This window comes from Vigna unguiculata, chromosome 2 (assembly GCF_004118075.2).
Source record: "Vigna unguiculata cultivar IT97K-499-35 chromosome 2, ASM411807v1, whole genome shotgun sequence".
Taxonomy (NCBI): Eukaryota; Viridiplantae; Streptophyta; class Magnoliopsida; order Fabales; family Fabaceae; genus Vigna; species Vigna unguiculata.
The window spans coordinates 29,428,013-29,549,908 of record NC_040280.1 but is presented as its reverse complement, the minus strand read 5'-3'; the positions used below and the strand labels follow the sequence as shown (position 1 = coordinate 29,549,908).

At 31.9% G+C, this 121,896-nt stretch overlaps 18 protein-coding genes and 1 long non-coding RNA gene across 24 annotated transcripts; 9 read left to right on the top strand and 10 right to left on the bottom strand.

The window, feature by feature from the left end:
* Window positions 1–233: 233 nt before the first annotated feature.
* On the bottom strand, window positions 234–1,291 carry LOC114173032. Its single transcript, XM_028057226.1, has 3 exons — window positions 1,013–1,291; window positions 803–921; window positions 234–574 (listed from the first exon to the last, which is right to left on the bottom strand). Exons 1-3 carry the CDS (start codon window positions 1,165–1,167, stop codon window positions 567–569), a joined length of 282 nt encoding a protein of 93 aa, XP_027913027.1. The 5' UTR covers window positions 1,168–1,291; the 3' UTR covers window positions 234–566.
* Window positions 1,292–2,698: 1,407 nt separating this feature from the next.
* LOC114166705 (WD40 repeat-containing protein HOS15) lies at window positions 2,699–13,336 on the bottom strand. The gene is made up of 15 exons (XM_028051484.1): window positions 13,163–13,336; window positions 12,991–13,083; window positions 11,287–11,432; window positions 10,840–11,173; window positions 9,812–9,906; window positions 9,656–9,702; window positions 8,044–8,194; window positions 7,552–7,615; window positions 6,445–6,603; window positions 6,197–6,318; window positions 5,450–5,524; window positions 5,214–5,267; window positions 5,037–5,110; window positions 3,550–3,624; window positions 2,699–3,195 (listed from the first exon to the last, which is right to left on the bottom strand). Exons 2-15 carry the CDS (start codon window positions 13,049–13,051, stop codon window positions 2,976–2,978), a joined length of 1,677 nt encoding a protein of 558 aa, XP_027907285.1. The 5' UTR covers window positions 13,052–13,083; window positions 13,163–13,336; the 3' UTR covers window positions 2,699–2,975.
* Window positions 13,337–17,229: 3,893 nt separating this feature from the next.
* On the top strand, window positions 17,230–19,136 carry LOC114174265 (cytochrome P450 81E8-like). Its single transcript, XM_028059076.1, has 2 exons — window positions 17,230–18,241; window positions 18,328–19,136. The coding sequence occupies exons 1-2, from the start codon at window positions 17,366–17,368 to the stop codon at window positions 18,931–18,933; spliced, it is 1,482 nt and encodes a 493-aa protein (XP_027914877.1). The 5' UTR covers window positions 17,230–17,365; the 3' UTR covers window positions 18,934–19,136.
* A 1,576-nt stretch (window positions 19,137–20,712) lies between these two features.
* Window positions 20,713–22,326, top strand: LOC114174626 (cytochrome P450 81E8-like). The gene is made up of 2 exons (XM_028059454.1): window positions 20,713–21,600; window positions 21,700–22,326. Exons 1-2 carry the CDS (start codon window positions 20,713–20,715, stop codon window positions 22,324–22,326), a joined length of 1,515 nt encoding a protein of 504 aa, XP_027915255.1.
* A 2,749-nt stretch (window positions 22,327–25,075) lies between these two features.
* LOC114173717 (cytochrome P450 81E8-like) lies at window positions 25,076–27,048 on the top strand. Its single transcript, XM_028058274.1, has 2 exons — window positions 25,076–26,117; window positions 26,178–27,048. Exons 1-2 carry the CDS (start codon window positions 25,230–25,232, stop codon window positions 26,883–26,885), a joined length of 1,596 nt encoding a protein of 531 aa, XP_027914075.1. The 5' UTR covers window positions 25,076–25,229; the 3' UTR covers window positions 26,886–27,048.
* Window positions 26,924–28,138, bottom strand: LOC114173718. 2 transcript variants are annotated; one of them, XM_028058275.1, is made up of 4 exons: window positions 27,810–28,137; window positions 27,622–27,720; window positions 27,329–27,493; window positions 26,924–27,218 (listed from the first exon to the last, which is right to left on the bottom strand). In XM_028058275.1, exons 1-4 carry the CDS (start codon window positions 28,038–28,040, stop codon window positions 27,177–27,179), a joined length of 537 nt encoding a protein of 178 aa, XP_027914076.1. In that variant the 5' UTR covers window positions 28,041–28,137; the 3' UTR covers window positions 26,924–27,176. The 2 variants fall into 2 exon arrangements, with proteins under 2 accessions (XP_027914076.1, XP_027914077.1); XM_028058276.1 differs by having other exon boundaries at window positions 26,959–27,227; window positions 27,810–28,138.
* An 8,575-nt stretch (window positions 28,139–36,713) lies between these two features.
* LOC114173753 (transcription factor MYB44-like) lies at window positions 36,714–38,769 on the bottom strand. Its single transcript, XM_028058335.1, has one exon. It carries the CDS (start codon window positions 38,635–38,637, stop codon window positions 37,702–37,704), a length of 936 nt encoding a protein of 311 aa, XP_027914136.1. The 5' UTR covers window positions 38,638–38,769; the 3' UTR covers window positions 36,714–37,701.
* A 15,709-nt stretch (window positions 38,770–54,478) lies between these two features.
* Window positions 54,479–56,396, top strand: LOC114173025 (microtubule-associated protein RP/EB family member 1C). Of its 2 annotated transcripts, XM_028057219.1 has the most exons (6): window positions 54,479–54,706; window positions 54,795–54,950; window positions 55,061–55,164; window positions 55,363–55,579; window positions 55,658–55,771; window positions 55,878–56,396. In XM_028057219.1, the coding sequence occupies exons 1-6, from the start codon at window positions 54,599–54,601 to the stop codon at window positions 56,145–56,147; spliced, it is 969 nt and encodes a 322-aa protein (XP_027913020.1). In that variant the 5' UTR covers window positions 54,479–54,598; the 3' UTR covers window positions 56,148–56,396. The 2 variants fall into 2 exon arrangements, with proteins under 2 accessions (XP_027913020.1, XP_027913019.1); XM_028057218.1 differs by having other exon boundaries at window positions 55,363–55,771.
* Window positions 56,397–56,608: 212 nt separating this feature from the next.
* LOC114167177 lies at window positions 56,609–57,274 on the top strand. Its single transcript, XM_028052174.1, has 2 exons — window positions 56,609–56,755; window positions 56,842–57,274. The coding sequence occupies exons 1-2, from the start codon at window positions 56,738–56,740 to the stop codon at window positions 57,052–57,054; spliced, it is 231 nt and encodes a 76-aa protein (XP_027907975.1). The 5' UTR covers window positions 56,609–56,737; the 3' UTR covers window positions 57,055–57,274.
* Window positions 57,275–57,538: 264 nt separating this feature from the next.
* On the top strand, window positions 57,539–59,243 carry LOC114173146 (ADP-ribosylation factor 2-like). 2 transcript variants are annotated; one of them, XM_028057388.1, is made up of 6 exons: window positions 57,539–57,633; window positions 57,786–57,975; window positions 58,241–58,311; window positions 58,490–58,609; window positions 58,727–58,845; window positions 58,940–59,243. In XM_028057388.1, exons 1-6 carry the CDS (start codon window positions 57,559–57,561, stop codon window positions 59,028–59,030), a joined length of 666 nt encoding a protein of 221 aa, XP_027913189.1. In that variant the 5' UTR covers window positions 57,539–57,558; the 3' UTR covers window positions 59,031–59,243. The 2 variants fall into 2 exon arrangements, with proteins under 2 accessions (XP_027913189.1, XP_027913190.1); XM_028057389.1 differs by having other exon boundaries at window positions 57,569–57,633; window positions 57,799–57,975.
* Window positions 59,244–61,405: 2,162 nt separating this feature from the next.
* Window positions 61,406–63,223, bottom strand: LOC114173103 (cyclin-D3-3-like). The gene is made up of 4 exons (XM_028057327.1): window positions 62,549–63,223; window positions 62,252–62,453; window positions 62,034–62,164; window positions 61,406–61,952 (listed from the first exon to the last, which is right to left on the bottom strand). The coding sequence occupies exons 1-4, from the start codon at window positions 62,960–62,962 to the stop codon at window positions 61,695–61,697; spliced, it is 1,005 nt and encodes a 334-aa protein (XP_027913128.1). The 5' UTR covers window positions 62,963–63,223; the 3' UTR covers window positions 61,406–61,694.
* Window positions 63,224–66,096: 2,873 nt separating this feature from the next.
* Window positions 66,097–67,987, top strand: LOC114173102 (F-box protein SKIP2). Its single transcript, XM_028057326.1, has one exon. It carries the CDS (start codon window positions 66,164–66,166, stop codon window positions 67,772–67,774), a length of 1,611 nt encoding a protein of 536 aa, XP_027913127.1. The 5' UTR covers window positions 66,097–66,163; the 3' UTR covers window positions 67,775–67,987.
* A 1,072-nt stretch (window positions 67,988–69,059) lies between these two features.
* Window positions 69,060–76,715, bottom strand: LOC114173905 (phosphatidylinositol 3,4,5-trisphosphate 3-phosphatase and protein-tyrosine-phosphatase PTEN2A-like). 2 transcript variants are annotated; one of them, XM_028058572.1, is made up of 14 exons: window positions 76,390–76,715; window positions 76,145–76,264; window positions 75,559–76,003; window positions 74,676–74,777; window positions 74,528–74,584; window positions 73,224–73,289; window positions 72,120–72,296; window positions 71,937–72,023; window positions 71,772–71,836; window positions 71,628–71,704; window positions 70,760–70,806; window positions 70,544–70,674; window positions 69,992–70,061; window positions 69,358–69,864 (listed from the first exon to the last, which is right to left on the bottom strand). In XM_028058572.1, the coding sequence occupies exons 3-14, from the start codon at window positions 75,982–75,984 to the stop codon at window positions 69,358–69,360; spliced, it is 1,812 nt and encodes a 603-aa protein (XP_027914373.1). In that variant the 5' UTR covers window positions 75,985–76,003; window positions 76,145–76,264; window positions 76,390–76,715. The 2 variants fall into 2 exon arrangements, with proteins under 2 accessions (XP_027914372.1, XP_027914373.1); XM_028058571.1 differs by lacking the exon at window positions 76,145–76,264 and having other exon boundaries at window positions 69,060–69,864; window positions 76,390–76,713.
* Window positions 76,716–79,672: 2,957 nt separating this feature from the next.
* LOC114167910 (protein RER1A-like) lies at window positions 79,673–81,803 on the top strand. The gene is made up of 3 exons (XM_028052823.1): window positions 79,673–80,185; window positions 80,906–81,086; window positions 81,215–81,803. The coding sequence occupies exons 1-3, from the start codon at window positions 79,842–79,844 to the stop codon at window positions 81,269–81,271; spliced, it is 582 nt and encodes a 193-aa protein (XP_027908624.1). The 5' UTR covers window positions 79,673–79,841; the 3' UTR covers window positions 81,272–81,803.
* Window positions 81,804–83,164: 1,361 nt separating this feature from the next.
* LOC114170571 (UPF0481 protein At3g47200-like) lies at window positions 83,165–85,422 on the bottom strand. The gene has a single exon (XM_028056081.1). It carries the CDS (start codon window positions 85,070–85,072, stop codon window positions 83,462–83,464), a length of 1,611 nt encoding a protein of 536 aa, XP_027911882.1. The 5' UTR covers window positions 85,073–85,422; the 3' UTR covers window positions 83,165–83,461.
* A 5,880-nt stretch (window positions 85,423–91,302) lies between these two features.
* On the bottom strand, window positions 91,303–95,004 carry LOC114173711 (probable beta-1,4-xylosyltransferase IRX14). Its single transcript, XM_028058268.1, has 3 exons — window positions 94,086–95,004; window positions 93,381–93,923; window positions 91,303–91,966 (listed from the first exon to the last, which is right to left on the bottom strand). The coding sequence occupies exons 1-3, from the start codon at window positions 94,784–94,786 to the stop codon at window positions 91,732–91,734; spliced, it is 1,479 nt and encodes a 492-aa protein (XP_027914069.1). The 5' UTR covers window positions 94,787–95,004; the 3' UTR covers window positions 91,303–91,731.
* Window positions 95,005–103,319: 8,315 nt separating this feature from the next.
* Window positions 103,320–105,174, bottom strand: LOC114166781. Its single transcript, XR_003600020.1, has 3 exons — window positions 105,020–105,174; window positions 104,839–104,908; window positions 103,320–103,574 (listed from the first exon to the last, which is right to left on the bottom strand). It is a non-coding gene; the product is annotated as an uncharacterized LOC114166781 (long non-coding RNA).
* Window positions 105,175–107,578: 2,404 nt separating this feature from the next.
* LOC114173913 (probable WRKY transcription factor 15) lies at window positions 107,579–109,746 on the top strand. 2 transcript variants are annotated; one of them, XM_028058586.1, is made up of 3 exons: window positions 107,579–108,318; window positions 108,429–108,554; window positions 108,795–109,746. In XM_028058586.1, exons 1-3 carry the CDS (start codon window positions 107,645–107,647, stop codon window positions 108,955–108,957), a joined length of 963 nt encoding a protein of 320 aa, XP_027914387.1. In that variant the 5' UTR covers window positions 107,579–107,644; the 3' UTR covers window positions 108,958–109,746. The 2 variants fall into 2 exon arrangements, with proteins under 2 accessions (XP_027914387.1, XP_027914386.1); XM_028058585.1 differs by having other exon boundaries at window positions 107,580–108,318; window positions 108,426–108,554.
* Window positions 109,747–111,744: 1,998 nt separating this feature from the next.
* On the bottom strand, window positions 111,745–113,290 carry LOC114173065 (protein IRX15-LIKE-like). Its single transcript, XM_028057282.1, has one exon. It carries the CDS (start codon window positions 112,960–112,962, stop codon window positions 112,027–112,029), a length of 936 nt encoding a protein of 311 aa, XP_027913083.1. The 5' UTR covers window positions 112,963–113,290; the 3' UTR covers window positions 111,745–112,026.
* Between the last annotated feature and the right edge of the window lie 8,606 nt (window positions 113,291–121,896).

Sequence of the window (121,896 nt, the reverse complement as noted above, 5' to 3'; positions counted from 1 at the left end):
AGCTCGAGCACAAATTGAGATTAGTCCTATCATCCAATGAAGATGATGACTAGGTGCTGCATAAAATGAGGAAAAGATGTAGCAGTTAAGTATGCATTGCATTAAACCCTGCCTGGGGAAACCATGTAGTTATAGCAAAGGTGAAACCACCACTAGCCATGCATGTATTGCTGCGAATTCTTAGTCACGTTCTCTATTATCTGCCTGACAATAATATTAAGCAGAAATACAAATTTAACCAACAGTATAAAACTTTCTAATTTTATGCAAGGCACAAAGTAAAACCGTTGCAAGTACTTTATCCGGTAATGAGAAGCCAATCTATTGATTAACATCTACACAACACTTAATTTCAGCATAACCTCATTCCCAAAGAATGTCGATGCCGATCAATGCATGAAAAGTTTCAATTAGAAGGATACGCTGTGTGCTTTATTCATACAAATGATAATATTTCTCAATTGAACAACCCAAACCTCCAACAGGCTTCCTGCCTCAAAGCATTAGCCACCATTTCACATCCAGTCAAACGTATAATCACCACTGATACATTTTCCAAAGTCTGTTCAAGTACCTGTTGGAAACAAAGACATTTAAATAAACACGATATTGAATTTTGTTCGCAAGCATTTCAAATTAGTTTTTATTCCTAATAATTTCAGATGTACACTTTTAATAAACTTTTTTTCTAAAATCAACAAGAAACCGTAGTGTGGAATATACAGAGAAATTAATAGCACATTACACAGAAAGAAGCATGACACATTAAAATAAGAAATACGACTTCGGAAAGAACAAGTACCCTGGGACAATTCGCAGCAAGCGCGCGATTCGACTGAGATGTGAGAAGTCAGACGAGCGGCGGCATCAGCGCTGTGCAGAGGCATCAACGATTGCGTGCACCCGAGAATTCCAATTGTCCTGCAGAGATAAAATTACATTTTAGAAGAAAAAAATATTGAATAATTATGCAAAAATAGGTTATAAGGAAAATAACCACAAGTTACCTTACCTGGGAAGTGTAAAGAGGGGGCGGCGAGGGTGAAGAAGGTGAGAGCGAAGGGAAGGGGAAGAAGAACGTTGGAGGCGAGAAGCGGAGGAACGAGTTGGTATGGTTCTTGCGGCGGAGAGTAACGACCTCGAGAGAGATCCACCGCGCCACGCCATTTCTTTGATTTTGCTCTGTGCGGAAATGGGACCCGAGATTAGGGGTTCAGGCAGCGCGCGAGGAAGAAGCTAAACCCTGGTGTGGTTGTTGTGAGAGAACCAAGCCCACATTTAACTGGACTGTGGCCCAGAAAGATTGAACAATGGCCCTTTTGATACTAATCTCGGCAATTTGGGCTTTCGATAAATTAATTAATTAACTAATATTTATAGAAGAAGAACAATTACAAAATGATAATTAAATTTTAAAAAAATACTATTTAAATATTTCATAATTAAGTGTATAATATTTCAGAAAAAAAAAAACATTTAGTAAACAATGAGAAGTGAATAAAAAAGTGCATGATAAATTCTCAATTAAAAATGTTTCCCCAAAAATTATCATAGCCTCAATATTTTTTTTTCCAACATTCGTGTCTGTGCTTTCTCTCACATATTTCTACTTTAAAAGAAATTTGTTACCTTTCAGAAAGAAACAAAAATTTTGTTAGTAAATTCTCTTATTCATCAGCTAGATACATAATGTCCATTTTTGTAAACCTTTTTCTCCTTTTATTTATTTGATTTTGTGGCTTTTTTCCTATCAAGGAACGACATTTAGAATAAACGTAAATGAATATGAATAAATATCGACATATGAGACTTTCACCTGTTCATTTCTTCTCAGTATGAGCTCCAATATTTTTTTAAAATTAATATATTTATGAGTTATTTTATTTTACTCAGTTTTATTTAAAATAGAACTTTCAATTCACATTAAATTTGACATTAGCTTTCCATGGACTTTTATGATCATGATTATAGTCATCATCATGATTTTTAAATATAAGTTAAAATATTTATAATTATTTAGACATTTCAAAGTATTTTCACTTCTTATTTTGATAAAAAAAAATTTACAAGTATTCTTCAAAGTAAAGTTTAGTCAACACGATTTCTATGTGAGTTTGTTTAACCCGTTTTCATTGTTTTAGAAACACTTCAAAAGTGTTTTTTTTTTCGAAACTATTATTGCAAAAACAGATACTGAAGTGTGAGAATTAAAAAGAGTGAGAGTAACGAAGTCCCAGCATAAACCCTCTGGTTGAACTAAAGAGGGCACAAAATAGGCTCCAATGTAAATTAATCACATTGTTAATAAGACTTCTCTTAATTTTTTTTCCTTAGATAAAATTCATGAAATTCTATTAATAAGTCTAATTCATCATTTTACACAACCTTAATTAGTGAGACTATAAGACCTATATAAATTTCAACTAATGTGATATACAGTTTATTGGTGACTCGTATAACCTGTAATGCTTTTTTGCCAAAGGCTGAAGAACATTGACATCATTACAAAATTATATGTGCGACACATGATTGTAGACTAAATAAATATTTATTCAATAATAATTATCATAAAAGCCAAACTTTTGTAAATTTATGTTGATAAATTTTACCATGAAATTTATAGAAATATTTGAGAAAATACGAAAGTCAAACTCCTTTATCGTGTTTAACGAATACTTCCCGGTGTAACTCAAATATCTGTAGTATGGTTTTAACTTTGAATTGCACACGAAGTACTATGATAAAACACGATGTCTCAAACTCAATCTGTACATGTTTTGATCGAGAGTACGCTCCTACACGTTACTTCTTACTGACGATCTATAGAAAAATACAGTTACAGGATCTCAGAACCATAAGCTATGCCTACAACTATGGTTAAGACGGGCAACCTATCTACACTTCCATAGATCTCTTCAAAAGTAAGGAGAGAGAAAAAGTTAACTAGGCAAGTTAACTTGGTGCTTCGCAGGATCTTACATTCTGAAATCCAAAACGCATACTGTATTATTGGCAAAACATGCAGCGATCTTGTCACCCTCCTTATTCCAAGACACCTCGAAAATGCCTCCATCACCAGTGTAGGTTTTAACTATCTTGCCTTCCTTCAAGGACCATATCAGCATCGATTTGTCAGGAGACCCACTGGCTAAATACTCACCATTGGGACTGAATGCAATAGAATATACACGATCTCTGTAGAAACAAATAAATAAAGTTGGAATCAAAGGGATTGTAATATTCAAAGAGGCTGGGAGGAGGAGTTTAATGGAAGAGGTAATATTCTCTGTACTAAATTTGAAACTTTTTTACCAAAAGAATCTATTTTGAAGGACCACGGGTATACAATTATCACCAGATAAACAACAAGTTTGGATTGTAAGAAAATTCAATTGAGCTCGGTGGAAACTAAAATGGAAGCTGCAAGCTTCAAGTTGTTGAGTCCGCATACCAAATTCATCACTTTCAAACAAAAGGAAATATAGGCTGGGAGGAGGAATTTAATGGTTTATCCCATACATAAATAAAGCAAAGCTAAAGAAACTATACCTGTGTCCATTCAAGCTGTAGACAAGTTTCCCAAGTTCCACATCCCAAAGCTTTACCGTTGAATCAAATGATGCACTGCACATAAAGATGACTAGATCGCTTAAAATAAAGAAACAAACTTTTCGTTTAGTATTGAGAAAAATTAAAAAAACGCTAGCGAACATGATTGCATGTACATATGCCCTGCACATTCATTGATCAACATAAGCAAACTACAAGACAACAACATTTTAGGAAAAACAAACAGCGTCAATTTATTAGAAACTTTGCCACATACAGTATGCAAAGTGGGTTTAACTCTTCAAACAGTTAAACATGTTCGAGGAACAATAACTGGCCTCCAGTCCTAGGCCCAAACAAACCCACCTGTATCACAGGTTGTTGTATCAATTCAACTCCGTTGGAGTTGTAATTATTGATTCTTAAAATTAAGCAATTGAAATTACCATTGGAACAAATGGGTTCTTAGAGTTATTATAAAAGCTGTTTATATAAGCAACTGTAGCCTAACACTAAAGATGCCTAACTAATAAATACATTTTAAAATGAGAATTATTATGGGAGTAACGAGATGAAACGAGACATACAGAAAATAGTTAGTGGTCTTAAATCTTATTTGTCGAGAATTAAAAACTCAAATCAATTCTTGCGTTGAAGATAGATGCTCTATGAACAAAATCTGCCATATAGCAGTTATAGGAGTAGGCAATTATGTATTTAAAAAATAATGTGTTTTGTAGATGTTGAAGGAGTAGGCAGTTACGTATGGTGTATACAGAATATAACGTGTAACTTGTGTGAGTGACAGCAAATGCAATCATCATCTGTGTGAGATTACGAAGAACATCACTGGGGCCACTAAGTTGTTCAACCCTTCCAATCTGATACTCATAGCCAGAGGATCGATCTCCACCAAGACCGTCCTTGGCCATCAGATCTTGATTTAGTCCAAACTCTGATGTCAATTTTGGATTTAGTGGAAGATTGTTTCAGGAATGTATGACTCAAAGCACGCAGAGATTTGATAATAAACCAGAAGATTGTCTCAATTAATTACACCTCAGGCTTTAAATAGAATGCATCAAAGTAAGGAAACTAAGAAACTAACTTGAAAAAGGAAATTAGGGAACTCGTTAGAAACAGAATCAAAACATAAACTAAATATAGGAAAGTAGGAAATTAGTGGTCACATGCTGCATCACAATCTTCTGCAGGAGTTTCCGAAACTGGCACAGCAAGATAAAAATGCTATATTTTGTGTGATCTAATGCAATATTATATATATTCAGATAAATCACAAGTGTCCCGTCATCAAACAACAATAAGCATTATGCACACATCAACAGGAATCAGAACATGCTAAAGGTGGCATAAGATTCTATAGTAAGCACCGAACAAGGCTATTTAGAGCACCAAAGATGATGTTGCTAACCAATGCATTTTAAAAGCTCAAAAGAAATGAATCTAACTTCAAGCAACTAACATACCTAGCCAACACCAAATTTTTATTAGGGTTATTGGTACCAGGACCAGTTGGGCTCCATCTGATAGTATATATCTCCTGCAAAATAATTATTCAGTTGTTCCAACTATCTGCATAGTACATGAAAAATTCAAAAGGAAATATAAATACACTAACATAAAGAAATATTCATAAATGGTACCTTGGAATGCTCCCTAAAATCATGAAGATATTTATCGTGTTTCATACTCCATATCTACAAAACAATAAATGGCAAACATACCGCGCACAAAGACAAGAATTTTACAATTAGTTCAGCAAGAATACATGTTTACCTGATAAAAAAAATTCCATAAAAGGTCTGATTGCAAAATCCAGTACCACCAAAAAAGGCTATTATGTAATGATAAATTAAACCATAACAGTGAGTGATGTTACCTTTGCAGTCATATCATCGGAACAAGAGGCCAATAATGAACCAGTGGGATCCCATTTGATACAATTAACTTCACTCTGAAATAATGAAAGGCCGTCATTAGCCCGCAAAAGCTTATCCAAGCACCATATTGCATTTTAATGAAATATGTCAACTTAATGCAGGACCTATAAAGCTAGTTACACAGAATTCAACAATCAAACAGGTCATTAACTACTTTGCTGTCCAAATAATTCAGGTAGAGCTGCAGACTTTTATAAGAAGACCACCTAGGTAATGTGACAACTTTGAAAATCAGGATTTGTTAGCACTACAATATATTAGAATCAGACTGGGGTTCTCCCAGTCCACCATGTCGAGCCATATTCAATATGCCCAGGTTTACCCAAAATATATTCGAGAAGCTACAAGCTAGAGAAGGCCTCACACTAGTCAGCTGGAAGAAGGGTGTGCAGGGAATACTTATACGTGTGAAAATAGATCCCATTCATTGCACTTTCTTAGATTTATATAAGACAGTCCTTGTTTTCTATCAGGATTCATCTTCAAAACACCACCCCAAGGGTGTACATAGATTCATTGGTTAACCAGGCCAGGCCTTTTTAACTTCTTATTAATAAAGTAGGGAATGGATTAATTGTCAAAGCACTATCCTGGGATCATCCATCAATCGGTACAATTAACCATACTTTACACTTTTAACCTCTAGCGTAATCTGAAAAAAAAACAGAGAGGAGAGGTGCACGAACCTGATGCCCAACAAAAGTTTTAATTGGGAGGTTTTCACCAATCTTGCACACATGTATTTTAGTGTCAGTTGAGCTTGTTGCAAATGACACATTGTTGCGCCAGTCAACATCAAGTGTCCAACCTAAACAGCATAGAAAGCCCAAATTTTAAAACTTATCTATAGAAAAAGTTAAAAATATTATTGCAAAGAGTTCTTTTAAAACTATACAATTCCACCTTGTAAGGAAAGTTGTATTTAATAGTTTACCCGAATGAAATTCAAATTGTTGTTTCCATCTCACAGCTTTCACATCCCAGACAATTGCAGATTGGTCACAACTTCCCGTTAGAAGATAATCACCTTTCTTATTCCACTTCAAAGAGAATATGGGTCCCTTGTGTTTGCTTAATATACTCTTCAGTTCACCTGGTAAAAAAATCAGTGCATGATCAAAATTCAAAATAATAATTGATGTTAAGAAATGGACTTTAAGCTTAACTCAATCCCACAAAACCGACTTGTAAGATGAGGTTTGCACCCACTTATTTATTGTGAATTGGACTTATCTCTAGTTGATGTAGGACTTTCAACACACCCTCTCACACTGATGCTTATACATCTTGGGACTAGACATTAATGGGTGGTCCAACAACGACTCGGTAGCGGTGAAACAATAGATCCAACAAATAACAAACGACACTAGGATAGGTTTGAACTACGACTCCGATACCATGTTAAGAAATGAAGTTTAAGGCTAACTCAACCCTACAAAACCGGTTTATAAGGTTAAGTTTGCACCCACTAATATATTGTGAATTGACTTTATTTCCACTCAACTAGGGACTTCCAACAATTGAGTGTTTAGTTTTCTGTTGCAAAGAATCCCAGTGGAAGTTTGGCCCAACTCAAAATTAAATTCACATTTCCTCCCTAATAATATATGTAATAGCTTTCCAACATGTAAAGCAAACAATCACAAAAATTATGATTTTACATACAGATAAAAGAAAAAAAAAATCTAAGATATCAACACTTGCGACAAACGACAACAGTATCCACACAATAGTTATTAAAGTATAATATTCCTCATCATTTGAATCATTTAGTTTGAGATTCGTTAAATAAACTCTAAAAGAAAAACATTATATTGAAGCAATACTCAAAAACCTTTTGTTTAGAAAAACCACAGCTGTGTCTGTACCAGCTCGGGGCGGTGATATTAATCATTTACAATAAAGAATAAAACGTTGGGTCTCAAGCTAATGCAAGTGTGGCTATCCCTAGGTCAAAAAATCTTTGAGTTATTTTCATCTTAATCGTGTATATCTCACAAAAGGCTTAACTGAAAGTCAATGTTTATGAGAAATGACCTACCATTGGTGGTCCAAATTCTTGCTTGCCCATCATATGAGCCAGTTGCAAGTAGTGTCCCCTCCCCCTGCATAACGGCAACTAGAGGTCAAGGTTTTCGTAAAATAAAAAACAATTATTGCTTAACATATTAAAGATACAAAGATTACACTCACAGAAATAAATACCTAAGCATACCAAGAGAGAGGAAAATAAACATGCTTCAAATATTCAGTTACAAGTTGAAGAAAAGAATTAAAAAGAAGATGCTAATCTCCTATCTATTTTCTTAACTTTCACACAACAGACCTACACAAACCTCCCTTGAAAATGTAACATATAAAACATGACCTCTTGTACAATTTCCTTCTCACAGACTTACCCGGCTTTAGTGAGGCTGGTATAGGTTTGAAAAACATAGAGATGTACGTAAAAAATGAGTAAAAGAACACGAGAGGGGTAAGACACAATCAGTAACAATCGTTTGTTCAAACTAGAATAAGCAATCAAACTCACATTCCAATCAAGTGTAGTGACATCATTACTCTTCTCATTTGGTTTAGCCCTAACATGCTTCAACACAAACACATTTGGAGGGTCATTCAGCGAAGCAGATTTGCATCTCCCTTCTGGTATTGACCACATACGAGCTGTTGAATCCCCAGACCTAAGTTGAAATGATGATAGAGAAGTTAAAAGATATTGTAAGAAGCCATTCATCAGGTCCCTATTTCTGAAACAATTTACCGTCTCGAAAGTTGTTTGAGAAAACAATAAAAGCATTCTTTAAAACATATTTCAGAAAAAAATAAATAAATAAAAGACTAGTGCCGTACGTAAATCTTTTCACTTATCATTTTCTATAGATATAGATAACAAGGACATGTAGAATCAGAATTCAATATCTTAGAATATATGTCATGTCCTCCAACTAACATGACATATCTTTTGAAATTTACTGTGAACAAAATTTAAGGTCCTTTGATAATATTCCATGTCTTTATAAAAAAAAAAAGTTTAAAGTTAGAGCAAAACAAACATCTACACAATTAAATAACTTTCAAAAGAGTTTTACAGAATAAAGGAATGGATCAGCTTAGCAAAATGGAATGAAGATATCATTACGAAAATCAGAAAGCAATCAATTCAATTAAGGGGAAAAATGTGATTCCATCTATTGTAAGTTTCCAATATTTCATTTTACTCAGGAAACTCAATTGTCATGATTCAACTAAAGCCACACATAACCTATGTGTAAGTGGAGATAGACAAGCACACAAAGAGTTCAAGCCTGCTTTTGTATCTAATAAACTACTAAAGCAAATGATCAATTGGCAAGAAAAGAGGCTAGAAAAGAAAATTTGAAAAAAGATGGAGATCTTCTAAAAGAAACACCCTTTACTGTTAGTTTAAAAAAGACCACGGAAGAAAAAAAGGAATTTGAATGCCAGTTAAGATGGGTGAAATGTCTCCCATGCCATTTAAACCCAAATCATTCAAAGATACCTCTCCAAAGTTCCAGCAAATGAGGAAGATAACTTATGTGGATAGTATCTTATCTAACTGCTATCTATGACATAAATACCTTAATGACACCATGAATGCAGTTGCAGATGATTCAAAGTGTCTTATCCGCAAGATGCGATCTATGCACATGCTATTTATGATATAACTGACTCAATGACTCCTTGAATGCAGTTGTTTATATAACACAAAATTCTAAAGAACATTTGAAATTGCTAGGATTTTCTGTTTTTATAGATAAAAAACCAATGTTAAAGTTGCATAAACTGAATAAAAGACATTTTCAAACTTTTAATTTAAAAAAAAAAAATACAACTGCTTTTGAAAACAGGAATCTAGTAGTCCTTAAATTCCCTAATTTAGCCAGTGATACAAGTATACAACTGATGAAGAATTCTGACAAGATTTGCAACCGCTCTTGCCAATATACTTGTATTAAAGATGAACAAGCCCAAAATCCCCAATACAGTTGGCATCTCTTCATCAAAAAGGAAGTATAACAAATGAAAATCCAAATTGAGCAATATAGTGCCCAACTATAAAAAACACACTCATAAATACATATTTATGCAAAAATTAAGTCAAACACAAAGAAGATACCTACCCAGATGCTATAAGAGATCCTGTAGGACTCCATGCACAGGCACACACCTAGGTGTACAGTAAACAGGCCCGTTAATAGAGTTTTACAATAAAAACAGCATATGAAAGCAAATGTTAAAAGTTAACAAAACAAAAACATATTGATGAAATATTTCACCTCAGAAGTATGACCTTCCAAAACCATCACGTCTGAACTATGGATTTCACATGGTTGCAATCTTGATACTGTAGAAATGTCCATCGGCTCCAGTCCTACAAAAACGAATGAAAACATTTAATTTATTTGTTGAAGAGAAAATATTAATTGGACAGAAAATTAATTTGAATTTTTGCATATTCTAACCGAGAGCAGGCAGGTTCCAGTGTCGTAAAAACATGCAACTAAATTAGAAATTTCATTGGGGTATTCCCAAAGAAAAATAAAGAAAACAAATAAAAGATTAAGAATCTTCTGCTAGAAATAATCACAAAATAGTATAAGGACATAAGGGTAGAAATACATGATATCAAAGAGAACATTTATAATCCTAAATCCCACAAAATTGGCTAATAATAAACTAATAATTCAATGAAACTCATTACAACAGCAACCCAGATGCGTAATTTTTTAGTGGATTTATAAAACAAGCCAGATAGCCAATATTTTAGAAGTACGACTGATACAGACAGAATAATAATAATAATAAAGCACTGGATGACAATACGCTGAGAGTTACTAGCTCTCTACAATATCTGTAGCTCATTATTATATCGTCAGTCCTTACTCCATTGATCAACTGATCACAACAAGGGACACAGAGCATGAGGCTACCACTAGATGGGGTATAAGGAGGGAAGATGCGTGCAGCATTTCCCCTGCCCTATGCAGAGAGGCAGCTTTCAGGATTTGAATCTGTCACCTTCAGGTCACAGAGCAGTAACATTAACATGGCACCAAGGTCCAACATCATTCATTAGTTGATCGATTAATCACAACATGCAAAACAATATACTACAATTGTACAAATTTTACAAGGAGAACCTTAATAATAGCAAAAAAATGTTTAGATGAACAGCAAACGGTTAAAAATAACAGAAGAACATAGGATTATAAGGAAAATTTACACTTGGGAGATTAGTAATAAAAATAACGTAGTTACACCGCATGAAATGCTAAACATACAGCAAAGAATAATAGGTGAGTACCTTCCAAAGCTTTATTCTTTTCATGCATTACAGAAACCATGTGTTCTTGATCTGTGACCAGTTCTTTACCAGTCTGATTGCCATGCTTCTGTTCTAGCTCTTTAACATCTTCTGCCTGATCTCTATCCTTTTCACATTCTTTAGCCCTTTCATGTCTTTCTTTTTCTTTTACCCATCCTCGCCCACCTTCATGCTCCTTTTCAGATTCCTTATTTCTATCCTTATGTAGTTTTTTCCTTTTCTTATTAACCATTTTCCCAAGTTCGTGCACATCTTTCGTGATAAGATCCAAAGGTTGTAAGAATGAAAAATCTTCATCCAGGTTCATATCACTCTGACAAACGAACATCGATCAGTATGCATCCTAGGGTACAAAAAGCTTAAATACTATTCAAACACGTGGATGTGCTGGCAGTAAAAACTAGAGTTAAAATAAAGAATACTAACATTACTCAAGTTGGCTTCCATCTCCAAGTACTGTAGCCCCTTCTGAACAAGTCTAATAAGAGCACCTACTGGTACAAGCGTTCCATCAATGGAGCTTTTGCTAATACCTGCCTCATTTCCAAACGCAAAAGCAGTGTGTATGAAACCTGCAGTTATGACAACAGTAACCAAAATCCAATTCAGTTTCTTTGCACATTATGCCCCTAACATCAATATAGAAAGCTTCATTAAAATTAAAAGAAACATTTTGTTTGTTAAGTAAGAAAATTTATAACATTAATTTCAGAACTTCTCCCACCTTAATGGATGCCCTAGTCCATTTTATTCCACTGACTCTATTGCAACAATGGAGTATTCCTCATAGTTATCTTTCTAAAGTCATTAAAAAAATTTAATTTACAAATGAAAAATTGCCAATAGCATTTATTTCATAAATGTATATATAATGTATATACATATAAACGGGATTCACTAACGTATGCAAGACAAGGTAAAGATTTTCCCTAAATACACACGGAGATATTGACAAACTTTCATCTTCAGTGTATTTTAAGAAAATAGAAGTTATAACTTATGAAAATATACCTTATAAAAACTAAATGCAAAAATATTAACAAACCCCTACACACATACAAAGAACAATTCTTCTAATGAGTTTTATATATTATGTTTCTAGGTTGAAATAAATTTTAACTATCAAAGCAGCTGACAGTTTCCTTTGTTGCTAGAGGTTCAATTACTCGTACTTAATGAATATATTGTATTATTTAACTAGTGTGCTATGGCATATTTAACTTGGTTTTAATATTAATTTTGAATATTGTATGTTATGAGAGTAAAGGCTTTGTAGGCAAAATTTATTTTTCAATAAAATAAAGTCACAAGAAGTTATGAGGATTAGTCCGATGAAACTGTAAACTTGCCCTTTGTTACCTATTGGTCACACAGGTTTAGATCTGGAAAAATAATGAATAGTATGTTTTATTTAGTTTGGTTCAATATTGTTTGATACATTATATTAACGATTAAAATACCATTTGTTATTTATTACCAGTTCCTCCATCATAACTTAGATCAGTAAACCTTGCTCTTGCAAGTAATTCAAGGGACTAGAGTGATATTTTGCAAGCATTTTAGTAGATAACAATCGTGACTGAAAACCTAGCAATGTCTGATTGCAGTGCAATCTCAAGATGAAATTGGGTTGCAAATGACGGTTTGATCACCTCTAAGGAAAAGGTCTTAACCCAACTCCTACTCTCACCCTAGAATTGGGTGAGCATTATTTGATAATACCAAAAAAAATTGTGACTATAAAAAATAAAACAGAATTCCACTTCAGAGCTACATTGTAGTCTCAAAACCAGCGAACAATCTTTCAGCAACACAACAAACAATGTTCACTCCTTCTGTCTTAAACCAAAATAAAATTAAAAGGTCAATTTTCGAACCACAACTGCCGCCAACCCTAACCAATTAGCCACCCACAAACATTTTCAGCGCTTGGTCAAACCAACCAGTCAAAACAGTAAGAATTCCAAAAATCGAAATTCGCCCAAAATCTGTACCGTCAATGTTTCAGTAACCGCACAGGAGCAAAATAAGAGCGGGCGAGCAAGCAAAACGAAAGGCATGTTATATAATAAGGAAATTCACAACAGTAGAAAGAAAAAGAATACGAAGGATGAAGGAAAACAAAGAAACCTGATTCGTGAAGGTAGCGAAAGATGATATAATTGAGTTCAACGGAGGTGATGGTGGACATGTTGCTTCCTCTGAGCAAACGGATTCAGCAACCTTCGGAAAGAAATGGTTACGCAAACAGCAAGGAAGCGTGTGCGGAAGCATAAACAAGAGAAAGAGGAAGAGAGTATACCGAACGGCAAAGGAAGGAGTAGCTTCTGAATTACAAATGCCGAGGTGGTACTCGCCGGCAAGGTGACAGCTGCAACCACAGACCTGCCACTGGAACGTTACTCTCTGCACGACAATGCAGAACCTTCGGTGTCTGTGTAGTTGGTAGCTTTTTTCTTTTCTTTTAATTTTCTTTTCTGCAATTTGTCTATGTATATATACATATACTCCTCTCCGTACCCTCGTTTTACTTAAAAATTAAGAAATGCAAATTTTATTATATACAAAATTATATTTATTTTTATGGAGTCTCATGTTTATCGTATAATTTCCTTAAAATAGATTTGAGCATCAGAAAAGTTTCAACTTCAAAAATAATATCAATTTCTAGAAAGAGTAATAAATAATAACTAGTAAAATTTTAAAAATTTTACATATAATTAAAATTTTATAAAAGTTAAATACTCATTATACGTTAACATTATATACATTAATACGCCAGCTCCTATTATCATTTCTGTACACAAAACGACTAATTACATAAATATGAATTGAATTAAAAACATTTATTACTCATAAATACTACAATAACTAGCTTAAGACACTAACATCCGCGAATCGAGAAGGAAAAGGACTTGAAGTGACATGGGTATGACTTGATTTTTGTTTTGTTTGAGTTAGATGCCTTGTGATTATTTTTATTTTGCAAATTCAGTAAAATATAACCATTGCCAATATCATTTTTAAAAGTTAAATGTATAAAGGACTACATATTTCTATTTTTATCTCATACTCCTTCCAAAATTACATATTATCTTAAAAAGATAAGTGGCAATCAATTATACATTGTAATAATTTGGAAAAAAAAAATTGTCGGTACATGTCCTTTCAAAATTGTATTATTATTTATAAATCTTCTAAGAATGTAGAATTATATATATATATATATATATATATATATATATATATATATATATATATATATAATTCGATGAGAATAAAATAAGTACATTGAAATGGTGAAAAATATAATTTTTTTGAATAAATGTGTTATAGATAGAAAATAGTGTGAAAAAAATTATTATGTTTGTGCCAGAAGAAATAAAAAAATGAAAAAATTTTCTCAATATATACAAGGTAGAAATGTTCTATTAAAGAAAAATAAAGAATACTCCACTTGAACTAGAGAACCAACATGCAAGATGTCAAGCTAGAAGAAAATAGGATTGTAGAATCAGACTTTTACCTCTTAACAATCATTCTATATGAATTTTTAATTCCTTTTATAATTTGTAATTTGAAAATAACTAAAATTTGATATGAAAACGTAACCTCTTTCTTATTTTCTCTATATGTAATTAGTTTGTTGTGTTGAAAATATTCAAGTTGTATTTTCGAATTTGCTTTTTCTAAATGTGATATAATTCTAAGTATTTCTGCTAGAGCATTTTTATTTTTTATTTATTTTTTGATAATTTGCTTGTGCAAAATTTCCTGAAACTAAATAAAGTAAGGATATTTTCTTGGACTAATATCAATAGTTCATAATAACTGTGCATATGATTTTTATCTCTTGGTGTGAAAAATGCTTCAAAGAAATCATATTTATTTATTTGTTTATTTCTTTAAACAATTAATTTATTCAATGTTTTTTTTATTTTAAATTTCTTAACATGTTTAGTTAACTAGAGTCAAATATTTTGTAAGTGAGTTATAAGTTTGTGTCAACTCATAGTTTTCTTTTAGTTATATTTAGAGACTTGTATTGTATAATGAGATATTGTTTAAATGTCTATCCACCATAACCATGTTGACATATACAAACTTATTTTACCTATGAATTGTCAAAATAGCCTAAATTTATAGATTCTGATTAAATTATTTTCTCTTAATAGAACCAAAAAAAAAACTTTTACATTTCCTAATTGATAATTTGTTACATGATAATTTGTTACAGTATAATTTGTTACAGTATCTACTTCAGTGAAGTTATAATTCTCTCATGCTATGATATCTTATATTCCCAAGTTTAATCCACTAGTTATTATCTCACTATGTTGTAAAGTTTTAGAGATTAAGGCATTTATTTGGTTTGAATTTGTTAATAATAATGTAGTCCTTAGGAGACGTAAATACAACACTATGACTAATTGATTTTCTATGAACTTGACTAATCAATTCCTATTTTTATTATCTGTAGACTAATAACAAGAATAGATTTTTTTATCAATAATTATGATGATAAAGAAAAAGATAACCAACGATGAAGATAGAGTAATTATTTTTAAAATGAATTTTTAAGTAACAAAAAAAAACTTACATACAACAAATAATTAATTTAGATGTATTTAAAGTCTTATTTTATCTATAAAACATTAATTTTTTTTTTTATAAAAGTCCACTTACTAAATAACTTAAATGCATCGGAAAAAATTCTTACACGAAAAAATTTAATATTTTAGATATCACTTTGGATATTTACTTATTGAAATATCTCGTTTCAATTAAACAATACAGTACGGTTTAGGGTTTCCCTTCGTTTTCATTTTTAGAGACTTCGTTTTCATTTTTAAAAAAATTAAACAAACATGAGGACATGCCATCACACTTTTGGTGAGGAGTTGGAGAGAAGATGAAAGAGTAACATGGCTTTCGAATTATACAGAGTAGTTTTTGGTTTCGCATTACATAATCCGTGAGTTAATTTTTAAATCTGAAAGTTTTTTCTAAAATAATTTTCAGATAATTTAATCTGAAAAGTTTTAAATGTATAATTGGGGAGATACTTTTAACTTTCCGATTAAACTGAAAAGGGTAAAATAGGAAACTTCATATTCATGGGGGTGCAGAAGAAAATAATGGAGGTGAAGGAAAAATTAGCCCGATCTAATACTATCACAATGTTAACCCATTCTAACGGTGATGGTAATTGAATTTATTTGAAGTGCAGAATATGCAATTATCCCGTTGGTGAAGTGTCTTGCTTTCGTTGTAATAAACTGAAATCAAATTGAAAGCTTCATTACAGAAGAGTGTGGTAAACCATTTAATTTGACTGAGATTTTTCTGTCAATTTTCCACGTAGCAAAAGCCTCATTGCATCCTTCGAGATTAGGCTTACATTCTCACCGATATTTCATAAACCTACGCATCAAACAAAGTACCTTTGAGGACTTGAATTGTCTGAAGTTGAAATTTCAAAATGTCCCCGCATCTTATATCATGTGATTCACCACAACTATTGTAAGTACCTTTTTGAATAAATTTCTTCATAAATATTTCAAAATCAACGATAAAAAAAATGTAAGTCTGACTTAAGAAAAGTATTATAACGTTCTCATTGACACAAAAACTTCATCTCCTAGGAAGATTAAAGATGCAATTGAAAATAAAATAAATCATAAATTGTAAGTAAAATATATTTATTTTAAATAAAAATTAAATATTAACATTAAATTATTGGATAAGAAGAAAAATAATATATAAAATTTCAAATAATAATAATTATATTATTTAATTAAGTTATGTGTGAAATATTTATCAATTTAGTCATTCTTATTAATATCTTTTATCCTCAGTTTTAAATTAATAAAAGCGGGAAATTAAAATGATTAACAAATATTTTTGCAAATATTAAAAAATATATATGATTAGACTAAAACATATTTATAATTTAATACTATTACTTTACTCGATTTTTTTTATCAGCATTACTTTACTTTAAATATTATATATATATATATATATATATATATTTATTTATTTATATTAAGATATTGTTGGAGAGAGACTCCGCTACGGTTTGATTTTTAAGAAAAAAAAATATTTAAATTCACTTAGGTCTCGATTACTAATCAAATATTATTATTTGAATTTATAAAATAACCATGATTTTGTAAATTTTAAAAAAATATATTTAAAAATTAGTAACATATGCAAAAGAACGTGTCACTGATTATTTTAATATTATTTTTGACTTTTCCATGTATAATTTTAAGGTGTCTTAGTTGTGAAAAATTGAAAGTGGTGGTATTGTTTTCTTATTATGCCGAGTGCTATCTGTTTACCTTTCTGAGTTGGAATAGTATTGCAGCCATGGAGGAAAGTCTAGAAGAAGACTACTATGGGATTGAAAATTTGAAAAGTATACTGAAAAGAGTCTATAAAGACAAGGAATGGCCACAAGATTGTATCGAATTAACCGATTCGTCGAAAGTTGCTAAACATGGAATACAACCTCATCAACGTCTTTTACTTTCTCATTTTTGTCATCACTTTAAAACTGTTTTTCAGGAGGTTGAAAAATCCACCACCGGCTCCACCGTCTCTTCCGATAATCGGCAACCTATATCAGCTGAAGAAACAGCCACTCCACCGCGCCTTCCACGGCCTCTCACAGAAATACGGTCCTGTCCTCTCTCTCCGGTTCGGATCTCAACCCATCCTTGTCGTTTCATCAGCATCTGCTGCGGAAGAATGTTTCACCAAAAACGACATCGTTTTCGCTAACCGTTTTCACTCTACCACGACCAAGTATCTCGGCTACAACAACACCATCATCACGGCATCGTCGTACGGCGACCACTGGCGCAACTTGCGTCGTATCAGCTCCCTAGAAATCCTCTCCAATCACCGTCTTAACTCGTTTTTGGGAGTACGAAAGGACGAGACCATGAAACTGCTTCGAAAGATGGTTAAAATCTCTGGTAAAGAAGAATCAGCGAAAGTGGAGCTGAGACCCATGTTTGCAGAACTCACGTTCAACATAGTCATTAGAATGGTGTGTGGAAAACGCTACTACGGTGAGGAATACGACGGCACCACCGCTGAGGAGGCTAAGAAGTTCAGAGAGCTCATGAATGAGATATCGCAATTTGGATTGGGGTCCAACCTCGGAGATTTTGTGCCGCTTTTCAGAATTTTTCGGAGTCACAAAAAGTTACGAAAGGTTGGAGAGAAGCTAGATGCGTTCTTCCAAGGACTCATTGATGAGCATCGGAATAAGAAGGAAAGTTCAAACACCATGATCGAGCATTTGCTTTCCTCACAGAAATCACAACCTGACTATTACACTGACCAGATCATCAAGGGACTTATTATGGTACCTCGTTAATTTACTTTGTACCATGTTATGTTGATTCATTTTTCTGGAACATGACTGTAGTAATGTTGTTTTTAATTTGTTAGGCATTATATGTGGCTGGAACAGAGACTTCCGCTGTAGCATTAGAGTGGGCGATGTCTAATTTGTTGAATCATCCAGAGATATTGGAGAAATTAAGAATTGAAATCGACACGGAAGTTGGAGAAGAGCGTTTGATAGAGGAATCAGACGTTACCAAATTACCATACCTTCAGAATGTTATATCTGAGACGTTACGATTGCATCCACCACTGCCCCTGTTATTGCCCCATTTATCCTCTGAAGATTGCAACGTGGGAGGTTACGACGTGCCACGTAACACCATGTTAATGGTGAATGCGTGGGCCATACATAGGGACCCCAAGCTGTGGGCTGACCCAACAAGCTTTAAGCCTGAGAGGTTTCAGAATGACCCAGTGGCTGCACACAAGTTAATGCCTTTTGGGATGGGAAGGAGGGCATGTCCTGGGGTAGGCATGGCCCAAAGAACTATGGGCTTGACTTTGGGCCTGTTGATTCAATGCTTTGAGTGGAAAAGAGTTGGTGAGGAAGAAATTGACCTGACTGAAGGACGAGGAACTATTGTAGCCAAGGCAATTCCATTGGAGGCCCAATGCAAAGCACGTCCAATTGTTAGCAAGATCTTCTAAATTTGTCTAAAATTTAAGTTGTGGTGAATGTTCAAATTATCGATAACATATTTTTTGTTTCTACAATGTGGAAGTTAAATTCAGTATGTTTTTTAATAAAAAAGGATAAATAAAGAAAATGAGGAATTCTAGGATGCACCATTAGGTAGTGGTGTTTTTTTTTTTTTCTTGCTTTTCTTCTTCTTCGTGTAATGATTAAGGAAAGGAACAATCTATTCAAAATTCTGTCTATGCTTTGCTCGTGTTTTTCTTTACGCTCAAAATCTCTTTATGTAGTTAAAACTTAAAATAGTGTTAAAAATAAACCCTGTTAGTTTTTTATTTTAAAGGATAACCCATCTCATTTGGAGTTATACTGGTTCATTTGGGTTAAATTAAATTTACACATTAAATTTTGAGGTCCAATATTTGATTCATTGTTTCAATATCTAAGTTTAAGGACATCTATATTCTAACAAATAAATGTAAGACTCTAAGATCATGACTATTACAAATAAAAATCTACTTTTACCTTAAATAGTTTTCTTCTTCCAACTTAAAAATTTATAAGTTAAACTTAAAATATTGTCGACGTAAAAATTAAAATAAAATCTTAAAAAAGGAGTTTGTCAGCTCCGTTGCATTAAATCTCAAATAACTGGGAAAACAAAAATGAATTAAAACTGTTGAAATATCCAAAGTTTCATAAAGTTTTTTTTAGAGTTGTTGGATAACATGTTTATTAAAATGGATGATAAAAAAACAAAGATTATATGAATAATATAGTACAACATACTCATTGTTCAGAATAAGGTCTTATGCTTCCATCACATTAACACTATAGGTGTTGTGTGGTATTAGGTCTCACGGCGATTAGATAATAAACTCAAACACTGATTGAAACTTTGAAATGTTGATCACACGCCTGGAATCAAATTAGTAACATTCGAGGAAGAAAGAAAAAAAATCACCCAACAACTAAGAGATATTTAAGACATGTTATTAGAATTAATGTGAATGTTTCTTTTTATAATAAAGATCAGATGAATCCAGAAGGCTACGAGAAAATAACAATAAAAGGATCTTGGACAAAGAAAGAAAAGACATAATTGTTTTAGTTAATGAATCCATATCCTTTGGCTAGAATAATAATTTTGGTGATTTTTAATTGGATTAAATATGTTTTCTTTATTTAAATTTTAATAAAAATTGAAATTAATTTTTTTAAAAATTTATATTAAACTAGTCTCTTAATTATGTAAATATATAGATTTAATTATTTTAATAAAATTTTATTAAATCTATTTAATGTTTCAAACACATCTCATCATAGTATTATAGTTTGTTTATACTGTTTGACATCTACTTAATGTGTTTCAAACTACAACTAAACTTAAAAAATTTGGTTTAAAAATTTAAATTTATGCACTTTTAAAGACAAAAATCTAAATTGATTCAAAATTTTAGTATTAATTATAATTTTTATTCAAAATTAAAGAAAAAAACATTTTATTTATTTATTTATATGAAGTGCATAATTTTCAATCTCATTCATCTGTCTGTGAATTGTCTTGCTTTCTTCGCAAGAAACTTTGAAATCAAATTGAAAACTCGTTCTATAAGTATGTGGAAACAATTTACTTTTCTGAGTTAGAATAATATTATTACTGGCATGAAAATTTGAATAAGACTATTATGAGGTATTGATAACTTGAAAAGTACACTGAAAACAGTGTATAAAGATTAGGAACAACGACAACATTTGTATCGAATTCACTCTTCTGTCGAACTTTGCTAAACATGGAATACAACCTTATGAACATGTTTTACCTTTTCATATTTGTCATCACTTTTAAACTGTTGTTCTTCAGAAAAGGGTTGAAAAATTTACCACCATCTCCACCTTCTCTTCCTCTGATAGGCCACCTCCACATGCTGAAACACCCAATCCATCGCACCTTCCACACGCTCTCACACAAATACGGTCCTATCTTCGCTCTTCGCTTTGGGTATCAACCCGTTCTTGTAGTTTCATCCGCATCCGCAGCAGAAGAATGTTTCACCAAAAACGACATCATCTTTGCAAATCGTTTCAACTCTTCTAAGACCAAATATCTCGCCTTTAACAACACCCTCATCACAGTCTCATCTTACGGCGATCACTGGCGGAACCTACGCCGCATCAGCTCCTTGGAGATCCTCTCCAATCACCGCCTTAATTCCTTTCTGGGAATTCGAAGGGACGAGACCATCAGGCTGCTGCAAAAGCTTGTTAGAGTTTGTAATAAAAGCGATTTCACGAAAGTGGAACTAAGACCAATGTTTGCAGACCTAACTTTCAACACTGTGATGAGAATGGTGTGTGGAAAACGTTACTACGGCGTGGAAGAACACGATGGGACTAACGCTGAAGAGGCTAGGAAATTCAGAGAAGTTATGGATGAGCTGACGCAGTTCGGATTGGGATCCAACCTCGGCGATTTTGTGCCTTTTTTTAGATTGTTCAATTTTAGCGGTGACAAGAAGTTACGAAAGTTCGGGGACAAGCTAAACGCGCTTTTTCAAGGTCTCATAGATGAACATCGGAAGAAGAAAGAAAGTTCGAATACCATGCTAGACCATCTACTTTCCTCACAGCAGTCACAGCCTGAGTATTACACCGATCAAATCATCAAGGGTCTTATTATGGTGAGTGGTTAATTTCAACATCTAACATATACTTGATTTTAACGAGTTATTCGTGAACACGATCTTCAAAAATTTCTGCATATTTTATTGGTTTTGCAGGCGTTAATTGTGGCTGGAACAGAGACTTCTGCTGCAGCGTTGGAGTGGGCAATGTCCCATTTGGCAAACCATCCAGAGGTGTTGGAGAAAGCAAGGATTGAATTGGAAAAGCACGTTGGAGAAGCGCGTTTGGTGGAGGAAATGGATGTTCCCAAATTACAGTACCTTCAGAATATAGTATCAGAAACTCTGCGATTGAATCCACCGGTTCCTATGTTATTACCTCATTTATCCTCGGAAGACTGCACCGTGGGAGGTTACGACGTGCCACGTAATACCGTGTTGATGGTGAACGCCTGGGCCATACACAGGGACCCGGAGTTGTGGGCTGACCCAACGAGTTTTAAGCCCGAGAGGTTTGAGAATGGGCCTGTGAATGGTCACAAGCTGATCCCGTTTGGGTTGGGAAGAAGGGCGTGTCCTGGCGCAGCCATGGCCCAAAAAACTTTGGGCTTAACTTTAAGCTCATTGATTCAATGCTTTGAATGGAAGAGAATCGGCGAAGAAGAAGTTGACCTGAGTGAAGGAGAAGGAACAGTAGTGCGGAAGGCCGTTCCTCTGAAGCTGCAATGCAAACCTCGTTCAATCATGACCAACAATTTCCTATTTTCTCTCAAATCCCCTTAAATTACATTAACCTAATCAGTTATCACGTCTTTATTTTTTTTATATTAGTGTATAAATAAAAAACTCTTTTGTAGTGCTACTATGTGAAGTCTATAAAGAAAAAGTAAATTAAGGGAGGGGAAAGAAAAGATTTCGCTAAGTATGAAAACATTGATAATGCATTTCTAAACGGGATGGAAAATGGGTCAGGCCCGTCGGGCCAGCCCGCCAAAAAAGGCGGGTCGGGTTGAAATTTCCAACCCGTCAAATCCACTGCAATTCGGCTCGTCTGGTCCGTCAGTTTAGCGGGCCAAAACAGGTCAGTCCGCATGGCGGTCTGCCAACCTGTTTTTGTTTTTTGTTTTTAATTTTTTTATGTTTAAAATAAAAAATAATTAAAAAATAATTATTTTTATATTATATAAATAAATTTATATATAAACAAAATTTTAATAAAAAGTTAAAAAAAGAAAAAAAAGTAAAAGAAGTAAAAAAAAAGATGGGCCAGACCGTCGGCCCACCAGCCCGCCCGAAAATGGGACGAATTACAATTTTTGGTCCGTTTATTGATGGCGGACCAGTCCGGCCCAACCCACTTTTGACGGGCCACAGGCAGACCGGACTGACTCGTTTTGATATTCCTACTTCTATGGCATTGAAGGTATAATGAAATAAATTTAAATTTGATCGTTTACGTAATTTTATAAATTACTTAAAAATAACAATCATCTTTTAAGATTAAAAATAATACATGTGTATTAGAAAAACTTAGATATTGAAAATTTTGAGTCTTATATTTATATGTTTGAAAACTCAGAATATATTTATATGTTATAACATAGGTTTAATTCTAACACATACTCAAAATTTTCTCTTTCTTTTATTGTTTTATTAAACTCGTCGTCAAACTTAAATACATCTCCTTATTGTTTAGACTCCTTACATTCTTTATCATAACATTAAGAAGATAACAAAATACAGACTAACATTTAAAAATAAATTTGATGATCTCATGAAAAATTAACCTAAAAAACCAAATAAGATTAAATTTAATGATCCAATCAACATTCATTTGAATTGTCACCACATAATCTATTAAATTAATTAATAGTTAATTTTAACATATATAAATATTATTTATTTATAGTTTTTTTAAAATACTTATACTTCAATTATTTTTATAAGTTGTGTTGATTTCTAATGTGAGTAAATAATCTCCCATTCAATAGAGTATTCTCATAATATTCTTCGATTAAGAATAATCGGTGAGACACCAAATAAAAAAATATACATAGACTTTTTCATTGACTGTGTGATTAAATTTGTATTTTAGTTAATTTGGTCAGTGGTTATTAGTAAAATAAGTAAAGATATAAATAAGCATTCCGTCCGTACTTCTTACGTGTATTTGTTTTGTCATTTTTTTTTTTAAGTAGGTTTTGGTATTACTCGTTATTGACGAGGATCATCTTGGTATTGGTTACCAAAATGATATTTTAACTTGTAGTACTTCATTTTTTATTTGAACCCTACCTGGTCTCAAATGTTGTTACTTAAATATGGAGAATTTTTTATAGTGAACTCTAATTATGATGTTTGGATCTAAACAAAGGTTCATTTGCACCGTTAATTAGGTGTGCAAGAACACAAATATTAGTAATATGAAAGAGACAAAAAATGATAATATTTTCTTTCACAAAAACTTACCTTTACAATTACAATTCCTTAGGACATTCCTAAATTAAATTATACAACAAAAAATTATTCTGGTTTCTTATCTCAACAAATGATTGAATTGCTGCTTATTACATTTGGTTTTTGGTTTCGGTAGCAAGATAGTTAGATAATATTTCTTTTACGAAAAAAATCCCAACTGGAAATTTTTTTTAAAAAATATAATTTTCTACATTGATTGTCAGCATTATTTATAACCATCATAACTTTATATTCACATATTGTATTGCAACGGGCTCAATCATTACTGATATAGGTATTATTTGAACATTTTAATTCTGCTAATTATATATATATATATATATTACAATTAAATAAAATTATTTTTATTAAAATGAGTTGCTAATGTACTTGAAACATCAAAATGGTGGCAACCAACAACCCCTCCATGTGTATTGATGCTTGCATTTTATACTTCAGAAAAAAATAGACACTTACTTATATTTGTGAATAAAGTTTATAAGGAATAATAAATAAATAAATAAATAAATATATTTATTTAATAGATATTTAAAAATAATGGAGTACAGTTTTTAATGATTCACTTGTTTGGGGCTAATGTTATAGTATGAACTTGATATTACTCGTTAGTAGTTGTAAGTAAATTTTATTTTAGTATGTTTAACAAAATTTAATGATAAATAATATAGTTTCTGATATAAAAAATTAATCATTGAAATTTTGTTTAATATTTGAATTTATTTATTTAAATATATGAAATTAAAGTTATTTTAATAAAATTAAATTTTCTAAATTTATATTTCAATATATAATTTTTTAAAAGATGAAATTTATCATTATTAGTATTTTAATATATAATTTTATTGAAAATTTATTTTAAAATTATTTATTATCTGAATTTATATTTTAATAACTTACTTTTAGATAATTTAATTGAAAATCCGCAGATTGGTTTAAATGTAGTTGGACGTAAACGTAATGCAGCGATTTTTTCTTTTCTATAGGACGGTGGTTGCATTGCCATTTATATCTTGCCAACCTTTCTTTTTCTCACATCTACATCACAAAACAATTCTGATTACTATTATTTTATCGTTTTTGTAACATTTGATCTGAAATATACTCTTGTCTCTCATTTTTATTGTTAAAATAATTAAATCGAGGATTTAATTATCTCTATATACACACATATACTGTTACTGTTACAGACTCTGCTAAAGAAGCCGGACATGGAAGAGCACCTTACCAAGATTATTTCCTTTCTTGTTATCTTGGTAAGCATAAAACTAGTATTCTTCAGAAAAAGACAAAAAAACCCACCACCAAGTCCACCATCTCTTCCGGTAATAGGCAACCTTCACCAGCTGAAACTGCCAGTACACCGCACCTTCCATGTCCTCTCACAGAAATACGGTTCTATTTTCTCTTTCCGGTTCGGCTCACAACCGGTCCTCGTCGTTTCATCTGCATCCGCCGCCGAAGAATGTTTCACCACAAACGACATCATATTCGCGAATCGTTTCCGTTCTATCAAGACCAAGTTCCTCGGCTACGACAACACCATTCTTTTAGCAGCATCCTACGGCGACCACTGGCGGAACCTGCGACGCATCAGCTCCCTCGAGATCCTCTCCTCTCATCGTCTTAACTCCTTTTCGGGAATCCGAATCGACGAGACTCTCAAGATGCTCCAAATTCTGGCTCGACATTCCAACAAAGAAGAGTTCACGAGAGTGGAGTTGAGGTCCATGTTCGCGGATCTCACATTCAACACTATCATGAGGATGGTGTGTGGAAAACGCTACTACGGCTCCGAATACGATGGGACCAACGCTGAGGAGGCTATGAAGTTCAGAGACCTCATGAATGAGATGGCCCAGTTCGGGTTGGGATCGCACCTCGGAGATTTTGTGCCTGTCTTCAGATGGTTCGATTTTAGCCGTAGCCACACGAAGTTACGAAAAGTTGGAGAGAAGATGGACGCGCTGTTTCAAGAACTCATTGACGAACATCGCAACAAAGAGCAACATTCAAACACCATGATAGGACGTCTGCTGCATTTACAAGAGTCGCAGCCTGAGTATTACACCGACCAAATTATCAAAGGCCTTATAATGGTACTTTTCTAACTCTTAGATTTTTGCAGGATTCGTAGTTTACAGACTCTTTTTTTGCAGGTGTTGATTGTGGCTGGAACAGAGACTTCCGCTATAGCATTAGAGTGGGCCATGTCAAATTTGTTGAACAATCCAGAAGTGTTGGAAAAAGCAAGGATTGAATTGGACACCCTGATTGGAGAAGAGTGTTTGATGAAGGAAGAGGATGTAAGCAAATTACAGTACCTTCAGAATATAATCTCTGAGACTCTGCGATTGCATCCTCCAGCGCCAATGCTATTGCCCCATTTCTCCTACGAAGATTGCACGGTGGGAGGGTATGATGTACCAGGCAACACCATGTTAATGGTGAATGCATGGGCCATACATAGGGATCCGGAGCTGTGGGTTGACCCAACAAGCTTCAAGCCGGAGAGGTTTGAGGATGGTCCCACAGACATATTGAAGCTAATGCCTTTTGGGTTGGGGAGGAGAGCGTGTCCCGGTGCAGCCATGGCACAAAAAACTTTGAACTTGACTCTGGGTTCGTTGATTCAATGCTTTGAATGGGAAAGGATCGGAGATGAGGAAGTTGACATGACAGAAGGACGGGGAACTCTGGTGCCCAAGGCCATTCCATTGGAGGCCAAATGCAAACCGCGTCCAATCATTAGCAAGAATTCTGATTTTTCCCTTGATTGTTCATTAATGCACAATCACATCATCGCGTTGAATTATGCATTGGTGTGTATTTATTCATTTGGAAAAATATCCAGAATGCGTGTATAATTAGTATGTGTGTACTTTCAATAAATGGGACTTGAGAGTAAACTTTAAATGTGTATTCAAGTGTAAGAACAAATTTCACTGGTGCAATTAGACTAATTGTCTATTTGAACTGAGTAGACAAAGTGTGCACTTGAACTACTTCAATTATTTTCATAATCTTTAATCATGTGAGTGATATTTCTCTCTTACAACAACAGTTGTACCCCACACCTCATCTCTTATAAAGAAACAGACATATATAATGAGAAAAAGTCGGTAGAAAATACACCATTTTCACCTAGAAATAGCAGATCAAGTGCACTCGCTTCTATTTGGCTTTGTGGAGACGAAAACCTGTTACAACTTACAATATAAAAAAACATCAGGTTATTTATTCAATTCAACATCAAACATACATAATACAAATTACATGTTTATATAATAAACACTCTATTTCTCTGTACCTGATAATCATCACAGCTAGGAACCCAGTCGTTGGTGGCAGGGTTGCTTCTATATCCTCTGGGTTGGATTTCTGTTTCAACTGCATTAACATGGCTATCGAGCAACTCAATCTTATACCCACCTTCCTCTCCTTCTCTTACAACCTTTATGAATCCACTCCCAGTCTGTTCAACAACGAAAAAAGAGAAACTGAATCGCATAGTAATTTTTTTTTTTAAATCACAAAAATTAAACTCAGAAGCTTCAATTTGATTTAATTAATTGTGGATCCAGAAAGGGATTGATCACGAACCGTGTGATGCTCTTTGTCAACGGACGCCAATTCTTTATAGTACTGCGTCTCCACAAATTCATCCTGTGCATTCGCCACCCCCTCTGTTGAAATTATATCCTGTCAATTTTAGCAGTTATCAGAAAAACACACACCAAAAACTCTTCTTATTCTTTGATAATCGATTGAGAGAGAGAGGTTATAGAGACGTGAGAGCTAGACTGAAGAGATTGAAATTTATGAAGCTCCGGAATATCGTTGTTAGAGAGGGAGTGGTTAACGGCGTGTGGCGATCCGGGTTCGCTTCTGTTGGGTTTGACGGGTCGGCCGGGTTGCAAGGCATCGAAATGGGCTCTGATCTCATAAGCGATCCTCAATTGCTCCTCCGCATCCAAAACCTCGTCGCTCCGGCTGGGCTTCGTCGTCGTCAATTGCGACATCGTCGCTATTTTTTCTCTACCAAACCGAACACCGAATCGGGTGGTGAATGCTATATACGTGTGAAGAGAGGGTGTAGGGGTAGAGAGGACAATGAAAATGGTAAACGTAGATAGATAGTGACAAAACAATATTATATGATATCGACAGCACCAAAATGAAACCATGGGCCTTCAAACTTCAAACCACCGTTTTCGTAGGCATGCTTTGAATGGGCTTAAAAAAAAAAAAAAACTCCCAATGGAGGACACGTAAGTCTTGTCATATTAAATAATACTATAGTAAATAACTCTAATTTTATTTAACTAGTCGTGTATATTTCTATTAATCAGATTAACATAAATATATGCAATGGAATACTGGTACGATTTTCATATTTACTGTAAAATATTTCAAAATGTTTAATTAAACTAAAAACAGTATCATACGCTTAAATCACGTACTACATGCATTCGGCACGATCACATATTGATTTGGTCCATTTACGTACTCAATTTTAGTTTCTGCATTACGGCCATGGATGGTGCTATAAGTTAAAAGAATGTTCAAGTTGTTATTTCATGTGCAGAACAAGAACATATATATTTTTGTTCTGAGAATATAAATATACACGAACATGTCTAAATATGATATTAACAATGTTTACACATTTTTCATATATGTACAACTGATATCTATTACACAAACGGGTAAAGAAAATAATTGACGGCAGCGATCATGAAGTGAAACATGGTGTTAATGACCTGAACCTCTCGTGCTTGGCCCTGAAGACATGGTGTTGACTTGACTCTCAATCAAAAGACGGGTTCTTATGGCCTTGGCTTTCGTCACTGAAAGTGTAAACTGTGGTTGATTCTTGATAGGTTTATGGTGAGTGAGGTTTTGTTGTGGTGCAAGGACTCTAGAATTTACAAGGGTTGGCATTGTGACAAGCAACAGTGTGAGAACTGCCATAAGTGAAATGGAGAGTCTCATTATTCTTCTTGTGTTGGCTGAATTGTTGGCTTCAAAACTCTTTGAAAGTGGCAGGAGTGTTTATACCCTAATAAAGAGACGTGAGGGGACAGAAAATATTACTTTTGGCATCTTGAACGACCAAGCCAAACCAATGGTGTTTACTTTTGAAGTAAATGAACGGTGGAGGGCTTTGATGGGGTGGGACCCGTTAAGGGATGTTTGGGTGGATGAAGAGTTTCTGAATACAAAATGAATCACTGTTCATGGACATTCAAGGGGTGTAGACATTCCTAAAGACATGGGAAAAGAAGAAAAATAAAATAAAGGGTTTCAGATGAATATTTCACTATTTCAAATATCAGCCGGCACTCATTAGATCTTAAAACGGTTTAGAAATGGGATAAATATATTTATTTATTTATTTAAAGTGTTATTGTCCTGTGTTGGATATTTCATATTCATCATACACAAATTCGGTTTATAATATATAAGGGAGTGTAAATTTTATCTTACAATCCAATTTTGTAGAGTTAAATTATGCTTAAAGTTTATTTCTTAACATAGCATAAAAATCATGAGTTTGAACTCATCTTAACAAAATTTGTTATTTGTTCAATTTATCGTCTCATCCGCTATCGAAAGATTTGTTTTTGTTTATTAACTTATCGTATCACTCATTATCGAACCACTACCGAATCACCCATTAATATTTAATCTCATAGTAGTTATATATATAACTTGGTGTGCATAGAGGGTTGAAGATCATTTTACATTGATTAGAAAATAGGTAAGTTTATAATATATAAAGGGTGCAAACTTCACTTTATAAGTTTTGTATGATTGAATTGAATTAGACTTAGAATCCAGTTCTTATCATCATCTTCCGCCACACCAAATAAGCCTCAGGCTTAGGAGTCGAGGCCAAGTATAATTTAAATATATTTTTCTCTCTTCACCCTCTAAGACGTTTTTTAAGAACAAAATTGTGATGGAACTTCACGCTACAAAATAAACAATACCTTGGAAACACAATTATTATTATTAACGATGGTTGTCGGACGTACTTGGGTCGGATCGGAAGAGTCTAAAATTAAACCTTTGAGAGTATAAAATCTGAGTAGAGAATATTTCTACTTGGTAGTGAAACAAAGAGGATCTTTGGTTCCAAGATTTGAGTGCAAATGTTTGAATGTATAGGGTGGAAAAGTGAGTAGCAGATGCAAAAGTAACGGTGGAATCAATGTGGAAGGGTCATTAGCGACTAGTAAACTCAGTATTTGTACTTGGGTTCACATTCCCCTAACAATCAAAAAGATTGCAAGATTCTCAATTATTTTTCTCACGTGGATGCCAAGTTTTAGATCAAATTTCACTGGTTCTCCTGCCTTTTAATATTTAATCATTATCAACGACACCAATTTTTTTAGTATTTAACTTTTCATTTTCTTTACCATTATATTTTCCATCTCAAGACTCTTCTTCTGGTAGAGTTCCAAACGTTAGTTTATTGCATTTTTTAGAAACCGTAGGTGCAATAAAGCAGAATAATGTTTTGTGGTGGGTATGTTAAAAATAAATTGAGATATTTCGTCCACTTAGAATAAATGAGTTCATCATTTTAATATACTATTTGTTTACTGCTAAATGGGTATAAATAAAATCGTTTCATAATTTACAAAAATGAAAAAGAGTAAGATTCTAATTTACCAACATTAAGACAAATAGTTAATTTAATATATTAATAGTAATAAATTTGTTTTAATTTTTTTCAGAATTTTATTGACCACTATTTCTTGTATACAATAGGTGATATATATTACAACCACAACTTTACCTATAATACAATATTAATTACGTAATTTTAAACATCAAAATTTCAAATTAATATATATATATATATATATATATATATATATATATATATATACACGTAAAAGTCTACAAAAATACATATATTAATTTATATAGTTCTTTGGTCAACATGATTAAAGGATTATCAATTACATCAAATAAAATAGTGTAATTAGCCATCTACACTTAGAATATTTGTATTGAATACATACTATATTTTAATAATAACTTTTTGGTAATTATTGACATTCGTAAAAATTAAACTAACATTACACGTATTCTCAAATTTATATTTATGCAGTTCTTTGGTCAACATGATTAAAGAATTATCAAATACATCTAATGAAATAGTGTAACTAGCTATCCACACTTTAGAATATTTGTATTGAATAATATATACTACATTTTAATAGTAACTTTTTGGTCATTATTGACATTCGAAAAAATTAAACTAATATTACACGTATTCTGATTCACAACATATTATTAATCACAGTTCACATTTTGTCATCAACCTCCGTTATTTATTTGTAAATATTTTATTTACTTATGTACATTATACAAACATTTTAATCATTTTTAGTTCAAACAATTATACTAAAGATATTATCTTTGAAACATATTCCATTGATCTAGTAAAATTTAATCCATCAAGGGAATTAATTATAAAATATCTCAAATGTTTTTGGATCTTGCTAGTCGAATTCTGACAAATTAATTTAGATTGTTTTCAATTTATATTTTGAGACAATTGATGGATGACAAAATGGTGTATCCAATTTCGGGACAAGCAGAATCCTCATTCGTGGTCTCAATCGTATTTCAAAAATTAAAGGAAAGGGCCTCACCTTTACGAATCTGCCTTTTCTTCACCGAAAGTTACATTTATTTTTCCCGAACACCTTATATTGCTCCAAATAAAGAACTCGAAAACTGTTTATTTAATTAATTATTGTTGTTATTATTATTATTAAATCACAAATTGTCTTTTGTCGTTCCCTCGGTTCATATCAACCACGATGTCAATAATGTTCAATAGAATGAATGATCGCGTTTCTTAAGTATTATCTGTTCTGAAATGTATAGTTTCATCGTAGAATTTTATTTTTAAAAAGCGTTTCGGAGGATGATAAAAAGAAAAATATTTAAATTATATTTAATTTAAACTTTTAAAATGATATGAAATTATTGAATGTACCGAACATATTTGGAAAAAATAATTAAGCTTGTATAACCAAAAAACAACATATGAGTCCTCTTCTGTAAAATAACGTTGAGCCTCAAATAGGTGTTTTTATATTTATATTGTTCCAAAATAGGCCTTCTCTTATAATACGGGCCAGCGCTGCTTAAAAGAAACAAACCCATACGATTTTATCTTTCTGCATCCCATAGTTTATAACGGCACTCCGACGAAGTTCAAAAACAAGAGGAATTTTTGAAAAAATGATTTCCGAAATAAAAATGCTGGAATGGAATTTTTTAAACAAACTGAACATAAATAATAGGTTAAAATACTAATTTACAAAAATAAAAACCTAATTAAAACTAATAAAAATACGAGAACCAAATTGAAATTCTGCGACAAAAACGAGGATAAACGGAATATTTTAACCTAAATAATACATTTCATTTCCGAAACATGGCTTTTGAAATATGAAATATATTTTGGAAGAGACTTTTTAAAATATAAATGAGAGATTTTAAAACGAGACTTTTCTTAGAATTTATTTCTTTAACGAAAATGAAAATGTAACAACTATACCGGCACAACAACAACACAGCAGCATCATAATACCGAAAGAGATGATTTTTTTTTTCTTATTTGTATGGCGTGGAGTTAGTAACAAGGAGAGTGCAAGAAGAAAAACTACTAATAGAACATTAAATCAACCCAATCTTGTCTAACTACTGAGTACCAAATATCACTCTTCATTCACTTTCTTCTTCCTTTAATAGTATTTTCCGACATTTCTTAAACGGGTGGATAAATTTTTCATATGCTTCTTAAAAAAAAAGACACTAAAATAATCATTTTACACACATACTTTAGTTTAGAACGAATTTTATTTTTCTCCTGAAAATGATTACCTTAAAGTTGATCTAAATTTTCTTTTTATTTTGTTAGGTATTTGGGTATCATGAAAGCAAAATTTTAATCCGAGCCATCTTTTCCTATTAGTTTGTTATGATCGTTTTAAAAATACTCGTTTGAAAATTTAAATAAAGATGCAAAGTAGGAATAAGAAATGAACCGATTTCTATAGATAGTTTTTTAGCTTATTTCTACTTTGTTTTTTAAATATGATGTAAAAATGAGATGAACACACACTCTTAATTATTTTGTTTGTTTTATATTTATAAACATCACTCAAATTTTTAAAGTATTTATTCTCTAAACACAATATCGGTTAAATTTGATTATTTCTACTCTCTTTAATTATTGTTTATCACTTTTTCATATAAAAATATTTAACATTCAATTTCAAATACTTAATCACATAAACTTTATAACATAAAACAACTTGTGTTATGTGTTTTCTTTGATCCTTTGTTTTTCTCTTTACTTCGATATTTTACAAGTTTTTCTACCTTGTACAATTTTACTGCAAATCTCATTTAATACTATGTCATATCATTTATAGAGAACACACTTTTAATTTTTTTTAATATTTTTTTTTTACTTTATCATGTAGAATAATAGTACTGTTTTTTTAAATAATTATTTCTATGCTCTACTTGTTTTGATAAGTGTACACTATAAAAAGAAATAGTTATTAAATTTTGATAACATGTTTGTCATTAAATTTTGTTGTCGTGCAAAAAAAATAGTTATTCATCGATTATCACTCATGAATTTTTATATTTAATAAATATCGTGATTTAATTATTCATTAATTTATAATAAATATTTTATCATATTTGACAATGAATTTGTCACCCATTTTGTTAAAGATAATAAAAAATTTCATTAACAACAAAATTAATGATGAATTTTAAAAAAATAAATTATCAGTGAATTTAAAAAAGAAAGGATAATGCATCACCGATGATTAAAAAAACATATTAATGAATTTAATAACGGGTTTCATCAAAAAATGTTTAAGATTCAAAATAGTAACTTGAACGTTTATTTTATCCACAGCTGTCAATAATACAAATTATAAATTAATGATAGATTTATCACCCATGAAATTATTCATTCACAATAAAAATTATAATTTACAAAGATTTATCTTTATTAATAATTAAAATTATAAAATTCATCGATAAATTCTATTTTGTTGACAATTTTTTTTCCTGTGGTACAACTTTGTTAATAATTTAACATTTTTTTAATGGTAAGTTTATCACTGCTTTTTAAAAATTAGATTTGATTTACTATAATATAAAAATTTGTTTTCGTAAATTTTTTTATCAAATATTTAACATACATTAAAGTTCACAATACGAGTTTCTTTTGTGTTTTTATTAGTTTAATTTATTTTGTGTGATTTTCTTTAAATGATGTACTATAATTTTTCTAATTTCTTGTATTTAACTTTTAACTTTATATCACTTATGTTTCCCGATTTACAAGTACCAATCTCTTAATCTTATCAACATTTTAATATTGATATATAAAACCTATGTTAATTATATTTTTGAAACAATAATAAAGCGGATATAATTGCAGATACGTGTATACAGTTATCGGAACGGAGATCGAATAAAAATTGTATACTTATTAAATATATGAAAGATAAATTTTACTTAAAGACAGGATGAAATAAATAAAATTTACATCCTCCCCATTTTTTGTCCTTATTGATAGCTTAAATTAATCAATGGTACTGTGTTTATCTATTTACACAACATCTTTTTATAGTTTTAAACAAAATTTTATTTTCTGAACATTTTCTGTGTGAAAGTTTTTCATTGGGTAAGCAAAGTGTAATATGAATTAATCCACTTCAATTTCAAACTTTTTAATTTTAAATAACTGTTTATGCTCATATTCGTGATTTTTGAAGATGTTTGAAGGGGTTCACATTATTGTTGCATCGTTGCAATTCTATGAACTTGGAATGCGTAAAAAAGTGGTATTATTGCTGGAAATGGGTTTGAATTTTCATAGCACTTTACTTTTCATTTGTCGATTACTATAATTTTGACTTTGTAGATGAATGAATTTTGTTTTTTTAGTAAATAAAAAATTAGGAAGTTAAAAATAGATATTAATAATAATGATAAATATGATTTAAAATAGGAATATCGACTAGGCACATAACAAAAAATGTTCACGGATTCGGTATAAGTCACTCGCTAAAAAATTAGGAACCTAAACTTAAGGAAAAAACTGTCGTTGAGTTAACTTAGAGCTTCACTGTCACAAAATTAGCAGATATTAAAATTTTATTTCATTATATTGTTTCAGGTGACAAAATAAATGTTACACGTTGTTTTTCTTAATTGAAGTCATTATTTGATTAAAAACATTATTTTTTTAACTAAAGTAACACAATATTGTAGAAGTAATCCAAAAGAAAATGTAGAAAGAGATACGACATTGATTGATTAGAATAATCATATACCATATCCCAAAACTAACACTTCAATAAAAACAAACGAGATTTTATTAATTTGGTCTATTTCTGATCTAAACTAAACATATAATTAATTCTTCTTGGCTTGTGTCTTAATCCAACTAAAAAAAAATCTCCTGTCCAAGAGTTCGGCACGTGAACATCAAAGAAGAAATATTTAATCATTTGTATCCAAGTTAATAATTTCCTCATGTGAAAAATCGAAATTTTACTATCGGATAAAAATCACATTATAAAGACATTTGATAAGTTCCTATTCAGTGTCTATGATACATTGAATTTTGATAGGCTTTAGATATTATTATTGTACTGTAAATGATGAGCGAAATTCCACTACTTACCGAAAGTGGTTTGTTACATAACTGCATAATTAGTTTTTTTTTTTTTTTTTATCTTTTCTCACAAACCATGGTTTGGATGTTGGTCTTCCTCTTTCTTCTGTTCTCTATCAACTGGCCAACATTTTGGACTGTTGCCAACATCATCATCGAATCTAGGACAGTTACCTAATTATTACGAAAATCTATAAACCAATTCCTAATTCAGTTTTCCAGCCTTTCAAAGTAATTGTTTTTCCAATGTTGTAATGTAATGTCTTCATTAATTGCCTGCTGTAAACGTAATCAGAGACCGAAAGCTTGGTCCTACCTCCTCATATTTATAACCTAATTTAAAAATTCTAAGTAATTTATTTTTTTAATAAATCACACTTGTATATTTCAAGACATAATTATTTTTAGCATTGATAATTCAATTACATTTAATTTTGACTTTAAATAAACACTAGCACACCTTTGGATTAGTGGTTAATTAACTGCCACCGCAACAACGTTGAACAATCAGATATTTTATCTGCTAATCCGTTAGTTGCCAACTAAACTACCAATGGTTATATCAGGCACAGTATTCTTTGCTCACCGTTGGCAGAGTCAACGTCACTCTTTTCTTTTCCTACATCAAGATCATTTTTGACGGGTGAATAATAAAATTGAATATACCCATTTAAGCTAAAGATCAAAAGAAAAAAAAAACATGAAATACAAGAATTTTTTGTTAGTAATGCTTCTATTTTTATATATTTTATTAATTATTACTAGTATAATAATAAAAAAAATGGAAAATAAAGTCATATTCAATTATGAGAGTCATGAGAAAAATATACGGTGGCTTCAACTGGCTATCAGTGTCATTGATGTGTTTTTTTGATACGAAAATATAATAATAGAAATGAAAGAAAGTAGTGGCTTAGAATCAGGTGAGGAATTGTTTATACCTGGAATATAGTGTGGATATACTGGTTCAGCATTTACATTCTTTGAAACCGTTATAACGAGATGCATTAACGCATCTTCGGTTATTAAATTATTTGTTTCTGCAATTCTACAACACTCCTCTTTCAACTAGTGCAATACATTTCAAAGTGGAACATTTCAACGCTTGATGCTTGAGAAAGGTTCCTTCTCTGTTTCTTCTTCCTCTTGTGGTGTTCTATGTATTCACTGTAGCAGCTACTACTCAATCTTATCTCTCAGAACACATGGGGGCCACGCTCTACTAAACTGTTCCTTTAAGATCTCATCACTTTTTATCTTTAATCAGCATGCCAATGGATTACTCACTATTCTTGTCTTCTCCCAGTTTTATATATTTGTTCAAATTTGCTCCTTCAATTCAACCAATAAAGCCCCAACTCATCCATACATAAAAACCATAAAAATTTATCTGTCTATTTTAGGTCCCGACACAGAAACTGCACACACACTGAAACCAGCATCAATTCAGTAATATTCCCTTCGCTAAACTAATTTAACTACTTCAAAGTTCGGCAACTCCAGTTTCCCCTGTTGCGTGTGAAACACCCCATGCCTAACTTCTTTTAATCGGAACCCAACAAAACCCAGATTCAAATTTATGTTTGGCAAGCAAGGAAATAGATTTGAAGGATTTTTTTTTTTTTATTCTAAGCTTGTTTTTTGTTTTTGTTTCACTGGAGAACAGGACCAAGAGAAGATAAAAACAGTTACAGAAATTTCTCAGACTCATTTAGAATCTATGTATCTCCATCGTCTTCGTTGCTTCCGCTTCTTGGAAATTGAATCCATCTCTCTTTGGATCGAGTTCTCTTACTGTACATTGACCAAAATTATTTCCTAGAAACTTTGATGATAATAAAAGACAGGAAAAAAAATTAAAAGCTGCTTCTTCTTTTTCCCATTCGGAGAGGAGCAAACCAGCATTTTCTCTCATCGCAACTATTCTCTGACTATATTTACGAGTCCACCCTGCTAATCCCAATTCGCTTGACGGAAGTATTCCTAAACCCATCATCGGCTGCCTGAAAACACATCCCATTCGGGTTCTGATTCTGCCGCTCCATATAACTCCTCACCTCCTTCCTTATCATATCCTGCATCACCGCCAAAAACTCCGCACTCAGATTGAAAGCCCCCAATCCCGGTGGCTTCAACTGCGGCACAACCGGCATCGGAGCGGCCATCATTGGCAGCAGAGGGATGGTGTTCGAGGGCTGTGGCGGTGGCGGTGGTGGTGGCTCGGTTACCCGATTGGAGACCTCGGAAGAGTCGACGCCGGGGAGGGACAGGGAAAGGGAAGTGGGAGGGTCATTGGAGGAGGAGGTGGTTTCTACCGGCGGTAGAACCGCGGCGGTTCTAGGCACGGGGCGGAAGACGTGTGAGGGGGATGCGAGCGGCACGCTGGACTCGCTGACATCGGATCCGGAGGGGCTACCGGGTGTGGGAGGGTTGATGTAGAGTCCGGTGGAGACGGGGATGGCCGCGCCGGCGCTGACGGAGCGCTTAAGCGGTGGGGGGTGGTCGTCCATGATGGATGAGGCGCACTTGCGCTTCAAGGTGGAGTTCCAGTGGTTCTTGATGGCGTTGTCGGTTCTGCCCTGGAGCAAGCGGGCTATGGTGGCCCATTTGTTGCCGAAGCGGGCATGGGCCCTGACTATGGTGTCGTCTTCCTCGGGCGTGAAGGCCCGGTGCTCGACCTGGGGAGAGAGCTGATTGCACCAGCGGAGCCGGCAGGACTTGCCGGAGCGGCCAGGGATGGACTTGCTGATGAGGGACCAGTTCCTGGGTCCGTGCTTCTCGACGAGCTTCTGCAGAGCGTCGTCTTCCTCGGGGCTCCATGGGCCTTTGATCCGGTCCATGTCCTTTCTGGACAGAACAACTCCTGGGTTCATAAATATGTTTGAGGAAAAAGAAAAAGAGAGAGAGATGAAAGAGGAGGGTCCTGTGGCGTGGAGTATTTGCTTGCTCCGGTTCCTTATATGTGAGAGGGAGAGGGTGAAAGGACACCGGTTTGGCAAGTTAGGTTTTGGAGTTGTGAGCGAGCGTTATGGGCAATCGGTACCGCTTCTTCCAGGGAAGCGGTTGGGTTGGGATTTGGGATACAGCTGTGATGGGACACGCGTCCCCTTCTGAGGTGTGTTGAAATAACATAAAAGCACAGACGCAAATAATTTGGCCATGCAAGAGGAGTAGCGCGTGTGTTACACTTTAGTTTTAGAAGTTAATAATAATGAATGAATGGGTTTGGGAGTTTGACTGAGTAGTCCAGGCTGTAGAGCATTTGGTGTGGGATTTTGAGGTTTCGTCCTGTTGTGGGGAAAAGAGTGAGTTGGGTGAGGTGGCGAAAAACGACAAGATTGATCGCCGAATCAGAAGGCGAATCATTACTGCTTTTGTGTCAGTCCAGGCTGTATTCTATACCTGCCACCCCACCACCATATCATCCTATAACGGCCTATTCTATTTCCCTACACACTCACTCTCACTCCCTCACACGTGCCTCTCACTCCCATGTACGGACTTTCCTCTCTTCTTCCTCCCTTCTAATAAGCATTAATTAAGTGGTAATGTGGGAATGGGAGAGATTATAGAAAGGCATGGGGAAAGGGCGAGGGAGAAGATTGTCGGATAGGTTCAGCTATTCCAAATATATTATATTCTTTTTATTACCCTTCAACACTTCCGTATACATTTCTGTTGTACTCTCTCTCCATAAACAAACAAATACTCTTTCCTCATCCCATCAATTCTTCATATGGAGGAATAATGCAACACCAGTACCAGTGTATTTCTCTCTTTATAAATCATTTAACCTTAATTTATCCCCCATTTTTTCAAATCTTTACTTATCTCTGTTCAAATGCTCAAGAAAGAAATCAAAATTACATCACTCAAAATCGGATTTGGTTAAGAAACCCAACAAAAAATATATATAACTATTTATAATTGGAAAATAATATTTTAATTCACTTTTTTGACCCATTTTTAACCCATTTTTTTATTCTTTTTAGTGATGTAATGTGATGATTTAATGGTGATTGAAGTGATGAGTTAAAAATGGATCAGAAAAAGTGGATTAAAGTATCATTCTCCTTTATAGTTCGTGTACACGTTTTATTATTAAATTTATCTTTATTAATGTAAATAATTTAATTTTTTTATCTTATAATTTTTTTATTTCAATAACCACTCTATGGGAAATTAAATACTTATAATAAAATAATAAAAATTATTTATTCCACATTTATTATTTATTTTATATTTTTCAATAATCATTTATTTATTTCATACTATTTTCTACATTTGTCTTTTATTTTATTTTTTAATAAGGAAATTATTTAACATTAAAATAATATCTAACTAATTTTATTCATTAAGTAATTTGTTTATAATTTATTTTTCAATTTTTTTATAAGGTTTATCTAAATGTAAATTAACCACTTTAAAAAGGTAATAATATATAAAAAAAAAATACATCATTATTGTTTTAGGTAAAGCTAAAATGGAAACTTAAATCTTAACACTTATTATAATACTTTTTCTTGCGTTCTTTAATCTCTATTCTAGACCAATCTCTCACATGAATTATGCTTGTTTATAAAAAGTTAATTTCTCCTTTATTTACACTAGTTATACACTTACTCGATCCATGATCAAGCCATTATAATAATTGTCTTCGTACCTTGCTCTGCATTCAACATCTTAACAATTCATATGACCGAAAATTGTGACATAAAATCACCACCTCGCACAATTGAAGCTAACTAGTCTCACTTATAGTGTCGATCACTTCGTATGTGACAATTCGTCATCTCAATATCGTACCTTAACGATATATGAATCAAGTTATCCTAGCCTTTAACTTCTCTAAACGACATAATCACATAACTAAAGAACATGAACGACTAATATCGTCTTCAGATTGAAGTACACACTGATTATCAATGAAATATTTCTAATAAAACATATATAATATAAATATTCTTCATTATATAAGATTAATTTCTCACTTACATTAGAACTGTATCGTAATGACGGTAGAGTAAAAATAAAACTTTGTAAACTAGATATTATAATAAAGTAGGTGGTAGATCTATAAATACATAATTTCACAATTGTGTCAATAATTTATAAATGCAACTCATTTCATTTACTTAAATTTGAAGAGGTAAATTTTAAGTTCAATTTAACTTTAAAAAATTAGTTGAAAATGTGAAGTTTAAATATACATATCGTAACCTAGCCTTATTTTCAAACAATGTGATTTGTTCAACATCAAACTCACTAAAATATCTTTTACATAACTCTTTTCAACTCAACACCTCAATGGTACTTGATTGATGAATAAGGTCTCATAACAAGTTAACCAAAATATCCATTAGGTTTATGAAAACGAGTTCAACCTAGATAGCTTATAATTCAAGCAAAATATGACCTAAAAACATTTTTTCAATGTAGTGCAATGCTAATAAGGGTCAATGTACGCATTTATTATTTTGCATTAGATTTTTTTTCTTAATTTTTGTACACTGCTTCACACCTGGCTTTAAGAACATACAAAGCGTGTGATCAACATTTTTGTTGTGTTTTTACATTAAAGATACGATCAACATTATCAACAAGTACGTTTATTTGAAAAATATTATGAGTTTTTGAACATATAGCTCACATTAGGATTGTGTTTTCTTCTTATTTTGTTAATATTCATTCTCATTTCTAAAATTTCCAATAAAAACTCTTGTAATTTTATTTTCCTCACTTCTTCATACCTTTGAAATTTTATTTTTCATTTTTGTTTGGTTGGAATGTTTTCATTTTATTTGTTATGTGATGTTAGTTTCTTTTTATGGAGACAAAAGTACATAATTCTTGTTAGAAAAAAAACTAGAAAGTTGAAGTGAGAGTGCACCATATTTTGATTAGACTGATTTTTTTGTGTTTTCTTGTTGTTGTGAAAACTTGGTTTGTTAATAATTTGAAAGTGGAATTGGTTTTGCATTATATTTGGTCAGAAATAACTTGAAAATCAAATCTTAACTTACTATTTGTAGCAAATATCAATTTTATTTTACTCATCTCAACTTATGTATTTGTAATTTATACTTGGATCAAACAATATGCAGTAAATAAACTTTTAGGTTTTTGTATTTGAATAATTTATTTAGAGTAATTATACTGTTTTGAAATGTTTCAATTCAATTATAATTTCACTTAAAATGAGTGAATGTAATTTATTTTAGTAAATTCATGTAACTTGGTTGAGAGAACGAGAATATGATTTAGTAAATCTAACGTTAATTATTTTTATTTTATGAGTATATTTCAAAAAAATGAAACTACTAAAACTCTTTATTAAAAATAATCAATTTAACTAGTTTTTTTCATTATTTCATAAATAGCCTTTTTTGTTATTAAGTAAAGAAAACGTGGAAGATATACTTACCGAGATAATAACATATTTTTTATTTTTATATTTTAATACTAAAAGGAATTCATAATAAAATAGATTCTGGAAGGTTAGAAAATTGGTGTTTAAAGTGAAATACGACTTTTGATTTGAATGACAATGAACGAATATATTAATGGTTCAAGACCACATTTTCGAACGTATGTCACGAAAGCGTAATCTAATAAAACTTTAATGAAAACTAGCGTAAAAACACATGCACTATCGTGTTTGTGTATATGATTTTTTAAATATGCATGTTATTATATTAGTAGGTGATAATATTATAATGTTATTAAGTTAATATATAAATTAAAATTATATTTATTAAAATTGAAGTGAAATATATGATAACATATGAAAGAATATCCATTAATAAATAAAGACGAAGAGAAGAAGCATAGACATCCGATTTTATAAAAATCTTGTAAAAGTAACGGTCAATTTTTAAAAATTTAATAAATTATCATATTTAAATGGTAAAATAAATATTTTGAAATGTGGACACAAAAAGGATAATCCCTTCGTATATTGTTATAGATTAAAAATGAAGTGAAACATATGATAACAGATGAAAGAATATCCATTAGTAAATAAAGACGAAGAGAAAAAGTATAGACGTCCGATTTTATAAAAATCTTATAAAAGTAACGGTCAATTTTAAAAATTTAATAAATTATTATATTTAAAAGATAAAATGAGTATTTTGAAATGTGGACAAAAAAAGAGAATTCTCTTTATATATTATTATAGATAAATACAAAAATTTTAAATTAAAAGGATTATAATCTATAGATGATTGTACATAAATAGTCTTCCGATAGAAGAAATTTGAACAATAATAATAAAAACAAGTTGAAAAAAGTGATTAGCCACAGTAAAAATTTCAACACGCAATATCCATTTTTGAGATTATTTTTGAACTCAACATTTTTGTTTTAATCGGTTTTTCTTCGAAAAAAAAAACAAATTTATTTATCGGTATATGAGGAAAAAGTAAATACATTTTATTTAGAGACATTTTATTTTTATGATAAATCTTTAATCATTATCTTTGCGTTAGATTTTAACAAATTAAATATTTATAAATATCTTTAAAAATAAATATATTACAAACTTAACAAAAATTATGTACATTATAAAAGAAATTACATTTATTATTGAAAACATTCATGAGTGATCAATAATTACTCACGATTTATTGACGACGCAAGTTATGTAGGTAATGTGGATAAACAAATTTATGAAATTTTTGTCTATAGAAAATACAAATCCGTGAGTACTATATACAGAACATTCGTGCAAAATTTACCACAACAATAAATTCATAGGTAAAGTTATCTCTAACTTGTCATTTGTCACTAATTTTGCACAACTAAATCTTTAAAATCATTAAAAGCATGATTAATTAATATGCATTTTGTCAAAATTTATATTGTCATCATTATATCTTAAAATAGATTAAGAGTTACGATCATTTTAATATTCAAACACCATTTAATACAATCTTATTTAATCAAACATGATTCAAAATTAATTTCAAAATTATCCAAACTAAACATAATGAAAAATCAAATTAAAATATAACATATGACAAAATGCAATCAAACTAAAATACCATATAAGTTTCGAAAATTAACACAAGGGATTTAAATATAATGCAAACAAATTTAGGCATAATAAAAATTAAGTCAAAATTGTAATATTCATAATAATTAACATAATCATATTTTTCACTTTCGTGTTGTGCATGCTCATTTTATTCTTTATTGATTAATTATTGTTGTTATTGCCGTTGTCCAAAATATTATTGTTGTTTTTCAAATACTTCGAACATCAATGAGAAAAAGAGATAGTACAACATTAAATAATAATTGTATTGTTTGTCTAAGTTTTTCATTATTTTTTCTTCTTCTATATTTTAGACTTATTATTTGAGCTTAGCAATTTGATGTGAATTAGAAACACACAAACAACAAATAATAATTTAGTTTTACAACCAAAAGAAAATTACATACATTTCTCTTTAATTTGAGGAAGAAAACAAAAATACACTCTTTTTTTTTTTAAATAACAACAAAGATAATCTTAAAAGGGAGAAATTAATTTTCTCTAAAGTATAAACTATATCACCATTCTTCTCAATGAGACATGCTTATCTGTTTATCTGATCCAGTGTCAGGAAACTTTTGATACATGGTCTCGTCTAGGTCAGTCACTACATGAACCAGGTTATGATATCACAATTAAGTCTTTCGAGAGAAAATCATATGAGAGATTTAACACCGATGAAACATGAACTCAACCCATATATAAGGAATGACATCACTTGTGAAAGAAATAAAAGAGAAAAGGATATAGATTCACAATGATGAAAGAAACTGTATTATTCACACATTAATGTTTCGGTATCATCCCATTATATAGATGGACTTAAGGTAACCAACCAAAAAACAGCTGTAAATATAACAGAATGTCACGTACTAAAACAGAATTACTAAAAGCAGAACAGAATAACCAAAAGCTAAATATTATGCACGCTGACATCATTCTTAACTCAAAACCTTAAGAAGATGAGTTTATGGGTCTTCATCATTACATGGTGCTCAACTTTCTCATTTATACTCAATGTGAGACTTAAATTCACATTTGAATTCCCAACAAAATATTATTCAACAAATTTGATGCAGAGGTTATGGGTAAACATTGGCTAGTGATCAAATTTAAAATTCTTTAACTAGTAGAGACGTTAAGTTTATTTATGTTATTTGATTAAATTTAATTATATTAATAAATGGAGTTATAAGTTTAAAATTCTTTCAATAACATTCTTATACGGCACACTAGATTTAACATTAATTTTCCAAAAAAAAAAAAATTAAATATGTTACTATATGGGAAAATAATATATTGTTTGCTATATTTTTTTTCTTAGGATAAGTCTTTTTTATGTACGTTAAAATATGTTGTAGAATGTCTCAGATTTTCTACGTTTTTCTGCGTTGACGACTTCTACATCAATCTTATAATTAATATAAAATGTTAATATCCTTTTATTTATCAAAATAATTGTATTTCAATTTCAAAATTGTTAAGATATTGTCCATCTCATCTTAAGCATTCTCTATTTTAGAATTCTATATTTTTATTACCTTTTCATTTTTAAATTTCTTAATAAGTTGTTTTCATCTTTTAAAGTCCTCGAAACATACCAAAGAATTTGTTAAAATCAGATAAATTGTTCATTCTAAAAATATCTAATACAATTAATTAAATAAATTATGGTATAGTTAATAATACGGTCTATTAATTTTTTGCGTAAATATTAGTTATGAGTTAATAATTTTAACTTTATTACAAATTCTTATTTTATTTAATAAAACTTATCTTATTTTATTTTGTTGTACTTATAAATATTACCAATTTGTATAAAAGAAGGTATAATAAAAGAAACAACACTTTATATAAAACTGTTTTTCATCTTTTGTTATATATCATTTTTTAAATTATTCTTATTCATAACATAAGGTTCAAAATTATTTGTTGCATTTAATGTTGATCTGACAAGAATTGTTATATTTTGAGGAAAAACATATAATTTTTTTTATCCTGTGCAAAAGAGGATTTTTTTTTTTCTAAAAATAAGGTTGAACGATCCTCAACTCAATTTTCTTTTTAATTATTTATTTATTTATAATTTCATCTTATGTTCTTATTTATTTATAAAAGATGTGTGATTTTATCGATCTTCATTTATATTTTATTATGATTATTTATATTCGATTATTTTTCAAACAGTTCCCTCCTTTACATTTGTTTAGCAAAAGAATTATAGTTTTGATTGGAAGTGAGTGATTTAATTTTGCAGATGCAGGAAGATATTTAGTTGACTTAAAAAGTGAGCGCACCGGCAAGGTGATTGATTAGGAGCCTGAATCTGAGGAAGTGGTTATGGTTTGTGTGTCTACAATTATTTGTTGAGGTTGTCTGTGTGTATGAGAGAGGTTTGGTTTGTCTGGTGGAAACTGGAAACTGTTCTTGTGTCCGGTTTGGAACCGTCATTGATATTAAGCGCTCAGGAGGCAACGTCATGGGCCACACTGCCAGCTATATCGCATTGCAATAACTTGTTTTCTTCTGCTGCACTTTTTTTTAATAATAATCTATACAACCTACAAATTTCTTAATTATTTTTAATCTACATATTTTTTGTACTTTTATCAGCTTTAAATTACATCATAGTTTTTTTTTATGATTATAATTAATAAGTGAATTTTAATTTTATTTTTGTGTACTTGGACCATCACATTTATTTTTGTAATCGGAAAAAGATACCGTGTTTTAAAAAATATTAATATTTTAGTGTTATGTTTGGGATTTGCAGAGAGTAGAATAGTGTGATGATAAGTGAGACTGACACCCTCGTATTCATATCCCACGATTCCCGCTATCTATCGTAAAGCCTACTGCCCCCATGCGGCATCGTTTTGTTGTAGTATCGCCTTCATTCTCGATATCCGCAATCTCCTTTTTTTTTTTCTTCTTATATTTTAGTCTAACACGTTTCCCCTTTTCCACTTTTCTCCGCTCATTAACCACAGAATGCAACAATCTTATCAATTTTCTTCTGTAAGATATCGAAAATATATATATTTTCTTTTTTTTTATTTGTGTTCCAAAATTTAACACCCAAAAAAGTAATTATCGAAATGTTTATTTTACTCTTAAGATCTCGTGTAGTACCTTTTTTTTTAGATTTTTACTACACTTAATATTGAGATACGTGTTTTAAATTTAAGACGCTCCTTGGAATCTTTAGATCGGAGATATTTTAAACTCCTATATTTTAGTTCACTGTTTTATTAAATTTGTTCATGTTAAAGTTAAAGTGAAAGTAATAGCTAATGTGTATATTTTTTAGGGTGTGTTCTTATGAGTAGAAAGATTTGTGGAAAATGAAAATTTGAGTGGATTTGAAGGTGAAATTTGTGTTATTTTTTTAAAGGATTTGGAGGTGATAATAGAGTGAATTTGAGAGTGAATTTTGTAAAAGTTTATGTAGGATTTGAGTAATGTGACTAATAAAAAATAAAATTTAACTTATGAAAAAATTAAATTATCAAAATGTTTTTGGTGTTAAATATAGTATAAAATGATAATTAAATATTTTGTAATTATTTTTTTTTACATAATTAAAATATTAAAGATATTTATTAATTGAAAGAAAAAACATATCCGGATACAAAATAGCACCAACTTCCTGCCACAATGTAACAACAATCAAAATATCAAAAACTAGAAACTGCTGGAATTGAATATAAGCACTACGTATCCAAATACAAAATTGAAGCACTTGGAACCAGATACATCAACAATAAAATCGGGTAAGTGGAGAAAAAGGAAACAAGTTGGAATCAGATACAAGTAGAGTGTATTTGTTCCATTACTTCTTCATATCTCAATGGAAATTCTACAAAGCTTGGGTGTGGTATGGAGAATCAATCGACCAACATAGAAGGGAAGGAGAGTAGAGTCAATGAAAACATCTTGTTCTTTATGCAGATCTCGAGTCCATGAGTACAGTTTCAACAACAAAGATGTTATATTTTTCAATATAATAACAAGGGGTATAGTGATAAATCGACAAATTTATTTTGCAAATCTCCTTAAAACAATGAGATCGAAATTATGTCTTTAATGACCGTGTAGAAATTTATTTATAGAGTAAAAATATTAATATCCATTCTATTTCGTATGAGTTGTATCCTAGGATAGTGGATATTGTTTTTGTAAAATGGAATAGAATTATGATTTTTGTCTAAGGTTCTTAAATTCAATATCTAAAGTCAAATATAACAAATCTCTTGCAGGCGTTCTAAAATTGAAACTCATTATTATCTAAACAAAATAAAAATGAAATTATTTTCTTGAGTTTCTTCCTTAGAATTTGTCAATTTTGCATAAATTATTCAAGTAAAATATTATTTTTTATCTTCACAGTAGTATTTAATTTTTCAAAATAAATTAATATACAAACTCATTAATTTATTATGTTCTGATTATTTAGTTTAATTTTAATATTTAAATATATGAAATTACTACTATTTATATATTAATTTTTTTTAATATTTAAATTACATATCTATTACGAATTTTATAAAATAGTATCATTATAAATTTTTGGATAATAATGTTATGTTTTCATATTATTATCACAAATGCAAATACTGCCTTTGAGCCCCCCCACAAACACCTAAAAACACCAGGAAAACGCAATATCAACTAATTTCATTTTTGGATGTACAGGTGAAATAAAGAGAGGTAGAAGAAAAAAGGAAAGGAAAAGGTTATTAATATGCCAGATAATATAATGAAAACAAGAATAAAAATGAAAAGAAAAAACAAGACATGAAGGTAGGAATATAAAAACCATCATTAATTTCCCAGTAAACTAGTATTTCATAAATTTATAATTTTGAACTAAGGGGAACATTGTATTTATAGTATTATTTTTAGTTGCAAGACTGAAATTTTATTTTAATAGCATTATAATAACATATGTGGAAACTTAATATCAGTTATGACAATTTAATTTAAAATAAAAAGCATTAGGAGCAGCTAAGTCTATGTTCGCTCACTAATTTATTCTATTAAGTTCATCACTAGCGAAATTAATTAGTATGATTGATATAATGCACTTTGCATAGATAATACAGTACATCGACACTGCATAACATTCCGTGGTTACTTTTGCAAATTACAAGCACTTTATCTTTTTTCTTTCATCAATTTTTTTTTTTTTAAAAAAAAGAGTTAAATTTTATTTTATAGAAAGAGAATTTTTATGCTAAATTGAAACATATTTACAGATTTAAGCACTAACCATGCAATCCGATGCAGGGGATGAAAACCCTAGAAATACAATGATTGTTGAAAGAAGAGGGGCCATCATAGACACAACATCGAACTAAAACGGTGGATATTAAAATGAAGATATCATTTTTGATACGTCACACATGTTAGTGGGTGTGGAGCTAATTATAGACGCATGGCCAAAGAAAACAAAAATAAAGAACAACCCCTAAATTTAGGTTATAAAAGTAAAAATATGCATTAAATGCCATCCTTAATATAGTTCAAAAAATTGACACTGGCTCAAGTGAAAATGGAAGGTTCCGTTGCAGTATGCAAAAAATGCTAACATGATCCAGCATTTACCGAGTTAAGTGTCACGATTCTATTATGATCTAGTTTATTTTGGTATCTGTCATCACATATGTAATAATTTTTCTCTTGGTAATCGTCTTATTAAAAATTCACTTTGACAATAATTTAGTTGGTTCACTTGACCTCTCTCACGAGACAATTGCGCAACTCGTAAGAATATCTCACAAAACTCTCGGTTCGGTTTTAAAACATTTAAATTTTAATCGAAAAAAAATATTCATAATATTTTTATGTAATAATAAGCATTTTTATCGTAAAACTGTTACCGAAACATTTGGGATGGTCCTCCAATAATATGGGTGTTTTGTCAAAGAGTGGAGCCCAGTGTCCCCTATCTTAGGTGGTGTGGTTTGGTGAAGGGTCACCATCCTTTCAATTCTGGGATTATTATTCGGTTTTATCTTAAACTGTTAACAGAAGCATTGCCCAGCCTCATACACTAACAAAAAGTAGCGTGATAAGAGTATGAAGGACAGTTTTATAAGTTGGAATACTATGATTACCATGGCTGTTGTTTTGGAAACCAAGCATATCCAAAAACTCTTGTGAAATATGACCATGTTGTTAAGTTTCGACCTATTTAGTTCATTCAAAAGTTGCAATCAATGAACCAAGTACTAACTCAATTCAAGTTTCGTTTCCCGTTTAATCGTGTCTTCTATCGTATCCATATTATGCAGTTAGAAGGATATTCAATTGCGCGCCGACAAGTTCTTCCACCTTCGATGATTACCAAATGTCACATTAACAAACAACACTAATATTTCATCTTATTATATTATCATGGGATATTATTTAAATATACGATATTGTCGTTGATTAACGCTCTCTTCATTAACATTTAATGTAAGTAGAAGACTTTTTTTTCTCTTATTTATAAACCAGCGTGTTATTGTTTTCTCTTTTAGAATTTAAAAAGAAAAATACATAATTTACTTTTATATTAATAAAATTATTTTTTTATGTGTTACTTATTTCATTTTTTATTCTAGTTGTGATTTTTTTTTCCTTTTACTGTGGTAACCAACAATAAAGCTGAACAGCAGGGGTGTAAAATTTCAACTTTGGTTTGGTCGTGTGGGACATGCGAAGCCCAGTGTGAATGGAAAGATAAAGTGTAGGCTCTTAGGCATCTACGCAATCAATTTTTAAGTGGGTTTTGTTAGTTGATTTTTTGTTGTGTTGCCATGATAAATCTTTAGACAATTTTGTTCTGTGATTTTTATTAAGAAATTCACTCTTTCAACGTTTTTTTATTTTCTGTTAATTGTTGTTTAAATAAAGTATTATGCCGATTTCCATATTATTTTGTCTAATAATACTAAAACAATTAAATTAATGCAAAAATTATTTTATTATTTTTTTCACGATAAATTTTAAAAATGTAGAAGTTCACAAAACTTAACAATAAATAATTAAAGTTAATAAATAATTGAAGTTGATGAAGTTTTTCTTTATCCTTAACCCTTAACTTCGGTGTTGAAATATTTAAAATTGATGAAAATTCAAACTATTAATTTAAAAAAAAATTAAAAATAAGTTATAAAAAATTAATAGTATATAATGAAATAATTAAATTTATAAAAAATAAATAAAGTTATATAAAATGTTTAATTATATTTTACGTCCTTAATAAATTTTTATAATCCGATCAGTAGTCAACAAATTTAAAATTTTTTAATTGAATCGTACTTGTTTGAGTTAACTCAGTAGTGATGTAGTGGGTAAAGTTATTAACATGATCATTTTTTTGCCATTGCTAAGTTGTCAATTTTATTGCTTTTTAAATTTTATAAATTATAATCTTATAATTTTATCATTATATTGCCATATGAATATTTGTCATGTCTTTATATTATTATATCATTATATCTTCATATCGTCACATCATTATATCGTCATACTCTTATATCGTAATATTGTCATATTGTCACATCGTTATATTGTTACATTATCATATCGTTATATTGTCGTATTGTTATATCGTCATATTGTTATATCACCATATCATTATATTTTTGGCTAAATATGTTTTTTGACCTCTTAACTTTTAATAAATTTTGAAATTATTCCATTTTGAAACTTTTGACCCATTCGTCGTTCATCTTTCGAAATATGTGAATTTAGTAATTTTAATTAAATTTTGTTAGGTTTATTTGATGTTTCGTACACATTTCAGAATTATATTTGAGTTGTTTATATTGTTGACACATTTTTACTTTAATATTAAGTCAAATACTATTAGAAAACGCGCTTCAATTTTATCACAAAGTAAAAACATAATTAAATCTACATTAAATAATTGTTTTTCCGTTTTGATAGATAATCTTGAATTGATAATGTGTATTTGTAATACTCGATTTTCTTAATTAGGTTTGAGAATTCATGAGTTTGTACTGTTATGTTTTTGTCTCCATACTCTCCCTAAAACACATCCCTTTATCTATGCTATCATTTAAATTGTTAAAATAATTTTATATACTATTCATTTAGTATTTAGTTTCTTTATTTTCTCCTTTCTTTCGTCATACATTTTTTCTTCTTTTTTAATTATTTGTCGTACATTATATTTACAAAATTTACTCAAATTTTCAAATTATATTATCTCTTATCACGATGTTAATTATATGTTTTTCCTTTGTATAACAGTTAAGTTAAAGTCTATATTATTAATTTTAAATCACACATCCAATTATTTTAATATTTTAATTTATTTATAAGCCTAAGTAAAAAAGGGAAGCCCAACCCAAATAGTTTTGTCAGACGAAACATGCAACTATTTCTGGTTAAGATAACATTTAGATCTTCATAAAAGAGTTTTAATAGTGATGACTATCTCAATAATAGAACAGAGTAATACAAATATTCATAATATGGCTGGTTTTTCTGATTGGGATCCAAAATAAAAACAAAATAAAAATAGAAAATATCATAAGAACTACGTTTGAAATCACTTTGACAATGATTAATATTTTTTGAAAATTTAAAATTGACAGATAAAATTTTCTAATAATTGTTGTTCTTATCACTATTTAAACACTTTTTTTATATATAGAAATACCAAACCGTTAGAGTTGTCAAAATAGGTCGTCCGGTCCGGCCTATCATGGGTTGGTCATTTAGTGGGCTAACCCAACCTGACTCACTTATTAGTGAGTCGAAAAAATTTGAATTCGGTCTGACCCACCACGGGTTGGTTGGTTAAACGGGTTAGCTCACTAACCCACTTAATTAAAAAAATATACTTTTTTTTTCTTAAGTTGAAAATTATATTTCAGATTAAAATTTAAATAAACTTGAATACAGTCTCAATATAATATAGAATGATGTTAAACTCCAATACAAACCAAAAGAAATAAATAAAAATACAAATCACTATCTAAGATCAAAACATTATTGTGACTTATCCAACAATAATACCAGAAGAATGAAAAAAAAATCAAGTCAACAACGAGCGAGGGATGCAAATTTATCTGCTTATTGAGTCGCAGTTGATGTTGGTCCTTGAGTTGAGATGCAACGTCAATCTCCTTAGTATTTGTAGGTGAAGTTAGGTCTCTATTTGCCAACCCACCAATGTGTTTAGTTAAAAAACACTTCAACATAATGTGTGTCACCATGCGGGTTGGTGGGCCGGGTCAAAAATTGACCCGTACTGAAATCTGTAAAAGAATTTCAACCCAACCCGGTCCGAACCCGTAGTGGACTGGGTTGGGCCACGGGTTCTGATCTACTTTGACGGTTCTACATGCCGTTATTTTATTCTTAATTTTCATTAGTAAAATGATGTTGCATCCAATTTACTCGACAAAAAACTGTATGAGACTAATAAACCTAACTAGTGTACACATGAGTTGTTGCGCTTGTTTGTACGCATTTTTTAAATACGTGATATTATATTAGTAGGTGATGATAATTATAAAATAATATATAATATATAAAATATTATATTTATTAAAAATAAAGTGAAATATATAAGAAAAGATGAGAGAATAATTATTGATAAACAGAGAAAAAGAAAAGAATAGAGATAAATAATTTTATAAAAAAATTTATAAAAATAATAATTAATTTTAAAAATTTTAATAAATAATTAAATTTTAAAAAGTAAAATTGATATTTTGAAATATAATTTATATATCGGTATAGATTAAAATGATGCTGATTCCAAATTTCGCCAATGTATCAGTTGTTTCCAAGCCTAATCAAGTAATAAACAGTTAAAGAAATTCGTTAAAAGGTAAAAGAAAAATAATGACGAAAAACTAAAATATATTTCTTATGAATTTAGTTTTCATGTGGTAGTATCTTCATTTGTGTATAAAAGACCTTTTGATTAATCCATAAGAATGAAAAATAATTTAGTTAATTTAATTAGCAACAACAAATATGTGCACAACTAGTATTTTTTATTTATTTTTTAATTATTGTCTTATTATCTAACCCTTTTCACCTTACAACTTTTTACTTGAGTAATTAATTATGTGTGGCTGGCTAGTCATCTTTTAACAAATTAAGAGATAGAAAAATAATATATCTTGTTAATGTGGAGTATTTATTATTTATTGACTAGAAAGCTATAAAAAAAGTTATAATATTTGGTAAAGATCACTAGTATTTATGATTTCAAAGGGAAGTTATAAATAATTATAAAGTCTTGGAGGAATTAAGGATAGAAGGAAAGCCACCTATTCTAATAATTATACTCACATCAAGAAAGTGCTAGATACTACCCAAATAACAATAAAACATTTTTATTTGTAAGTAAACACTATTAAAAATATAAAATTTTCCTTTAATTGTCATATTTTTTTCACTTTTATATATTTTTTCTCAATAACTTTAGGTTTGTTTATTTGTTAACTACAGTCTCGCACCGACTAATGGTCAAATAGTAGTAATTATTTAAGGTCTATGCTAGAAATTGTTCTAGGCCCAAATACTGAAATTAAAGCCCAACTCAAAGAGTTCGGTCCACACCCAATTCAGCTTAGACGAACGTTGAGTGGATTCCTTATTAAGACAGCTTTGAGACGTTAATCACCTATCAGAGGATTTTGAATTTGAAAAACTCCCGCTCCAGTCTCCATATATATGCCACCTCTGTTTCTTTGCGAAAAGAGCCGTTAGCAGAACACAAAGAGCATATAGAAGGAGAAGAAGAAACGAGAGAGAGAGAAATGGCGACCAACATTGGAATTATGGATGCGGCTTACTTCGTTGGCAGATCTGAGATTCTTGCTTGGATCAACTCGACTCTGCAACTCAGTCTCTCCAAAGTCGAAGAGGTTCTGATCCAATTCTTTTTATACTTTGTTTAGGTTTTCTTCCACAGTTTCTTACTCTGTCTATTTCGTTGGATCGTAAAATTTTCAGGCATGTTCCGGCGCGGTTCACTGCCAGCTTCTCGATGCGGCTCATCCAGGGATCGTGCCGATGCACAAAGTCAATTTCGATGCCAAGAACGAGTACGAGATGATTCAGAACTACAAGGTCCTTCAAGATGTCTTCAACAAACTCAAAATCACCAAGGTAACAACACTCTTCCTTCCTCCTCTTTCAATCTGGTCTCTGTTTTTGCTTTATTTTTTTGGACAATCTTTAATTCGGTCACTGAATTGCTTGCTCATTGTGTCTGTCAGCACATCGAAGTCAGCAAGCTTGTGAAGGGAAGACCACTGGATAACCTCGAGTTCATGCAGTGGATGAAAAGATACTGCGATTCTGTCAATTCCGGACAGATCAAGTACTACAATCTTTATTTGATTCTCTTGCGTATATATTTGTTTTTGGATTCATAATTAGGGTTTAGGATTGAAATTCAAACCTGACCAGGCGGAGAGAATATTGCGAACTTTGGATTCTGTATTGCAATGTTTTTGGTATTGGGGATATAAATAAATTATTTAAATTTAAAATTAAAAACACTATTTGCTGTTTGTAGTTACAATGCTTCGGAGAGGAGAGAGGTTTGCCGAGGAGGAAGAGAAACGAGTAAGAAATCTGCAAACTCCCATGCCTCTACCAAGGGTTCTACTTCGCAGAGACCTCAGTCTTCCCATGGTTCTCGAAGAACCGAGGTTTCCAATGCAAACCCTACAAATCAGGCTGTTAAGGTCGCGAGAGCACCTAGTGCAGGTGGCCCTGCCTATGAGGAAAAGGTTTGTCTGTTTTCACATAAAAATAAATTATCAAACGAACGATGCAAATACATGTCTTTAACTTTCAAGTTGATGCAGTTAACGGAGTTGAAGTTGTCCATCGATAGTCTTGAGAAAGAACGGGACTTCTACTTTGCAAAACTGAGAGATATTGAGATACTGTGCCAGACTCCTGAGATAGAACACTCACCGGTACCGTGTTTCATTGTTTTTAGTTATTGACTGGTGAAATCGAATAAATGGTGTTGCTATTAGGTAATGATCATGTGTGCTCTGATTGTTGTTTATGGTGATTCAGATCGTTGGGGCGATTCAGAAGATATTATATGCTGCAGATGATGATGGAACGGCTGTGGCTGAAGCTCAAGCCATGCTTTCTGTTGGTGATAAGGAATTGAGCCCAATCGCTGAGGTTTCGGAGGAGAAAGGCAGTTCAGAAACTCACAAGAGAAAGAATATTGCCAATATTGATTTTGATGCTGCTGGCATCGCAACCTTGTCGCCCAGACAGAGGCTTTCTGATATTTCGGATGTTCACTGTAGTGGGTCACCTCTTATGACTTGTTAAGGAAGGAGGGATGCGTCCTTTAGTTGTTAATCTCAATTAGCAACTTGTTCACCTGTTTTGGTTGTTTCATGTGTGAAATTGACAGGGATATTATAATGATTAGAGGTTCTAGGATAGCTCTGTTATCAAGTTATGAACCTAGAAAAATATAGCCAGATATATTTTTCCTTGTAGATTTTGCTGTTGTCATCAACAAATTGTTGTTTCTGATCCTAGTCAAGTAATTTTTGGCTTGTTTCCCCTATTCCATTTTCAGCTTTTCTTTTTCATTTTGTGACGATCGAATACCATTTTCATATCGGGTCAAATTACATTTGTAATCAATTCCTGAAGTGTAGATACGCTATCAATAATCACCTCTCTAAACAAAAAAAAAAAATTTATTCACGCCACCTTCCAAAAGTGTAATTGTTAATTGGTTAATTCAATTATCGGATGTGGGGTGCATAGTTATTTAGGCTCTTTTACTCCGCATTCGTTGTCCGTATTTTTTGATAGTCTTGATTTGGCTTCCTCCTCTTAAAAGCCCAAATTCAATTATAAATCACCCAAGAGGTAGTGATCTATAGTTTTTATTTTAATTGGTTAACATGAATGAAGAATCCAAGGTTAGTGTAAGTCCAGAAAATATTTTTTTTACGCATTTTTCAGTTCTAATGTTAAATGAATGAATCTGTATGAATTCTTCTGTCAGAATGAGACTGTGAACGCAGAAAATTGCATGGAGAAAAAGGTGGCATGTGTGGATTATCGATCTTCAGCAGGGCAAGGTCAAGAAATTAGGAAGGTTGATGTAATTCACGAGCTCCATACAACGAACAACACCACTGGTGGAATACTTGCTGGTGCTACTGCTGCTGTTACATCCACCCTACAGTCTGCCAAGGATGCCATGGCAAAAAAATAATGTTATCAATTTGTTTAGCCAAGGAAATAGGTTTGGCAATGTGTAAATTTATTCTTTTATTGCTATTGCTAACTTGTCCTTTAGTCACGAAGCAGACATGGACAAAGTAGTGCCAATGATGTATTCAGTATTGTATCAGAATTAATCCTACTGTAACTATTGTAAGGCTAATTAGCCAAAGCCGCTATATCATTTTTCAGTATTTTCACCGTAAAAGAATTCACATCAACAAAAACATGTTTTTTTAGAAAATCAAGGTTTGTTGCTTTTGCATGAATCCTTGCTTTGGTTTGACGCTGATGTAACTTCTGTAGTGTGTGTCATCCGAATCTCACTTCTGGATGGGACTACAAAATTCATATCACAAGATCATAACAAGTCGCTTTTTATTTTACCCATGGTTTCAAATGGCATGCCCATCATTCACTTTATTCTTGCAGCTATGAATCCTATTCCCTCTTTCTACTAGTGCAGTATTGATTCCTGGTGCTATTTTCTGGTCACATGGTTATAAAATATACGAGCAACAGAGTCATTTTTAAGTTTCCTTTGCTTGTAAAAAAAGTACATCTTTTTGAGGTAGCACCTTCCTCTTCTTTCATCACAGTTTGCAAGAGAAAAAAAAAAAAAGAAAAAGAAAAAGAAGTTCAAGGGTCTTATTTTGATTTTTGCTATGAAAAGAATTCTGTTATTATAATTTTGATTTTCATTTTGCACGGTTTACTTTTTAGGTTTTTTTTTCAGCCAAAATCTTGATTGAACCAGAGGCAACAATGGGTTTGACGGTGTCACGGCTAATGAGATTGTTTTATGCGAAGAAAGAAATGAGGATCCTGATGGTGGGTCTTGATGCAGCTGGGAAAACAACAATACTCTATAAACTTAAACTGGGAGAAATCGTCACTACCATACCCACAATAGGTTCATACCAGTCACAGTACTTTTTTCCCTCTGTTCTTAGACAAATCTTCTGAATTCGTACTATATATATAGTGTACTCAACTAAGTGTGATTGATCCACCTTATTTCTGAATGAATATTAAGTAATAGATATCTCAAGAACTTCAAACTGAGAGAAATAAAAAATAAAAATAAAAACTACACTTTTAAATTATCAAAATTGAAAGATACAATTTTTACGACAAATGAAATGATTCAAATGGGGTATATATGTTTAATGGATTAGGCTTCAATGTGGAGACTGTTGAGTACAAAAATGTGAGCTTCACCGTCTGGGATGTTGGAGGACAGGACAAGGTATTTTGGTTTTTCTGCACACATTAATTTATTAAAAAACAAACCTTCATTTGAAATCCTGCGCTTACAGATTTGTCTGTCAAAATATAATTTTTATGGGATCATGAGTATATGGTAACATTCCATGCACATGTTACAAAAACTACTCTAAATCGATTCCATGCCAAATCCTATGTAGATTCGACCATTGTGGAGACACTACTTTCAGAACACACAAGGTCTGATCTTTGTGGTAGACAGTAACGATAGAGAGAGAATTTTGGAAGCCAGGGACGAATTGCATAGAATGCTAAGTGAGGTCAGTAATTTTAATTACCATGGTTAAATTTTATCAGAAGATTCCCCAAATGAAAATGTGCAAGCTTTGTCTTTCGACAATTAAATGATGTAATAATCTTGTTAATGAGCATTGCAGGATGAACTTCGCGATGCTACAGTTCTGGTGTTTGCCAATAAGCAAGACCTTCCCAATGCTTTAAGTGTCGCAGAAATTACAGACAAACTTGGATTACATTCACTTCGCCTGCGTCGCTGGTATGTCACATAGTTACAAAAAACAACTTCGTGAGAATTAATAATGTTTAATGAATAACTTATTGTAGCTGTTTTTTGTTATTTATTTATGAAGGTTCATCCAACCAACATGTGCTACATCAGGGCAAGGACTCTATGAAGGGCTAGATTGGTTATCTAGTCACATATCTAACAAGACAAGATGAATCTGATCTTCCATGATATGAATGTTCAGACTCTATTATATATCGTTTGATATCATAGGCATAAATGAGTTTTATTTTATCTGTTATTTGTTGAACTTCGAACTACTTATGATGTCAACCACTGTCATTGACGTGATTTAACCTAATGTATCTGTCATTATCTTAATAAAAAACTTTAATATCAGCGCATGATGAAAGGACATGTGCATTATTTATGCTTGAAAGCTAGAGAGGGGTGATAGGGCATGTTAAAGATGCAATAAAGCATTCATGGTCTGTGTTCGTTTAACTTAAGCTTTTGGTGGTCCCTGAAAAAGGGTTTAGAGAATGATTACTCTTTTAGCCTATTTCACGTAGTGAAACTTACAACATAAGCTCTGATGTGAAGAGCTTGTTAATTTAAGTCATTTTTTCAAACATTATTAGACAGCGATGACTCTACTGGGTTTGAAAATTTCAATTTAAAAGTGAAGAATTTGTTTGATTTAAAGAATAGAGTAAGCAAGATTGTTCAGGTTGGTGGGAAAAAAAAGTGTTTGTTTGTGGTGATAGTCATGTCCTTTGCATTTAACTTATGTGGCCTCATAATGAAGCTGCTAGACCAAACATCTACACCAATATTTGCATGGTAGCTAAAAGAGGTAGATTATGCGGAAACAAAATTGGCTTACATAAATTTGGCACTTTTAACCAAAACCATAACGCACCTAATATTACGTGCATGTGGAGAATGCTGGCTCCTTATTAGCTTTTGATGCTATATTTATAGGTAACAAGTTTAGTGTATAGATAGATATCACATTGTGCACATCTTCTTCTGTCTCTTGGTTGTACATCAGAAGAACCCTTTTAATTTGGTCATAATCGTGGTCCCTGGCTACACCTTATCGAAATTATAACACTATCCTACTCCCAAATAGACTTCAATCATGTCACAATCTTTTTGTTTCTGGTATGATAGAAAATCTGAAGCACACTTGTTTTTGCCAAACAATTTAAGTTGTAACACCTATTGGTCAACAACACAACCTAAGTTTTTGGTTTTCCTAAGGCTAAACAGAGCATGCAAAAGTTCAATCTGAAGGAGAATCATCATGTCACATAGAATTATTGTTGGGCACATTGAAAATCTTTCATCATAACTATGGAAAAATACATAGCTGACCATAACTCAGTTAAAAATGGGAAAGGAACAGAGACACCCAATTTCAAAACTTTTTCAAATATTTCGTCCTATGATGACTGGTCTTCTTGCCTTTGATCATTTTGCCTCTTTTGCGTGCCTATTTTTCTCTTCTTCTGTGTAATTAATAGCTATATTATGAGCATGGCTCTATCACTTTCCAAACATAAAAGTCAGACAAAACTCGTAAAAGTTCAGAGAGAACTCATCATTCCGAAAAACTTGTCGATCACCCATCACCTACATCCAATTTTCAAGTTCGTAGCAGCTAGAGCGCATCTTTATCATTATTTAGCTATCGTGCAAAATGCATTTTCTATTTTCGCATCTTTACTTTATAATCACAAGAGTAGCTTCAATTAGAAATGTTCAGAAGTTGCCTTAGGTTGCTTCCAGGAACTTGTCTATTAAAAAAGTTTTATGCAACACTCACAAGATGCTTAAAAGGTTGTTTTTATTATTTCCTTCAGCATCTCAACCTTAAAAGTAAAATATATATTACTTTATCAATTAAAATAATAAACATTATTATCTAAAATTGTAAATTGTTTAAAGCTTCTTAAAATTTCTTTCGTTTGAGCAAAATCAGGAATATCTTTCTTAACAACAGTATGACTTAATAGAAATCACATACTGCATTTTTAATACATGAAAGTTGCTTCTGTCAGAGATGTTCTAAGTGCTCAAATGGTGAAATTTCAATTCCCAGTTTTCAGTTAACCGAAAGAAGTCTCTTTTACCATGACAACAATCACAGTGTTCGTGATTGTGTTGCATCTTCAATTATAAGTCATAGTGTTCATAATATGAACTGGCATTTTCAATTATAATATGGTAGTTAGTGACAACAAACTCTGCATTAAATTTGCAACCACAGACACCGAATTGCTTAAAGTCCCAAGTTCATACTTAATGTCAAACAGGAAAAAGAAAAGTTTGATCCGACTATACGACCATTGAATTGAAAAACTCATACACTTTTAATTGCAATATTTTCCTCCAAAAACTGACAAGAAAGGAGTTATTATATATTCATGAAATGTGTTTGTTAACTAACTTGTTTTCGGGTTTTGTTTAACCACGTATTATAATTTCATTTATTCATATAATGCATTGCAGAAGACATTCCAGCCATCTTTGTTTACACGTTAATCTTAATGTGGAGTTCCTGTTCTGTACTAAGAGGGAGAGATTTGGAAGATAACAAAGAAACAAAGGAAACCCCTTGAATGTTGCTTAATGGGAAACATCATGCGTAATTGAACTTGCACATGTAAGACTACAATTCATGTAATGTTGCTACTCAGTATAAGATCCTTGTTGGATAACAGTGAAGGAATAGAGTCTCTCTCTGCCTCCTTCATTTTCAAGTGTTGAGCCATCAATCTAGAAACTGACAACAAAAGTTCTCCTCCTCCATAACATGACTGCCAGATATTTTCTCTTGCGGTTTCTAATAAAACTACCATGATTCTAAGTTATTAACGAGGAATATTTAGAACATCAATAGACACTCGATTCACTGGGACCTCATCTTTTCTCCTCTTTAACTCTGGCTCCACAGAAAGTGATGACACTGACCATGAATCATTTGAACTTTCACAGCAGAAAGATGCATCAATGACCCCATCAGGGCTACTTGGCTCAGAGACACGTTTGCGCCTCTGACCAGGATTGTGAATCCCTTTACAGCAAACTAATAGTCCCAGCATCAGTTTGTAGCACTCATTCACGTCCTCCTGTAACATACCCACCAATTTTTTCCAATCAGTCACTCAAAAATGTAGCAGATTTGAACAATTAAAGATAAAGTGACACACCTCGTTACTTTTGAGTAAACCTAGAAGTTGATTTCGGTACTCCGTAGCATTTAATGGTTCAATCTCTTCAATAACGTGGATCATTATAGCAGCAGACAATGTAGAAGGAAGATAACTCATAACCCTTGAATCTGAAAATAAAAAATTATAGATATTAATATGAATGTACTGGGCGATACCATATATGTATCATATTTATCAACATTATTACATCTTACCGGCAATGACAGAGAGAAGAAGATGTTGGCACCCACACATAAATTCCCAGTGCAGGTGACGCTTTAAAGCAAGCCTTGTGAGAAAGTGTTGAAAGAAACAGATTGGAGTGACAGGGTTCATTTTCCATTCGAGAGTGGACAACACGAGGAGCTCCATCGTATGTATGGTCTTCGCTTCAAACACAAATTCCGATTCCTCCACCTAAAAGAAATCGAAAATCACTTCCACGTTTAACATTAGAAGAAGAAGGAAAACTCGGAACTTTAGCGAACAAACAGCGATGTTGGAAAATGTACTTGCAACTCCAAAAGAAGTGGCACCCGAGTTTCCTCCACTTTTGCTGCGAGAGAGACGCAAGCAACGGCTACCAGTTGAGTCTTCCATGGTTTATCTTCGGTCTGAAAGCTCCTTCTGTTAACGAACCTGTTGAAGTAGTTAACGGCGAGAACGGTGGTAAGAGGAGCGAAACCGTGGAAGTGGGAAAGTGTAGAAATCCAGCGTACGACGTGGTGGGAAGGGGAGGGAGTGACATGCGTTGCGGGCTCTTTGGAGAGTAGAGAGAGAAGGTGGTCGTGTTGGGAGAAGAGGTGGTGGTCGGAAAAAATGGAAGGTGAAGATGGGGTGGTGATGATGAGAGTTGGAGAATGTTGTTGGAAAGAGGAGTATTGTTCGTGACAGAGGAGGAAAGAGGGTGAGGGAGGGTGAGGCATGGTGATGGAAGAAGAAGAAGAAGAAGAAGAAGAGAAGAAGAAGAAGATAGAAATTTGTTTGGCTATGGTGTGAGAAAGGGGAAGAAGAAGCCATTTAACATTTCATTTCATAACGTTACTTACTGACGCAGATAATAGTCAGAGTTGGGAGTAGGAGTGAGTTACGTTTGCCAAAACCAAAACTAATAAAAAATAATATTCTTTTTCTGTCGTTTTTTATTCCCCGCTCTTTTTGCTGTCTGTCACATTGTTCCGACATTCCTAAAATACTTTAAAAAAATGGAAGCAAGAAAATAAATAAATTTTGCTCTTACATTTTGAAAACAATAATATGGGTACATGTTATATTTAAATAATTTTTCTTTTACATAGAACAGTTTAAGTGGTTGAATTTTACTAAGCATTTAAACTTTTTTGTGACATAGAAGAAAAAAATGAAAACACCATTATAATTATGTATGTGATTATTGTTTTGGTAATGAGAGAGATGTGAATATTGTTGGAAGTGACAATATTTACTGACAAAAACAACGTGATTGGTTTTATAGGGTGGCAGTGATAAGTTTTGTACTAACGGTAATATAACATATAATGGTAATATGAATGTTAAATAATCACGGTTGCAGTAATTAATAACAGTTATAGCAAGATGTGCTAACATCAAGACAAACCAATAAAATGGGTTACTTCTGTACCATAAATAATAATTATACATGTAACTATTGTTCTCTTTAACAAACAATGAAACTTTGACAGTGACAATATTTACTGAACAAAATAATAACAATGTGATTGGTGTTAGTTAGTGGTTGTGGCATCTTCTTCTTACTAAGGGTAATGTAAATCTTAAGTAATCACTAGTAACGATGTGCTGTGCTTACAATATTAATGACAAACCATTAAACTGGGTTTCTTGAGTACCTTTTATGTTTGTATCAGATCACAATTTTCTTATAAACATATGTTGTTGATATTATGAGGGATCATGAATGCATGAGTACTTCCTCTTCAACATAATTTATTTCATATCTAAAGTAAGACACGTTACTAAGATTCAATCTTACATTGCTTAATAAAAAGAAACACTTTTTATAATACTGATAATAAAAGTTGTTCACTGATAGTCACGATCACGAATCTGTTGCCAAACATGTTCATGAACCACTCATAGGAAGTAAAGTAATGTTGCTGGTAATTAACACAACTTGGTTTTTCTTTTGAAAAAAAGAGGTTGTTCTAACTAAAGTGATTTCCCTCAGAATCATTTCATAGTATATAATAATCCAGACTTATAAAGGAATCTCCACTCCATTATTGGAGCACAACATAGCACAACATATTTAGGGTTTAGAAACGATGTAAATTAGAATTGGGGGAGTGTAAATGATGGTGTGAAGTGACCAAAAGAGCTTAAAAGGTTGTTGTGGTGTGTTGGATGCAAATGAAAGAATAATAAGTGAACATTATTTTGGTTCCACTCCGTAATAGCTATTTGAAGATGTTGCAGTATAGAACAGTAAAAAGAACTTCGAAAACAATCCCCGCCAATAATAATGCTTGCTTTTCCCATCCAACCCAAGTAATCTTCAATTATAACTTTGACTCAAAGGAAACAGCACAAGTGCAGGGATGACACAGACACGTGTACAACTTAATTAATACTTTTAACAATTCAAATAACATATTTAAATTAAACATAATTTTTAATGTTTAATATTTATGTAAAATTATTAGAATTAAATTTTACCTGTTTTAAAATAGTGTGAACGACTTTGGCCCAATCTATTCCCACCTCTTATAAACTCCATTCCTACGTAAAGTGATATATACATTCATCAATCAAAATTAGATGTAACGTATTTGTGTATACATAAAAAAAAAATTATGAAACTAATGTTAATGGCGAGGCAGAGGTTTGAAACAGTCATTGTAAAAAAATGTTTAAGAAACTTCTTGTAAATATTTGTAGAAAAAATAAAAATGATAAATTAAATAAACTTTTTGATATATTAACAAATTTATAAACGTTATTTCATATTAACTTTTCTAAAAACTGGTTCTCTAACTTATACCTAAATTAATTTCACACTTGTGGTGAAAAACAGAATTATAGGAATTTTCTCTCTTTTGTCATGTTTACCAAATATTTTATTCTAAACCAGCCTTAATGTTGTTTATGTGACAACATACAATTTACACTATAAATAAATAATTGAGGTAAATTAACATTAGATAATTTTTTCTTAATATTATAAATAGTTTAGGGTTTGATTATTTTATACGAATAATCAATCCCCTACACCTCTCTCTCTTCTCCCTTCTTTAACCATTAAAAATCACTCTACCTTCCTTTAAACAAACTAGTAATAAATGAGTGGCTCTTGTAGTTTTAATACAAAGTAGTCAAAACCATCAACTAGTGTTGAATTATGGGTTTGTGAAGGAGAAAGTAATGACACCGTTCTTAAAGAGATATTTTTATATAAATAATTTTCTTCAATTTGAAAATATTTTGCATCCATAAAATTTATATGAATAAAAAACCCATTGGATACACGCTAATACACGAGACGATGAAGACGACCATTTCAGCATTTCAGGATAATTTTGCACAATTTAATAACGTAATTGGCTTTAAATTCTTCATATTCAAGACTATTCAAATGACCTTTTCAATTTTCCTTAAAATATAGCATTCAAATAACTAATAAATTGGAAAATCTCCGTATATTTTAGAAGTTCAAATATTGGCAATAAGAAAAGTTTTAGAGAAAACAATAGTATTGTGAGAAAATGTTAAGTCAAATAAAGAAAAATAGGTAAACTAATGTGCGCGTTTTCTGGAAGGAGAGAGGTGTTGTTAGTAAGTAGTCAATGATATTGAAACAAACTTTAACTGAATTTTACCTGTACTAGATACTACCCTTTCATTTTCCTATGTTTACGATCGTTTTAATAATGTGTAAAAATATGAAGAAAACAAAATAAAGGCCATAGAAAATAATTAATAAAAGAAGATAATAAAAATAAAAAAAGTGGAAAGATGAAAAAGAAAGGTGAAAGGCCAGGTCCAAGATGACAGAGACACGCAAGCCCACTATCGCGTACCTGGGCTGACTCTGATGCATGAACCCACACGCAAATCTCGCCCACTTCCAGGTGGTTGCGCGAGTACCACACGCGCCTCCTCCCTTAAGTTCTATGCCTTGTCTTTGTAATAAATCCTTCAATACCTCTCCGCCGCTTCCCGCACACATATCCATGGGACAGTCACCATCTACCGCCGCCGCGCCAACGCCGGACCTCAACCGCCAACAAATTTCTCAGTTACATTCAAGCAGCGATCCCGATTTCGATGCCGACCACACAATCCGTCTTTCCGACGATTGCTTGGCCGTGATTTTCCATTTCCTCAACAACACCGACCGGAAAGAGTGCTCTCAGGTCTGCCGCCGATGGCGCCGCGTGGACGGCGAGAGACGGCACCGCCTCTCGCTTGTCGCTCGGCCTGAATTGCAAGAGCTGATTTCTCCCCTATTTGACCGCTTCGAGTCGGTCACAAAACTCACTTTACGAATCGACCGGAAGTACGCGAGCTTAAACGACGACACTTTGATTATGATCTCGATGCGGTGCAGGAACCTCACGCGTCTGAAGTTGCGCGGGTGCCGTGACGTAACGGAAATTGGAATGGCCGGCGTAGGCGATAACTGCAAGGCCTTGAAGAAGCTATCGTGCGCGTCGTGCATGTTCGGCACGAAGGGAATCGCGGCGCTGCTCGATCGATGCGTCACGTTAGAAGATCTAACGCTGAAGCGGCTCCGCGGGGTCCACCAAATCACCGAGGTGGAGGTTGGTGCCGCGGCTTCGTTGAAATCTGTATGCCTAAAGGAGCTGGTGAACGGTCAAAGCTTTGCGCCACTTTTGATTGGTTCGAAGAAGCTTCGAACTTTGAAGGTGATTGGGTGTACGGGGGATTGGGATGATAGTCTGGTTAGGGTTGGGTGTTTAAACGGTGGTCTGATTGAGATTCACTTGGAGAAGGTTCAAGTTAGCGATGTGGGACTTGTGGGGGTGGCGAGGTGTTTGAGGTTGGAGACTCTGCACGTTGTGAAAACCGCGGAGTGCTCCAATGTAGGGCTTTCGATGGTTGCTGAGAGGTGTAAGTTGTTGAGGAAGGTTCACATAGATGGATGGAGAACTAATAGGATTGGTGATGATGGTTTGGCTGCGATTGCCAAACACTGTCCTGATTTGCAGGAGCTTGTGTTGATTGGTGTTTACCCTACTTTTTCGAGCTTGGCGGCGATTGCAAGCAATTGCAGGAATTTGGAGAGGTTGGCTCTTTGTGGGATTGGAACCGTTGGTGATGCGGAGATTGAGTGTATTGCTAGTAAGTGTGTTGCACTCAAGAAGCTATGCATTAAAGGGTGTCCTGTATCCAATGCTGGGATCGGAGCTCTAGCTTCGGGGTGTCCCAATTTGGTTAAGGTTAAGGTGAAGAAGTGCAGAAAGATTACTGGTAGAGGGGTAGAGTGGGTGCGAGAACAGAGGGTTTCTTTGGCGTTTAATTATGATGATAGTGAAGTTGAAGCTTTGGATGGGAGTGGAAGTGATGGTGTTGGAGCAACTCAGGATGGTGTGGCAGAGGCTGAGGCGGAGGTTGAGGCTGAGGCTCCTTCAAGTAATAACAACACCCGATTGACAATGTTGCGAACAAGGTTGAGCCTTTTGGCTGGTAGAAATTTATTATCATGTGCCTTCAGAAGGCTGTCTAACATTGATAATGTCCCCAGTAGCAACTTTTTATGATATGTTAGTAAGAAAGTAGCGAACATGTTCTTTCCATGTTGGCATTCCCCAATATGTGAGATGAGTGTTCATGTTGATTGCCTGTCTTTGCGGTGTTGGTTATGTGATTTTTTGTTTTCTTATGAACAGCTGGTAGCAGCATCTCTATTGTTAACTAGATATGTCAATTACCCTCGTTGATTGTCTCTTTTCTATCTATTGTAGGTTATTTCCCGTTTGTCAGTTTTGATAAAATCTGCATATTTCACCAAAAAGAAATTGTACAAATTGTGATAAATCTCACTTTCTCTTAATATACTTGCTAGGAGTTATGTTGTTAACTGTGTATTATATGGTTGAGGATGAGAACTCAAAGTGTATTCATTATGGTTGGAAATGACAATCACTTTTTTGAGTTTTGACCGAATGAACATTATTCATTAACTAACATGGTAGAGAAAACAGGCCATATATATTCAGTCCCCTAACATTCCACAATTTAGATAGATACAAAAGTTAGGTGCAGTATTTGGAGTGGTATTCATTAATTAATGTTTAGACTTTCATCTCTCAATATCAGTTGATTTAAAAGATTGGAAACTGGGGAGCCTCAGACACAGTGTAAAATAGCGTAAACACAGACAATCTTTCAATTACAAAAATATAAAATGTAATATAAGATCAGTAACATTTTTAAGCTTGTTTCTATAAGATATAACTAATTATTTCAAATATATACATGAATTCTTAATTAAGGTTAAAATTCGTCATGTTGATTATATATATCATCGATGTGGTCATGTCTTATATTTTGGATATTGACTGTATGATATCAGTTATATGCATATCAGTATTACGTCCTACGTTAGTGTATTTGCTTCGATGGTTGATCTCATGAAACTCTAATTTTGATTAAAATTACATCTACTCTTAGATGGTGAAAAGCTGATAATAGCGTGGGAATATTTAAATCTTCAACATACACTATCAGTTACTTAAACAGAGTTTCCTTTCATCAACCCAGAGATTGAAATGTGCTATTTAGTCCTTTTATATTAGCAAACTGCTTCCCAAGCTATATTTTATTTATTACATGTCATTTAAGATCTTCACAAAAAATAATATTTACATAAATTCTTGAATGTGAATCTTAAAGAATATTATACTGCAAGTTTGACAAATGATTATGGTTGAAAAATAACTTTCTTTCAAACATTTTATCAGGCAATTAATAAGAAAAAGACCATGATTTCTTTAAATTAAGTAAAGATTATACACAAGCACTAGATTTGTCACCCATTATCAATTTTGGAAAGAAATATTGGTATCATGTATTTGTTACCTTTCTTCTTATTTCAACTCACATTACACTAATATGATTTGTTTTTGTTACCTTTTGTGGAATTCTCCAGAGGACAAGCACATAACGTAGAAAACATGAAATAATCACATAAATGTATAACGTAAAAATATACAAGGAATAAATAAACAAATACAGGAAAGTTCATTTGACAACAAATTGGGAGAAACCAATGAATTCCTGTAATGCCTAATTCCTTTCCTTAATAGTATTGAAATGGATCAGCGGTTCATCCCACCTCCTTTCAATCACTTTCAAAGTCTTCATCCCCAAAGGAAAAAACTGAAGCATCTGCTGCAATTGCCTTGATGTCACTTGCCCCTACAGATTCCACGTTTGTGCTGTGAACTTTATGATGTTCATCTGCAGTTGATTTTTCAGAAGAATTATTCTGCATGCCAGCCTCATGCTGCAGTGACAAACGATCCGTTGAGTTTGTCAACATCCCTACATGATCTGTTGTCCCCTCAGATGCTTGATGAGGTGCCATAAATTTGTACTCAGTTGCAGCTTTCTTGCTTTGTGTATCTCGACTCTCCTCTTCATCACTGTCTGAGAATACATCATCTTCATTTCTTGGGGGTTTACTCTCAGTTGAATTAGATGTAGAAGGCTTTGGACCAGGTACGGCATTGATTGTGTTTCCATCAGATCCTTTGCTGGTGGGATTTGCTTTTGTAATTGAAGGTAGGGTTTCATTATAGTCTATCATGACAACTTCCACCCGGAATCCTGGAGTGGGGATCTTCCTCTGAAGGATGCAACGGTAAGGTTTAAATTATCGTCAGGTTCAGAGAATAAACCAATAACGTAAGTAGGGACTGCAGCAAGATATTGAGGTTAAAGCTGGCATACAAAATAAAAATTGAATATTTTACCTTGTCGAAACCATCAAAATCTGAACCATCTAAAACTTTTCGATTTTCTATCATTGTTGTATTCATCCAACTGCCAAGAAGAAATTGTTACATCAAGAAAACTGTTAATTTGTGTAAGCAAACAAGTTGTTTCATATTATATACATCTTTTAAGAGAACAAATCTATAATATAAATAGGAGAATAAATGAAAATAATTATCATGATACAATGTTACGTCATCATGTTAAAAATGTAAGATCCTGATAAAAAAAATTATATATTAAAATCACCCTAAATGTCACAATATAATCATAATGGTTCTGTTAAGTGAGCGAAAAATATAAATAAGGACAATAATATTATGATTTCTATTTTTCGACTTTCATCATTTATTCCTTAACGTGACTTAATGTGGATCATTAATGAATATATTATTATTTTTTGTTTTGAAAGAATCAATGTTCCACACTAAGCTACATTAGAAAATAAAGGATAAGAGTAAAAAAATGAATATCATAGTACAATTTTCCTATAAATAAAAGGACCGAAAGAAACAGGTTTCTGAACAAACCAGTAGAAATCTCCTTGTCTATCATTAAAATGAATTTTGAAGTCTCCTTCCAACTCTGCTAGACCAGGTTCTCCTGGTAGAGCAAAAACCACAATTCCTTTCTTCGGTGCACTGATCCAGAAATCTTCTGGCTGAGTGTAGAAAGTAAATTCAGTAATCAAATTCAAATCCATACAATATCAAAACTCGAAAGCAGGGATAAAAAATAGTGTGTACCAATAGATCTTTGGTTTTGGGATGGTTTCTTGTGGCAAACAAAACTCCTGGGAATAAGTTAAAATGTCAGTCGTAAGAACAACTTGACTATTTGCATGAGAAAGTACGGCACAAACTAGAGCCTTGTATAGGTAGAAATACGAATCAATTACTTTGGTTTATACTCAATTGGGAAAAGATACAGAGGTAAACATCTGAAGTTCAGAACCAGACCCCGAGATGAATAGTTTAATTTCTTGAGCTATACTGATATGAGATAGGACAATGATACTTTAATCCATTTTTTTTATCCACTTTTAACCCACCACTTCAATCACCATTAGATCATTACATCACATCACTAAAAAGAATCAAAATAAATGATCAAAATATTGAGAACTTATTTTTAGTCTCATCTCATTTATGTCCATTCGTGCATTTACTCCTTTACCAAACAAGTACAGCACTAGTTGACTCCACACAATTTGTCTTTTTTACAATCGTACCATTACATTTGCCCTTTCTCTTCATGCAAAACTTGGAATCTAACACTTTGTTGGGTAGATGGAGAGAAATAGGTTGGATGGAAATAAGTAGCTAAAATGGAAATAGATGAATAATACAGGTATTTGGTTGAAGAGAAATAGGGATAAGATGAGGGGAGAGATAAAGAGATGAGTAGAAATAGGTAATGGTACAACGAATTCCACTATTTTTTTAATTATTTCTCTTCTCTTTCACACCGAATATAGCACATTACTTGCATCTTCACCCATCCTCTCAACCAAACAGTGTTTTTATGATTTTAGCTTTGCTAAAAAATGTTGAAATTCACACTATAGTATTACTGGAATGACATGAAGAGAAAAGAATGAACTTTGGTACTCACCCTTATGATCAGAAATTGTAATAGATGGTCTAACCCAATAAGGGCACCTTTGAAGCCGGAACCCTCTTAGTATGCACCTGTCAAAGTCCAAATTAAGAGGAACCTTCTTCGATTCTGGGACAATGTGACAAAATTACATCATACCTTCGTCCAGGCTGGACTTCTCCATTGAATTGTGTTAAAGTCCGTTCAAAGTATTTTACATATCTCTAAAAAATTACAGAAATAAATGATTTTAGAAGAATATGTCCAGAATGGCAGAATATATTCCATATTTAATAAAACAATAAACCAAAATTATTGACTGACTATTTGACTAGGGAGGACTAGAGCCTTTCCATCTACACATCTTTTATGGTTAAAGTAATCAATGGCTTCCTCTGCAGTTGGGAAGAACTGCAAAATAATATTGACAGTCAAAAGATTGAAAATTTCAGATAGAAGAGCACAACTAAAATTCCAAAGTCTTTGGAGTTGATTATCATGACTTGCCTTAAGAGACAAAAGAAGACAACATATCATCAGTCCAGTCCTCCCCATACCAGCTTTACAATGAACAACCACCACATTTTGAATATCCTCCTTCAACCATGAATATGCACTTTGACAGAATGATGTTATAAGTTGAATAGGGGGGCAATTATGATCACTAAATGGGAAAGTCGCAACCTGAAAACAATCCCAGTACGTTAACAGGACAAACAAAAATATTACGCTAATTTAATTTGATATCAGAAATTGTGGTCCATTCTTTAATTCTTTTTCTGACATCTGCAAAACCAAACAGCAACAAAAAAGTCAAATAATTATTTTCTCTATGTTTATATCCAATTTTTTAATGTTCCTATGTGATGTTTTCAGACACTCCAAATGGCATGGCAATTGGCTGCATTTGAGTGTAAGAAAGCTTTGTCAATAGGATCTTCTAAATATTTCTGTCGAGGATATGCAACGTACTGTCAAACTATACCCAATATCAACCACCAAAGTTAGACAACAAAGAAACAAGCAGATTTTTTCTTTTTCATTCCTGTTTTATTTTACATTAATCCATTATTCCCTAGTCATATCTCCAAGTTTTTCCCATCAAAAGGAGGTGGCTGTTCGTAATGTAGTAACATATAGTTTGAGGCATAGGAGAGGAAGGGGGGTCCAACAAGAGGGACGACTAACATACCCTCATGGTTTTGTTTTGTTTTTAATCATTTCATAAAGTTCCTTTAAAAGTATTTTACTGATTTCTTTCAATTATTGAATGCTTAGTATTCAAAATACATATTAAAGGTTAGCAGAAAGATATATTAATTTACTACAAATTGCGACTAAATTAAAGTTTAGAACGTGCATTCGTAAAAAGGATACAATTTACCAATTACAAATTACCAAACTCTAGATAGCTACATCAACGATCAGAAGCTCTCGGCAAGTTGACTCAAATTTTCAACTTTAAGTAGAACATAAAGAACAAATGCACTTAAAGAGCAGGTGGACCAGACTAGACAGGTAAATAATGATAGGTAACAGTCAAAATTATTACGCATCAATACCAGTACCTCAATTTGATTACTAAAATAAAGATAAAGATGAAAATCATACCTTCCCCTGGAATAATGATCCATCATATAACCTTTCTGAACAAAGATTGTATACTTTGTATTTACCCTGCACATCAAGGTTTCAAAAGAATAAAGTTGTGATATCAACACTCGGTGCACAAAGATACTTGGAGAAATTAGTTATTGTAGCATACCATGTAATGCACAAGAAAAATGAGTAAGAGTAATTGCTCAAATTTGTAGAGGAAGTTGGAGCATGGCAGAATCTTTAGGACTTTAGGTACTCAACGCATCTATTTACAAGCAATATAAGGGTTCAAGAGATATAGCAGTGTTTTTATACTTTGGGCTTATTTATATTTTTTCTCCACATTATCAGTTCCTTAACTGTTCAAAGCAACTCAGCTAAAAAAGTTATCCAATGATTAATAGTTATGAAATAAAGGTGTGGGATATAATTAATTTGTATAAATTAGCAAAGAAAAAATATGTATAGAATATGTAAATAATAAAGAATGTATCAAATAAAATAAATATATTTTATTTAATTATTTTATATTTTTTCCTTTGTGAATCTATACATATCAATGATAGATTAGACCTCAGCAAAAATTCTGTTACTTAATGGATGAAATTTGAGGTGGGGGAATTAATTTGAACAATTAGGAAAATATGATTACTAAATGCAAGACTCTAAACCAAGAGGACTAAAATCTAAACATAGCAATGATAGATGACCACCTATGTAAAGATTCTGTTAATTAATGGATGAAATTTTGGGTGGGGGAATCAATTTGAACAATTAGGAAAATATGATGACCTAATGCAAAAAAGCTAAAACTAAGAGGACTAAAACTGCACATAGACTCAAGTACACAGCTAAAAAAACAACCAAGCTTATGACTTACGAATGTTTTTCAGATTCTATTGATTTTAGGTTAGATAGATAGGATATTATTCATTCGAAGGTTTAGGATTTGTTTATCTAATGATTCTGTGCAATATGAACAATGAAGGGATTTAATGGCTTTAACAGAGGATATAGTTCACATTTTCCAATAAAATGTGTTCTTCTATATTGGTGGGATGTTAACTAGAAGAAAAGTACTATTTGGTTCTGTTCTAGATATCTTTTACATACTTATTTATAAGAAAGAAGGAGATCTGAAACACAAATTAGCCACTGCAATTAGAGAGCGAAAGTCTTATAAATCCTATACAAGAATCCCATACTTCCAAAGTGTGACTCAAGTATCATGCCAGCAATTAGATTTCAATGCTCTGCAAAATTCTGAGTGCGAATGGATGAGCAGATAATAGGAACCCAGGTAGATAATATGTTACCTTATGATGTGTTTCAAAAAACTTGATCACCTCTTCCATGTGATTGCGATAGAACCCCTGAAACACAGCTACCCCTTAAAACAAAATTGAATGATAACTGAGCTTGGCTTGAACATGAGAAACAAGAACTGACAGTCAACAAGTATACCTCAATGTATCCAACAATTCCAGAGCTAATATCACCACCCGGAAATCCCATAGCAATTATATTTTCAGTGATGTATGTCATATCCAAATCAAATCCATCTTCCTGTTTCAAAGAATAAGAGCTGAAATATTAAAGTACAACAAAATGAAAGCAACATAGAAGTTAACTCATTTCTTAAGAAAAAAACAATTGTTTCTGTCCAAAATTCATTAAGTATGGTAGAAAAATGTAAATTTGTATCAGAGAAATATCATATACACAATATGATACATTTCCCAAGAAGTCGATACCAATTTGATTCTTTAATAAATAAAGCAAGATAGTGACCATTTCCCTCGTGATGCTTTATAAATAGTGGGAAAATCAACATTTGTGTTATTAAGAATGTTAGAAGACAAAGCAAATCTTTAATAGGAAGCAATAAACCAAAGATTGGAAAATACATTTTGAGATCATGCTCTTCTTGCAACTATAGTTTGTAGCGAATATCAAAATCTCCTATAACATGTTTTATAGACTTTGTTTCTTTTACATATGTAAAGCAGAGCATGCAACATTAATTGTATCATTCAGGTGGTGTGTCTATTCTTATAATAAATTTTGAACGGAGGTTGCTGCCAGTGCAGATAAATAATTACATAATCCTGAGGCAAAAATATATCAACAGAAAATATGTAAATATAAGGCTCCAGTTTTTATATCCACAATTTGAAGAGGTAGAGATGACAAAAACAAATCATGCTGCAGTGTGTTAACACAAATGCAAGTGACTCAACCAGCAGATTTGGACACAATAACATGAATCAGCCATATGATTTAATCCATCTAATGCACGTCATAGAGATAAAACCAGACTAGGTGCGAAATTTCGTTGTCAACTAACCTGGTATCTACGTTTATTCTGAGAGACAATATGGCGTGCTTTGACCTGGACAGCTTTTACTGCACTCTTGGAAGAGTCCATCAACCCTTTGGCGAAGGATTCAATTAAATTAGATTGATCAGGTCCTGAATTGACTGGACCAGCAGATTCTTTCGACTGCGTTAGCAATCCAAGCCCACCAGTCAGGCGAGCAAAAGCTGATACGCTTGTGTTTTCGGTCTGTGAATCCTGTTGTGCTTGTCCAAGGCCAAGGCCTGGAATTTTCAGATGTCTTGTCCATAATGACATGCCAGAAGCAGGTAACGTTGATGATGGTGAATCATGTGCATTGTTGATCTGTCCTGTCACTTTGGGTTGGTGTTGTTCTTCAGCACTAGAAACTGGAGGAGTAGGTTGAGATGAAGAATAAGCAGGAGCTGGTTCCATGAGTCACTCAAATGCAGTTCTGCAAAGTGTAAAACCAATAGTTAAGAGCAGATTACCTTTAACCAGCTAACAGCAAACTAAGTAATAAATAAATTAACACACATCATACAATGTTGGTGGGGAAATTACAATATAATAATACCCAAAGAAAAACACCTACTTCACACAAGCTAATTAGTCTCATAATCTAAGCGGTTGTCCGATAAATTAACTGGATGCGAGCATAAATTGAACAAAAGCAGGGCCAAAACGTCGGCGTCGGGAATATAAACAGAGGGATCTGAAAATGGAGGGTTCGGTAATACAGATTGAGCAGATTTGCGATTGAAAAAAGCAATAATTATAGTAATTTGTAAATATGGCAGATACTCATTCACATCACAGATTCAACAATGGATCGCTTACGGTGAGTCGATGGTGATGCACACTATTCGATCTGTTTTGCAGAGAACAATGGGTCTGTTGAGGGGAAACACACGATTTGCGAGCTTGGGAATTGGATCAATGCAGTTTGATTGAAGTCATCAGCGATTACACATCGGAGATCAAAGGGAAAAAAGAAAAGAAATGAACAGCTGCGGACCGTTGCTTATTTCACAATCCACCGTGGAACCATTTTATCATAATAAATAATTAAAAATTAGAGTAGCTACAATGGTGAATTCAAATCACCCTCATCCATTTTTGTTTCTTCTTTCCGATCGCTTCAATAATTTCTTTCCTCATCACGTTTGATAAAGTTTAATATTAAAAAAGTATTGATAAAATAGAGTAGAGTCATTAAATGCAATAGGATAATCCTAATCCAATTATGATAAAATGGGAAAGTTCTGTGGACTGGTTTAATATAATATAATATTTGTTTTCAATCACTTCAACAAATACTTTTGAACTTTTTGAAATATTTTCATTGGATGCTTGAAAAAAAAAACAATAGTTAGCACATGTAAATTAAATGAATGGACGGTATAACTAATTGGTTCCCCTATAAATTAGGGCTTGATCTTGTTTTCCTTTTTATAATTTTAAAGGTTAAACTAATCAATCATATATATTGATACTTTTGATTTACTCAAATATAAAAGAACATTTATACTTATTCTTTCATCTTCTTATAATATATAAAACATAAGTATTCATTTAATTACTAAGTTACGCACATAATTTTATTGATGACCTTATTTAAAAATAATTTTGAAAAAACTCTAACTTAAAATAATTTAATATGTGGAATTCTATTAACACTAAGGATGGCAACGTGGGTCGGACTGACCCATTAGGCCCATAAGACTCGCACATTATGGGTTGGCCTGTCTCGTCTTGCATAATTTATGTAAGTTGTAATCACTGGCCTGCCTTGCATATTACTTGGTTTGCGGACTTGCGGGCTGACCCACTTTTTTTTTCTTTTATATTTTTTTTATTTTTATGATAAAGCTTTCAATGTTTAAAAATTGAAAAACTTTAAGAAGTTCAAAAAATTAAGTAAAGACTTTAGAGAGTTGGATGATAAATTGATAATTCAACATTTTCATCATATTCATATTCATACTATGACATACATAATGTATTTTTTTTTTATTTTAGCACATTAAAAAACATATAATACTTGTCTTTTCCAGTTATACAAAAATTTGTAACATTAATGCAAGAGTCCATAAAAAAAGTAACTAATATACACAAGTGCAAGGTTTTTTTTTGTGCGAGCTTGCAGGTCGCAGACTTATACAGGTCAGGCTACTGCGGGCCTATGGGTTCACTATACTGGCCCATCCCACTTTTTTTTTTCAGACCTGCGAACTGGCCCGACTGGCCAGACCTATATTGTCATCCCTAACTAACACTTATATTACTTCAAATTAAGATAATATAAACATACTATTTGTATTAAGATTTATAAAGTTTTTAATATATATATATATATATATATAAAATCTTTATAGGAAATGATATTGTATTTTTACAATTTCAAAATAAAATTATAAATAAAACATAAATATATATATTGTTTTATATTTCCTCTCATGAGATCACATACATGTAATATCATCTACTTACCTATAACATTACCATCAAAGAGGTTGATAAATAATACACTAAGTACACAAACACTAGATAAGTTACATTTGAAAGCATTAAATTAGGGTTGAGATATATACATGTGACACTAAAAATTATCATCACAAGAAAGTCATATAATAAAAACTTGGTTAACTTATATGACAAAACTTTTTCACGACGCATCAGACACACCAATACATCTCAACCTAGTATTCTCTACTTATAAATAATTGTGTTCACCACACACATATCATAGATTTTCATTCATACATATACAAATTTAAATGATAATAAATTAGAGTTAATTATCAATTACAACTTAATAATATTCAAGTACAACATATTAAACAAATATAACAATACAATAAAAGTAAACACTTTGCCCAACAAATTAAGAACATTTGCGATTGCAATTTATTGAGCGAAAAGTGTTAGCATGCCTAGTTAATTTTCAGAAATAGAGTTTAGTTTGTCCAATGATCAAAGTTTCCAATTTTTAATTAATTGAATTTTGTCAAAAGAAAATTTTGTTTGCTTTGTGACTCTTCATGATTCATAAATATTGCAAAATATTACAAGAAAATAAGTAGTTCAAATTGAGAAATTTATCCTAAAATAACAATTTCAACTAATTTCACTCAATTAAAATACAAAACACATCACCAAACATCATATCAAGATTTAAACAATTTAAATAGATTCAAACAACACTCAATTTTTGCATAAAATTAAACATTGTAACCCCAGTTATTTTTACATATAGATAATTTATTCTAAGATACAATCAAAACTTAACAAATTTTTCTTAAATGCTAAAACTCATTTCCTCAAGCTCAAATTTAAACTTCTAACTCTACTATTTTCACAGTTAGAATTTTTTGCATGTCATAAAATTTACATTAATAATTTAAAAAATACGCAACCTTCTACTATTTAGCACTTATTTTCTGTAAAACTAGATTATATCCCTAATAAGATCAAATAATGTCTTTGTTAAGAGTTTAGTGTTAAAATCTGCATATAATTCAATTCAAGGTCATCAAGTAGGTCGAAATTGAATTTAAATTTGATATATTAAAGAAATAAGTTTGAATGACATGCAAGTATACTTTTGTTGGTGTCCATTTTTCATTTTCATATTTATAATGATTATGAAATTAAATCAGGTAAAATACACTTGAAAAAATAATTTCTGTCAAATAATAATTTTTATATTGTTTATTAATATATATTTAAATAGGTTATGCTTAATTATGTATATTTTAGTTATTTTTACGATCTATCTTAACAATTTTTGGTCGACCAGATTCTCTTTGGCAGTATCTTTTGTAAAGTCCATTAGCTATAAATAATTTATGTTAATAAAATACATTTTAATATAAATTAAAGTTTGTATATAGAATGAATAACACGATCGTGATAATGGAAGTCTCAATATTTTGTTGGTAGCAACCATTGCCAAAAGAAATACCTCTCATTTCTCAAAAAAAGGAAATCTGTGTTAAAGTCTTCGCAAAATACAGTATTTATTATGCTAAAGTCAAAGGTGTATGGTCTTATAAAATAGAGACTTTCCATTAGGTACTAATGTTAAATCCGTTAATCCGGTTCAGTAACATGTGAACCGGAGAGAGATCTTGAGGCAAGTACAAGCGAACCGGGAAGAGGGTCCATTAGGCCGTTTCTACATCTCATCTCATTTGCTTTGGTTTGTTTGCTGCCACCATCGCAAGCACCCTTTGCACATTTCTCCTACGCCAAACAAATCCAAAAGTCAAAACTACCCCCAACCCACCATGGACGTAGGAGTCGCCGACGATCATTCCCCGGAAGCCACAATATCGCGGTGGAAATTTGCGATGTCGCGGCAGTACCAGCACATGCTCGACAAAACGACGCCGCACGTCCTCCGCCGCTGGATCGGGTGTCTGGTGGTGGCTGCCGTCTACGTCCTCCGCGTGTACTTGGTCCAAGGCTTTTACATCGTCTCCTACGCCCTTGGCATTTACATCCTCAACCTCCTCATCGGCTTCCTCTCCCCTCAGGTCGATCCCGAGATTCACGACGGCCCCACCCTCCCCACCCGAGGATCCGATGAGTTCCGCCCCTTCGTTCGCCGCCTCCCAGAGTTCAAGTTCTGGTACTATTCCCTTCCCCTATTTCCCCTTCCTCCTAGGGTTTCGTACTCCACCACCTACTTCTGTTGTAATATTATCTTGTTAGCGTCTTCGCTTCTAACTCCAAGATTTGATTTCGAATTGTCGTTTCAGAACTCCTAATCAGCTCGCCTAAGAAATTACAGATTAATTAAATAAAGGGAATTTAATCAAACTTCTTGCACTGCATTTACCACAAACACAAACAATTTAACCTGGACTTATGGAGAAGTTACATGAGGTCCTGGGGGACTAACCTTATGAAAAAAAGCTGAGGAAAATTTTCATCTATTTTATCCAAATTTATGCTTACTATTGTTTTGTTTTTAAAATTCAAATTGTAGAGTATTTTTATGCTTGATCTGTCCGTCACTGTACTCAAAATTGTCTAGATTTTCGTTCAGCGAATTATGGATATTCAAAATGCCACATTCTGATGACCATACTGGCTTGCATGTTATCCTTGATGAGATGAGTAGGAGGGTATAACTATCTTGTGTTGGATTTTGTTACATTTCCGTGTTTAATTATTAGTCTATGGTTTCCCTTCCGAGGAGATCAATCTTCATTCACGAGCATTAATATTGTTCTTTGTTGTAATTGTCACTTGTGGGGTAGCTAATGTTTTGTTAATTTACGGTTTGGATTTAACGTGCAGATGGTTGTTTTTACTGAAAGCTTCTGAACTTTTTGTTCGTGGGCAGGTACTCGATCACAAAGGCGTTTTGCATTGCATTTGTGATGACTTTCTTTAGTGCCTTTGATGTTCCAGTATTCTGGCCGATACTCCTTTTCTACTGGGTGGTCCTATTCACACTTACAATGAGGAGACAGATATCACACATGATCAAATATAAATATGTTCCATTCTCATTTGGGAAACAGGTAGATTCAGTATAATTTTTTCCCATTCAAAATTGTTGTGGCAAGCAAATATTATTCATTCATTAATGGTGTTATCAGGATTGCATCCTTGTTGCTAATAATAAGCATTTTGTCTATTTTACTTTTAGCGCTATGATGGAAAGAGAACACCAACAGATAGCACAAGCCCAACAACCGCGGACTGAATTTTTCAGTTTAATTGAACTTTATTTGCTACATTTAAGTCACAATCCCAAATGTGGCTTGATACCATCTACAGTATTTGCTACAATTAACAGCTGGAGCAACCTGAGGATTTGGTGGCTGGGGAAGATTGCTTTGAGGTCTAGCATGGACGTATGACATCTGGATGTTCAACTCCCTATTGAGCAACTGTTTGGACATCTTCAATGTTTCTACTCCCTGGTAGATGCTTTAGTCTTGGGGAGATGTTTGGGGGCTCTCTCTTTCATCTCCCTTCTAGTGAAATCCTTTTTCTTTTTTTTTTCTTTATAGGTAGTCAAATGCCAAACTCTTATTGCTGAATTCTAGTTAAATAACGAGAATTTAAGACGCCTGTGCTAAAGGAATCCCCTTCATTATTTGCAATGGGGTGTTAACTCTTTTGCCATTGTATTTTTTTTTTCTTCTAATCATGAGATTTTCAGGAACTCATTTTCTTCTATAAATGTGCCCATGATGCAATATTATTACTCCCTCCTGGCTTTCTTGGCATTATTGTGATGTGTGTATCTTTCTTATATATATATATATGTTATGCATGAGCTTGTCCACACATTTGGCTGTAAGACTGATATCCCCTGGAGGTGCTAAAGTTGCTCTTCACAAGGCTTTTCACATGGGTCAAACCTCCCTCTATCATTGTAGAATGTCCTCAAGCACAAATATTTTTTTTAAAGCCGAGTACTTGTTCATGAATCAGTAATGAAATATTTTTATAACTCTTTTTATTTGGTGTTTCTGTAACCGAGTTGAATAGCGTTGTATGCTTCATACGGTTTGATTATATCTAATGGAACAAGGTCCACCATATTTGGTGGGATAATGTGCTTGCACAAATGGCAATTTTAATTTTTTATGTTGATGGAATCACTTGGTCGGGGTTGGTCATGGTATGGTACTTCTTTCCTTTGCAAAGGGTTTCTTGCCACACCATCGGTTCAGAAAAACTTCCCAATGATCTTGATGTGCATCTCTCATCAGAAACATATTATTATGTACCACTACAGTTTTATGTACTGATTACTTTTATTACATATATGTTCTTTTCGTTGTCTTGACCTTTCTTTGTATCTGACTGTCTCAGTGCTCACTAACATACTTTTTTTCCCAATTGTAATGGTATCTGCTACTCCTTCGTTCCAGTAGGCCAAGTGAGCTTAAAGTCACCATTATAAAGCCCCCGTTGCCATGGTCATAGAAAACACCAGTTATTGATCTTTGCACCACAAGAATTTTGTGCTACTATTGTAAACTGAAAAACGTAATGGTCCATATCACTAGCCTTCGATTTATTCCAACATTTTCTGTGGAAAATAGACGCTCATGTTAGAACAGAGGTGCTCTTTTATGAGGGTACAACACAGGCTACAATGATCCATGAAGGAAGTTTGGAACTATTATGGGAAATACTGTTGCAGAAATCGAGTTTGTGCGTGTTTGAGAGAGAGATGGTGCTTGGTTTCAAAAAGCAGGTTGTGGGTTCAAATGATAAAGGTAAAAAAATGTTCAATCATGAGTTTCAATGTTTTAATCTCAACCCTGTATTTGCTTATGAATATACGAATGATTTAAACCCGTGCACCAAGTCTCAGGTCATGTGGTACACGGTAAGATAATTCCTTGCCATGGTTATCACAGAAATGAAATTCCTATTTGAAGGTATCGTTTTTGTTTTTTCTATAAAATAAAACTTTCTAGTATTTTATTTTATGACATTTATAACTGAAGCTTAAATCAACGCCAAGGCTTGTATTTTGCGCATCACTTATATTTTTTACAAAATATTTCAAATATGTACACATCGTGGTTCAAAAGCAATTACTCGGTCCTAATATTAAGAGGTTCTCGCATTTTAATTCTCCTTCAGAATATGAAATGAAAGTTTATTAAAGCAATCAACCCAAGATTGGTGAGCAAGCATTTGCATTACATAAGAAAGTCCTATTGCAGCACTGGCATCTAGCCAAGACAATGCCTCTGTGCCAAAATAAATGAATTAATGATATTCCAACCTTTGAAGATCTTTTCTAGGCTTCTAGGCTTGGTTATTGAAATCAAAGCAAACACATTAAAATCTCAAGACTTGACAAGGGTCAACACTAAAAAGTATGTCGATTGTAGAAAATGAAAGACCCTGCAGGGGTGTGCTTACCTTACCTGGCTGGTCTGTAATATCCATAAATACTGTAGTAGGTTTGTGCAAGAGTAAGCAGCAACAAAACAACAGCTGCAACCAAAGATATAATGGCCCAAGGATTACTGAAGTAATTGTGTCTCAAGCTTGCACACCAAGTGTTCCATCTATGGTTGTAATACCGATTCACATCCTCAGACAATGGGGAAAGGTAACTGTTATTGATGTCAAACACAACCTCTTGGCATAAGCGGTTGAAAAGGTCTGCAACTTCAGCATCACTACCAAGCCAGTGCTCAATTATGCCACGGTAATGAAGATATCCCACATCCTCTGGGGAGTTAATCAAGTTGTCCATGAAGATAATATAGGATGTGATGTCATTTCTGCAATCAAGATGACACTGCTCAAAGGCAATGAGATTGAGGAACAAAGACTTGGTGCCATCATGGATCAAGAGCCGAGGTATTCTCAGAATACCATCCTTAAATTTGATGTCCCAGAAGCGATCAGTCTTCCTCTTCTTGAACTTGATTCCAGCCTCTTTAAGCTCTGTGACACAGTGTATCAGTTGCTGCCTCCGTTTATCAGCCACTCTTTGAGCATTTGACCTGCGTCTGATCCATATTCTAGGCACTGGTTGAGGTCCTGCGCGCAAAAGACTTCTCCTGAACACTTCCAAGCAGTGAAGACCTTCTTGATCGGATAAAGGGTCAAAGGTAATAGCGCTTCCAAGTGATAATTCCAATTTGTTTCTGTCACTTTCTGTCATTGGTTCATCCGTCGGCATCAAAGGGTCGAAGAACCTGAGTGCTAGAGCTGTAACAAGTCCTTTCAAGTCTGGGTTTCCCAATTGAATTCCCAGAAGTCTGTCCAGTACAAAGAGTGGAAGCTGGTTTTCCAGCATGATCATATCCCTCTGAATGGAGTGCATTGATCCACGCATTGCGAAAACAGGATCATTCCTGGAATATCCAAGTTGCTTGAACCCTTCTGTGGCTCCTCTGAATAGCTCCAGCACAAAACAGCCATCAAGGACAAGCATTTCCACGAACTCATTGCTGCTTAAACTAATTGATCCTTCATAACAGGAGCGAGCTCTTTCTTCTATCTCCTTCATGGAATCGAGGTATATCCTAATGTCATGCTTGGTACGCTTAAACACATGGTTAAGGGAACGCCATTTATGGCGATCCATCGGGCGAAGGCGCTTCTTGCCATGATGGTAAGGACCTATAGACACAATCTGCGGAGCAAAAGCTTTATCCTCACCAGTACTGTCTCTAAGGTAATGGGGGATTCTGTAGATTGATAGTTTGGACCATGAACTTGCCACATCATCTTGACCTGCCTGCTCTAGTTTTTCCTTGATCATCACCACCCATTCAGATCCTGGTGAGTTTGGTTCCTCTCGTGATTTTTCACCATCTTCACCACTGATCACAACTTGCAATGATTCTGTAGGTTCCTGCTGAAATTTGTCCTCCTCCTCCTGCTGCTGCTGCTGGGGAAACTCTGTTGATCGGTTCCCTGAATTAGGTGAAGATGGAATCCCGGATTCCAAGGTTTCTTTGAGTTTTAGAGTGATGAGATACCAGCTCAAGAGCTCTTTGTTGAATACAGCCACCATTTCTTCAAGCAACTGGTGTTCTGTTTCTTGTCAATGGCCTCCGTGTTGCTTCCAATTCATAAAGAAACAGAATTGAAACAGTGTTTGATGAAGGGTAAAGAGTCAATTGCGATTATGATCCGAAATGACCTTGACATTTTAAATAGAATGTTGTAATTGACTTGAACAAACTGTGCAGCTCATATGGGACCCCTTTCGACCTCATTAGAACCCTTTCTGGAAAGCCAAATTATATTGGAAAATGACCCTTCCCCTAAAATATGCACATGGGTAACTGTGGTAGTTTCAGATGCACTTGTAAATGCATTGATCTTGCATATCGATAGAAAAAATGGAAGCAATGAATTCATTACTAAATTTGTTCTTGGAAAGTCGTTAAAAAAACTATAGTATATGCCATTTATGTCGCCGACGGTAGTTATTCATTTTTATATATCTTAGACTTTCTCGTTAATATAAGATTGAAAAATATGAAAACCAAACAACTAACCTTACGGAGAAAAATCATGTCTGAAACAAAGTTTAATGAAAGAAGTAAGGTGGGTGTGGTGCAGGCACAAAAAATGGGGAAAACGTGGAAGAATTCAGAATCTGCTATGTCTCTCATTGTTCATGAGGCATTGGAGCATATCCCAGTCTTTAAGTTCTAAATTATTCAGCTAAATAACTTTTCAACCGAAACAATGAATATATAATTGCAAACTTTTATACCAAAACTTCTTACCAATCTCGTACTCACTAAATTATTTAAAAAGTGAAGAATGTTTTTGTTATGGACAATAACTAAGAATTTTTTTATTTATAATTTATATGTATAATTGGTCAGTATAGAATTGGTCGATTAAGAGTTGATACAATTTTCTCTAATTTTTAACAGATGGATTATTTTAATTATTATATTAATTTGAAAGTTGGGTGCAAGACAATAACTCTTATAGTTATAATGATTAGATTCTTTCTCTAATTGACATTTATTAGTAAATAATGATATGCTTGATTATAGGAGAAGTTATAACATTGACAATCTTCATATTTCTCATTCTTTTTTTTTTCTGTGATTATTGCCTAAGCTGGGTCATACGAACATGTCATAAGAGTAAAATTAACAATGTATTTAACTATATAAATTTTGAGTGCAGATGAATAAACTATATCAATTAGATTAACCTTGTAATTTTAAGTTTAAGAAAGAAACAATCTCATCATGAAAATTGCTAGTAGTACAATTTTTATTTCACTAATTAAAAGAAACTACCTCAGCATATGCTTTCTGATTTTCTATGCGTAAATGAGAAGAAAGGATACAAATATTAAATTGGTACCCCATATACCTTAAACTATTTATAGCTTCAAATAAGTACCTAAACTTTTGACCTTTATATCACCTTTACAACAAAAAAGAAAAAAACTTGTACATTTAAATATGAGAAAATTATCCATGTTGACAAGAGAAAATGATCTCATTCCTCACACTTGAAATTGTGTGTTCTTTTATGTATTCAAGCTCTTTATTTCTGTTCTAATATTTAGATATATATAATTATTCTTTTTACAATTTAAGTATAAATCTAAGTCACTTATTAAAATAATAAAAAAGTCAAACATCATATAAAATAAAAAATTTATAAATTTATCATATTAAAATTTTGAATTGAACATAATTAATCTCATATATAAATAGAAGTCAAATCATATTTATGTATTTTTTACTTAATAAATGTTTCTTAAAAGATTCATCAATTTTTCAATAAAAAAAAAATGTTAGTAGATAGCTAAACTAACAATCCTCTGCGTGAATTATAAGTGAAGAAAATACCTAATGGTCATGGCTGGAAGTAGAAGCCTACGATCACCAAATAACAAGTTAGAACATTTATTCATGATAGGGTTAGACAAAAATATTAGCATGCTTATTTCTTCTTCTTTTCTTTTCAATTTCTTAGAGATCCTAAACTAAACATTCAATGTATATAGTTTTATCTTTGAAATATACAAACATTCTTATTTATATTTATTTTATAATAATTATATAATTTTACCTCTATTTTTTTTCTCTCTCTCATAATTAAGCTATTGATCGTGTCGTGAGAGATTCTGTTATATATTGATGACAGTGTGAATGAAGTTTGATTGATAGTGTAGATTCAAATATTATTTATATTTATTAAAAGATTTTTTTAATTGGCTAATCAATGGAGTTGAATTTGTTATTGAAGAAAGAAAGTATATAAAAAAGAAAAAATAAATAAATAGAACCACTTATAACAATTAAATTAAATAATAATTTAGTTGACTTCTCTTTAAAATATAGAAATGCTCAAGAAAAAATCATTATTTTTGTGTAGTATTAATAGTAATGTTCAACTCAACGTTGAATAGGATCTATAATAATAAATGTTTTTGTTTTAAATGAAAGAGCTAAATATTGATGTGACTTTTTATTTAAAAATAAATAGTAAATTATTTTTGTTAATAAACTTAAAATTTGAATTGTAATGGTGTTATATTTAGATCTTAACTCTTTAGGTAATACTTTGAAATTATTTTCTACTCATAACTCTTGCTTCTATGTTTCTTCTTCTTTATTTTTTTAGGGGATTGTCTTATTATTTGAATTAAGAAATAAATAATTTGAGAAGAATAAATTTGAGATGAAAGTTTATAAAACTTTGTGTATGAAAAAATAAGTATGATAAATTAAAAATAATATTTAATACATAAAATTAGATAATTACCATTTTACTCTTGAAGATAAATGTGATATAATTTTAAACATAAATAGCATAAATGATACTAAAATTAAATTGAAGTTGTTATTTATAATTAAAACGAAGAGATTGATTTAAGTAAGAGAAATCATGTTAATTTTCTACATGAGTTGACCGAGCATGTTGTAGATATGGGTGGATTTGGAAAGATAATAATATTAATGTTTATACTATCAAATCAGCCTATAGTAAATTCATAACAAGATTAATAGATTTTGAAGATGATCTATTTGTACAACTTTAGAATATTAAATCATTACTAATTATCTTATACTTTGCATGGATAGTAATCTTAAACAAAGTCGCAATGTGTGATAATATGATCAAGAGATGGACGAGCATGAGTGTCAATGTGCGTGTCATGTGTGGAAAGTGTAAAGAGTCACCAATTCTTTAGTTTTCCTTTTGCTCAGAGTATATGGAATTTGGGTGATAATTGGGTGGATATTGTTATGGTACATCACATTTTGGCAAAAAATCATTTCCATCAATTTTGTATAGTGGGGTTAAGTAAAAAGGTAATTCTATTTGGAAGTATATGTGGGTTGCTATTGTATGGATCATCTAGATGCATAGGAATATAATCATTTTTAGGAGTAAGGTGAAGGATGGTGAAGAAGTATTCAACTTAGCCCAAGCCAAGGATGGGATGTGGATAACTAATAAAGTTTCTAATGCGAGATTCACATACTCGGACAGGTGTTTGTGTCCAGATTTATACATTCAACCAATAGTGGATTAAGAGTCTAGTTTTCTTTTTGTTAGTTCGGGGTACTTTTTTAGTTACCTAGGGTGCAGTCTTTTTCACACGCATCATATGATGTTTTTTCTGCTATGTGCTTTGAGGTATATTCTGTTTGCATCTCTTTTTGAAGATACATCCATCCACAACTCTTTATTTGTTCTCATGTAATGTGTCATCTAGACTTAGGCTATATCCCTTAGACATTCTTTTTTGCAAAACACAAAGTATGGACTTATGTACCATATGAACATGCATAGAAAACAAAAGAGAAATCTTATCAGAAAGTTGGTTGAGAGAGTGGTTGTTTTCCTTTGTGAAATCCTTGACATTCTTTTGTCTCTTTGTCCTTACAAATATGCTCTCTTTTGCTTGTAGAATAGTTATTATAAACATTTATATTCTCCTTATGGTAGGTTATAGGTGTTACTTCCTCTCTTAGTTTTACGCAGTTTTTATCTTTACATTTTTGTATGTTAAAGAATTGGAAAACTCTAAATACTTTTCTATTTATGTATTTTTTATTGTTTTTTAATAAAAAAAACAAAGTGAACAATATAGTTCATTCCGGTAAGTTACCTAAGTGGCATAAGTTTGAAAAAAAAAAGGTTTAATGCATAAAAATAAAAGTATGTTACCTTTCTTCACTAAGATTGTGGTATGGTTTATTTTTTTCGTTAAAAGGCAAAGTATGTAAATGGATAAAAATAAAGTAAAAGAGGAAGTTTGAATTTTACTTTCTATGTAAACATCTTGTTGATAAATAATTTATAAATACTTTTGCTGGATTTCTTTACATTAAAAAAAATACAAGATTCTCAAATATTGTAATCTCACATTCTATAAAACATTCACTTTATTTTAAAATACATTATATTAGCAAACTTATTTAAGAGTTTCTATGTGAAATAAATGCACCCAATCTTCATATTCATGGCATTTTAATAGAACTACCAACCCATCTCTCTCCCTCCGTAGTCAAAGAAGCAGAAGAAGAATCTCTATTATTCATATGTTTTTTCATGACTTTTCTTTCTCAAATTTAAAATTATTTACAATTTTGCAAAATTTTTTTTTTTCTCCAAATGAGGATATTAATCCCCATTCTCTTTCTCGAAATTTTATTACCACGGCACTTAACATGTCTTTTTCTTTTCTTATTTTTGGTTGTTTACCGTCATTTCACATAACTTTACCTTATGCAATGCATCCAACAATTACATAATATTCCAACACAAGCTCCATCTTTACCATAACAACGTCATCAAGCAAATGCTACTTGTATGAATTCATTTTAGTAAACGATTTTCGAATTATTTAATTAGTATTTTAGTCTAAATATTTGTAGAATTAATTTAATGTATTTTTTTTAGTTTTTTATTTATTGATAATTGATATTATCATTTTTTCATTATTTTTATTTTTATTATTGTATTTTTAATTATTTATTAATAAATTTCAGAAAGATAAATATTTTATCTTTTATTATTATTATATTTTAAATTAAGATTTTATTAGATGTTTTTGAGAAAATAAGTAAAAAAGATTTGAATCGACATATTGTCCTTTTTAAATGGTATTAACATCAATTTAATAAAGCTAAAATCTAGATTCAGAACAAACAAAAATAAATTTCATTGAATAAACTTCACGATGTTGAGACAAAAATAATACTAAAGTCATTTTCCAATAAAGTATACAGTTCTTATGGTCAATAAACTCGGCCTGCATCACTGAAATTCATTGGGCCAGTATAAACCTGGTCCAGAATATGTTCCCAATGTGGACCATTTCTTCCTACACCCCTTCTTTTTCTCACACGTCCATAAAATAAAGTATTCCTATTTTACTCTTGAATTAAACATATTAAAAACGTCACCATTCTGTAAAAGAAAATACTACATTTTATGGGGGTGAGAGAAGAAATGCCGCCCAATATGATAATCATTGGACCTTGGCCATTCTGTCTCACTAGAGTTGGCCGGAAATCATGACACCAAACAGGATAACAACGCTACAAAAATATATTGATTTTAAAAATGAAAATTTTAAGATGTGTTTATTTTTGTTAAATCACCTTAGCTTACACACATACGCATTATATCTAAAATTAGTACAAGAGAACACAAAATTACAGTCGAAGATTCAAAAAATTGTAATGATTTCATTTCTTTATTTTTTTTATTAATTATTGCAATATTTAATTTATATAAAAATTGATGGGATTCTTTTGCATCCTACAAATTCATGAAATTCTTTATAATTTACAGTCTAAGTATATTAAGACACAAACTACAATATTGTAATCAGTTTTTTTTTTAATGAAAAAGTTTCACGTCGTATTTCTACCTAGGGCAAGAATTTTTTTGTACCAAATTATTATAGTCTTTCATAGATGGGTGTGGGATTAGAACTTCCAAAGATGGTTTAAAAAAACAGGTAAAAAGTTTGGTATTATTAAATCAAAACTTTGGAATAATATATATATATATATATATATATATATAAACATTTTGTATGAATCTTACTGTTTTTCAATCCCAAATTTATAATTTTTTGTTATTTTTGACAAACTCTTGTAGTGTTGAATATTTTCTAAAAACTTAAATTCTTTTAAATCTAAAAACAAAAAACATGAAATAAGTCTCTTAAAATTCTAAATTCTTAATATACGAATACGTTAAAATGTAAACTACACAAACCTTAACCATAAAACAATCTTTTAAAAAAATCAATAACTCCGAATATTTATAAGGAGTATTTTAAAATTTGAAAGAAAAAAAAACTATTGTCAGAATAATCTTTTAAAATCTTAATCAATGCACCACCTTATATTCAATCCGATACAACCCTACAATTGAATACAGGCTTCCAGCAAGGCAGCATAACAAGTTGACATTACCTTTCAAACTTTCATTCCGACGAACTCCAATAAAAAAAAAGAGATAAAAATGAATATAAAAAATGGGTGAAAAATCAGACTCGGATGCACATATGCGGGTCGGGCCTCCATAAAAGCTACGCCACCAACGTATGCAGCAGCAGCTTTCTCCATTGATGAATCCAAATTCTTGTTGCTGAAGGCCAGCAGCAGTTACTGCGCAGTAAATTCCTCTGATGTACAATACAATGGTTAACATCATCCCTGTTTAGTTTTGCTCCGAATGTGTAGACACTTGCACACCTATCACTTTGCTCTCATGCTTTCTCTTACTTCTACTGCGCCGGGATCTAGGACTTTTAGTCCTTGTAGAGGGCTTGTTTATCTGCTCTTGGCCACCAATTAACACTTTCTCATTATTAGATGGCAGCTCAGGAGGAGTATCTGGCCATGGAGTGCGTTTTGATGGAATAGTGATGTCCAAAGGAGGGTCAATGATCCATCTGCAGAAAATACAATCATATACTCAGTTTAGGGATACATAAATACATGCACTATTATTTGTTGGATGCCACATCATAGATTACAAGCACAAAAATCTGCATGATATGTGCCGAAATAAACAACTCCATGATTTGCGGAGAAATTTTTGGGTCAAACAGGTTTTGGAATACATTTTCAGTTTATGTTTCTTAATTCTACAAAAACCTACACAGGTCATATTGTTTATGCAGTACTTTCTGCGATGGTCAAACAAGAATGGTATTTCTGTAATTGTCCGTGAAAACAGTAAATTCATATACAATGATATTACACATATTTGACGAATAGCTTTGGTTGATCCTGGGAAGAACAAATTTTCAGAAGCCAGAAAATTTGCAATCAAGAAAAAATGACAGGAAATACGGCGCAGCCTTAAACAACGCACGTTATTATTTGCGTGTGATGTTCTGAAATGTTTTAAGTTTTAAGATTGCGCTAATGGTGGAACTAAAGTCTCAATGTTCCTTTTTTCAGTTATTAACTACGTAACCTTTGGACAGTTCTTAAATGTAAAAAAAAAATTACAGAGAAGGATACAGAGATCCCAATCGAGGCATTCACAAGAAATGCTTGGATGTCATTGACGAGAAGGAATTGGACTAACAGACGTTAACCAACGATTACAATCTAACAAACAAGCATGCTTAGGTTGTTGTTATTTGGCTTTTCGTCTACCAAGACTATCTAAAGACCGTAACTTGCATATGTAACTGCATGACTTTCAGACAGATACTAACGACTTGATAGAAAACCTGCAATTCTACACTTAGTCCAGATAATTAAACAACCAAGATGCCTGTAATGGAAACTATCCCTCAACCATGCTTCCCTGTTTCAACACTTATATATTTATTACCCCCCTGAAGACAACCAACACTGGAAGTGTATACCCAGTGAGATATTTTTCAAATCAGGATGAAAAATCATAACAAATATGATAATATAGAACGTCAATTAAAATTCAGCACCAACTTGACAGCAGTTTACTTCCAAAGCTACATTCTTGTTACCTCAGTCTTACCTGTATCATCTTAGCTGGTAATTGAGTAGAATTGAATTAAACTATAAAATTACAGATCATCCTAGAAAATAAGTCTACACTCTACATAAATGGATACCCAAATATCAATGAACGATGCAGCTATTCCTAATAGGATGGCTCTATTATGCATATCAACATAGGTTCTCATTAAGCACAGAACTGGTAATAGGTGTGTATTCCTTGGGCTTGACATCCTACCAAACACATTTAAATCTTGCAAATATTCAAAATTGTTCATATGCCAGATATCATGCAGAAAATTATAAAAAGAATGGAAATTTCAACTTAAGAACATAACAAATGAAAACTCCAAAATGAAGGAGAGGACTCACTGTGAAGGAAATTTGCTGTCTGTGCGGGCTTCAACCCGTAGCCACCAAAGCAAAACTTGACGTCCACAGTTCCCAAGCGGCTCTACCACAGAGGTGGTCTTGAGCAAGGAGAGTGGACTCTCTATCCCTTCATCAACCCCATCCAATTCATCAAGATCCTTAACCCACTCTGGCTTATCATCAACATCCTTCCAAACCAACCTTGAATTCAACACAAACCCAGACCACTCGAGCTTTGTGGGCAGAACAGGTGCCTTATCATCAATATAAACGGCACTCCTCCCTGTATAACGCAGTGAATTGAAGGTGTGCCACCCAACCAACTTATCGGTGGCATTACAAGCAGGGCCCTGCACAGGCATAACCGCACCTTCCTCCTCCGTTTGAACCATGGATGAAGAATCATCCGAATGAAGCAGTATTCCAACCGAAACAGCTCCAATCCATTTCACATTTTGTGCTTCATCAAACAACTCCATACTGTGCATATTACTATCATCAGCAAACACCACAACTCCATCCAGCTTCTCTTTTCTCACAACTCTGTTCAAAATCAATCCAACGTAAGTAAGTCTTCATGATGCATTTTCACTGTATTCTGTGATTATGCCTCGCGCACTAACGAAAGTAGTACTTAATAAAGTTTCTACACTCAGCATAACAATAATAACATCAATCGAGTAAAAGGAGGTGGCAAAAGTTAACCTCAAAGCATGAAGTCGCATCCGAGACTCGAGTTTATGCCTTCCATCCCACGAATTCGGCATTCGCTGAGAAACGCCAACGTGGATTGTTCTGAGGCCGGACTTGGCAATAATCGAAGCGGTTTCGTTGGTGACTCCGCCAGCCTCCACCACGATCCACACCAGATCGTACGGCACCAGCATCAGCGCGTGCATCACACCGGTCAAGTGCAGCGTCTGGAACGTGCGAACATAAGTTGGCGTCACCGCGATCACCGTCCTAGGGTTCTTCACTCCGAACAGAGACCTCTGCTCCCTCTGCACCCTCTCGATTATGCGGTGCGCCTTCATCACCTCCACGGGATCCGGGTGAGGCCACGGCCGGATTCGGATCCCGTGCCGCCCGACCACCACGCGGCTCGCGGTGCTCACCGCCGCCGTTCTGTTCGCCGCCGGAGGAACGTTCAGCGGCGCCGCGATATCCGCTCCGCCACGGAACGGAGCGGTGTAGAGGCTGGTGGAGAACAGGAAGAAGAAGACCAGGCGGGAGAAGCGGAAGCCAAGGACGAGACTGATGAGGCAGCAGAGACCGTGGATTACCAGCCAGAAAATCGTCGCCGGCGACTTCACCGCGCCGTCGCCGGACGAATCCAGCTGCGCGGATCCTCTGAAGCTGTTGGCCCGGCGCGTGAGGTAACTCTGCTGCAACGCCGAGAGCTTCATTTTGTCCCTGTCAGTAGTCAAAGAAAGAATGTTGTTGGCGACTTGAAGTGGTAACACACTTACGCTATTATATGTTTGGATTCAATTTTAAGATTGATGTTCGAAGCACAAAAGATAAGGGAGAGGGTTGTCGGTTGGAGATGGTGGTTGGTTTTAGGTTGCTGGTGGCTTTAGGTTGGTGCCCCTATCATTTAATCATTCATCATTTCTTTGGGTTTAAGGATAAACCGTTTTCTTTTTCTTCTTTTTTTTATTTCATTTTAATTATTCCAACACACACTTAATTCTACATAATTGAAAACACAAATACTACAACACAAGCAAGTCTTTAAGGTTATTTTCAAAACTCTGTTGAGGACATTCCAAGCAACTCAAAAATATTCTGAAAAAAAAATAATAATAATAACATGTGGCGACACTGAAATTAATCAGTCATTTTTGTTTTCGTTTCCGTTTCTTATGGAACCAAATGTTTGGAACTTTTTGTCTTTTATGTGATCTCATTTGTTTTTGTGCTATAATTTGTATCCAACACCAAACGCTTCCCTGCACTTTTACTCAATTTCCATTTCTTACAATTACAGGTTGTGAAAATTTCCGTATTTTTTTGTCTTTCCAGATTCACGATATTCATGTAAATCGTAACCTTTTATCTAAAGTTAGGAGTGGTAGTGCTAAATGGTTAATTAGGAGCAGTGAAGTGTCAAAATCTGCTAGAGCTATAACGTTAGATATCTAAATTGAAACGATTATGTTTTTCCATGTTGGTATGTGAAACCTAACTAGGTATAGTTGCCACTGTTTCAGTTTGTTCAAACTTTGTGTAAAAAAACATGAACAACGTCTGAGACTTTTAGAAACTTCACTTTGTGATTTACACATTCACTCTTTTGATTGGGTTTCAAAATTGGAAGATGAAAATAACAGATGTGGTTGGTAAGTTGTGATATGTCAAAATCATTGGTAGCCAGAACAATATGCTTGCAAACTAAGAAATTTTTCTCACATCACAATAACTCCTTCCTCATATAAATAAAATACCTCTTTTTATTAGGTGCTTCACCTGATTACTACACTTCACCATTAATTCATGCATATAACATGTTTTTATAAGCCTTTGAATGAGAATAATATAGGTCAAAATGTTTTACTACATTTTGAAGAAAGTCGTGCTTCTAGGGAGAGGATATAATCTCAAAAACAATTATTTAAAACGTCCTATATCGTATAATCTAACTAAAAGTCTCTACGTTTTTTTTTTCAATTTGAGTCAATTCAATCTATTTAATTTTTCCTATTATCTGATAAACTAAACGTATTAATAGGTTCTGTTAATTTAAAAACAATTATTACTACAACAAAATGTTTACTGATTCTATGACCAGTCTTTTGTCATAAATATTATTAATCACTTTACTAAGATCTTCTTTCAGTCTTGTATTTTGTTATTCTAACTATTCAGATTTAATACGTTATTTAAGAGAATCAGCATAGTTTTCAAGAGTTGATAGTTTTAAATACAAACAATATTAACCTGAGTTACCTAATATAAAATAAAATAATGAATTTTTATCTTTACTGCAAGCTAACAAATATATATAATAAACGAAGTGGAAGGACTGTATTGATGGTAAAAGTAAATAAGGGTTGAAAAAAAAGGAAATAAAAAACTGGTATGCATAGATTATTAAACTTTGACTAGACATTAAAAATGGATGCTGTGTTAAATTTAGCATTAAAAACAAATATTATGTTATATTTAACATTAAAAACATATATTATGTTGAATTAACGTTCACAAACACTAGATAGGACCTACGCGCTTCTCAAATCCATCACAAACTACACGTTTGGTATTAGTGAAATTTTGAATCTGAATTAAATAGGGTCAAAATAAACTTAAGTTTAACTGGTAAAAAATTAATTTAAAAACATCTTATTCTTAACATGTATCATTCCCATTTCAAGGATTAAATTTAACTATAACCGGTTGCTAAAAGACACTACAAAAAGCCAGTTATTCACGCCGTTTAAAAGTAAATAGATAAATGATGTCATTTATTCAATTATTTATATTTATTTAAATTATTTTTTACTTCGTTTCACTTTTTCCCTTTATTTTTATTTTTTATTTTTTATTTTTTACTCAAAGCATGGGCTATTAAGATTTTTCAAAATGAAACATTCAATTTTTATTTACATTTGAATATGCTTTTTACCATATAAAATTATTAAGTTTTGATTTTGATTATTATTAATATATATATATATATATATATATATATATTCTACAAAATTAGTCTGTATGTATTTTTAAACATATTATTTATAGTCAATGCACAAATACGATACGTGTATTGGATACGACACGTATCCGTTACGTTGATATGTTCATGTCTAAAATAATGGGATACAATATGTAATGGATACCTTATATATGAATATCAAAAAGTATACAATAAACTTTTTTAAAAATATAATAATTATATAATTGTTATTGTGTGAATCTAAATTTTCGTAATAGAAACAAACTATTTTGATAATCAAAACATGATAATATTAGTTACCAATTTAGAAACCAATTCATAATTAAAATTATTTTAATTATCAATTTAAAGATCAATTATAATTTTTTGAAACTATTTTAGTTGTTAATTCGGTCACTATATAGTGACTAATTATTTTTTGTCACTAAATTATTATTCAAAAATTCTTACAACTTCTTTTTGTTAGATAATTATATAATAAACCTAATTAAACATACATAAAACTGTGGGCTATTGTAAACATTTATATACTCTGTTGGACCCAACCATTTATTTATTTATTTATTTATTTAATATATTTAAGTAAATTTTTTTTTAAGGTGATGGCCGAGACAACCAATTGAAAATTAGTCCAAATCAGACAAAAACACCGTGTAAGAATCTGGTTTTTGAACTTATCTTTCGAAAAAAGGTTTTTGTATTTTTATTTTATTTTAACGTGATTTTATCCAAAACAAACGTTTGCTTACGAAATGTAAATTGTTGAGGTAATATACACGATATTTTCAGTTTTTTTTTTTTTCTGAATGGTACCCTATCTTTTATTATTGTCTATTAATAACGCATAACGTACTATTTATTACAAAAAAGGACGACTCTATTTATTTGTTTGTTGTGGACTTTTTTTAATGGTCTTACATGAAAAATACTCTATGTGAGACTTGATTTTTTTATGTGGTAGCATATATGATAAGAGAGATTAACTTTGTTCAATATATAAATTTGGCAGAACAATTTGTGATGTAGAATTAATGGTCTTTTAAGGAGATTCGTCCGCGACACATGAATATTTTAATGGTGATATTCTAATATCAGTGATGATTTTTCTGAAAATATTTATCAAAGAAACACTACACATCATCAGATAAATATAATATTAACAAGATATAAGTTTAAATTGAGAATCGATACTAAAAATCAGTATATTTACAGTTATTATATTTAACGGTACTCAAACTTTTGAATGTATATTTAAATTAGGAATGACGATATGACCTGGTTTGTCGGGCTGGTCCACAGGTTCATGAAAAAAATATGGTACGAGTCAGGATAGTGAACCCGCAGGTCCGCGTGAGTTGTTCCGCAAGTCTGCATAAAACAAAATTTGTACTTGTGTATATTAGTTACTTATTGTATGCACTCTTGTATCAATATTTCAAATTCTTGTATAACTGGAAAAGACAAGTATTATATATTTTTTTAATGTGCTAAAATTTAAAGAATACATTGTGTAGGTCATAGTATGAATATGATGAAAATGTTGAATTATCAATTTATCATTCAACTCCCAAAATCTTTACTTAATTTTATAAATTTCTTAAAGTTTCATAATTTTTAAACATTAAAAGTTCTATTATAAAAAAAAAAAACAGATCAGCCTAGAAATCTGCGACCAAAAAATGTGCAAAATGGACCAACCCGCGATGTGCGAACTTTATGCGGACCAGACTTAAATGGGCCCGTCGGCCCGCATTACCATCCTTGTTTAAATCTGCTTAATGCAAATCTATTTACATTCTAAAAACTAATTTTTGAAAAGCGCACTCTTTGTAAAAGAGAATAAAAAAATGGAGTAAATAAGAAAAGAAAAATAGATGGAAATAGAATCCTTTACGATGGGCCTCTCTTCCAGTTTGGCCCGACAAAAAAAAAAACTTCTATAGTTTTCCTCACTCAAAGGACATGGGCCACTAATATTTGTAAATTTATTTATTAAAATTTTATTTATTTATATTCAAAATTTTAAAGGAGTAATTTTTTTATTTTATTAATAAAAATATATTTTTGTAGTCATAAAAACCCTAGCTTGTTGAACATTAAAATTAAAATAATTTTCAAATAGTTTCTCAAAAGCTATAATTTACATTATTAAAAGTTCTATAACAATTTATGGGTAAACCTTAAATATTATTGAGTTTTCAACTTTTAAGAATAAGGGGCTTCTTCCTGTACCCAAAATTTTCAAAATGACTAAATTAACATTTTGACTTTGACTACAATTAAAACTCTGTTTGATAAGTAAGCCCAGTTATAATAGATACACATCCTTGTGGGCTAATTGAGTGACGTACATATCCTTTCGATGGTTGGACCCAAATCAGAACACGCGCATAAGTTTAAGTACAAATAGAATGTGTTTTTTGTTTTTCTTATTTGTTTTTTTAAACCCAAGTTTGCATCTTTTTCACATAAACATGGTTCTGGAATATGGTTTTGAACTTGCCTTTTAGAGTTAATTTTTTTGTATATTTATTCCAACGTGATTTTACCAAAAAAAAAATCTTATATAAATTATTATGATTTAATTATTTATTGTACTTTTATCTCCCTGTATATGATTTAATACGATTCATTGATACTGATTTAAAATATATTGTTTTATATTAGTTAATTATTTAATAGATTGTATAATTCAGTAAACGGAGATATATTTGCTTCATTAGTATATTTATAATTTGAACTACCCATTTAGGTTTAGAAACATTAGCCGATATTAAATATATTATTGTTTAGTGAAGGTAAGATCTTAATGTTGTTTATTGATGTTTTGGAATTATTAACCATTACTTAATATTTCATTTTCTTTATATTTGATTATAATTGAAACTTCTTATTTAAGAAATATTAAAATTTAATAAATTAGAACTGTCTTACTAAATTAAATATTAGGAAATGAAATAAATAAAAAAATGTGGTTATAATATCAGGTGAGTTTTATAGAAATAGGTAGCATTAATAAATAGGAAGGGTACGTGGCTGGTTCATCTTGCTACAGTGTCATATTCATTTAAAGATTTTTCATATAATTTAATAATTCTTCATAGTTATCAGTTTTCTCTTTCAAACGTGTTTTCTCGTCTCATTATTCATACAAAAGTGGGTCAATCAACTATCGCATTGAATATTGTCTCTTCGTTCATGCAGCTATCCAACGTTTGCATCCTCATAATTGTGAAAAAAAAATGTATATTTTATATATTTAAATATTAATTTTATAGTTTTTTGTCCTCAATTTTGGAAGTTTGAATGAAGCCACGGAGGTCTAAATCTATGGTCATGAGTTTGGAAGTTGGATTATAAATTTTTAAAAAAATATTTTATGATTTAATGAGAAAAAGCTATGATGAAAATGGCACGTGATTGTCATATTCCTTTGGTCAGTGATGTGAAAATGTCAAAATTTTCGTCTGTTGACTTTGGCAGACTCTTGTTTCACAGAGGCACACATGTGGTGTTTTTTGTGTGACCCTCTAATTTCGAAATCATAATTTTCTTTGGATTTGTTATTTTTTAAACAATAATAACGACAACCTTTAATCACGGATAGATATACAATGATTCAATCTGCTGTAAGCGCAGAGTGACTACGATACACGATTCACGTACCACTCAAGTCAACTACCTCGTGTGCTTCATTCATGTTTTTTCTTCTCAATTTTTCTAAGCTATAATGTTACATATGATAAGCAAATTAATAATCGACTAAATTATATTATCTATTTCAACTTTTTAAGTGGAATTACATTATTTTTTATCCACACACAACTATTTTTAATTGTTGACAAATATTTTATATATTTAAATATTTGCAATATTTAAATTTAATTTGTTATCTACTCTGAATTGGAAGTTTTAAAACTAAGCAATGTACTGAATATCCAAATTTTCTTCAAGTAAACAATGATTTTATTTTGATATCTTTTACATAAAAATACTTTATATATGATATATTTACATAAAATATGTCACTTGAAATAATATTTTTTTTATCGCTAGATACAATATAAATAAAAAGTAATAACAGCAAATTTATCCATTATGGGAATAGAATTTAAGAGTGTGTTCACACCTGTTAATTTGTTTTTTTTTTTAGAATATTAACATATTTTATGTCGAGAATTTGTTCGGACGATCATAGTGTGACTGTAATTGTAATTCTCAAACAAATTATCAGTGACTAAGAAACTGAGAAAGGTGTTGGTGAACATGCGATTTCTTATAATTGATTAAAGGTATACTCTAATTAACGAGTTAATTATATTTCTAAAAGCTTTCTTAAAAGTAATTCCCTCTATCAGTTCCTATTAATGTTACAGGCCAATCACCGATCGACTATACACTAAAAATTATAATAGATTTTTTAATTTTATTTCTTTCTCTTAATTATCCTATAAAATACTTTTTTTTTATCAAATTTTCATCTAAATCCATCAATACTTAAAGTAAATCGTAAATTTTCGTACTACTAATAATAATATTAATAGATTGTGTAAAATGTATAAAAATGTTTGAACCAAATTATGTTAGAATTATTTTCATAAATTTGAAATTATTATGATATTATATATGTGATTGGTTGCACCATTCTTTTGATAACTACATGTTATTTCGTACCAATGTTATATATATATATATATATATATATATATATATATATATATATATATATATATATATATATATTTGTAAAAATATCAGTATTTGTAAGATATTTTTTTGACCTTAATAGTTATCAGTAATTTGACGTCCTTCAAAATATAACAAACTCTGTATTTCTATATACATTCATGAAAAAAACGTAAAGTATAATGTTATATGAGAAAAAAATATAAATTACATGTTATACTTATTTTTGTGTGTATGGGAGAATCATAAACCTCTTATTTAAATTTATCGTAATAATAAAATTATTTGTCATTTATATTATAATACATTGATGAAAAATAAAATCTTAGTTATGTTGCCAGTCTTTATAAATTTAGAAACGTCCAATTAAGTCTCTATTAAATTATTATGATCTATAGTTAATTGATGTTTTGTTAATTTTATGATCTGATAATTATCTTGCACTATCCTCGTGTTACATGACATTCAGTTACAATAGACCGTGATGATAAAATCTTTCTCAAACATATGGATTGCATTTAATGATTTAAATTTTTTTAATTATAATTATACAATTAAAAATAAGAAAAGGCAAAAATACAAAATTATAAAATTACAAAAGTTAACAAATCAAAAAATTACAAAAAATATATAATTTCATAATTATAAAATATAAAATTATATAAATATAAAATTATAAAATTATAAAATTATAAAAATACAGAATTATGAAATTGTAAATTTTATAATTTTAAAATTTTAAAATTTAAAATTTTATAGTTATATATTTAAAATTTTAGTGATTTATTTATTTTTTGTTTTGAAATTTATAATTTTAGTTAAAGTTAAAAACAAATTTCGCTAAATACAATCGATATTTGGAAAAGATTTCGTCAATTTTATGAAAATGTGATAGTTGTAACATTCAAAAAAGATAAAAGTGTGAGATAACTGACACATAATAATATTAACAAAAGTATTTAATAATTATTACTCAATTGAAAATTTTTAAATATTAAAATTTTAATAAATCACAAAAAATATTAGAAATAAAATTAAAAAAATTTAAATTTATTAAAGACTCAGAATATAATTAAACCAAGATAAAAATTGATATCACATGCTATAACAAAATTTCCATATTTGCTAAAAAGGTTGATATTCAATATTAACTCCAAAAAATAACAATTTTAGATTAGATCAATTTTTAAATAACAAACTTATTTACTCTCTCACTCTCTATATATTATAAACTCAATGTTCAAACCTAACATTAATAGTACTTGTAAGATCATTGATTTATACAGGTAGTAACTAAATGACAGAAAGTACGATGGATACTTTTGACTGTTCTTCTATTTTGGTGATAATGGAGTACGTAACTGTTCACTCAGATCAATATATTTATTAAATTTATGTGTTCGTTAACTGGTAATCAGTACATTGATTGCAGAATAAATGTTAAACAATTTTATTCAAATTTAAGCTGTTAAAAATGTATTCAATTTTTTTTTTTAAAAGTACATTAAATTAACATCATTCAAACACAAATACGAAAATAACAATGTGACGTCCCATTTTTAATAGATTAATCTACCAAATAAAGCGTCATAAAATTTTGATAACGAGAGCCAATCGAATAAACATGAAACGTAAGAAGGGTAATTATTACAGTCATCCGGAGTCACTTAAAAGAAACTTAGGCATACCACATAGTCCTAAGCAAAAGGAAATTTAAAAGTTCAACGGTCTTGCAAAAGGGTTGCCCTCAAGGCAACTAATACAAAAGGCCTCATGGCCATGAAACTAAGCTGCACCGCTGTGTCTCCCGGATCCATCTCTAATCTCCCTCTCATCTGCTCCCACCAGAAGGTGATCATCGCAAGAGAGAAAACATAACGGAAAACAAACACAAACATGCAAGGGTAAGCTAGTGTAATATAAGACTTATCATGGTATAAAGGAATAAGTGCGTAAACATTCCCAGACATACAACACAGAGGCACATAATTCATGTTATGACAAGCAAGCAAACACTATGACTCGATTATCCGGATACATATATTAAGATCGGATTCACTGGATGCTTGCACTTGTGGTGGCCTCTACTGCTCTGCAGAGCCATTGCCAATGGGTTTCACCCTACCACTCACAAGGTTAGCCTTTAAGTGTCTAAGGCCATTATCCTGCCAAAGACTAGGGCCTCCCGCTACTCTCACCACTTGGGTCAGTTTGCTCTACTTGAGACTCACTGACCCTTTAGAGTTTCGGGATGCGATCCTTACTTGAATCCTTATCTTAATATATACACTACACGCCACCATAAAGTCTCCCCATGGGACTCATGGAATTACGCCTACCTCATCATCACAATCATGTTTCTCATACAATTCCCACCTCTTTTTGGTCATTCATCCAATTTTCATGTTAAAGCATCGCGAAACCACAACCCATGATAAATCCCATACCAAGCATGCAAATTTCGTTCATAAAATCTAAACACCCAAGTATATTCACTCATATCAGATTTAAGAGGAACAATCAAAACAATGCATGCAATAAATCATTTAACAGCCAAGAAAACATAGCACCCACTCGCACACTCGCTCAAGCGAGACGCTGACCTTCCTGGTGCAGCGGATTCTCGCCCAAGTGAGATAAGCTAAAGGGGTCTCCACGAAATCTCGCTCAGGCGAGATGCTGTCCTCACAGAACACAGCGGATTCTCGCTTAGGCGAGACGCGCGACATGGGGGCCTCACGATATCTCGCTCAGGCGAGGCCTTCTCGCCCGAGCGAGACTATGCGTCGCTCAAAACGGGAAAGGGCCGCCTAAGCGAGTTCTCGTGGCAGTGAGCTCTCTGGTACTCTCGCCTAGGCGAGACGAGCTCGCTTGGGCGAAAATAGCAGAGGTCACCACTGTCCACCCACATGCAATGGCGGAAACCGCCCAGATCCACTCCCAAACACACATGCAAGGTAGAAAAACGACACAGAGCAACATACAGAATATAGCCAACCATTTATTTCACGATTTCAACATCATTCAAGCACCCACAACATAGAACAGAATATAAGCATGCCACAATAACTTTAAACTTGAAAACCTAGCTCCCCTTACCTTGTTAAACGCTAGCAGAAAAGAGTAGCAGCCCAAGAAAGGTAGTGGAGTACAGGGGCAGGGTACGGAGCTGAAAACAGATCCACACAGAGTTGAGAAAGGGGTGCTAGGGAGAACCCAAAACAAGACTACTAGCCTTTGAACTGGAGAAGGAGAAGGACAAGGTCAGAGTTCGACTTACCGGAAGGCACTAGATGAGTTTCGTTAGCTCGAAGGTGGATGAAGGTCGTGCCCTAGCAGAGGACTTCTGCTTTCGTAGAGAGGTTGAGGGAAAGGCTGTTTTTCTGAAAACAGAAGTGAGGTGAAACTGTAAGGGGACTGGTAGGGTAGGGAGTCCTTCAGAAGGGCTGCCCTTGGGCCTACGAAGGGCCAGGCCCAAAACTCTTATACACTGAAAAAGGGGCTTACAACAACATTGTAGAATTAAAAACAAAAAACAAATCTTAACTCGTTTTGTGATGAATTTACTTTGTGGTCGAAATAATTTTTTGAGAATCAACTAAAAATTTCAAAGATCTTAGATAGCACCGATAATTGTTATTCTTCTAAATAATATTGCGAGTAAAATAATTATACAAATAACCATTCCAATATTAGACAACATGTTAAATAGCTTTTCAGTTTCTGAAAAATACTTTAAATTAGTGTACCAATGTTAATAAAATGTGTCAAAATGTATTTATACAGTTATTATTACCTTGGGTATTGTTCGAGAGAAAAATAATGTCTGGTATCAATAACAATATATAAAAAGAGAATTTTTTTATATATTTATATTTTAAAATATTAATTTTATTTTTAAAATATAATTATTTATTAATTTTTTGAAAATTAATTATTATTTTTACAAACTTTTTTATTTTTATTTATTTATCAATAGTTATTTTTTTATATTTTTTAATATATTTTATTTTATTTTATATATTGATTTAATAATATTATATTATCATCACTTATTAATATAATATCACATATATTTTTTAATGTCACGCCTACTGGATGTTAGTATTCAATTCAATGATTTATTTATTCCTTAACTAAATGACTTATTTTTCATCGTATTATTATACTAGTAATGACTGTTATTTAGAAATAAGATTTGTTTCCACAAGTTTGTTACAAATAGCTACAGGAATAGAAAAATTAAATAAGTTTATTTACGTACAAATTGAAAATAAAAACTTAAATAATTATGTTAGATATAAATAATTTTAGGATTAAATATGTTTTAGTCTTCAATTTTTAATTAAAATTAGAATTAGTTTATTTTAAAAAATTTTAATTAATTTAATCCATTATCTTTATAAATGTATAGATTTAATTTTTTAAATCAAATTTTTTAAAAGGTTTATTTGATGTTTCAAAAACATTTTATTATAGTATTTTAGTTTATTTTTTATACTATTTTATATATGTCCACTTCAATGTTAGTTAAAAAATATGCTTGAAACGTCAAATAAACTTAAAAATAATTGATTTAAAAGACTAAATTCACGTATCTATAAAGATAAAAGACTATATTAGTTCAAGATTTTTAAGAGAAACTAATTCCAATTTTTACTAAAAAAATTGAAAGATAAATATATATATTTAATCCATGATTTTATTATAGAATAATTGTAGTGTATATAAAAAATCTTGAAAATCTACGAGAAAAAAAACTGTTAAAAATTGGCGGGTTAAGTATGTTTTTAGTCTCTGAACTTTGACTTAAAATTGAAATTTATTCTTGGTCAAAATTTTGATAAATTTTGGTCCCTAAACTTTAAGAATGAATGAATATAATTTTTTTAACCCAATTTTTTTAACTTTTTTTAGGTTTCGAAAGTATTTCTCAATAAATATTGAGCCGAGAATGTGTCAAACAGTGTAAACAATTTTAATATTAACATGAAACACATTCTATATATTGAAAAAAGTCAACATAATTAGGTTCAAAAGACTATATTCATTTATTTTTAAAATTTAAAAACTAAAATTTATTAAAATTTCGACTAAAAACGATTTTCAATTTTTAACCAAAATTCAGAAACTAAAATCATAATTAACCAAAAATTATCGAATACCGTTAGAAGAAAAATACATGTTGTAAAACGTAGAAGACAGAGAGGAATGAGAGTGAGAGAGGCGGAGAGAAAGGACAAGATGAGAGAAAAAAATATAAAAACAAAGACGACAAAAACAAGCATTAAGAATCCACGGCAAGGAAGGTCGTCTATCCAAGTCAACTACAACCTAAGCTGGCAACCAACGGATCCTCAAACTTTTCTCAAAGATCAGACGGCTAAAACAATGCCTTTGACCTGATTTTAAAGCCCCAATGTCGCTGGGATCAATAATAACCCTCTGGTGGGACCCAGGGGCCATAAAAAGTCAATATCTCCCCACTACTCACACTTCCTTCAGATGCTTTTTCTCATTGAAAAAATAAAATTTATAAAAAAAAAAGTGTTTTCTTTTCTTTTTCTGAGTCCGCAGAGACCAAAATACCCTGTTTGTTTCAGCGTTTGGATCTTACATACATATCCATACATATTTTAGTACATTAAACAGATGCAAGCAATGTCACCCAAATTTTGACGGAAACAGGGACGAGACGAGTAGGGTTAGCTAGCTAGCGTGACAGTACAGTGACCTAGTGGACCAAACAAGCCACTATCGTTTTTTTTAATTTTTTTAATTTTTTATTTAATATTTAAATTTTGTTTTGGCATGACTTGACCAGGGTACCCTATGACCCTCTTTTATCTTGGTTTGGTCTTCACCATCTCCTTCCGAACCCTTTCTCTCTCTCTTTGATGCAACTATGCCTGTGGAGCTGATGATGGGTTATAGGAACGACACTTTCGCGGAAGAGGATGCGGTTCGTGAAGCCGCGTCAGGGCTAGAGAGCGTGGAGAAGCTCATCAGGTTGCTGTCACACGCTCAGCTCCAACAACTTCAACAACAATCGCACGCGACCAATTCAAAGTCTTCCATGGAAATTGAATCCGATTACGGAGCTGTCGCTGACGTGGCGGTTTCCAAGTTCAAGAAGGTCATTTCGCTTCTCGGCCGAACAAGAACCGGTCACGCGCGTTTCAGAAGAGCCCCTGTGCCTCCTCCTCCTCCTCCTCCTCCACCTCCTTCCGAACCCAGATTCTACCGTGCAACGCCGCTGCAGCAGATCCCGCCCCCCACCGAACACCCTTTCATCCCCAAAAATGGACCGATTGAGACAAAGGACTCTTCCAAGACCATCAACTTCTCTTATTCTAATTCCTTCGTCTCCTCCCTCACCGGCGACACCGACACTAAACAGCCCTCTTCCTCGTCGCCTGCGGCCGCTACGCCTTTTCAGATCACGAATCTCTCTCAGGTCTCCTCCGCGGGAAAGCCTCCTATTTCTACCTCTTCCTTGAAGAGGAAGTGCAGCTCTGATAATTTGGGTTCTGCCAAGTGCGGCAGTTCCTCTAGCCGATGCCATTGCTCAAAGAAGAGGTAGCTATATGTCAATCCTTCTCTCTTTTTAAAAATTGTTTGGAAAAGGAAACTGTTTCTGTGATGTCTGGTTCTGATGCATTATATTTTGGATTGGTGATATGCAGCAGAAAAATGAGGTTGAAGAGGGTGGTGAGGGTACCCGCAATAAGTTTGAAGATGGCTGATATTCCGCCAGATGATTATTCTTGGAGGAAATACGGACAGAAACCCATTAAAGGATCTCCTCATCCAAGGTGCATAGAACAACATTCCATCGTTTAATTTGCTCTTTCACCCTTCGATTTCAAATTTCAAAACGTACCCTTGTTTTGTTAAGTTCATTTGTTTCCCCTTTTTTTCTCTTTCCCGTGTGACTAAATTTAGAAAGATCTTATCATCATCGCTTGGTTTCTGTCATTTCCCATGTTCTGTTGTGGAGTTAATTTTGAATAGGTGAAGTGAGGTTTATTTTTGTGTTGAATTATTGATTGCAGGGGCTATTACAAGTGCAGCAGTGTTAGAGGGTGTCCAGCGCGGAAGCATGTAGAGAGGGCTCTGGATGACCCTTCTATGTTGGTAGTGACCTATGAAGGTGAACACAATCACACACTCTCTGCAGTCGAAGCTACCACTAATCTTATCCTAGAATCTTCTTAGCTGATTAATTAATCACCGATTTCCCATCACAGAGTATATTCTATATTCTGATCATGCCATTCATGGCTTGTACACTTGAAAATTTTACTCTCGAAGGAGATTAATTAATTGATGGGTAGGTGTTCCTTCCATGTGTTCACATGTTCGATACAATTGTGTTCCTTTTCCTTTTCTGATCTCTTCAAAACTTGGACCGACCGACACTGAATCCACCCATCGATATTTTTCTTTTGAAAAAGGGTGAAGATGGAGTATTTGGTGACGGGTTTAATTTAATCTGATTCAAATCTAAAGAGAGAGAAAAAAGAAGAAGAAAGGAGGAAGTGGGGTTGGTATTGTTCCTTTTCCTTTTCCTTTCTGGTTGATTGCTTTACATGTGGTTCTGGTCTTGGATGCTCATGGTCTCTCTCAGCATTAATGGATGAAAAAGACGGAGTCAAAGAAGGTTGACTAAAAGAAGAGAGTGGTTGGCACTTGGCAATTGCCAGTTAGAAGGGAAAATTATAGTGAATGGAACTGGGAAGAAGGTGAGGTGAGTGATGATGGGTAAAGGGCGAAGAAAGAGAATTTTAATGCAATTTTAGTTTCAACCCTTTGGCTTCTTCTGGCATAAAAAGTCTTGTTGGAACGTTAGTACATTCGTTTAACGTCTTTAATGTCTGTTTAGTTTAATGTTTAAAACATTAAATTCATGTTTCGCATTAAGAAATTAGCAGATATTTGTTCTGGCTTCTACTTGTGTGTTTGGTAAAGCGAGTTTTATGGAATTAAGGTGGATGATTTAATTGATATTCTGAGTGGAAAAGCTGTGGCAAAGTCAAAATGGGTGGGTGTGGAATTGATTCGGTTGATAAGTTGAAACACTGAAGGGTCCTACCTCGTTTTAAATTTGCGTAGTTGTTTGCTTTTCCATTGCCTTTGCCTTAACGTTTTGCTTTCTTGAGCGTACAGATCCGGTGCAAGCCTCGTTTTTCTTATTCGTCGATTTCGTTTCACTATTTTAACGGAAACATTTTTAGTTAAGTTTTTTCACAAAATTGTTTTCAAGAAGAAGATGCTAGTATAATTTTCAAGAAGAGGTTTGATTTCCTTTTTTTCTTATTTTGACATGTCATCATTTCTTAATTATTAATAATTAACATAAAAAATTAGGTGGTTCAACAACTACTACGTTTCAATCTGGTCAGAGTACAAGGTCATTTTTTTTAGTTATTGTTTTTACTATGTATGTGAATTATGTGATTCTAACTATGTAACGCATGGATTAATTAGAATCAGTTTATAAGTGATTTTAATTTATTTTTTTAACGCAATTGCGTTAAATATTTAAAAAATGATAATTTAAAAAAAAATTACATTACATTGGTTATAAATACTATCAGGCTTAAATATTATTAAACTTGGGAATGTGGAGATTAGTTATTTATTCCAACAATTGCATCATTATATAAAAGATTTAGAAAATTAATAAAATTCGTCTTTTACAAGCGCACATACCAATTTCTTGAATTAGTTAATCTAAATATCATATGAAAGATCACTACAAAATTTAGAGAAAAAAAAAATCTCCAATATGACAAAATTATCAGGAAAAAAAATAGAGACTCTGCAAGATACAAAATTAAGAGTAAATACATTTTAAATTACTTCAAGTAACAAATTTACAGGTAAAATAAAGTAGAAAAGATAATGTGTCTTCAAAGATTTCCTAGCTGTTACAATTTTCCTTTATTCATTCGCCAATATGATACAACACAGTTAAAAAAGTTAAATGAATTATGTAAAAGAAAAAAAAAATAGTAGAAAGTACAAAATTCTGCAAGTTACAAAATTATGAGGTTACATAAATTATAATTTATTTTTCCATTATAAAAAACATGTCAAATGAGTTTAAGTGTGTCAACCTACTATTATTCATGAGATAATATATTTCTAATAAAGTTCTATTAGGCATTAGGTATTATTATCGAACTTTGACATTTTAGTGACATTTTAATTATGCTAATTTTCTTAAATTTATCCATCATTTGTTATTATATTGAAAATTTATTAATAAAATAAAATAAAATGAGATAACATATACATCTAAAGATTATCTACTTACTGTTACTTTTCTTGCTTTAGTTAATTTGCCCCCTAACATGATACAAATAATGTTAAAAGGGTAAATTGAAAAATCTTTAAAATAACAAAACACATCAGCAAAAGAAATAAAAAAATCCGCGAGATATACAACCATATACAAATAAACTATAAATTATTTCAAATAAAAAAGTTATAGGTAAAAAGGAGTAAAAATTAAAATATATGCTAATGATATGTGTTTATGTCTATATGCTAAAAATTCTATTATATACAATTGCCATCCAGATTAATCAAAAAAACTGAACTTGCAACATTTTCATCCCAAAAATTGATCAGAACAATTAACCACCCGTTAGGTTTACAGAGGAGATATGACTTAGAGAACAAATTATTAGGAGAATAAATACCAATGACACTTTAACATCACTCTAGATTTAAAATTGTAAAATGATGAGTTTATAGATTTATATCTTTATAAAGGGCTCTACTTTCTCATCGTATTTAGTCTTACTCTTATATTTCTAACAACAAATCATGAATATCTGCTAATGCTATGTATGTATACATAATTGAAAATGTTACTGCTACTGATATAATGACATAAACGAGGCTAAATCCATGAACTGAACCAACAGAGGAATTACGTGACGTTATCCAAAATGATCCAGATTAATCTTCATTTTTTACCTTCAATTCGTCCTGTGAGATTGAAGCAGTGTTGAGATATCTGTATTCCTTGAATTATGAATTATCCTTTTACAATCTACACAGTAATATCAACATATCCTCACTGACACTTAGAAGCAGGAATTGTTTGAAGCAGTTACAAGAAAAAGAAAGAAAGAAAGAATTATCTTTTACAAGCTCCAGCGAAGAAGTAAACAATGGAACTAAAAACGATCATAAATATCCACATGCCTGACTCTGATATGATATACTTCTGCTGCATAAAGCTTATTGTAACGTTGAAGAAGATTACACCAACTAAGACGAAGAAGAAGCAGACCCTGATGAATGGTTATGATTCTTACAATACTTCACGCTACTCTCCTCCATTTTTTCCAGAATATAGTGTCCCAAAGAGTGCGTTGTCTCCACCAAATTTTCCTTGCACAGAAACTCGTTCCCGCAAACCCTTTCCACTTTCCCCGAGAAGTCATGCACAAACACATGCGTCTTCGGGTTCCCACTCTTCTTGCTCCGGGCAAGCACGCCGGCGGTGAAGATCGGCGACATTCTGCCGGGGGCGTCGGGCCAGTCACCTCTCGGCCCGTCCACCAATATCACATCCCAATCCACTTCATAAACGTGGTTCGGAAGATCGTTCAGTCCTAACTTGCACTCAGAAAACAGAAGATTCTGCACCGGCCTGCACTCGTTTCCCGACTGTTCTTTAGCCGAGGCAATCAGCTCCTTCATCTCGCTTCTTCTGGTCGTATACTGCACGTCGTAGGCATCGATTTCGGGGTGCTTTTCTTCGAAATACGCGGCGTAGTACCGGTTTTCATCGATGAAAACCGTTCTTCCGTTGTGGTTGAGGGCTTTCCAGAGGAGGGTCTCTGGGGTGAGGCCGAAGACGAGGAAGTTGCACGGTGACGGACACTTTCGAAGCACGTCGGAGATGGTTTTGAGATCTGAGTGGGACATGCGGTAGGTGTCATTGGATTTTGAGGCATAGTGGAGGAGGGTGTTGATGACGGAGGAAGGCAAAGGGGTGGTGGTGAAAGTAGATAAAGTGGTGGAAGAGGTGGTGGTGGTGGTGATGGATGAGGTTGTGTCTCTGGTGTAAATGAGGGTGGCGAGGAAGGCGAGGGTGAAGAAGGATATGAAGGCAAGAAGCCATAGACGGTTGGAGCTTCCTTGTTTCTGGATATATGGGTGGAGAAGAATGAATTTTGTGTTGCCGTTAGTGTTCTTCATGTTGAATGAAAAATGTAGAGCTGCAGATTCTGAGCTCTGGGGGAGAATTGGGGGAGAAGGTTTGGTTTAAATCAGAAGAAGAAAGAGTGTAAGCAATGAGAAGGGAAAAGATTACTGAGAGTGACCCTACAATGACCATATATATCCTTGCTTTCAGGTTGTGTTTACAATTGAAAACAATGTTAATGAGAGTAGTAGTTGTTTTTGTTGTGTTGAATTTGGTTTTGCTTGATTTATGCAGTTGGTGTTCTGGAACAGTTAATTCCAAATATATGTGTTGTTTAAGTTGTGAATGATGTTTTTGTGGTGAAGCAAATAAGGATGAGGAATAAGGATGCTGGGGTGGTTGGATTTAAGGTGAGAGAGAAGGTGTAGCGACCCAATATCTAATTACAAGCTGGAAGTCGCTTTTCCTTGGTGATTTAAGCTTTGGTTTCTAAGTAACCCCTTTGGGATATTGGCAACTTCTGAAAAAAGTAGCAACCTTTGAAGGGGACTTAGTACCTGCTGCAATGTTTCATCTCCTTCAAAAACTTCATCGTCTTTTGTAATTGGTTATACAACAACGACATGAGAGTAAAAAGAAGCGCTAGTGATGACATGTTTGAGTGAAAGTGAGAATCCGAAGAAAAGAAAAAGAAAAAACGTGTACTTCTTTCTTGAAGTATTCAACTGTGCAACTACTTCTGACTTGCTACGACTATTGCCTCAGTTGCTGACACTGCAAGATTAAATGTAAAGATGAAAGGAATCACGGTCAAAGAGGACTTATTTTCCAGACTCTGCTTTCTTTAAAAAAGCAATTTTCAGCTCTTAACAATGTGGTAGTGAAAAAAAGTATTAGTGGTGTTAAGAAAATCTAAAACTTAAGAGTTGTATGGGGTTTTGTAAGATAGTGTTTAAGGCTAGTTTTTCAGCCACTGCTCTCTTTAAAAGAACAGTTTTCTACTTAAAAGGGTACGAGTTAGTCATAATAATTTAAGTTGGTGGCAATTGTTACTTTAGTTTTAGTTAGTTGTGTAAGCTGAATTGGGTTATAATATCTAAATTTTAGAGTCGTATACTGTTTTATAACATGTCATGTAAATTTTGTGTTTAAGATGAACAATTTCACATATAAAATTGATTTAATATATATGATTAGAGGCTAATTTTCACGTTCTATATTTTATCCTTTTCAATAGTAATTAAATCAATGTTATCTTCTGAGACTTCAAGAAAACATGTGTTAATCAAGAAAATTATATGACAAACTATATTAAAGTATAATTACTTTCCGATCAAAGTCTCTGGTATCTTCATTTCAAACGTACTCGAAAACGTAAATAAATCTCTAAAACTCAACATAAATAAACCAACATTTTCCACCTTGAGTTCCTTTACAAATACGAATTCATGGAATCAAACGAGAACAAATCCTAGCAGTACTATTAACATTCACCTTAAATCAATTAATATACGTGACTTGTTATATGATATTTATAAACAATAATATCATCTCTTGTTTGAATACTGAAAAATGTTAGTACTAAAAATTTAGAGACACAATAACTGATATGTTTATTATGTTGATTCTTGTTTATACATACTAACTCTTTAATTTGAAAAATAACAAAAATAAAAACAATTAAAACATAAAATCTAATAGGTTTCTCATACTCCAAATCATCTAGATAACCATATTAATAACATCCACTTTAATCATTTTAAACAAAAAATATGAGACTTTATAATCCTTAATCCAATCAAACACATTCACATTCTCATTAACTATCAAAGCAAAAAAAATACATAAATTGACAACAACAAAAATAAAGTTTAGGTGTCCAAGTCAAATTATCAACAAAGTATAACCTAAAGAATTAAATATCACAACATTAATTATCATTCTAATGGTTAACATAATAATTCTTACATGGTGTCTAAAAAATATTTTTTAAAATAATATCATATGTATTCTTAATATCAATTGACGGAGTTAAAAAATATATATTTATGAAATTTCAAGTTAAGAAGTCAAACGTCCATAAATTCAACTCAAATCAAAAACCATTTGCTACTTTTGTTTGCTCTGGACCCTTTGAAACTTTCCTCATTCTGCAGGCTCTCAAATAAAATATGATAAATTAATTATATGATTTATATTTATCTTGTTGATAGACTGACCATATACAACAACAAAAAAGTTAATTTTAGTAGGAGTTATGAAACTGGAGATAAATTATAGTGATTATTCAAAACCGCGAATAACACATTTAACATGTTAAAACCTACGGCAATGCGAAATATAATTCCAACTAAAATCGATTTTTATTGTAGTAATATGCTAGAATCGAAATTCATATGTTATATACATGGAGCAGTTCATGTTTTATCTTTATTATAAAATTAAAATAATTTAATTCTGTTAGTAATGAAAAGAGTTTCAAATTGCTCAATTTAAACAATAATTTCAAGTTGATCAATCCGTATTACGAATATATTAATGCTTTACGGACACACATCAATAATATCTCTTAAATTACTCAATCGGTAATAAGTTATTGAAGATGTGTTTGCCCTTTCTCACCTTGTGAAAATTATGGAGAGGAAAAGGACCTTTGAAAAGGACAATTTCTTCTTGCACCTTTCTAATTTTAACTTGTATTTTCGTAAATATTGTGTTTTGTATTATGTAATTTGAAATATAAATTTTATATTTTGAAACATACAATTCAAAATGAAATTTTCATTTTTATATTATAAAATATATAATTAGTAATATAATTTTCGTATTTGGAGTATACGATCTAAAGTATAAAAATTATATTTCAAATATCAAAAATATATTTAAAATTTTACAGTCTAAAATATATAACTTTGTGTATTTCATAATGCATAGTAAAATTTAGGGTGTAAGTTAAAATTATGGAGATGCAGGAAGAAATGACCCTTGAAAACTAATAGGATATTGGCCATTGTAGAAAATCCAAGGCCCAATATTTGGATGAGGTTCGTGGTATGTTTGCTTAATCACTGTTCTCTCGCTTTGCAAAAGGGTTTGAAGAAATCTATTTTTTTTACACTCTCTTTCAGTCTTTTACTTAAACAAAACAGAAGGCTTAAAAGTGAAAGAGGAAATAGCAAGGTGAAAAGGGAAATTTTGGACTGAAATCAGAAAGAAAGAGAAAACAAGGTAAGAGAGAAAGAGGGATGGAGCAATGAAAAATAATAAAAATTATTGTTGTTGTTTTAGTAATAAAATTAAAATACAAATTATTATTGTTATTATAATTATTAAGGTAAACATATGTTAAAGTCATTTTTTAAATATATATGATATTATATTAGTAGGTGATGATATTGTAATATTATTAAATTAATACACAAAATAAATTTATATTTATTAAAAATAATGCAGGATAAATAGAGTAAAGTAGATAAAACAATTGACAATGAATTAAACAAAAAATTATTAAAATAGTTTTATAGAAAACATGTAAAAATAATTGTTAGTCTTTCAAAAAATAAGATATAAATAATTATAATGTAAATGGTAAAGTAGAAATAAGAAATTATAGACAAAAAAAGAAGATAAACAAAATATATGAATTAAATATAAATATTTTTAATAATTATTTTAGTTTTAAAATGTTATATTTAAATGATAAAATTAAAAACAAATGTGAATACGAAAATTACTACATAATAATTAATTTTTTGTTTTTCCTAAAGAAGATTGACAAATTAACTTGTCGAATTTTGATAAATTTAGCTACGTGTATGTTTGGATTACCGTTGGAAAACATAAGTTTTGTTAAATGAAATTAAAACTTCATCCAACGAAAAAACATAAAATTTTGAATGCTACCACATTTTAAACCTTTTTAATACTCTATAAAATGTAAGAAAAAAAAATATTACCAAAGAAATGAGTGTGACTTACAACGTTCATTAATTGACTTTTTAGTGCTTATACACACACTAAATCCCAGTTTATTATCTCTAATCTTAAATAAAGAATAATACATTAGATATTAAATAATATTATTAAAACCTAATATTAAAACAATGTTTGAGCATAATAAAATTTTGACATAACAATAAGCAAGTTAAAATAATTTTTAATCAATACTCCAATAAAACTTGGTTTTATTTCTCGTAAAAGTATGTATGCAAAATAAATTTATTAAATTAATCTCAATAATATTTATAAGATTTAATTATGTTTTAAGTCATTTACATATTTGAGAAATTTCAGTTGAGACCTGATAAATCTTTGTTCTATTAAGTATTCAATAATCTTTATGTTTTATTTTATCATGTCATCTTATTAAATTAAATTGTCACCCATATCATTTTATTAATTAATTATTTAAAAATTTTATAATTTGTAATTTATAATTTTTAAATTTTTAAATTTTATAGTTTTATAATTTAATAATTTATTATTTTAATTCAAACTCGTATATATGATTTTATGAATTGAATAAAAATTAAAAATATATCCTAATTTTATATTTTATAAAATCATAATTGTATAATTATATAAATTTAAATTAAAATAATTAAATATTAAAATTATATAATTATATAATTATAAATTTTTAAAACAACAAAATAGTAAAATGATATGTGACCATGACTTAGCGAAGTAATATGACAAAATAATAACCATATGTTAGTCCTTTCAAAATCACATCATACTGCTAACAGAAAAAAAGTTAACAACACTTAATTGAAAATATTAGTTTATTGAATACTCAATATACCATCAAAAAATTATCCAAAATTTAATTAAAAATTCTCAAATTTATAATGGATTTAAAACATAATTAAGCTTATTTATAACTTCTCAAATATGCATAATATATTCCATCATAAGATATTCTTCTTTTATATATATATATATATATTGGCAGAAATTGAACAAAAAATGAAACGATGTCAAATTAGATTGTTTTAGTTAAAAAAAAAAAATCATTTTCCCTACTTAAAACAAACACACATGATAGTAGAATTCAAACCACGAATACCATTAATTTGATTTTGTGGGTATTCTCAAATGTGAGAACGTTTCTTCCGGATCACATTCTAATGAATTTTTAAATTCATTATATGTAACTATATGAGTTTTAGAGATTTATTTTTTATTTGTCTTGAATTCTTGGTTCTCATTCAATTTCTCAAGTTTAATGAACATAGATGCATTATTTCTCATCTTTATCATAAACTTTTTTCTTAAAAAAAAAATAAATTCTTTTACTCTTTATCGTCATATTTCTAATATCAATTTATCACTTATCACCTATTTAGAAAAGATAAAAATTATATTCACAAATCGAAACTATCACATTTACATTGCAAAAAGTAACAAAACTCATACCACTCTTCTTAAATAAGCAACACTCTATAAATTTCAAACTTTAAACAATTTATCATCGACAGCGCGAAAAACACAAAATCCCTAAATCTCATAATTAATGGTTATACTAATTTGGAAAAAAATATATTTGGGGTTTATACAAATTTCATAAAGAATCCTTAAAATCATAATTGAGATTTATACCAATTTGTGAGAAACATCCTAAAAAGAATCATAAATATAACATACACAAATCATAATAAGATACTACTAAGCTTGATATCTGAATTATCATGCGAAAATGTATATTTCAATCTCAATTTATGTGTTATGAAATCTCTGTTACACCAATATATTTCTCTGTATTTCTTTTTTCTCACATACTTCTGTGATAACTTACATGGTGAAATGATCTTATAACCAGAAAAAAAAACTCTAATCTCTTTTATAAATCATTGTATCCATTAAATTTTTTATTTTATCTTTGTTTTATTTTTATTCTTATTTTTTCATAATAAAAACTTAATATAAAAAATATCAAAATATAATTTTAAGAAATATATAAATATGTATAAAATATAAGTTATAAAAATTTTGGGGAGCTGTCACTCCCCTGTTACATGTTCCGCCCATATATATATACATATATTTCAAATTAATTCTTGATAATTTTGAAATTAAAATAATTATTTTCATAATTTTTATATTTAAAATTGTAACATCCTCATTTTTAGCAACTTGAAACTAATAAAAATATGGAGTTTCATCATAGTTCTAAACCAGATAATCCCAGAGTACACAATATATTAATATAATCTTACAAAAGAGATGACCATAAAAATATATCAATTATACACTTAAACTAAACTAAACTAGTAAACTCTATGCTTAAACTGACCACTGTTAAAGCTCCCACTGAAAACCTCCTCCTCAACCTAAAACGATGGCTCCTCATCCTCTATAAGTGTCTTTAACACTGCAACTACATTTGCTCCCACCAAAAGGTGATCATCGCAAAAAGAAAACATACATCACGAGACAGAAACACAAAAAACAAGGGTAAGCTAATGTAAACAAGGAAATATTCATATGAAAACTTAACCGAGTTTACCAACATAACACACATAAGCATACATATAAACAAAGATACAATTGACACTAAACTCAATTATCCGGATACAAGCAAGTGACATCGAACCTCTTGGTGGCTTGCACCAGTGTATGATTCCCAAACTCTGCAGAGTTTGGCCTCAAGGGGTTATCACCCAATCATCACACTAGGTAAGTCTCCTTCGCACCAAAGACTTGATTGAGAGCAATGGCTACGCCCTCCTGCTACTCCTCACGACATAACTCATTATACTCTACATGAGCCTTAATGGTCATTAGAGCGTCAGGATACATACCAAAACCGAGTCCTTATGTCCTTGGATACACTACCTCATCCACACTTAGAATTTTTTCACGAAACTCCTTCATAATTCACATACAACAGATCCACATTCACCTAATCCCAATCTCATTCAAAGCATATCAAGACAATCAAAATAATCCATTTCAGATCAGTTAATGCACTGAAACACATCAAAACAACAAACACATGAAATCTGGCAACTCAGCGCTCAGGCTCATATCCAATGCTTAGCCTCAGCATTAAAATTTCGTTTCAGACCTGCAGGGGCCCAACCCAGGGGCACCGCTCGGATGGCGCTCAACCTCATTCTTCTCGCATTTTTTCAACGTTAATCTTCTCGCATTTTTCAAGGCTCAACCTTCAATTTTAAGGCTCAGCCTCACACCATAAAACAACACAGATTATGGTTTTCATTGGGAGATGTTTCACTTTATTTCATGACCAAAATTGGCACCTCAATGGCAGTGTTGTCTAGTTTTCAAAATGGTTTTCAAGCAAAGTGAGATGATACCGATTAGAGCCATGATTCAAGTGTTCATTTTCCAATTCAACCTCAATTTCCACAATGCAATCACAATTTCACTTATACCAAACATCAAGCAATTCACATTGCATCACACTTCAAACAATCAATTCTTATTACACACAATTCTATTCATTGTATTCTCTAATTAAATTTAATTATCAACTTCTCTTACCTGACAAAGCGACTCTATAGACCCAAACCGCTCAAAGAACACCAAAACGCATCTAACTCCACATGATGCTCTATCTACACATTAAAACATCACAAGAACAATCAGGACCTACCATTATGATCACTGATCAACAAAAACTCATATCGATGATCAACATGTAAACGAAAGATGGCTCACATGCGAGAGAAAACATAATTAGACCAAAAAGAGGACAAAAACTCAACTTATGCGAACGGAGAAACTGATTGGTCTAACTTAAAGAGCTCACCGAGAGGATCAATCCTATGATCTCGATTCTTCAATCAGATGACCAGAGAGACAACAATCCTAGAGAGAAGTCAGAGAGTTATAGAATAGTGGTTTATAGAGAGATAGGAGAGATAATGTGTTTTAAAATAACAAAACTACTTTAGAATGATTCTATTTATATTAAAACCTTTTAACATTAAAATAATCGAGTCTCATTATTTTTAAATCTCTATCACTTCTAAAATGTCATTTTATAGAGTTTCACAATAACGATGATTTATTAATTTAAAACTATTTTACTAAAATATAACAAACATTTATATATATATATATATATATATATATATATATGTATGCCTTTATGTAAATAAATGTTTTCTTTTGTTGATGCACAAAGTTTTATAATAATTCTATTCTTTTAAATAATCACTTTTAAATTTAAACAATCATATTTTTACTTTTACACTTGAAGGACCATTAATTTAGGTTTAATTATTTTTAAACCAAAATAATTATTTCACCATTTTATCTTTTTAAATCAAAATTATTTAAATTCAATAATATTTTAAAATAAAATAAATGATGTACAATAAAAATAAACAAATACATATGTATATAACACATGTATTTTTTCCAGTATAAATAAAAGAAGGTGACCTAGACAAATTTCTTTTTAATATGTATCTGTTTCGTTATTTCAAATGGTCACACTTCGTTCAGAAGTTGAGGTTGAAGAAAATTTATATATTCCTATTTTCTTCCATTTTTCACCTTTCGAAACAATTTTAAAAAGTAACAAACATTTTCTATATTTTAAAATAAATAATCAATACTTCAAATGCAATGATTACTCGTCTATAAAAAATGAAGTAAACATAAAATTTGTATAGTCTTGTCTACTTTAAATAATCAAGAAAGTTTTCTATATTCTTATCTTCCTTCTTTTATAACCTACGTCTAAACGTGTGACATCAGAACATACTTAATGTATTTATGAAAAGTCTCTCTCACAGGTCAATACTAGAGTTACTATAGTCCTGAACACACAACAAACCCATAAAAAGAATTTAATGAAATTAAACTCAATCATAAATACCAATCCAAAGATATAATTCAAAACAGACAATAAGCATGTCTATCAAAATCCCATCCTCATCAATTATTTTCTGGAAAAAATTAGGTTAATTTATCCAATTCCCTGTACTGTTCAACACATCATCCCAACACTT

What these genes read in the sequence shown, in the direction of transcription:
- LOC114173032 (XM_028057226.1), bottom strand. Translation starts at nt 1,167, where the DNA reads ATGGCGTGGCGCGGTGGATCTCTCTCGAGGTCGTTACTCTCCGCCGCA. An exon ending in CCCCTCTTTACACTTCCCAG is followed by an intron (nt 922 to 1,012) that starts GTAAGGTAACTT and finishes TTATCTCTGCAG; the next exon opens with GACAATTGGAATTCTCGGGT.
- LOC114166705 (XM_028051484.1), bottom strand. Translation starts at nt 13,051, where the DNA reads ATGTCCACCATCACCTCCGTTGAACTCAATTATATCATCTTTCGCTAC. An exon ending in AAAGAATAAAGCTTTGGAAG is followed by an intron (nt 9,907 to 10,839) that starts GTACTCACCTAT and finishes TCGTTTTTGTAG; the next exon opens with GACTGGAGCCGATGGACATT. An exon ending in ATTTTAGGGAGCATTCCAAG is followed by an intron (nt 5,111 to 5,213) that starts GTACCATTTATG and finishes ATTATTTTGCAG; the next exon opens with GAGATATATACTATCAGATG.
- LOC114174265 (XM_028059076.1), top strand. Translation starts at nt 17,366, where the DNA reads ATGGAATACAACCTCATCAACGTCTTTTACTTTCTCATTTTTGTCATC. An exon ending in TCATCAAGGGACTTATTATG is followed by an intron (nt 18,242 to 18,327) that starts GTACCTCGTTAA and finishes TTAATTTGTTAG; the next exon opens with GCATTATATGTGGCTGGAAC.
- LOC114174626 (XM_028059454.1), top strand. Translation starts at nt 20,713, where the DNA reads ATGGAATACAACCTTATGAACATGTTTTACCTTTTCATATTTGTCATC. An exon ending in TCATCAAGGGTCTTATTATG is followed by an intron (nt 21,601 to 21,699) that starts GTGAGTGGTTAA and finishes TTGGTTTTGCAG; the next exon opens with GCGTTAATTGTGGCTGGAAC.
- LOC114173717 (XM_028058274.1), top strand. Translation starts at nt 25,230, where the DNA reads ATGGAAGAGCACCTTACCAAGATTATTTCCTTTCTTGTTATCTTGGTA. An exon ending in TTATCAAAGGCCTTATAATG is followed by an intron (nt 26,118 to 26,177) that starts GTACTTTTCTAA and finishes CTTTTTTTGCAG; the next exon opens with GTGTTGATTGTGGCTGGAAC.
- LOC114173718 (XM_028058275.1), bottom strand. Translation starts at nt 28,040, where the DNA reads ATGTCGCAATTGACGACGACGAAGCCCAGCCGGAGCGACGAGGTTTTG. An exon ending in CTCTTCAGTCTAGCTCTCAC is followed by an intron (nt 27,721 to 27,809) that starts GTCTCTATAACC and finishes TAAAATTGACAG; the next exon opens with GATATAATTTCAACAGAGGG. An exon ending in TTGACAAAGAGCATCACACG is followed by an intron (nt 27,494 to 27,621) that starts GTTCGTGATCAA and finishes GTTGTTGAACAG; the next exon opens with ACTGGGAGTGGATTCATAAA.
- LOC114173753 (XM_028058335.1), bottom strand. Translation starts at nt 38,637, where the DNA reads ATGAACCCAGGAGTTGTTCTGTCCAGAAAGGACATGGACCGGATCAAA.
- LOC114173025 (XM_028057218.1), top strand. Translation starts at nt 54,599, where the DNA reads ATGGCGACCAACATTGGAATTATGGATGCGGCTTACTTCGTTGGCAGA. An exon ending in ACAAACTCAAAATCACCAAG is followed by an intron (nt 54,951 to 55,060) that starts GTAACAACACTC and finishes TGTGTCTGTCAG; the next exon opens with CACATCGAAGTCAGCAAGCT. An exon ending in GTCAATTCCGGACAGATCAA is followed by an intron (nt 55,165 to 55,362) that starts GTACTACAATCT and finishes TGCTGTTTGTAG; the next exon opens with TTACAATGCTTCGGAGAGGA.
- LOC114173146 (XM_028057388.1), top strand. Translation starts at nt 57,559, where the DNA reads ATGGTTATAAAATATACGAGCAACAGAGTCATTTTTAAGTTTCCTTTG. An exon ending in AAAAAGTACATCTTTTTGAG is followed by an intron (nt 57,634 to 57,785) that starts GTAGCACCTTCC and finishes TTTACTTTTTAG; the next exon opens with GTTTTTTTTTCAGCCAAAAT. An exon ending in TCACTTCGCCTGCGTCGCTG is followed by an intron (nt 58,846 to 58,939) that starts GTATGTCACATA and finishes TTATTTATGAAG; the next exon opens with GTTCATCCAACCAACATGTG.
- LOC114173103 (XM_028057327.1), bottom strand. Translation starts at nt 62,962, where the DNA reads ATGCCTCACCCTCCCTCACCCTCTTTCCTCCTCTGTCACGAACAATAC. An exon ending in CACTTCTTTTGGAGTTGCAA is followed by an intron (nt 62,454 to 62,548) that starts GTACATTTTCCA and finishes GATTTCTTTTAG; the next exon opens with GTGGAGGAATCGGAATTTGT. An exon ending in TCTTCTCTCTGTCATTGCCG is followed by an intron (nt 62,165 to 62,251) that starts GTAAGATGTAAT and finishes TTTTATTTTCAG; the next exon opens with ATTCAAGGGTTATGAGTTAT.
- LOC114173102 (XM_028057326.1), top strand. Translation starts at nt 66,164, where the DNA reads ATGCCTTGTCTTTGTAATAAATCCTTCAATACCTCTCCGCCGCTTCCC.
- LOC114173905 (XM_028058572.1), bottom strand. Translation starts at nt 75,984, where the DNA reads ATGGAACCAGCTCCTGCTTATTCTTCATCTCAACCTACTCCTCCAGTT. An exon ending in GATCATTATTCCAGGGGAAG is followed by an intron (nt 72,297 to 73,223) that starts GTATGATTTTCA and finishes GATTGTTTTCAG; the next exon opens with GTTGCGACTTTCCCATTTAG. An exon ending in GAAGTCCAGCCTGGACGAAG is followed by an intron (nt 71,705 to 71,771) that starts GTATGATGTAAT and finishes GGACTTTGACAG; the next exon opens with GTGCATACTAAGAGGGTTCC.
- LOC114167910 (XM_028052823.1), top strand. Translation starts at nt 79,842, where the DNA reads ATGGACGTAGGAGTCGCCGACGATCATTCCCCGGAAGCCACAATATCG. An exon ending in CTCCCAGAGTTCAAGTTCTG is followed by an intron (nt 80,186 to 80,905) that starts GTACTATTCCCT and finishes GTTCGTGGGCAG; the next exon opens with GTACTCGATCACAAAGGCGT. An exon ending in CATTCTCATTTGGGAAACAG is followed by an intron (nt 81,087 to 81,214) that starts GTAGATTCAGTA and finishes TTTTACTTTTAG; the next exon opens with CGCTATGATGGAAAGAGAAC.
- LOC114170571 (XM_028056081.1), bottom strand. Translation starts at nt 85,072, where the DNA reads ATGGTGGCTGTATTCAACAAAGAGCTCTTGAGCTGGTATCTCATCACT.
- LOC114173711 (XM_028058268.1), bottom strand. Translation starts at nt 94,786, where the DNA reads ATGAAGCTCTCGGCGTTGCAGCAGAGTTACCTCACGCGCCGGGCCAAC. An exon ending in ATGCGACTTCATGCTTTGAG is followed by an intron (nt 93,924 to 94,085) that starts GTTAACTTTTGC and finishes GATTTTGAACAG; the next exon opens with AGTTGTGAGAAAAGAGAAGC. An exon ending in GACAGCAAATTTCCTTCACA is followed by an intron (nt 91,967 to 93,380) that starts GTGAGTCCTCTC and finishes TATTTTCTGCAG; the next exon opens with ATGGATCATTGACCCTCCTT.
- LOC114173913 (XM_028058585.1), top strand. Translation starts at nt 107,645, where the DNA reads ATGCCTGTGGAGCTGATGATGGGTTATAGGAACGACACTTTCGCGGAA. An exon ending in TGCCATTGCTCAAAGAAGAG is followed by an intron (nt 108,319 to 108,425) that starts GTAGCTATATGT and finishes GGTGATATGCAG; the next exon opens with CAGAAAAATGAGGTTGAAGA. An exon ending in AAAGGATCTCCTCATCCAAG is followed by an intron (nt 108,555 to 108,794) that starts GTGCATAGAACA and finishes TATTGATTGCAG; the next exon opens with GGGCTATTACAAGTGCAGCA.
- LOC114173065 (XM_028057282.1), bottom strand. Translation starts at nt 112,962, where the DNA reads ATGAAGAACACTAACGGCAACACAAAATTCATTCTTCTCCACCCATAT.